The 144,179-nt window shown below is 42.1% G+C and overlaps 2 protein-coding genes across 3 annotated transcripts; one reads left to right on the forward strand and one right to left on the reverse strand.

The window, feature by feature from the left end:
• Nucleotides 1-7,219: 7,219 nt before the first annotated feature.
• MRPL44 (mitochondrial ribosomal protein L44) lies at nucleotides 7,220-15,952 on the forward strand. Its single transcript, XM_049888320.1, has 4 exons — nucleotides 7,220-7,454; nucleotides 9,354-9,822; nucleotides 13,868-14,046; nucleotides 15,424-15,952. The coding sequence occupies exons 1-4, from the start codon at nucleotides 7,276-7,278 to the stop codon at nucleotides 15,593-15,595; spliced, it is 999 nt and encodes a 332-aa protein (XP_049744277.1). The 5' UTR covers nucleotides 7,220-7,275; the 3' UTR covers nucleotides 15,596-15,952.
• Nucleotides 15,953-25,393: 9,441 nt separating this feature from the next.
• Nucleotides 25,394-107,783, reverse strand: SERPINE2 (serpin family E member 2). Of its 2 annotated transcripts, none has more exons than XM_049888317.1 (9): nucleotides 107,762-107,783; nucleotides 59,215-59,495; nucleotides 52,638-52,865; nucleotides 43,429-43,626; nucleotides 37,806-38,004; nucleotides 35,653-35,753; nucleotides 33,241-33,327; nucleotides 30,701-30,784; nucleotides 25,394-28,466 (listed from the first exon to the last, which is right to left on the reverse strand). In XM_049888317.1, the coding sequence occupies exons 2-9, from the start codon at nucleotides 59,471-59,473 to the stop codon at nucleotides 28,429-28,431; spliced, it is 1,194 nt and encodes a 397-aa protein (XP_049744274.1). In that variant the 5' UTR covers nucleotides 59,474-59,495; nucleotides 107,762-107,783; the 3' UTR covers nucleotides 25,394-28,428. The 2 variants fall into 2 exon arrangements, with proteins under 2 accessions (XP_049744274.1, XP_049744275.1); XM_049888318.1 differs by lacking the exon at nucleotides 107,762-107,783 and adding an exon at nucleotides 107,151-107,376.
• Nucleotides 107,784-144,179: the final 36,396 nt, after the last annotated feature.

The raw sequence follows: 144,179 nt of genomic DNA on the forward strand, positions 1-144,179 counted from the left end.
TTACTGTGTACATTTTAAGAAACCGCTGCTTAGAAGACACATTCCGATTTAAAATATGCTAAAATGTAAAAAAAAAATATGGTGCATCTTAGAATCTTTGAAATACCCCAAACCAAAAACCAAAGCCCGTGCCGTCGAGTGGATGCCTACTCATAGCGACCCTATAGGACAGAGTAGAACTGCCCCATACAGTTTCCAAGGAGCGCCTGGCGGATTCGAACTAACGACCCTTTGCTTAGCAGCCATAGTACTTAACCACTACGCCACCAGGGTTCCCCTTTGAAATACAGTAGATGACATTCACTGAGTGGTGGCTATATTGTTGTTAGGTGCCGTGGAGCTGGTTCCGACTCACAGAGGCCCAATGTACAACAGAATAATAACTGCCCGGTCCTGCATCATCCTTACAATCCTTGTTACGCTTGAGCCCATTGTTGCAACAACTGTGTCAATCTATCCCGTTGAGGGTTCTTCCTCTTTTTCGCTGACCCTTTACTTTACCAAGCCTGATGTCCTTTCCCAGGGATTGGTCCCTCCTGAAAACATGTCCAAAGCACTTGAGACAAAGTCTGGTTATTCTTGCTTCTAAGGAGCATTATGGCTGTAATCCTTCCAAGACAGATTTTATGTTCTTCTGGCAGTCCATATTTTTCTCCAACACCATAATTCAAATGCATCAATTCTCCTTTGGTCTTCCTCATTCATTATCCAGCTGGACATCCACAGGTAGCAAGTTAGTCACGTCTGACACCCAGGGAGTCACTGACCCCAGAAAGCTCATCTCTCCAGCCCCCGGCCCTCTCCCCCATGTTATTCTGATGTCTGAAATTCAGAATTGCAGAACTGCACTGTCCGTGTTCTATTGACCACTTGAAATATGCTCTCTGAATCGAGATGTGCTGTTTAAGTGTAAAATACATGCTGGATTTTGAAGTCTTAGTACAAAATAAAAAGAATGTAAAATATGTCCTTACTTTTTTTTTTTTTTATATATAGATGGCATGTTGAAATTAAACTATCTTGGATATATTGAGTTAAATAAAATGTTATTAAAATTAATCTTCAAACCAAACCGAACCAAGCCTTTGCTGTCAAGTGGATTTCACCCCTAAGAAACTTACCTGTTTCTTAATGTGACCAATATACGATAAGAAAATAGATATATTAAATTACATATGTGGCTCACATGATATTTTTATTGGTCAGTGCTCCACTAGTACTTTCTTATAATGAAATTAAAAACATCCATTCATGGGTTTATTCATCCATTCAACAAACACGAATTGCATACCTAAATAGTGTCCCTATGCTGACAAGATGAATAAGACAGGATTCCTGTAAGACTTGTACAGTATATGAACTAGACAAGCTACCGAACAACTTAGTTCTGTCAACAAATATTTATTGAGCTCCTGCTATGTGCCAGGCACCACTCTAAATGTGTCAGTTCTCAAAAGAGACAAAAATCCCCTCACCATTGGCATTTACATGCCAGTGAAGGCGTCAGACAATAAACAAAATAAAACATATGACTAAATTATATAGTATATTGTTGTTGTCAGATGCCATCAAGTTGGTTCCAACTCATAGCGACTCTAAAGGACAAGTAGAACTTCCCCATATGGTTTCCAGTGAGCAGCTGGTGGATTTGAACTGCTGACCTTTGGTTAGCAGCTGAGATCTTAACCACTCTGCCACTAGGGCTCCATACATACAGTAGTATATTAAAAAAAAAAAAAAAGTATATTAGAAGATGATAAATACTGTGGAGGGGCCAATGGTGGTTCAGTGGTAGAATTCTCACCTTCCATGTGGGAGATTTGGGTTAAATTTCTGGAAAATTCACCTCAATAGCAACCACTACCCTTCTGTCAGTGGTAGCTTGGTGCTGAACAGATTGTAACAGAGCTTCCAGACTAAGATGGACTAGGAAGAAAGGCCTAGGAATCTACTTCTGAAAATCAGCCAGTGAAAGCCCTATGTATCACAATGGTCTGAACCATAACCACTCATGGGGCTGATGCAGGACCAGGCAGTGTTTCGTTCTGTTGTGTGTGCATATATATCTTAAAAAACTGAGGTGCTAGCATAATTGAAGTTGGTGACTTCAGACCTAAATCAAAAACTCCATTCTGAATGAAAGTGAAATCTTGACTTCTACTAAAGAAACAAGACAGGCTTTTGGTCAAAGTTTAACTGTTGTAAAACAAAGACAGCAGGAGTCAGGATTTCTAACCGAGATAAGGATTCACTTGCTGAAAAGTGTCTGTTAAGAATATTCACACAATGGAATGTTGTTGTTGTTAAGTGCTCTTGAGTCAGCTCTGACACATAGTAACCCTATGTATAGAATGAAACAGTGTGCCATCCTCACAATTGCTGTTATGCTTCAGCCCATTGTTGCAGCCACTGTGTCAATCCATCTCATTGAGGGTCTTCCTCTTGTTTGTTGACCCTCTACTTTACCAAGCATGATGTCCTTCAGGGACTGATCCCTCCCAGTAACATATCCAAAGTATGCAATATGTAGTGTCGCCATCCTTGCTTCTAAAGAGCATTCTGGTCATACTTCTTTGAAGACAGATTTGTTCATTCTTTTGGCAGTCCATGGTATGCTCAATATTCTTCTCTGACATCATAATTCAAAGGGGTCAATTCTTCTTCAGTCTTCCTTATTCATTGTTAAGCTTTAACATTCATATGAGGCGACTGAAAACACCATGGCTTGGGTCAGGTGCACCTTAGTCTTCAAGGTGACATTGTCCCTTTTCAACACTTTAAGTAGGTCTTTTGTAGCAGATTAATCAATGCACTGTACCTTTTGATTTCTGCTTCCATGGGTATTGATAGTGGATCCAAGTAAAATGAAATCCTTGACAACTTCAGTATTTTCTCCATTTATCATGATGTTGCTTATTGGTCCAGTTGTCAAGATTTTTGTTTTCTTTATGTGGAAGTGTAATCCATACTGAAGGCTGTGGTCTTTGATCTTCATCAGTAAGTGCTTCAAGTCCTCTTTGCTTTCAGCAAGCAATGGAATACTACACAACAATAAAGAACAATGATGAATCTGTGAAGCATCTCACAATGTGGATGAATCTGGAGGGCATTATGCTGAATGAAATAAGTCAATGACAAAAGGACGAATATTGTATGAGACCACTACTATAAAAACTCATTAAAAGGTTTACACACAAAAAGAAACAATCTTTGATGGTTCCAAGATGAAGAGGGGTGGGGATGGAAACACTAAATAGATAATAGATAAGTGGTAACTTTGGTGAAGGCTAAGACAGTGCACAATACTGGGGAAGCCAGCACAACTTGTCTAAGGCAGAGTCATAGAAGCTCCATAAAAACACCTGCATATATCCAAATTCCCTGAGGGACTGAATTGCCAGGCTGAGGGCTGTGAGTACCGTGGTCTCAGGGAACATCTAGCTCAACTGGCATCACAGAGTTTATACAGAAAATGTTCTACATCCTACTTTGGTGAATAGCGTCTCAGTTCTTAAAAGCTTGTGAGTGGCCATCTAAGATAACTCTACTGGTCTCACACTGTCTAGAACAAGGTAGAATGAAGAAAACCAAAGACACAAGGGGAAAGATTAGTCCAAAGGATCACAACTACTACAGCCTCCACCAGACTGAGTCCAACACAACTAGATGGTGCCTGGCTACCACCACTGACTTCTCTGATAGGTATCAGAACAGAGAGGGTCCTGGAGAAAGCTGGAGAAAAATGTAGAACAAAATAAAATTCTGACACACACACACACACACAAAGACCAGACTTACTGGAGAAACCCTGAGAGTATGTCCCCTAGTCACCCTTAGAGCTCAGTACTGAAGTCTCTGCCAAGGGCAAAGACGAGAAGGAAGGAGGGAACAGAAAAGCTGGAAATAGTGAAACCAAGGTCACAAAGGGGAGAGTGTTGACATGTCATGGCACTAGCAATCAGTGTCACAAAACAATATGTATATAAATTGTTTAATGAGTAGCTGGTTTGCTCTGTAAACCTTCATCTAAAGTACAATAAAACCCAAACCAAACCCAGTGCTGTCGAGTCGATTCCGACTCATAGCGACCCTATAGGACAGACTAGAACTGCCCCAGAGAGTTTCCAAGGAGCGCCTTTGGTTAGGAGTCGTAGCACTTAACCACTATACCACCAGGGTTTCCAAAGTACAATAAAATAGATAAATAAATAAATAAAAATGAGGAAATGAACACTTGTTAAAAAAAAAAAGTATTTACTCAGCTCAGTCTAGGGTGTCTATGAGTTGGAATTGACTTGATGGCAACTAGTTTGGTTTGGTTTTTGGTTTTGGTCTTAAGTATGTCTCCTGGAGATTAGGAAATAGGATTAGAATTGATGATATTGAGGTGAAGCCCATAACTGACTCATAACTCTGCAACTAAGGTAAAACATGAAGCTTTAAATTCCAATAGCCTGACTCAAATTAAACTTCATTTTCACTGATTGAGATCTTTTGCTTCATTTCTGGTAATTCTTTTGTAAGCTTGTGGCTAAGTTAAAACATAAACCTGTTACCTTAAAGAAGGAAAGAGCAATCATGCAGCTATACTAAATTTATTCCTGACCCAATGCCTCATTAAACCAATCTCGGGATGTCTTGTTAACCCTGAAATTTTAAGAAGTAAATTTGCTGTTGTTAAATGTTTAAACTTGTAATTTCACAAAACCCCTTGTAACCTTTGTAACCATGATTCTTCCCTCCTTCCCTGAGTATGTGCCTGCCAGCACAAATCCTTGTTGCCACACCTTTTAAGCCCTTACTATTCTCCCTGCAATTTAGAACATTCCAGCATTCCAGCATAGTTTGGATGTTTGTGTATGTTTCCCATATTGCAAAATGTCTTTTTATCCTTCAATAAAACTTTTTATTTTTAATTCTAGTGCAGAGTAAGTCTGTTGATTAGCTACGTACAACATGTGTATGGGGCTGCCATGAATCTGGGTCGACTTGAAGGCAGCTAACAAGAGCCTTGGAGAAAATAAACCAGGGGAAGGTGCTAGGCACCGTAGGGGGTGTTGCAATTTTAAATGTGGTGGATACAGAGATGCACTGACAGGAACCCCTTTATGGAAGGAAAGTGGTTAGCTGACTGCCTCTAGCCTTCAGCTCCCTCAGGGTCTGCCTCAGCTGCAGAGAGCCTCCCTGGTCTAAGTGATGCCCTTTCTGGGATGGCTCACATTTAGTAATTGATAGAGAAGGACTATAAAGGGAGGACCATTTCACTTCGATATCGTGTACCTGACCCAAGCCATGGTATTTTCATGGTATTGCCTCATATGCATGTGAAAGCTAGACAGTGAAAAAGGAAGACCATAGAAAGACTGACACATTTGAATTGTGTTGAGGCATTCGACTGTATGGATAATGAATTATGGATAGCATTGAGAAGAATGGGAATTCCAGAATAGTTAATTGTACTTATGTGGAACCTGTACACAGACCAAGAGGCAGTCATTCAGACAGAAAAAGGGGATACTGTGTGGTTTAAAGTCAGGAAGGGTGTGCACCAGGGTTGTGTCTTTTCACCATACTTATTCAATATGTATGCTGAGCAAATAATCCGAAAAGCTGGACTATACGAAGAAAAATGCAGCATTAGGATTGGAGGAAGACTCATTACCAACCTGCCATATGCAGATGACACAACCTTGCTTGCTGAAAGTGAAGAGGACTTGAAGCACTTACTGATGAAGATCAAAGACCACAGCTTTCAGTATGGATTACACCTCCACATAAAGGAAACAAAAATCCTGACAACTGGACCAATAAGCAACATCATGATAAACGGAGAAAAGATTGAAGTTGTCAAGGATTTCATTTTACTTGGATCCACAATCAACGCCCATGGAAGCAGCAGTCAAGAAAACAAGCAATATATTGCTTGAGCAAATCTGCTATCAAAGAACTTTTTAAAGTGTTAAAAAGCAAAGATGTCACTTTAAGAACTCAGGTGTGCCTGACCCAAGCCATGATATTTTCAGTCTCCTCATATGCATGCAAAAGCTGGACAATGAATAAGGAAGACCAAAGAAGAATTGGTGCATTTGAATGACGGTGTTGGTGGAGAATGTTGAACATACCATGGACTGCCAGGAGAATGAACAGATCTGAACTTTGAACTTTGGACATGTTAACATGAGAGATCAGTCCCCGGAAAGGGATATCATGCTTGGCAGAGGGCCAGCAAAGAAGAGGAAGCCCCTCAGCGAGATGGGCTGATGCAGTGGCTGCAACAATGGGCCCCAACATAGCAATGATCGTGACGATGGTAAAGTACCTGGTAGTGTTTTGTTCTGTTATACACAGGGTTGCTATGGGTGGGAACTGATTTGATGGGACCTAACAATGACAACAAAATGAAAATAATAACACTACCTTTTATTAGTAATGCAGGAAATAGAGATTATGTATGATCAAAACCTGTTGACTTCGAGTCAATTCTGACTCATAGTGACCCTATAGGACAGAGTAGAATTGCCCAGTAGGTTTTCCGAGGAGTGGCTGGTGAATTTGAACTGCCAACCTTTTGGTAAGCAGCCAAACCTTTCACCACTGCGCCTCCAGGGCTCCTATGTATGGTACTTATATTATTAAGTCAGCTTCTTTATCTTGATCTCATCTCTAAAAGGTCTGTCTTGCTGTCACCTTCTATTTGTACTGTTGGATTGCTTTTAATTAAAAATTTTACTTTTAGTTCAGCAAGTATTTCTTAATCTATGGCTCCTGAGAGAAGGTTTTTGGAGATGAGTGCCAGGTAGAAAGTAGAGACTTGATAAATATTTGTTCAATAAATACTGGCTAGATTCACGGTCTAGAACTCTAAGGCTAAATACATATTGACAAGAAATGTTTTATTTTTCTGAGAATTTAAGTTTTCTTTAAACAGCTTTTTTGTTTTATTTTGTTTGGGAGAAACGGAAAAACTGGACAACAAGTAAGATGAAGTGTCTTAACGAAATCCCTGGAACCAAAGGACGCCCTTCAGCCCCGCTATCCTAAAAAGTGCCTCTAGGCGGACAAGAACCAGGGTTTGCGCATGCGCGGAGAAAGCAGCCCGCCACCCCGCCCACCACATGTTGGCCCCGCCCCCCGCACGTTGGCCTCGCCCTGTCCTGTCTCTAATTATTTCCGCCCCAACCTACCCTACCCTACCCCCAATCCGGAGGGGAGCTGTGTCACTGAGACACTGGGCCGACTTTCTTCTTTCCTCCCGCCATTGCTCTCCTGTCTGCAATGGCGTCTGGGTTGGTGAGGCTGCTCCTGCGGGGGCCTCGCTGCCTACTGGCTCCGGCCGCCCCCATATTAGCTCCGCCGGTTCGTGGCGTGAAGAAGGGATTCCGTGCCGCTTTACGCTTCCAGAAGGAGTTGGAGCGGTGGCGCCTGCTCCGGTGCCCGCCACCGCCGGTGCGCCGGTAGGAGTCGCCCTGGGAAGGGACCCGGGTGGCGATGGAGAGGACCTTGGGCCGCTTGTCTTGCGTCCTCGGCCCAGCGTGTCACTCGTTGCCGGTGTTCTCCTGGCTTGAGTCTAGGAGGTTTGCGAAGGAGACACCGTGGGAGGCGGACGCTTGACCTGACAAAGGAGGTGGATTTTTGCCGCAGGCAGTGGAGCCGGGGCTTCTCTCCCCACTTTAAAACTGCCATTTAGAGCCCTGTGGGCAGAGTCTTAAGAAATGAGGCCGACTCAAGGGCATTCTTTACGTGGGCTTAGAGTTTGTTGTAGCTCCGTTTTGTCATGCGTGAATTATTCGGGTGCGGGTAGGGGTGAAGAAAGCACTTCGCAGCATCGCTGCCCAGAATAAAAGAGAAAGTTTAGTTTTAGGTTTTTATCATAATTTTGTTCCAGTAGTATAAAGTCTGGGAGAAAGAAGCCCAGGTTTTATAGCCCCAAATGAGATAATACTATACACGTGGTTCTGTGACTTTTTTCTCTTTAATAATGGGTCTTTTATATATTGTCATAGCAGAACTAACACCTCATTCTTTTACATGGCTGCATGTCCATTGAATAGTTGTATTCCAGTTTATGTGCATTTGAGTTCTATATTATTGCAGTTATAACCAATGTAACAATGAATAGCCTGAAAACTTATTATACCTTTGGAAACTTATATGTAAATAGGAAATTTTGATACTTTCATTTTGCCCTTCTCAGAAAGGGTTGATCAGTTGCTAAACTCCCACCAGTAGGAGTATGAGTGTTCACATTCATATACTCTTCCAACACAGAATGTTACCTTTTTTTTCCTAATTGCCAAAAAAAAAAAAGGATCTCCTCCTAATTTACATTTCTTTGATTTTTTTGAGGTTAGACATTTTAGGAAAACTCTGGTGGCATAGTGGTTAAGAGCTATGGCTGCTAACCAAAAGGTCGGCAGTTCGAATCCACCAGGTGTTCCTTGGAAACTCTATGGGGCAGGTCTACTCTATCCTGTAGGGTCACTATGAGTTGCAATCGACTTGATGGTAGTGGGTTTGTATATATTTTAGACTTGTTAAGCTGGATGAGATTTTATGGATTGTATTGATTTTGTGACTTTGAGCCCAGGTCTTTATACTTTGTTGCTTTTTTACTTAAAAAAGGTTTTACTTTGGACTTGTCTGTTCACAAAAACATCTCTGGGTCCATTCTTGGAAGTAATGAGCTTTTAACTTGTAATATTGATGCCAGAGTTTGTAAGTGCTTATTTAAATGGATATCTCCAAAACGTAAATCAATACATGCAAATTAAGTGTAATAATGTAGTTATTGCTCATGGACTGAATTTGTGAAGTTATATTACTTAGGTAGAAGGAGTCCCTGGGTGGAGCCAAATGGCTGAGCACTCCATTAGCCAAAAGGTTGCTAGTTGAAACCCACCCAGAGGCCCCTTGGAATACAGGCTTGACAGTTGGCTTCTGAAAGGATACAGCCTTGAAAACTATGGAGCAGTTCTACTCTGCACATGTGGGGAATGGACTCTAAACAGCAGCTAACAGCAACAACATAGCTGTAAAGCATTGTTTCATAGTTAGAGCCAGAAGTAAGGAACTTAAAAGTTAGGATAATGGCTTAGTCTCTGATGTTGAGCCACTTTAATGTGGCTGTTGGTTCAAAGGGAAAATAATCCAACCATTTGTACAGAATGTAGCAAAAAACCACAAGTAATCATCTGCCTTGAGTTTTAAAATTTGAAATATCAGAGCCTGACATTGAAAAGAAATGTGGCCTTTTTTTCCCTTCTTTTTATATAATTACAACAGTAAAAAAATTTTGAATCATAGTAACGTGTTTTCTTTACCAGCTCTTACTGTCTTCCGTTTTATACTTTCAGTTCGGAGAAGCCCAACTGGGATTATCATGCTGAAATACAAGCATTTGGACATCGGTTGCAGGAAACCTTTTCCTTAGATCTTCTTAAAACTGCATTTGTTAATAGCTGCTATATTAAAAGTGAGGAGGACAAACGTCAAAAACTTGGGATAGAGAAAGAGGCTGTTCTTCTGAATCTTAAAGATAATCAAGAACTATCTGAACAAGGGACATCTTTTTCACAAACTTGCCTCACACAATTTCTTGAAGATGCATACCCAGACTTGCCCACTGAAGGCATCAAAAGTCTCGTTGACTTTCTCACTGGTGAGGAAGTCGTGGTCCATGTGGCTAGAAACTTGGCTGTGGAACAGTTAACACTGAGTGCAGAGTTTCCAGTCCCCCCAGCTGTATTACAGCAGACTTTCTTTGCAGTCATTGGAGCCCTCCTACAGAGCAGTGGACCTCAGAGGACTGCACTTTTCATCAGGGTAGGTAATTAGTAATTGTCCATGCTGGGACATGGTTGAGGTGGACAGATGTAAAAAAATTATGTTTGTTATTCACTTCTTTGTTATATCAGCTTTGAAGATTAGATATGCATTTTTCCATCTCCAAAAACTGAGGAGGTCCTAAAGCCTTTTTATGATAGGGTCTTAATTACAATATGATTTAATTAAATAATTGCTACATGTATATTATTATATGACAGGGTCTTAGTTATTCCAATTGTCTAATTGAGAACAACATCAGAGGTGAATGTTCAATATAAGTTCTTAAGGACAGCAAGGCAAGTATAGTGCCTACACTGTAGATGCTCAGTAGATGTTTAGTGAATGAATGAAGCCAAAGTCACTATACCAGAGTCTAGTGTGATGAGGGACCTTCACTATTTCTGACTCCCTGTGATGTACAACTCTTTGTTAGCCAGTAGCTTAGCTAATGGAAATGCATACATAAGTAGTATGACTTGATTTCCTTTGTTTTTAGAGTTTATTAACTGAAGGACATTTGATTCTCTGCCACTGGATGAAAACATGAGTTTTTAGTCACTTTTAGGTAATAGAAAGTCTGTGCATTCATTGTAGTTCAGAAAAACAGTCTTGATTTAGATATTTGAACGTGAGACCCTTTAAGCTAGCATTCCTTACTCTTGAAATTTATTCATATTTAGTTTTGATACCAAGTTGGGTAGTTTTGATAGAGAAGGATAATTGTATAAACCAACACTTCAGACTTTGTTCATAAATTTAGACCTTCTTGTCTTCCCTTCCCTAGCAAGGCCCTGTAACAGAGTGGTTACCTGCCTGTCTTTGGAAAGTGGGTATGTTATATGACACCTCTGGAGTTGGAGCTCAAGGAGAGAGGACAGCAGAAACTTTTTACTTGATTTGATGGCTGTCAAGTGGCTTAGTGCTGTTTGAGCCTGGTTGGTGGTTAAAATTGACTCTAGTGGGGATTGTCTCCCCTGTTGGAACCTTCCATTCATATATCTTGACATGGATCAGCTTTTGATTTCCTGGTAGAATCTTCAGGCTGAGCAGGATCCCTTGAAAAATGATACCCCTTCAAAAATGACATCCCTTCTTTGGGTTCCACATCTAGTCCCTAGGGTTTTTACGCCTTTAACAGCAATTGCAGACTTCTGCCCCTCTACTACAGGTGGCTTCTGCCAGCCTCTTGCCTTCTGATTCCTTAGGTTATGTTGGCTGGCAGTCAGCTGTACACTGCTTGCCTGAAAATCCAGTGGTGTGTGGACCTTAGAAGCCTTCTAGGCTTGCGGTCAAAAGGAAAGGCTCTGCCTCTCCCCTCAACCCACCTAGAGTTAATTACAGCACAGCTTTTTCTAAAGAAATTCTCACAAAGTCTGTCTTTAGCTTTGTAGCCTCTGGAGATTTTAGAACTGTAACCAGTATGGGGAGGCACCTCTTGGAATCCTGGAAATTTCCACAAGGTTATTATCAGACTGTTTGGGGAATTTTTGTTTATCATAGCTTGGTGCCTCTGTTGACGGTTCCAAGGGCTGTTAACATACCAAAAAACCAAATCCATTGCCATTGAGTTTATTCTGGCTCGTAGTAATCCTATAGCGCAGAGTAGAACTGCCTCATCAGGTTTTCTAGGCTGTAATCTTTACAAGAGCAAATTCCCTGGTCTTTTCTCTTATGGAGCCACTGGGTGAGTTCAAACTATCAACCTTTCATTTAGCAGCAACCTTGCAGTTTAGAGTGCTTAATGGGTTTTTTTTTGGAACCGCTGTGTCATCAGGGCTCCTTTCTGTTACACATAGATAATTCAAATATCTGTTTCCTAAATGAAGAGTTTTGATGTTTCTATGGTGCAGTTCTACTCTGTTCTATAGGGTCGCTTTTATTGTATGTCTGCCGTAACAGAATTGACTAATTTGGATTGTCTTTATCTCACTTATTCATCCAACTAAAATTTAATGAGTGCTTGCTATGTGTCAGCCACAATGCTGAGCACTGGAGCCAGAGGCTAAATAGGATGTGCTTCCTGACTTAAGCTCTTTAGGCAAATAGTGGAATGTGGGAAGTGCTATCATCCAAACCAAACCCATTGCCTTCGAGTCGATTCCGACTCATAGTGACCCTATAGGACAGAGTAGAACTGCCCCATAGAGTTTCCAAGGAGCACCTGGTGGATTCAAACTGCTGATCTTTTGGTTAACAGCCATAGCACTAAACTACTCTGCCACCAGGGTTTCCAAGTGCTATCATAGAGATGATATAAAGGTGACACTTGCCACTAAAAAGGACATTCCAGGAAGAAGTGTCAAGAAAGAGCTTGTGCTAGGGAACTACAAGTAGTTTTGTGTGATTGATCATATTGTGTTGGTGGTGGGGTGGAGGGGTCTGTGATTGGAGAGGGGAATCTGCACCTTTAGGAGCTAGTGTACAGAAGGTCTTCAAAGCCAGTGTTACTTAAGAGTGTGGTCTGGTCAACAGTAACATCAGTGTATCACTGGAGAGAACTTGTTAGAACTACAAGTTCTCAGGTACCACCTCCAATTACAGAATCAGAATCCCTGGGCACAGGGCCCAGGAATCTGTGTATTAACTAGCTTTCCAGGTGATTCTTTCGCACCTGAAAACTTAGCACAGCACTGTCAACCTTGCTGGAGCCCTGATGGCAGTGGTTAAGAGCTTCGGTGAGCTATAGCTGCTAACCAAAAGGCTGGCAGTTCGAATCCACCAGCTGCTCCTTGGAAGCCCCATGGGGCATTTCTGCTCTGTCTTATAGGGTCACTGTGAATTGGAATCGACTCAATGGCAAGGGGTTTTGGTTTGTTAACCTTGCTATACTCTTCATTTATTTAATGATCTTGTAAAGGCTAAAGTAGATAGATAGAGCTGGAGAAGAGTTTTAAGTGGGAGAGCTTAGTGATCAAATGTCCAGTTAAGAAACATCAATTCTTCTGTCATACTGTCTCCCTGCTGTAGGGGGATGAGGTTGGATGTATTCAACTAGTAATAAATTGTTAAGAACAGGAGCCACTAGGAAAAAAAATAGAAGGAGAAGTAGGTAATCACTCCAGAATAATTGAGATTTCTTTCTGTATTCCTGCAGATGTCTCAAGCATTAGAAAAGAACTGTTCTTTTTTCCCTACATTTGGTTATCTTAAATGGCAGATAACAGTTCAGGGATACATAAGTACATACATTCACACACGTACGTCTCAAAAGGCATCTTAATTGCTGTGCATTGAAAGATTCAAAATCCCCAACTGAGAATGGACTTATTAAACATTTTAAACTAATGAAGCTGAAATAGCTTTGTTGTGGTTCTTAAGACACACATGGAACTTAGCAATCCTTTTTTTAATTCCTCCTCTCCTGCCCCCATTTACCCATTGTGTTAGCATATTACTAAGTTTTTTAACATGGGTTAATTATAATACACACGTTGCTGTGAAAATTAGTGTTTGTTGCCATGCTTTGTATACAGCATAGATTGACTTTTAAATTGGCAAATGAATTCCCTTCAGCTTTGAATGTTAATAACTTTTCAGTTTTTTTAGTCTTTTCAAGTCATAGTCTTGAAAGGCAGTTTATGAGGAAATAATTATTCTTTAAATGATTTTTTGAAGTTATTAACTTAGGTAATAAAGTACTATTGTCTAGAGGTCCTGAGTGAGTGCCCTTTTACATGGGTTTTTGCCACACGTTATTACTGTTTGTTTATTAGTCCAATTTTTTTTAAAAAATATTTTTTCTTACTGATAGAAAATGTAAGCCTAGATTATAAAATGGGATTCTACCTCCTTTGGAATTTTGGTGTGGAGCATGCTGCTTGAAAGAGGCAGTTTTCTCAGTCTCTTTTAAATATACTTTTATTCAACTGTTCTTGTAATTCAGTTTTTCTTACATGAAGAAATTATATGAAAAAGAATATTAAACTGTTTTATTTTTCCATTTCCCATTAAGTTTTTTATTTCTGTTAAAAGTATACTTGGAATTATGGTCCTGATTTTCTTTATACTAGTTTAAATGTATAAATTATATCTTTATATGCAGGACTTCTTAATTACACAGATGACTGGAAAAGAGCTCTTTGAGATTTGGAAGATAATAAATCCTATGGGACTACTGGTAGAAGAGTTAAAGAAAAGGAATATTTCTGCTCCTGAACCCAGACTTACTAGGCAGTCTGGAAGCACCACCGCTGTGCCGTTATATTTTGTTGGCTTATACTGGTTAGTAAAATTTTAATCTTAACTTCATAGTGTTGATTGGAAGCTTTAAAAACAGACTTTTCTCAATTTGTTAACTTCTGATTGCAAAGATTTTTTAAAACTCATGCCCGTGGTTATTTATTTTCTACTTTCCTAGTGAATGTCATTCTTTGGAGAAGGTGAGTAATCTATGTTTTGCTAAAGTAGCTTTTGTTAGCCAGCTGTTCACTGCAGTATTTTATGGCATATGTGTTAACCTAAATTTTTTGTATAAAGACATGAGTTTTCATTCATAAGTGTTTTAGATTTAACTCTAATCCAATCTTGTCAGCAGCTTCAACTGAGCCCAGAGCTAAAAAAGGAGGGGCTTAGTTATCCATTAAAATGTATAAATCAACCCATGTTAGCTTTTTTTGTTGGTAAAAAGTAGGCCTGCTCCCTGATGGAATTCAGTTGGATTAAAGTGTTAAATGTAAACATTGACTCTCTAAGATAAATTTTGGGTCACGAAGTTGCCAGGAAGTACTTAAATATAATTGAGAAGTAGCACATCCATTCCATAGTTGTAAACTAACAGGATTAGTATTGTTTACTATATATATCATTTGCTCTCTTAGAGAAACATTTTACATTTTCAAGGAAGAGTTTGGTAGCTACAATAGAAACACCAATAAAGCAGAGAAATTCTCTTTTTTTTTTTTTTTAACCTAGTTATAATAGAACACTGATAGTCAACATTTAGTAAGCCCTTACTGTGCTACTTCAGTATCTTTTGGAAATAAATTAGAGTGTGAATTATAAATATGCAAAATAAGTTTGCCCCTCCACACCTTAAATGTTGGTAAGATTTTGAAGATCTTTATATAACTCTTAATTTAAAATGTAGAGCTGATTTCTTATTTTTTTTAAAGCTTAGATGACATACCTGAAGGGTACATTTTTTTTCCAACCAAATCTTTACTCAGGTTATATCGCAGATTGAAAATGAGTTTAAAAAAAAAAAACCCCAAATAATCTAACCATAGTTCCCAGGAATATTTTTAATAATTCCAGGTTTTTACAGCAAGATATTTTAATGTATATTCTTCTAATTATCCCATCAGCAACTAAAAAAAACCAAACATACCTGTATAGGTGTGCCTTGCTTTTTTGACAAAAAAATATTGGGCCTAGTGAATTTTTTTATATTTACTGTGAAAATGTAAATGTTTCTTTGTCTAACTGCTGTATATAATGAATTTGCTACAGAATCAGTTAAAATCCAAAAGATACCCCCAAGAGTACTGTTATTTTTGGTGGCTATTATTACCAAATTAGATTTAGAAGGCATAACTTATTTGTGTACCATGTTTTATGATGCACGGTGTAATTTAAGACTACTGCTGATTCTCTTGCTAGTGATAAAAAGTTGATTGCAGAAGGACCTGGGGAAACAGTATTGGTTGCAGAAGAAGAAGCGGCTCGAGTGGCACTTAGGAAACTGTATGGATTCGCTGAGAATAGACGACCCTGGGACTATTCCAGGCCCAAAGAGAAGTTGAGAGTGGAGAAAACCATCACTGCCAGCTAACAGACCAAGATGTGAAACGTAAAATTTGTGAGGAAAACGAGACAAATGTCAAAGATGTTCAAAGCTAGATATTTTTAAATTGTAAAGAAATAGGTCTAATTCTCCATCTCGTGTTCTTAAAATTAAATAAGTGCTAATCAGGTTACCATGAGTTGGAATTGACTCCACAATAGCAGGCTTTTTTTTTTTTCAAACTGATTTTATTTTGGCAAAAATCTTTTTTTGACTCTCTTCAAGAATTGTTTCCTAAAGCCTTTGATTTTACTATTGTATATAATTTGTACAGTTAGGTATATTTTATTTTCTTTCAGCTGTGAGGTCCTATTATTTGGATATATGTTTTATGTGAACTTTGCTGTAATACCAATAAAAAAGTTGCTCTTTCTGTAAATGTTACATCGTAGTTTAATTTGATGTACCTAGGAATGTTAGAAGGCTGATGAACTTTGCCTAATATAATACAGTCGTGTGCCACATAATGTCCATTCAGGCAGCATCTGACTGCATATACATCCGTGGTCCTGAAGGTTATGATAACCCACCCACCCAGTGCCATAGAGTTCAGAAATCCCCATCGTAGAACAGCATGTATCAGAATTAGACACGTCTCACTTAACAAGCACAACAATCCTGAAAAATGAAGAAAAAATTCTCCAAGCTGTTACAGGATAAGCTCCACTGAAAGCTACAAGGCTAATGAAGATGAAAATGCTGGAGAGCCCTATATTAGATGTGGAGAAATTGCTAAGGCCATGGACTAAGGATCAAACACAAAAGCAAATCTCTTGTAGCATGTTGACGATCACTGTTAAGGCACGGCGCTTGTTTGTCGTGCTTAAGGAGCAGACTATGATATTGAGTTAAGTGCTAGCTCCAAGTGGTACAAGTACTTCAAACCTTTTTTTGCTGCATAATATGAAAATGAGTGGTGAATCTGCGACTTGATGTGATGGCAGCAGAGTAATTTGTTGAAACCTTAGATAAACTAATTGTAGAGGGAGGTTATTTGCCCCAGCAGATTTTTAATATGGATGAAACCTCCGTATTCTGGAAGCAAATGCCTGAAGTGACTTCCATCCATAATACAGTGTTCCCACAACGTTATGTGATTGATGCTGGAGGAGAAGAAAGACTAGAGGAGAGTTTCTGAGAAGCAAAACACAGTAAGTACTGTCTAACCACTTACCCCAGCATATGTAGAATGTCAGAGTCTAGCTAGGGTAATTTTCTATTTTAATTTTTTAGGTGAACGTTATTTTAAAAGGTCTTGAGAATTGAATTGCAAACTCAGCCTTCCTTCTGCCCTCTCCCTGCCCCATAAATAGTGCTAATAATATGATTCCAGACTTCCGTCAGGCAGTTTGCAGGACCTTCACTTACAGGGTTGGAGAGGAACTGTCCTTACCTGTAGGTTTTCAAGTTTCTGAATCTCAAATTCTTTTGGATTTGCATGTGGAACAGATTTTTTCCAGTGAAAAGATCTGTATCCCTTATAAAGACTGGGATTTCACATTTCTAGGTCTTCTTTTAAGTTAAATTGTTAAATCATGCTTTTGAAAAGCACCCAATACAATATGATGGATTGAAATGTGGACAACGCAATTCATGGATTTTTGCAGTTCCGTATGAAATAGCTTGAAACTTGGAATCATCCTGTGGGTTAACTCTTTTAACTTGCCCTATGAGAATAAATACTACCCAAGTTTGATAAAATCCGCTTGACAGCAGCGGGTTTGGTTAAGTTTGATGTGTGGGCGAGAAGAACGTGGTACCAGGATGTTGACAAATGGGGCATGTAACTGAGAAGATTCAGTGGCCATTGGGAGGACTGGCTTTTTGACTAATGCCTAGTCCCTATTAATAAGAAAGCCATTATGACTATAAAGTTTTTGGGCTATAAAAGCACTGATGCTTGAACTTGGGTTGGCACCAGAGAAAGATAACAACATCATTTCCTTTGAAATTCTGACTCCCTTTTCCATTTTCCCTACTGTCCAGTCCCAAGCCCAAACAAAGTATAATTGCACGAAAAAAAATTCCTTAGCCCAAAAATGTAAGGTTAACACCTGTAGACTCAATTACAGGCCTGTTTGTTTATACTGTTTATTTTTTTGTTCCTGAGAATATACTATGTTTTTACTATATGCATATATAAAATAGGGAATAACCCATTGCAGTCACATTGATTCCGACTCATAGTGACCTTATAGGACAGAGTAGAATTGCCCCATAGGGTTTCCAAGGAGCGGCTGGTGGATTAGAACTGCTGACCTTTTGGTTAGCAGCCACATACTTAACCACTGTGCCACCGGGGCCTCAACAAAATAGGGAATAGTATTCTGGAAATGCTTTATTGGTCATGAGAATGCAAACTATTACTTGAAATTATAATAACTTCTGGTAAGAATGGAATAGGGGCTGTTTTTATTTTATCATTGTATTGATTCTGGCCACAAGATGGTGCTCTAATCATATTTCACAGTTAAGTATGCAAAATGCCATCATGGGGAATGCTGTCTTCTACAGACACAGGAAAGACAGTATATGTACATGGCAGAAGATTACAGTGAAACATCTTAAAGGCCTCTTATACTCTAATGTTCTATGAATATATCTGCAGAAGCTACCGCACCCTCTTCTCCCCTCACATCAGGATTTTGTCAGTAAGTTAAGATTTTGATGTATGAACAGTTTGCTTTTGAAGCCAAGGAGTGGAAGTCTGAGCTCTTTTATATCCACTGGAAAGAGGAGAAAGGGCAGGGTTGCCACAGATAAGATTTTTAAAAGACACAGTTCCCCCCCACTCTCCCACCCTCTCTGACTGTTCCTTTCTTCCTTCTTTCTGATGAGAGAAAACACACTGCAGAGAAGAGGGACTCCTAGTGTCCATCTTTACACTTCCTAAAACAGATGTGGACATTCTTATCAGGGGAGCCAGCTTACAACATTGCCCAGCATGGGGGGTAGGTGCCCACTGCAGCATGGCCAGTCCACTGGTTTATTACCCTCAGCTGACCTTGTGTTCTCCAAAGCCAAGTGTGTAAAGACCCTCTACCATTGTTCCCCTAGGACCTAGAGCTGTGATTCTTAAATTTGTTTGGGTACCAGAGCTCTTGAAAACTGCGGTTCTCAGTGATTGTTAATAATCTCATCCTTCAAACTAAGGACAGTTTTTTCAAGAAAAAACTCATGCAGTCAACAATCACAACTATAAGCATACATGCTCCTGAAAAGAGCTAGCTGCCCAGGCATTGGCAGTGTGTGTCTTCCACAAATACTTGCTTGTTCTCTTTCATTTATCTGGCTGCTTATGAGTGCTCACCAACTGAAGACTAATGGTTGGAGAGACATTTCTGGGAGAAAAACAATTGAAAACATCAACTTACTCCTGCATTGAGGAAGAACACCATTACTTGATTATTTGCAGGATACCTTTTTAACTAGAACTCTTAAGCATTGAAATTGCAAAATGTTATATTCTGATTCTCTTTTTGCAGGAGATGAGTAATAAGGTAATTAATAGTAAGGAGAAAGGGTCTTCCTGACTTTCTGATAACACCTCTTGGGCTGGATTCACATGTGTGTGTATACATATATACACACACACACACACGTATGTATATGTATACGTGTGTATGTATATGTATGTATATGTATATAAGTATGTATACGTGTGTGTGTATATGTATATATATATCTCCCAAGGAAATGGAAATAGCTCATGCAATTGTGGAGGCCAGCAAGTTCCAAATCCATGGGTCAAGTGGCAGGCTGGGCTTTCTCTTGACTCATGTGGTTGCAGGGGCTGACGAACCCCATATCTACAGGTCACGCAGCAGGCTGCTGGCTGACAGGGTTGTGGAAGCTGGTGAATCCAAAATCTGCAGGTCAGAGAGTAGGCTGAAGGCTTCTCACATCCCAAGAACCAGAAGGCAGAGGATGACGAGACGAATGCAGGATAGGAAAGAGAGTGAGTTTGGCCAGAACATCCGTATATATGTTGGATGCCGGCCATACCCCCAGGGAAACCCCTTCAGCTGGTTGGCTGCTCACATCAGATCACAAAATAGAAGATGATGTCTGCCAAACCACTGAGAATTGTGGCCTAGCCAGGTTGACACGTAACACTAACCATCACAACCTCCTCTACGTAAAATGACATCAGCATCTATACACCAAGATGACGTATCAGTAGCAGTCAGGAAACACTTATCAGTTATGCAGTTGATATGACAAATATAGCCAAAATCAGGCAACCATCATCAGATTAACTAGCTTGACAATGATGTCCATGGCGCTCCTGACTACCTGCCACTAGGACTCAGTTATTGGTCCTGATTGTCTTCTCTAGGAAGGACAAGCACAAAGGCCAGCTGACCTTGTCTTTACCTTAAGTAGTTGGGATTATAAACTTCAGATGAAGGCGGTATAGTACTTGGAAATTAAAAAATTCGCTACCATTTTTCTATCTAATATTTAATACTTTAACCTGTAAAGACTAGCAATGTACATGGGTATTTAGACAATGAGGTAGCAAACTTCTCATTTAACATTCCACTCCCCTCAAGTCAATTCCAGCTCATAGTGACCCTGTAAGACAGCAGAACTGCCCAATAGGGTTTCCAAAGCTGTAAAGCTTTACAGAAACAGACTGCCACATTTTTATCCTGCGGAGCAGCTGGTGGGTTTGAACTGTTGACCTTTCAGTTAGCAGCTGAGTGCTTAACCAGTGTACTAGTAGGGCTTCTTTTAAATAACATATACCTCCCTCTTTTGTCAAGATTTGGGAGGGGGTAGCCAAAGGAACCATTTGAGGGATCTTCAAAGAAATAGGACATTATAGCCAGTGGATCCTCTACTCTTTGTCCTCCTAAATTGAACTCTGAGTAGGCAAAGGACACAGTGTCTTCCAGTATTCTCCAGAGGTCATGGACATAGAAGTCATCCACCAACCTACCCAATCCTCACCCTTCTTCCAGTGGTCACCACTAATTGGTCCTAACAAGTGAGCATTTGCTAGTCCGCTGGCTCCAAGCAAACCTCCTTCAATTTCTTAGACCCCTTTTTGTAGAGCTCACATGTCTTTCAATTTTTTTTAGGAAAACATAGAGTTAACTGGTACAAAAGCCATTCCCTTGTGTCTTTTTTTTTTAAAGTTTTCTTATGATTTGGATTTTTTTCAGGTCATTTGTTGTATCTCCTTTTTTTAGTACAAAGACTGAAAGTCCAATAAGACATCTGGCTTTTAATGAATTTGAGTCAATGCCTATCTCTTGTGTTTTCCATTATGTCTCAGGCAGAACAGAAAGTACCAATCTCATTGAGTTTCAAAAGAGTGACTTTACTGGTTGTTGTCTGTTTTTTCTTAGATCTAACATTTTGTTACTTTAGGAAAATTGCATCCTGTCTTCTATTTGAACTGAGTGTGACGTCTAACTATACAATCCATTGTTTGCTCAAACAAGTCTACATAGTAAAAATGGGCTTCCACAAGTCTGTAATTTTTGTGCCAGTCTATGTATCTTAAATTTATTCTAGTTACCCTCAAAGTTTTTATAAATTTGGCCTTTTTGATGAAAGACAAAGTCCACTGACTCATTGACCCAAATGTATCAAAAAGTAAAAGTTGAATGATAGAAAAGATATTTTTTTGAGAGTAACTCTCTGAGACCAGAGATTATGACCTGGATCCAAAAGTCAGTCATGGTCAGAATTTGGGTGCTGACTGGTGAGGGAGGGGTAAAGATGAGCAAGTCGGAAGGGTCAAGTGAATTTATAATGTTTTGAGACCTTGGTATTACTTTCCCAGGAGATTGTTCCAAGTTCTGAGCATCATAAATTTGAAACTTTGCTATCTACCAAGAGGCATTCCCAAAATGGGACCAGATACTTCAAAATGTAATGTGGGAGGCAAAGCCAAGATGGCGAAATAGACATTTCCATCGAACCCTCTTTACAACAAAGACCCGAAAAAACAAGTGAAACAAGTATATTTGTGGCAAGCTGGGAGCCCTGAGCATCAAAGGCAACCTTAGACAACAAACTGAGGGACGGGGAGGAAGAGACCATTCAGAAGTGGAGAAGAGTTACTGGACGTGAATCGTGGGGAACCCTCAGGCACCATTCCCGGAGCGGCGGCCGTGGGCTGGTACTAGCGTTCGGCAGCAGTTTCCTCAGGGAGAAGCAGCCAGCCACACAGCCCAAGCACGCCTCCAGAACCTGAGTAGAACGGCGCTCCCAGCAAAAGCTAAGTACTTGCGTATATTTTACCACGCCCCTCCCCCCACCCCCAAGCCGGCTTCAGCAGCTGAATCCCTGGGCCTGAGATAGACCCTGGTGAGCACCTAGAGCCATCCTCCTGGCCTTGGAGAAGGAAAAAATTTGCAACTGGGGGGAAAAGATAATTTGCTAGCTCCATTAACCAGGGGAGCTCAGGACAGAAGCGGCTCCTGTCCAGGCATAAACCGTCCTTGGACCTTGAGCACCTTTTCTTTCTGCGTGGACCTATTTCGGGAGAATAGGCCCTTGTTGGCAAACTCCAACCACTTCAGCTGTGCGGTGGAGAGGTGGGTGTTTGATGTTTGACATTGCTTTGCCTATTAAATAAGGTCCTCACCTACCCACAACAGGGACCTAAGGACTGGTAGCTCCAGTCAGGTTACCAAGCCACCTGCAACAGGGGTCCAAAGATAACTGGTACCTCCCAGTCCTTACAACCAAAAACTTTGGGTGCCCATGGTCCCTTTGCAGAACCCACCCACCAGCACACTCTAGGGAACAGAGATGCGTTTTCCTCAGAGACATTTGGGGGTCCATTCTCAGCCCCCTGCCTTGTTCAGAGTGTGACCCCCTGCTGCAATCAGATACTGGTATATACACCAATCACCGCTGCCCCTCTAAGACTGTAGGACAGAGCCTGTACTACACACTTGATATCAGCTACCTGGAAACCTGAGCTGAATTCATACAAGAAAACTGAATGGACTCCTAGACTGATATACCTGATAACAGCTCTAGCCAGCTGGGGACAGGACACCAGAGCTCCAAAGGTGAAAATAATCAAGCTAGCTCACTCAAGCAACCCATAGGGGTATACCAAAACAAAACAAAGCAAGCAGCTACAACACAGTAAGCAAGCATAAACTAATACAATAACTTATAGATGGCTTGGAGACAACCGTCAATATCAAGTCACATAAAGAAACAGACCATGACCACCTCAACAGGCTCTCAAAACAAAGAATCCAGGGATCTTCTAGATGAAAGTGCATTCCTGGAATTACCAGATGCAGAATACAAAAGTTTAATATACAGAGCCTTTCAAGACATCAGGAACGCAGAATAAGCCAAGGAACACACAGATAAAGCAATTGAAGAAATCAGAAAGATTCAGGAACATAATGAAAAGTTTAATAAGCTGGAAAAATCCATAGACAGACAGCAATCAGAAATTCAGAAGATTAACAAATTACAGAACTAGGTAACTCAATACAAAGTCATAGGAGCAGAATTGAGTAAGTAGAAGCTAGAATTTCTGAACTCGAAGATAAATCACTTGGCACTAATATATTTGAAGAAAAATCAGATAAAAGGATTAAAAAAAATGAAGAAACCTTAAGAATCATGTGGGACTCTACCAAGAGATATAACTTATGAGTGATTGGAGTACCTGAACAGGGAGGGATAACAGAAAGTAGAGAAAATTGTTGAAGATTTGTTGGCAGAAAACTTCCCTGATATTGTGAAAAATAAGAAGATATCTATCCAAGATGCTCATCGAACTCCACATAAGGTAGATCTTAAAAGAAAGTCAACAAGACATATTATAATCAAGCTTGCCAAAACCAAAGATAAAGAGAGAATTATAAGAGCAGCGAGGGATAAACAAAAAGTCACCTACAAAGGAGAGCCAATAAGAATAAGCTTGGACTACTCGGCACAAACCATGCAGGCAAGAAGGCAATGGGATGACATATTTAAAAAACTGAAGGAAAAAAATTGCCTGCCAGGAATTATATACCCATCAAAACTGTCTCTTAAACATGAAGGTAAAATTAAGACATTTCCAGATAAACACAAGTTGAGGGAATTTGCAAAAACCAAACCAAAACTACAAGAAATACTAAAGGGAGTTCTTTGGTTAGAAGATCAATAATATCAGGTATCAACCCAAGACTAGAACACTGGGCAGAGCAACCAGAAGTCAACCCAGACAGGGAAATAAAAAAAAAAAAAAAAGCTCAACACAGGGTAACAGTGATGTTGTTATATAAAAGAAGACAACATTAAAATAATAAAGAGGGACTAAGAAATGTAATCATACACCTTCCATATGGAGAGGAAGATACGGCGATACAAAGAAATAAAAGTTTTAAATTTAGAAAAATGGGAATAAATAATAAGCTAACCATAAAGGAGACAAACTATCCTACTCATCAAAATAAAATACAAGGGAAAAATACAGACTCAGCAGAAACAAAATCAACAACAACAAATATGAGGAAAGGACAACATATAAAGAAAATCTACTCAGCACATAAAATCAAGTGGGAAAAAGAAACTGTCAATACACAAAAAAAGAGATCAAAATGATACCACTAAATTCATACCTATCCATAATTACCCTGAATGTAAATGGACTAAGTGCACCAATAAAGAGACAGAGAGTGGCAGAATGGATTAAAAAACAAGATCCGTGTATATGCTGCATACAAAAGACACACCTTAGACTCAGAGACACAAACTAAAACTCAAAGGATGGAAAAAAATATATCAAGCAAACAACAATCAAAACAGAGCAGGAATGGCAATATTAATTTCTGACAAAATAGACTTTAAAGTTAAATCCATCAGAAAGGATAAGGAAGGACACTATATAATGATTAAAGGGACAATACACCAAGAAGATATAACCATATTAAATATTTATGCACCCAATGACAGGGCAGCAAGATATATAAAAGAAACTCTAGCAGGATTGAAAAGTGAGATAGACAGCTAGCTCCACAATAATAGTAGGAGACTGCAACACACCACTTTCGGTGAAGGACAGGACATCCAGAAAGAAGCTCAATAAAGACACGGAAGATCTAAATGCCACAAGCAACCAACTTGACCTTGTAGACATATACAGAACACTCCACCCAACAGCAACCAACTATACTTTCTTTTCTAGTGCACATGGAACATTCTCTAGGATAGACCACATATTAGGTCATAAAGCAAGCCTTAGCAGAATCCAAAACACTGAAATATTACAAAGCATCTTCTCCGAGCATAACGCCATAAAAGTGGAAATTAATAATAGGAAAAGCAGGGAAAAGAAATCAAACACTTGGAAACTGAACAATACCCTGCTCAACAAAGACTGGATTATAGAAGACATTAAGGATGGAATAAAGAAATTCAGAGAATCCAATGAGAATGAAAACACTTCCTACCAGAACTTTTGGGACACAGCAAAAGTGGTGCTCAGAGGCCAATGTATATCAATAAATGCACACATCCAAAATGTGATGTGTCTGATAAAATGTGACCAACGCATACTCATGGGGAGCAGCCCATCTGTATCTGTAAAACCGGCGTGGTGTCAGAGGTCCTCTAACTTTGTGATGGAGGATTATCAAGATCAGCAGCAGCCCAAAGCTGATTCCTGTGAGGTGGAGGTCAGGCACACCTCCAGTCTCCAAGCTTTTTACCAATTCTGACACCACCTGTTGCTCTCGCAGTACTCTCTATTTCTCTGCTGGGTTTGGTAATTCATTGTAATGACCACACAGAACTCAGACCGTACTCACAGTTATGGGGTTTATTAGGGAAGTAACAGGTTACAATTCAGATCAGAATCAGGTTGGAAGTAACAGGAACGACTCAGGATGCAGTTCTTTGATCAGAACAGGTTCTTCTCAGCCATACCTCTCTCAGCCCTCAGCCCTCAACCCATGCTCTGGGCCTGGCCTCTGCTCTGCTCAGGCAAGTGTTACAAAGCTCCTTAGCTCTGCTGGTAAGTGCCCAGAGACACCCTACTTTACCAGGAATCCTCCTGCCTGAAGGCACTTGGCTCTCTTGCTCTGTAGGTCAGTGAGCATAGCCTCCTGGTCCCGTACTGCTGCCGTCTCATGCCGTCTTCAGTGTTACAGTTCTGTTTCCTGGGTCCAGGAAGTTCTCAGTGTAAGGACCCTGGGTCTAAGGGATGTATCCTGCTCTGGCTTTTTCTTGATAGTAGTGAGGTCCCCCTCCAACCTCTGGGATTGGCTCCCTTTAAGCCTAGGGGAATGGCAAAACTGACCAATCCCCGACAAGGATTCCATGCAGCTTATTTACATGATCCCACCCCTGCAAGCATTCCATGTACCTTGTTTGCAATAGCAAAACTATCCAACCCCCTTGGTGGTCCACAAGCACCTTATTTGCCTAGTCCCACCCAATCATTTTGTGAGGGTTACAAGTGCATGTCTAGAAGGGCCATACAGAAGTAATTCACTGCACCGCAGTATGATACAAAAAGGATATTCCATTAGGCAATATTAGAAAGGCAAACTCTTGGTCCTTTCTGGAGTGAGCCCTGGGATCTAGCCTTGGCTCTGCAGACATTTTTACATTTTCTCTCTTGGACTCATACTCCTGTCTTACTTCCATATATTATAAATACACTTGTAACAATGAGAAACTTTGCTGTGCTAGTATTGTCTCTCTCTTTCCCAAGACTAAATTCCTTAAGGAAATGACGTATTTATCTCTCCATCCCTACAAGCGCCCCAGAATTTGGTACCCAGTAGGTACCTCAATGAATGAAGTGAGTGTATAATTCTGGGATTCCTACAAACACTATTTCTATTTTAAACTCTTCAAAAATAATAACTGAATGGGATCAGAAAACTAGAGAACGCAGTAAAAGAGGCTGTTAGAGATATTAGCAATTATTAACATGTTTACTAGAAAGTGGCCTGAGGTAGCTCTTCAAAATAGGGAAAACAGTTCCCTTTTCTCCCTTCTCTTTTAATTAGCCAAAGCATACATACTTACTAGCAATAGAGCTCATTCCACTTAACAGATCAGAATTATAAAAGGCAAATTGGCGGATGCTTTTTTTCCTGCAATTTGTGGATATGAGAGTTTAATTCATAAAAGTATAGGTATAAAATTTTCTAACATGATTTTGCTTCAAAAGCTGGTCTTTTCTACAGCCACCAGTGTTTTCAGCTAAGTGATTTCAAAAACATAAAATGCATAAATTATGAGAACAGTATAGGCTCTGACTGGTCAAACGACATGGTTATCAAGACATAGAGGTATTATGCTTCCAATCTTCTGAATCATGTTTCTCATACTTGGAGACCTCATTTTCCTTCTTGATGAATGAATATGAGGTTTTAATGTATAGTTAAAGAGTGATCAGTAGAGCCCATGTGTTAAAAAAAAAAAAGAAAAAAAAATGTTTTCAGGTTTTTACAAGAAGTATTTTAAACTATTCTGATTTAAATAAGCAGAACTCCTGGTGGCGTAGCAGTTAAGTGCTAACCAAGAGGCTGGCAGTTCGAATCCACAAGGGCTCCTTGGAAACTTTACGGGGCAGTTCTACTCTGTCCTATAGGGTCACTATGAGTAGCAACCGACTCAACAGCAGTGGGCTTTTTTTTTTTTTTTGGATTCAAACCTTTATAAAATGAGTGAAAAGATCAGGCAAATCAAGTGTGGCTGTGCCAGATATGTGATAGTTGCTTCTGAGTTCAACTTGGAATATGATTCTTCTTCCACAAAACAAAAAAATTTCGTCATTTCAAAAAACAAATACTCCAGCTTATCACCTAAAAGAAAAACCATTCACTTACAAAATCCCTACCTTGTGCTGAGAATATTCAGGCATTGCTTGAGATGTGAAATGCAGCTGAGATTAGAACTGGGATTACCAGAATAGTTATTCTTTTGACATGATCTCTAAACTGAGAAGCGGTGAAGCAGAAAACAATGTTTGATTGTCAGGTTCAGAGGAAAAAGGAAAAGCCCAGAGGCTTGGCCTTTTTATTGTTTGCTTAAATGCAAAGATATATTAGAAGAGGTCAAAAGGTTTTAAAAAAGCTGTTTCTTTTGTTGTATTTTCCAATAATGGAGAAGCAGCATTTTTTTTAACTGCTCACAAACGCTTTATTTTTTACTTTGTACAAAATACAAAAATGCAAATCTGAAGAGTGCAGACCAATGGTGACAGGCACACTGCACAACAGCAACCTTGTCTAGTAAGACATTAGTTTTTTAAAACTTTTAGTGAATATACTCATACATAAGACAACGACGACAACAAAAACACACACGGAGGTGAGACTTAGCTATTTCTACCCTGAAAATAATGCTTACCATCATGACTCTGGATGGAGGAAAAAAATTAAAAAGGCAAATAATATATTTTTTCATAAAAAGTCAATGCTACCATAAAAATGTCTTTTTTTTTTTTCCCTGTCACACTGATTAAATATCTTCTGAAAAGCCACACATAAAAACAAAACAAAACAAAAATCCTGGACAGGACAGTAAATGCTCAAGAGGGTTGTTAACCTATGTAACCATTCAGTAGTTTAAAGAATCTTTCAGACAGTTTTGAAGCCTTTCTATTCATTTCTAAGTACAGTGTTCCAGCCATCCTGTCCTTCTTTCCCTCTAAAACACATCCCAGAACAGAAGTGTTTGTGTCACCCAGTCTCTGTTGCTAAGAACTAGTTTTGGAAAACGGAAGCAACGTACAAAAATATTTAACAGAACTATGAAAAAGATGTAGGAAAGGAGTCTTGTTCACAGCAAAGTAGTCTTTGCTTTGTATGGTTTCTTCTGTATACTCTTCAGGGTTTGTTTATCTGCCCCATGAATAAGATAGCACCTATGGAATTAAAAAGAAACAATGCATAAATATAAAAGCATAATCCTTAAAATAAGATGAAAGGTATTATAATTAAGGGGAGGTGCCCGAGCCATGTTTAGCCTAATGCTCTCTAGCAGTGCTGTCTTAACAGAACTTTCTGTGTTGTCCAATTGGGCAGCCACTAAGTCACATGTGAAAAGGAGCCCTGGTGGCGCAGCGGTTAAAGCACTTGGCTGCTAACTGAAAAGTCAGCGGTTTGAAGCCCCCAGCCACTCCAAGGGACAAAGATGTGGCAGTCTGCTTTCGTAAAGATTTCAACCTTGGAAACCCTACAGGGCAGTTCTACTCGTCCTATAGGGTCTCTATGAGTTGGAATTGACTTGATGGCAATGGGTTTGATTTTGGTTGTTTTTAGTCTCATGTCAAGGGGCCCTAGTGGCACAATAGTTAAGCACTTGGCTACAAAATGAAAGGTTGGTGGGTCAAGCCTACCCAAATGCAGCCCAGGAGAAAGACCTGGTGATCTGCTTCCGTAATGATTACAGCCTAGAAAACCCTACGGGCCAGTTCTACTCTGTCACATGGGGTCTCTATGAGTTGAAAAGAACTAGATGATACTCAACAAGAAAGTCAAGTGTGACTACTGAGTTCCTGAAATGTGGCTAGTATGACTGAGAAACTGAATTTTTAATTATATTTTGTTTTAATTAAAATTGAAAGTTAAACAACCACATGTAACTAGAGGCTTCTGTGTTGAACTTTTCAGCTCTGGAGCACACCATTTAATTATGAAATTAAAGGCACAATGAGATAAAAGTATAAGGAGCTATTTTATATTAAAAAAAACAGTGAATGCTAAAATGCATTTTGTATCAACATGAAGTTAACCTCTCTACTAGAATGGTCTTATTTATTGTTTATTATAACAGGAGGTAAGAAGTATTGAAATCCTCGTTTTAAAAATGATGCTGAGGGACAGCCAGGTTCGAACCCATGACTCATAGAGTCCAGATCTACTAAATGAACAATTTCCAGGTCAAAACGATAGAGTGGGGCTAACGAAAGCTGAAGACATGTAGCTTCTTGCAGAGTTTAACCGCTGCATTTATAAAAATATGGAAAAGACAGTGCCCCAAAGTGTTGCTGTCACTCTACGTATGTTAACAACAACAAAGCCCAAAAACTAAAATCCTAGTTTAAAAGATTACATGACAGTCTATAAACAAAGCCTTGATTTTCTTTTCTCTTCAAGATGAGTGGTTATCAAAAATATCCCCTGAATTCTTCTTAAAATCCAACAATAGTTTAGCTTAACTTGTAAAAAATGTCTGCCTTGAGCATTAAGCTTTCTTTTTTTTTTTTATTGTGCTTTCAGTGAAAGTTTACAGTTCAAGTTAGTTTCTCATACAAAAATTTATACATACATTGTTATGTGACCCTAGTTGTTCTCCCTATAATGTGACAGCACACTCCTCCTTTCCACCCTGTATTTCCTGTGTCCATTCAACCAGCTCCTGTCCCTCTCTGCCCTCTTGTCCTCACCTCCAGACAGGAGCTGCCCATTTAGTCTCATATATCTACTTAAGCTAAGAAACACACTCTTCACAAGTATTTTATGTCTTACAGTCCAGTCTAATCTTTGAAGAGTTGGCTTCAGAAAAAGTGGTTTTAGTTTTGGGCTAACAGGGAGTCTGGGGGCCATGTCTTCTGGGGGTCCCTCCAGTTACAGTAAGACCATTAAGTCTGGTGTTTTTACTGGAATTTGAGTTCTGCACACCACTTTTCTCCTGCTCTGTCAAGAACTCTGTTGTGTTCCCTGTCAGGGCAGTCATTTATGATAGCCGGGCACCATCTACTTCTTCTGGTCTCAGGCTGATGGAGGCATTAAGCTCTTTTAAGAATTATCTATATGGGATCAAAGTGACAACAGCAACTTGACAGATAGGAACCTTAGGGGCCAGTGAGTTTATGTTAATGAAAGAGGAATAGCTCAGAAAAGGAGGGTGAAAGTGCACAGCTCAAAGAATGTAATCAATGTCACTGAATTGTATATGGAGAAACTGTTAAATTGGCTTATGTTTTGCTGTGTATATTCTCAACAATGACAACAAAGAAGGGTGGTTATATTATTCAGTTGCAATTGTGGACATAGGGAAATGGATTAAGACCAACGCTATTGGTTCGAACTCTGATTGCCATAGACTTTTCTGGATGCTAACAATTAGTAAAGATGGAAGAGGAGAATCACTTACCTGTAGGATTATGTCGGATGATAAATAGAAAAGGCCTATCTACTATAAACCAAGGTGGCGACGATCTTGCGATCAGAATGGCAGCTATGGGAAGAAAGGAAAGTGCATTACACACGTGGTATGATCCAGCATGCAGCCCACTAGATGGATCCTCAGATGCAGAGGTTTGAGGACACGATGAGTCCCTGCCCCACAGGTAAGCCATGTTACAACAGGCTCAGTGGTCACCACCATAGGTCAGGCCCTTTTCGTTTATTGCCTCATTTATCCTACACAAGCAGTATCTTCACTAATAGAGGTATCTACCCTTCGTAAGATTTTTATGAGGATTAAATGTCATAAACCATGTCAAGACTTTTAGAACAGTGTTCGCCACATAATAAACACCCAATGCATATTCACCACCATTATTAGCTATTTTTTATTCACACCATTTGCCTGGCTGTTAAAGGCCCCTGGTCTTTTTAGCCTATCCAAAGTCTTCCTGTATATTAAGTCCCAGCTCAATTTGCAACTTATCTGTGCCTTCTACTATGGCTATCCCAGGAGCTCATCGAGAGCTTTTTTTGCAGCGGCAATGGATATTATTCATCTGGGACCTAGTTCCTTATACACTTGTTCAACTCATCAGGTGTAGATATCTGACCCCAAAAGAAAGCTTCTCCAGGTTCCTGGGTTTCAGATATGCCTACTCTGCCGTGCTTACTTGATGGTGACTTCCATTTAATAAGCCTGTGATAGTGACAGTCCTTGGGTGGTACAGTTAACGTGCTCAGCTGCTAACTAAAAGGTTTGTGGGTTGAGCCCACCCAGAGGTGCCTTGGAAGAAAGGCTGGTGATCTACTTCTGAAAAATCAGCCATTGGAAACCCTATGGAGCATAGTTCTACCTGACACACCAGGTGACTGTGAGTTATAGGTGACTCGCTGGCAAGTGGAAAAGAAGGGAAGGTCTTGCAGGAGGGTAGTTACACGGTTTGACCAACCTTGCATAACTACTGTATGCCTGCTGAAATAGCCCCCAGAAAGTATTGATGACTTGGTCTTGATGTTACAAAGGAAACACATGCAGCTAGCTATGCAAGGTAAGCCATTCAACCCAGGGTTATTAAGAACAAATCAATAGTGAGCAAGGCTGGCCTCATGGGCATGTGACCTGGACACTGGCACAGGGCCCCACACTCATAGGGGCCATCCACATGGTTTAGTGCTCTGCTATTGCTATCTTCAAATTCTTACTAAGTTAAACAAGGAATTCTGCATTTTTCTTTGCACTGGGCCCTGCATATTACATAGCCGGTCCGAAGAGTCACACTAGTTGGCAAAATTGGTTGCTAACTTTAGGCAAAATTTATGATGTTGCTTATATTCGCCTAGAAAAGTAAGAAGGCATCTTAAATATCCAAGCCCTGTTGTTCTGTGTCTTTGTTTTAGATGCTGTTTTAAAGGAATAGAAAATAAATGTGTATTCAAGAGAGGTAATGACGTGTCTACTGTGAGTATAAATGGAACCTTTTAAGGATCAGAAATATTCAGCCTAGCTGCAAGCGTAGCTAAGAGAGACATTTTATGAGCTCACAGGGTTTAGTCAAATCTATTCATTCCCATCTCATATGGATAACGGGGCGGGGGGGATGGAGGGGGCCAGAGAAAAACAACAGAAGATTGTTCTGTTATCTTTTTTCATTAAGGAAAAAGCAGCTGTGGCTGTCCTAATTATCTAGCAAGGCAGCTAGCAGTCCTGCTGCAATGCAACACACGCTTGCTGATGCTTCCCTTTGCCCCACAGAAACCTGACTGGCTATTAGCCTTCAAGTACTTGCTATTATTTTCTGCTTCAATCTGAAGGTTGGTCTTTCCTACCAATAAGAAGGCAAGGTGTGCTTTATCCTCCTAGAGCAGGCGTGAGCAAACCACTGTTCTTGCGCCAAACCCACAGGACCAAATGCTGTTTTTGTAAATAAAGTTTTATTGGAACGCAGCCACACTCATTCATCTCTATTGTCAACGGCTGCTTTCAGGCTACCACGGCAGAGTTGAGAAGTTGTGACAGAGACCCTATGGCCTGCAAAGCCGAAATGATGTACTTATTACCTGGCTCTTTAGAGAAAAAGTTTGCTGACTCCTGTCCTAAAGGAAGTGCTTTTCCTTAATGAAACAATCTGAGCTCCAGTGGGGCAGGTCCTGATCTGCCTATACTCACCACTGTGGCCCAAGGGGCAACTCACAGTGCCTGTCGGAAACAGAGCTCACTACCTATCTCCCTGGGTGCCACAGATGGTTCAGTGCCCGACTTTCAGCTGAAAGGCTGGCTGTTTGAACCCACCCAGGGGTGCTTCGGAAGACCGTCCTGGCAATCTGCTTCTGAAAAGTCACAGCCCTGAAGACCCTACGGAGCAGTTCTGCTCTGCCCACGTCGGGTCTCCATGCGTTGCGACTGACTTGACGGCAAGTGACAACATCCGCGTATTTGCCAGCCCGACAGAGGAGCGTCTGCTTGCCCACCCTGGGGCCCCTCCTGCCACAGGGCCCTGTACTTACTTGTTGCTGCTGAAGCTTTGGTTCCGTCTTCACTGACTTCAATTTTTGCCTTTTGTAAAATGTGAGAAACATGAAGGTTTTCTGACCCTGTTTCCAGAAAATAAATTAAAAATAGTACTTGAAATGTAAGCCGTCCCTTTGGTTGGGAGAGTAACCTCAAAGCCATCCAAATTCCAATTCTTAGAAGGCATCTGGAGTGACCTCTTTCTATCCTGGTGAGTGAAGGCTGTAGGGCGATCGTCACCTGTGGTTAATTTCCGTCTCTGCTAAGTGAACTGTGATACTTCAGTGGAGGGATTCGCAGTCCTGAACTATTTTCAGTGCCTCTATCAATTCAACTGATCACTAAGAATTTTATTAAAAAAGTGAAAAGAGTGGAACTTTATTTAAAGAGGAAGCTCAGTCATCCAGAAGAAGCGAGCCAGCAATACTGTTTTTTCAATTACTGAATGTCAGAGCCCCCAGAAAATATCGCAGATAGCATTTATAGATGGGGAAAACTGAGGCCCAGAGTGATAAGAAATTTGCTCAAAAATCACACAGCCAGATAGTGGCAGAGTCAGTACTGGCTTTTCACACCAGAAGCTGCTCCTCTCAGGGGCGTATTAGAGAGAGAATAGCATTGAGTATGAGAAATGTCTAGACTCTTGTGGAGGACCAGACTCAAGGGCAGCTGTGTTCTAGGAACCTTCTAGTGAACTTAAGTCCCTAATCAGCAAATCCTCACCAAACCAGCAATACCCACCGGGTGGAGCTTCCAAGGAGAATCCAAACTGAAGTTAATGTTAGCCTTGATGGGACGTAGGTTTGGATGCATAGGGGAAAAGGAGCTTTTCATGTCATCTGGTTTTAAATTGTCCCTAGTGATACCTAGCTCTAATATGACTGATTACAGGATCCAAGTCACTGGGTTTCTCAGTGCTTCACAGGAGAATGTGGGCACCTGGTATTCCCTGTGAATACCACCTATTTAGGCTACAAAGAATAGCCCTAAAGGGGTATTACATATCAAAACAGTGCTTCTCAAGCTTTTTTGGGCTGAGGAATCTTGTTAAAATGAAGATTCTAATTTAGTAGGTCTGGGCCAGACCCAAGCATGAGCATTTCAAACAATCTCCCAGATGATGACAATGCTGCTGGACAGATCATCAGAGTTTGAGTAGCAAGTGCTTTAAGGGTATCAATAATATCCATGGATCTCAGATTCTGCGGAAGAATCCTGATCAAAAGGGGGAAAAAATGGAACAGAATGATACATTCTCAATGGAATCCAGACTCTCTGGAGCCACCGAGGCTGGATGAATAGCTGACTACTGCCCCGAGATAATCTTTAAACCTCAAACCAAAACTTTTCTTGGAAGTTTGCTTTGATCCAAACAACAGTTTAGCCTAATTAGTAAAGTATGTTTGCCTTGAGTATTGAGCTGTCTGAAATATCTATCTATAGAGGATCAAACTGACAACAGCATCTTGAAAGGTTAGATGACAAGCTTAGGGGGCAAAGAATTTATGTTAATGGTGGTGGAATGTGGAAGAGGTTAGAGAACGGTTATACAAATTGAATGTAAACAATGTCACTGAATTGTATATGTAGAATTTGTTGAAACAGTATATCATTTTCTGTGTATATTTTCACAAAAAAATAAAACTACAGACAGAAAAAAAAAAGGAATATCCATGGAGCTGCAAATTCACCAGAAGAGTTGTACTTGTCCCAAAACACATAGATACAGGTGATCACTAGTAGGCAGGTTGGTAATGACTAATTTCTAATCATTCAAGGGAAAAAAATATAAAATGGAGTACAAATAATGTTTAGGTGTGTTCTTTTTTTGCGAGGAGGTTGCTAGGTTCTAAATTTAAAAGATAAGAATGGCTTTTCAAACATAACTCTAGAAAAAGATATGTATATTGGCAAATGAAGGGATACACTGTCAGCTATGTCCTACCTACTCTGGCAAAGAAGAGTTCTAATCAGACTCATCTGAATTTATATTATTTCAGATTAACTGGCATGGACGTGCCAAAATACGTATCTGGATAAGATACATGATTGATATTACCGTGTAGAAGCAAGCAAGCATCTGAGAGCTCAAAAGTCTTGATTTTTCAAACACAGGGAAGATGTTTTTGTTAGGAAAAAATAAAATAGCGACCATATTAAATATTTCTTTCACTGAGTATGTCACTTGGGTTTCACATGTAATGAACATGTGAAACGTAAAGATGGATGAGTTATGCTCATTTAAATGATGAAAGATCAATAGCACTGTTTGGCAATATATCAAATTAAACCTTGGATACCTTGAGGACAACACGTTGCTAATTCTAACTTTTTCTCTCTGAACAAATCAGAGGCTTAGTTTCTAACATTTTCTTCAAGTTTAAGGATAAGCTTTAAACTGAACGTACTTGTTATTCTCGAAAAATTTGCCTTTGATGGCTCGAACATCTCGGTAATGCCAAGAACTTTCAGCGACTCCTTCATATCTGTTTGGGCTACAGCTGTGAACCTAGCAAGAAAGCAGAAAATACATAGTATAAATGATGGACAGTGATATCATGAGTGCCGGTGGAAAAATGTTCCCCAAACTGTTTTTTTTTTAAAGTATGATCTGAACACCAGTCTAAAGTGCATCTTAAATTTTAATCTCAAGATTAAACTACCACATAAACAGAGAACACCCCATCTCTCAAACACTAGTGGGCAAAATGAACAGTTCCTACTGAGCAAGTGGGAGCACTCTCACAGGCATGTATAACAGGCTCCCTTCCAATGCTTAGGAAGATTTACAAAAGCGCCTTCTCTCACACTAATGTAGAGGTACAGGCAGGGTGTTAACAAGTACCTGGTATTCTGGAATATCTATCATTCTTCCCCATATCCAACCAAAGAGCCATTAACCTTGGCTGCAGTAAGAACCACCATCCTTACTGGAATTGGGTGGTCAAAAGAGGAGATACGTTCCTCCTAGTTCACATTGAGATTCTGAAAGCATTTTATGGTTAAAATGAGGGCAAGCGTCAGGAAGAGGTGAGGTGATTATTATATGTGGGTATAATATGGTCTTCTTGGGTATTTGTGGGCTGCCTGGCCTGGTGGTGGCCTAACTACAATTGGTCACGTAGTTTAAAACATTTACGTATGTCAGTTATTAAACCTATCAGAAGATGTTTTATCAGATTTTACCTCCTCCTATGGAGGAGCAACAGGGAGGTGAGTAGATTCTCATCACAGATGGGCTATAAGGGCAACTTGCCTGTTCTTCACCAACCAGGGCCTACAATGCACCATGTTGTTCGTTTATATTGAGCATTGCCTACTCGAAGACTTATTTTACAACAGGGAAATTATCTTGGGAGAATTACTAATACTTATCATAAATGTGGGAAACGCTGGTGGCGTAGTGGTTAAGTGCTATGGCTGCTAACCAAAAGGTCAGCAGTTCGAATCCGCCAGGTGCTCCCTGGAAACTCTATGGGGCGGTTCTACTCTGTCCTATAGGGACGCTATGAGTCAGTTGGTTGGTTGGTATTGTAATGCGGAGTCCCTGGGTGGTATAAACAGTTTATGCGCTTGGCTACTAACTGAAAAGTTGGAGGCTTACATCTGCCAAAGGTACCTTGGAAGAAAGGCTTGGCGATCTACTTCTGAAAAATCATAGCCCTAGGGAGCACAGTTCTACACTGTCATACGTGGGGCCACCGTGAGGTGGAACTGACTGGATGGCAACTCGTTTTTTATTATGAATATACTCTGAATACTTAACTCAGTGACTGGAAGATCAAAAGCTACTAGAACGGAAAGATACCTCCACCAGCACCAAGGCCTGGGCAGTTAAAACACTCTGGATGCTGGGAGAACAGTCATGCTGAAACATTCAGAGAGAGGGGGTAATGTTCATTGCTTCCTTCACTGGTCTGGGCAAACCATCTTCTGACCAGTTAGAAATGTAAGATTCAGACAGAATTTGGAATTACGCTTCCTTTGGCCTCGAATCATAACAGCTCAAAATCCATTTCTATCATACTTTTAGGGTGTAAAAGAAAAAACTGCCCTAGGTATTAATGTAAGAATTCGACCTGAGTGGCTTCAAAGTATTTCCTTATCACCTAACTTTTTGGCCTTAGTTTCCAGCAACTTCTAGCTGGAACATAAGAAATGCCTAAAATGAAGTTCCTTATCAAAAACCATGGAGTGCTAATAACTACTACACTTTCACCATTATCATATGATGTTATGCCTGTGTTGGTCAGAGTCCTCTGAACAGAATGGGTTATGTGAAAAGCCCTCGCAGTTAAGTCAGGAGGAACTTGCTGTCTTTTGAATTTCAGAGACCAAGGCTCTTCTTCTCCTTTCCCATTTTAATTATCCTGCCACACAAACGGCACAGGGATTGAAAAAAAGCTTTTACAAAAGCACAGAATCACTGCCATCATGCAACTTCTGCAGAATAAAATGGGCTTCGTGATGGGCTGCATTTTAGCCACATGTTGTTGGGTATTAACACAGTCCACATTAGTTGACTGTCTCATGTTTTCTCCTTTAGGAAAAGGGTACTTACTTGGGCAGGATCACCTGTATCCTCTTGGGCACCATCATGCTCATCCAGCTGTCTATGGTCTTGATGCTGATGTGGGGGATGATGGCCGACACGGGCGTGGCGCTCTCAGTCGGGAGCACAATCAGCATGCTGATGCTGTCTCCGTGGTAGGGCAGCTCGATGAACTTGTACCACAGATCATTGGAGGTGCTTGTGGACCCTAAGGAAATCAGAAGCAGGGTCAGTGTGTCCTTCGTGACTTCCAAAAGTGCATGAGTAGCTACTGGTCACCAGAGAGCTTCATGGGAAAGAGAGTAATTTAGTTCGAGAACTTGCCATAGAAGAACAAAGATAAAAACAATTTTCCTTCCGTGGTGAAGAATTCTATTTCTTCAGTATATATGTATCTTGGAGCCCTGGTGGTGCCGTGGTTAAGAGCTCGGCTGCTAACCAAAAAGGTCGGCAGTTCAAATTCACCAGCCGCTCCTTGGAAACCCTATAGGGCAGTTCTACTCCGTCTTATAGGGTCACTATGAGTCGGAATTGACTACACAGCAATGGGTTTTTTTAGATGTATCTTAACAGTATGCCTTTGGGCATCACTAAAATCAAATAAATTCTGTTGAGTAGAATTTAACTAGTTTATCAGGCTCATATCTTCTCTAAGAATTATTCCTTTGGACGAGGCTTTGTAGGTGTGTACGTGTGCATGCATGCGGGTGTGTGCGATGAAAAGGGAGGGGATAAGAGGCTTATACCATTATTTAGTGCCCACACTGTGCCAGGCCCAAACGAACTTCTTCAACACACTTAGAGTCCATAGCAACCCATAAGGTAGGTATAACCAGCCCCATTTTACAGACGGAGAGGCTACAACATATATGAATTAAGTAACTTGCCAGAGGACAAATGGCTAAGAAGTGGCAGAGCCAGGACTTGAACTCAGGTATGTCTAATGTCAAATATTGTCATCTTCTTACTTCACCATCCCAACTCTGTACTCTTTACCCATTCTAGTAACTATAATTAGGACTCTGGATACTCTGTGACACTTCTGTTTACTAATGAAAACCCAAGAATGATTTAAACCAGCATTTCTCCAAACGCTGCCTACAGAAATGCAACCTGCAAGATGCTCTATGGACAAGATGGATTTCATGTCTTAGGAGGTTTAGAAAACACTGGATACTCAATTCATCTTGAAGATCTCTAATATGTATCAGTACTGTAAAGGTGCTGAGACACTGTAAAGTAAAAAAATACAACGGTTTAACTTGTTGGTTGTGTCAATTCTGATCCATATTGACCCCATGTAGTTATGCCCATGTTTCTCAAACTAATTTGACTTTACAACCCTTTTATTTCATGTAGAAATCTCTTCAAGGCTGGTATTCAAAATGTTTAACCACCGAGTGGCCTGAGTACTGACCCATTAGGGCAGACGGAAGCTCAGGCTGGAAGGGCTTCATAGAGAAGGCTGGCTCAGGATCCAGGAGCCCGGAGATGCTACTAACACCCTGAGGAATGAGCTTTCCACAGAGCCTGTGTTAGGAGCCTGTGAACACTTGGCAAAGAGTTACAAAAATTATGAGTGGAAAATCAGCATGATTTATGGTGGATTTCGGAAATATTTTGTTAAATACTTCAAACTTTTTAAAAAGAACTTTCTGACCTTGGTGAAGTTACTTAACATCTTAATGCCTCCCTGTATGTAAAATGGAGATACCAAGGATAGTAAAAGCATGTACCTCACAGAGTTGCTGTATAATTAAATGAGAAAAAATATACACAGTACTTAGAAGAGTGCCTGGCCCATGGTGGATGCCCAATAAAGTTGATCCCCCACTTCCTCTAAATGACCCAGGTGGACAACATGTTTCAGAAAGACAAAGAAAGAGTTTCTTCCGTGAAAGAGTTTCTCTCACGACTGCCACTGGTCTTTTCTTCAGGGGTGACTTTTGCCAACCACTGCGTTTGTAAAAGAGAACCTCAATGAGCTAAGCTCTCCATAGAGTGGGGAGGGAGAGAAAAAGAGCAAGGGACAGAAAAAGACAGAACCTTTTTTGCCTTTGTTACATAACAAATACTTTTAGCTGTAAGATACAACAAAAATAGCGAAGCTGTTAGAATATATGACACTGCAGAATGGAATTACAGATTCTACTAAAGGAAGAAGTATTTGGCAATTCACAGGGTGCACAGCATGTTCTGTTCCCTGCCTCAATGCCTTTGCCTGCAGAGCTGGTCAGTAGCCCCATATGGCCTGCCTCAGCTGGAGATACCCGAGAACTCTCATTTTCCCTGGGTTCTGTCCCGGAGCTACCTAATCTTCAGATAGGATGCTCCATCTTTTCGTTAACCCTATATAATAAAATGGTCTCCGCAGAAACTGAAAAATCAATGGGAAAGTGAGAAAAGAATTGCTTCCTAATGAGCCCTCTGCTCTGTGGGAGGAAGACTGGCTATCTGCTCCTGTAAAGATAACAGCCTAGGAAACCCTACGGGGCAGTTCTACTCATTATGTGTCAGAATCGACTAGATGGCACCCAACAACAACAAGTCCTCAAAGAAAACATTATGTCCCTGGTCTTCCAGAGCTAATTCTTAGAAACTTGGAAATCTGGGAAGCACTTAATAAATGATTGCTCCAGGGCATGAAATAAGAACCTGGAGGCATTCAGCCATTTCTAGAAATATTTCCTGTTCTGTTCAGAAGGATCAGGGGTATGAATCATGATCCAGGTGAGTACGAGGAGTAGAGATAGTTTTTACTTGCACCAGTTGATCCGTCCTCATCTAGATACATCACTTGCTGACTAGTGCCATCCTTCTGAAAAAATTCCCCACCACTAACCATTTTGCTTCTAGGCACTCACATGTGCTTGGTGACTGATATTTCCCTGGTCCCATTTCTGTTTCTGATCACATGAGCTGATCGCCAAAGTTGCCGGGACCCATCCATACATACTCCTTACGCACCCATCTCCCCTTGATGGCTTAAGGAGGTGGGAGAGGAAATAACACCTTTCCTCTTCCTCCACCTGGTCACTAAAGAACTGCTTTCACAGCATCCTTTTAAAGAAGACATGCACTGAGGTTAAGGACATGAGATTTGGATTCAAATCCTGGCCCTGGGGCACACTAACTCTGGAGCTTGGCCAATTCCTTAACTCCAAATCTGTTTCTTTCTCTCTAAAATGGGATAACAACAGGACCTACCTTACAGAGTTGTTGTGAAAATTAAATGAGATACTACATGCAAAGGGCACAGCATGGAGTTTGGAACACAGCAAAAACTTTCATCAACCAATGCAAGAAGCTTTGTGGAAAGCTTCAATTCCTGAATGGTACATCACTGCTCAGAGAGTCCAAACCCAGAAGCGATCCACCCAGAGAAACTATGCCTGCTGCAGTGGAGCATGACGGCTCCCCAACAGGAAGAGTCAGGACAGGAAAGGGCGTTTGGGGGCCCCTCTTGCACTGTCCCAGGTCACTTCCCTTTAAAATGACCTGCCCCCAGCTGCCTATTCTTTAACATGTGGAAAACAGACTGAGTATTCTTTACTGAGGATAATTTCTCAAGTGTATAAAAATGTGAAGCAGGTCCATTCATTCTGAAAAGAAGGGAAGAGATAGAAGAGGAAAAGAAGTGTTTTCTGTTAAGTGAATGGTATTCAACAAAACTTTTCATGAGAAATAGTAGGTGAAGAATTAAGTATTAAAAACACAGAGAAGATTTAGAACTTTCTGTACGTGGTGCTTCTGGTATGGCCCAGTTTTTCTGGACTGCCCCCTGAAGCACCCTGATTCCCACTTTCCACCTTACAAAGGAGGAAGTCCGTAGCTCTCTGAAATGTTAAGGACTCTTCTTGGCTTTAGGAGCAGAGAGAACGTTTTAAATACTTAATATCAAGAAAGCTTTGCCCCCTGAAGCACCCTGATTCCCACTTTCCACCTTACAAAGGAGGAAGCCCGTAGCTCTCTGAAATGTTAAGGACTCTTCTTGGCTTTAGGAGCAGAGAGAACGTTTTAAATACTTAATATCAAGAAAGCTTTTTAGATGAAAGTCCCTCTAATTACCTTCTACTACAAGAAGCTTTACGGATTTCATGAGCTCTTAAGGAGCAGCTCAGACTATATATTTCAGTGGCAATTGAAATATATATATTAAAAAAAACAACAAATAGAAGCCATTGCAGGAAGTCATCTATATTCTAGGCTGGAAGGCAAAGGGTGGAGTTGATGGGGAAGGAGGTATGGCTTAAGCAACTGGGTGAGTACTGGGGTCATCTGCTAAGCTAAGGGACAGACACTGAGGGGAGAGCCAGGTGGGAGAGAGCATGTTAAGTCTATGGAACCAGAACAACTTCTGGTGGCACAGTAGTTAAGTGCTCAGCTGCTCACCAAAAGGTTGGCGGTTTGAACCTGTTAGCTACTTCACAGTAGAAAGATGTGGCAGTCTGCTTCCATAACAATTACAGCCTTGGAAACCCTATGGAGCAGTTCTACTGTCCTATAGGCTTGCTATGAGTCAGAATGAATTTGATGGCAATGGGTTTGGATGGAACTAGAACTTAATAGGCAACCAAGTAGAGAAGCAATATGGGTAGACACGTATGAGGTCGGAGGCTCAGAGGAAAGATGTGAGCTGAAAATATAAATCTGGGGATTCTTCATGATTATTTTCAAAATAAGTCTCTAATGTCTAATTTCATGACCACAAAAAAAATTCCTAACAACTTTGGGTCAGCAATTCCTTCTCAAGGAATTACATTTAGAACTATTGATACAAGTGTCTAAAGATTTATGTGCAAGAATGTGCATGCCAGTGTTGTCCAAGGAAAAAAGCAAATGGCAATCCATAGGATATTATGGTATATTTATACCATGGAATATGATTCAACTTGATAAAAGGATCACATAGACCCACATGAATTGACACAGAAAGGCGTGCATGATACACTGTCTAACGGATAAACAGACCATAGAATAGAAGTCACAGTGTAGTCCTATGTAGGTAAAGTTTCATAGACATGTATATATATACATCATGGAAAAGGTCCCAAACCTAGAACGTAATAAAACCAAACCAAACCTAACCCATTGCCGTTGAGTCAATTCTGACTCATAGCAACCCTACAGGATAGTGCAGAACTGCCCCATGGGGTTTTGAAGACTGTAAATCTTTATAGATGCAGAATGCCCATCTGGAGACGTGGAGAGATCCATCAGTAGGTCTCAAGGGTGTCCGCTTTCCCCAACACAAGAACCACGACAGGGTTTTGTCAATCTTTGTAATTTTTCTAATCTGATATGTAAAAAGGAAGTCTAATTTTTATTTTTAATTTGGTGATGTAATATTGCTAATGAGTTGAAAATAGCAATTTCATAGGTTTAATCTCCATTTATATTTCTTATTTTGTGAATTGCTCTTTTCACCTTTAAATTTTATAGCTTTTGTATGTAATACAAAAACCAGGAGTATTCTTAAAAATCCCACTTTCCCTTCTCCCAACCTTCTATTTTTAAATAAAAAGACAGCTTTCCTCCTAGATCTGAGCTAAAACATTTGAAGGTCTTTCTGCTGCCAACATGTTTGACAACCAGGCCCCCCCCCCGCCCCCACCGCCAAGCATGGACTTACCACACCGGAACACGGAGAGCTGGGCTAGCATCGGCACTGGATAGGAATTCCCATCAGCGGCCATAAACGGCCGTTTCTTTGTGTTCTCAGGTTGAAACCGTGATTTCCACAAACCCTTAAAATACACGGCATTGACGAGGACCAGCCTGATGAGTTCGCCACTAAGGTCATCGGGGGAGATGAGGCTGTTGATCATACCTGTGAGGTCAAGAATAAAGAAACTGATTGGAGAGCAAAAGGCACCTGCTGGTCCCGTAAAATGAAAAGTCAAAGGAAGGGCTACGAGAGATCCTAAAAAGAAGCCTTTTTAAAAAAACAAAACCAAAAAACACCTTTTCTGTTTTCTAATATTTTCCTTCCTGCTAAAAAATAAAGTTGAAAAGAGGTTAAAAACCAGCGAATTGGAAAAAGACTTTAGCAATCTTATAGTCAGGGATTCCTAAAATTCTCATCAAGAAATTCTTTCATAGCCAATTCCCTATTAGCCCCACATCTCAGAAAATTGTGTTCACTGAAAGCGATAATAATTATTCTTGCTGTTAGATGAAGTCAAGTTGGTTTCGACTTACATTGTTGTTGTTAGGTGCTGTCGAATCTATGTACAACCGAACAAACACTGCCTGGTCCTGCGCCATCCTCACAGTTGTTGTTATGCTTGAGCCCACTGTTGCAGCCACTGTGTCAATCCATCTCATTGAGGGTCTTCTTCTTTTTTTGCTGACCCTCTAATTTACCAAGCATGATGTCCTTCTCCAGTCACTTGTCTCTCCTGATAACATATCGAAAGTATGTGAGATGTAGTCTTGCCATCCTTGCTTCTGAGGAGCGTTCTGACTGTACTTCTTCCAAGACAGATTAGTTTGTTCTTCTGGCAGTTCATGGTATATTCAATATTCTTCACCAACACCATAATTCAAAGGCATTAGTTCCTCTCTGGTCTTCCTTATTCATTGTCCAGCCTTTGCATGCGTATGAGGTGATTGAAAATACCATGGCTTAGGTCAGGCACACCTTAGTCTTCAAAGTGACATCTTTGCTTTTTTAACATTTTAAAGAGGTCTTTTAAAGCAGATTTTGCCCAATGCAGTACACATCATTTCATTTTGTGACTCCTACTTCCATGAGTGTTGATTGTGGATTCAAGTAAAATGAAATCCTTGAAACTTCAATCTTTTATCTGTTTATCATGATGTTGCTTATTGGTCCAGTTGTGAGGATTTTTGTTTTCTTTATGTTGAGGTGTAATCTATACTGAAGGCTGTGGTCTCTGATCTAATTGACAATTAATTTCCCTATTTTTGATAATACTTAACATGTATGACTGCCAATGAGGGCTCCTGGTCAGCACAAGAGAAGATTTTGTTTTGTTTTGTTCATAACAACTGAGTTGCTTTAAACTTCAGCAACGTTATCAAGGGCAAATGTTCAATTAAAGATTTTAAAAATGCTAAGGATTAGTTTGGAGTCTGATTACCACAGGTCTCAGAGCTACTTAGAGAAGAGCTGAAACTAAAAATCGGTGTCTAAATTTCTGGGCCAGGCATTGAGCGAGGTGTTAATATTGCAGAGATTTAAAAAAAGAAAAGGGGCGGGGGGATCTCTCCTAATATGGTCCATCTGGTTACAGGACGCTCTTGTTAGGCTACAAAGATCCTTCTAAAAGTGCTATCTCTTGTTGACACTTTGGTTTTTATTTAGGCTGTTTCTGCTTGGTCCTTAGCAGCCCTGGTGGCATAGTAGTTAAGCTCTCAGCTGCTAAACTGAAAGGTCTGCAGTTTGAACCCATCAGCCGCTCTGCGGGTCAACTCAATGGCAACAGGTTGCCTGATCTTTGAAGATTCAGCTGTTTTTTTTGAATGGGGATCACTAATACCGAAAGCTAATTCAACGCGGCCTTTAGCCAAAGTAGATTAAAAAAAAAACAGGATATAAACATGAGTTATTATCCTTTAAATGGCGAGAGTAAAATGAACTGTTTCTGAAGAAGGATTCTAATTCAGCAGAGAATTAGCAAAGCTTTAAATTCTTTTGAGGGAAGCACAACAAGATTCTGATGTACAATATACAAATGTTCAAATAAGTCAGAGTAAACATCCTAAGGAAACCTGATGGCGTGGTGGTTAAGAGCTACAGCTGTTAACCAAGAGGCTGGCATTTTGAATCCACCGGGCGCTCCTTGGAAACTCTATGGGGCAGTTCTACGCTGTCCTACAGGGTCACCATGAGTCAGAATCAACTTGACGGCAGTGGGTTTTTAAATGCGCTGAATAAGACAGTTTCATCGCCAATGCCACCTTAAGTCAGGATATTGAAGGAAAATTCTCAAGCAATAAAAAAACAAAAATAAAAACACCTGCTCTCGAGTGGACTCTGACTGATGGTGACCCCATGTGTGTCAGAATAGAACTGGGCTCCAACAGCTGATTTTTCTGAAGTAGAGCAGCAAGCCTCTCTTCCAAGGTGCCTCTGGGTGGACTCAAACCTCCAAACTTTCGGTTAGCAAGTGAGCCTGTTAACTATGAGGACCACCCAGGACTCCAAGCTATAAAGAGCCATCATTAAGTAGAAGGCCCACCTGTGCAGGCAGATGCTGTCCTCTGGGACAGAAGTTAGAACCTCGTGCTCCAGAAGCAGCAAGCCCCTTAGAGTTGGTTCCCCAATAGTGAGTGTTGTTTCTTGTCTTTGCTTGGAACATTACCCAATCCAACCCCTACTTACTTTCAAGACACAGCTCAGCTGTTCCCTATTCCTATAACCCTCTTTCCTACTCCCAGGAGATACTGCCTCTTAGTTTCTCTCAAGCCCAATGGTTAGCGCCACCATTATTTCATCTGTACTACTTGATGCTAGTCAAATTTAACGTCTTTGTCTCCTCCAACTAAACCCTGAGCTACATATGAGCAAGGACTGTCACTCATTTCTTATCACTTCTAGCACCCACCTCAAGGGAGCCCTGGTAGCGCAATGGTGATCGGTTCCCAGAAAGGTTATAAGCTAGAAACCCCTATGGGGCAGTTCTACTCTGTCACATGGGGTTGCTATGAGTTGAAAATCAACTTGATGGCACCCAACAGCAATGACAGCAGCACAAAGCTCAGCATACAGTTGGTGCCCAGTGAGTGTTTGAAGAAACCTCTTCTGCTCTTTTTTGCAAAGATAAATAATGCCTCTGATTGCCACCAGTAGGACTAAGATATAGTAAGGTGGCGTGATGTAATGAAGAGAAAAAGAAAGAGGATAAAGACAGAAAGATAAGAAATGCATAACTTAGAGGCAAGGAGGCATGTGGGGGATCTGTCACCAACAACCACCATAAGCAGGCATCCATCCATCCAACCGTGCATCTGTCCGTCCATCCATCTACTCATTCTCAGATGCCTACCATGTCCCGTGCACTCTTTTTGGTAGGAAAACAAAAATGACCCCTGCCCTCGGAAAGCTAAGGAATAGTGGCAGAGGCTGACATAAATGACTTGGAAAAAATGTAAAGCTCCAGTTGTAACAAATACCTCCAAGTGGAAATGCCTCCAGGCTACAAGGACAAATAATAGGGGGATCTGACCTGGTCATTGAGGTCAGGGATGGACGAGATCCTTGAGAAAGTGCTACTTGAGGTAATAACTAAAAATAGCTCACATTTGATGAACATTTACTAAGTAGCAGGCACTGTGCTATATGCTTCGCATGTATTATTTATAGTCTCCTAACGACCTGTTTGTTAAATGTTCGGCTGCTAACCGAAAGGTCAGCGGTTCGAATCCACCAGCCACTTCTTGGAAGCCCTATGGGGCAGCTCTACTCTGTCGTATAGGATCACTAGAAGTTGGGATCCATTCAATGGCAACAGTTTGGTTTGGTAACAATCTTAACGTGGTTACAATTACTCTAACAGATATCTCCATTTTACAGATGAAGAAACTGAGGCACTGGGAGGTTAGGTAACTTGTCCAAGGTTACACAGTGAGTTAATGGCAGAACTGAGATTCAAACTCGGGCACTCTTCAGAGCCTATGCTTGCTACGATTATGCCACTGACATAATGGTGTAAAAATGAGCAGCAGGAATAAGGGACGGGGGAAAGGAAAGCCTTTCAAGCAGTGGGGACGCCTTGGTGGGGGCGCGCCGTGAGAGCAGTGAGGATGGCAAGTACGAGGACTAGAAGGAAGCTGGGTGGCTGAAAAACAGCACACGGAGAAGCTCATTTGAGCTGAGGCTATAGAAAGGTTGGTGAGGTGGGACCCCGTTGGGCCATCATGGCATCTGACACACCAGAAAGGGCCCTTGTGTTTGGTGCTCCCGTTCTCTAAGAAATGACCTACTGTTTCCAGGGAACAGGCTCAGCAATTTTCTGGACAGGCTTTCTGATTTCCAGGGTCCTTCTGAGCTCTATCATGTGAGCTCTATCATGTAGTCAAGCACCTCTTAAGGCAGTTCACCTGAGAAGGCAGTTTGGAAGGCTGTAGGAGGATTTGTGGTTGTGTGGGCAGAGGTCAGAGGTCTGAGGTGGCACAAGTCCTATAATGTTCAAAACAGTTCCACACAATGTAGAACTGTCCTACTTCCAGCCTGATGCTGGATATTTATATTGGTGAAAATCTGCCTATCATTAACTGAGCCCAGAATTCACTCCTTTTTGCATACAAACAGATATGCAAAAATTTTTTATTTTGCATGCTTTTAATGTACACTGAATTTGCCAGGAATGCATCTACCATGAAAACCGAACGAAGCCTGTATTTTGTCTTGCTCAGAAATTTAGCGAGAGTTATGCCCTGTTTCAGAACAATTGTCTCGGCAACAGCAGCACAGGCTGTGGTTTTGGTATGACCAGTAAAACACACCTGAATGGTTGGCTTTTTTGCAGCTGTCAGTTCACAGCTAGATTCTAAGGACAAAACAAAAACAAAAACAAAAACAAAAACCAAATCCATTGCTCCTGAATCGATTCTGACTCACAGGGACCCCACAGGATAGAGTAGAACTGCCCCATAGGGTTTCCAAGGCTGTAATATTTACAGCATCTTTCTCCTGCAGAGAGGCTGGTGGGTTTGAACCGCCGACCCTCTGGGTACCAGTGGAGTGTTTAACCACTGTGCCGCCACGGCTCTTTAGTCTAAGGATTCAAGGATTTACCTATTGAATGGCACATACACATTATTTTTCTTTGTATTATAGCCTGGACACTACATTAATTTTTTTTTTTAATAATTTTTATTGAGCTTTAAGTGAACGTTTACAAATCAAGTCAGTCTGTCACATATAAGCTTATATACACCTTATTCCATACTCCCACTTACTCTCCCCCTAATGAATCAGCCCTTCCAGGCTCTCCTTTCGTGACAATTTTGCCAGTTTCTAACCTTCTCTACCCTTCTATCTCCCCTCCAGACAGGAGATGCCAACACAGTCTCAAGTGTCCACCTGATACAAGTAGCTCACTCTTCATCAGCATCTGTTTCCTACCCATTGTCCAGTTCCTTCCATGTCTGATGAGTTGTCTTTGGGAATGGTTCCTGTCCTGGGCCAACAGAAGGTTTGGGGACCATGACCACTGGGATTTCTCTAGTCTCAGTCAGACCATTAAGTCTGGTCTTTTTATGAGAATTTGTGGTTTGCATCCCACTGATCTCCTGCTCCCTCAGGGGTTCTCTGTTGTGCTCCCTGTCAGGGCAGTCATCGGTTGTGGCCAGGCACCATCTAGTTCTTCTGGTCTCAGGATGATGTAAGTCTGTGGTTCATGTGGCCCTTTCTGTCTCTTAGGCTCATAGTTATCGTGTGACCTTAGTGTTCTTCATTCTCCTTTGATCCAGGTGGGTTGAGACCAATTGATGCATCTTAGATGGCCGCTTGTTAGCATTTAAGACCCTAGACGCCACATTTCAAAGTGAGATGCAGAATGTTTTCATAATAGAATTATTTTGCCAATTGACTTAGAAGTCCCCTTAAACCATAGTCCCCAGACCCCCGGCCTTGCTCCGCTGACCTTTGAAGCATTCAGTTTATCCCAGAAACTTCTTGGCTTTTGGTCCAGTCCAGTTGAGCTGAACTTCTGTGTATTGAGTATTGTCCTTCCCTTCACCTAAAGTAGTTCTTATCTGCTAACTAATCAGTAAATAATCCTCTCCCACCCTCTCTCCCTCCCCACCTCGTAACCACAAAAGTATGTGTTCTTCTCAGTTTATACTATTTCTCAAGATCTTATGGTAGTGGTCTTATACAATATTTGTCCTTTTGCCTCTGACTAATTTCGCTCAGCATAATGCCTTCCAGGTTCCTCCATGTTATGAAATGTTTCACAGATTCGTCACTGTTCTTTATCGATGCGTAGTATTCCATTGTGTGAATATACCACAATTTATTTAACCATTCATCCGTTGATGGGCACCTTGGGTGCTTCCAGCTTTTTGCTATTGTAAACAGAGCTGCAATAAACATGGGTGTGCATATATCTGTTCGTGTGAAGGCTCTTATTTCTCTAGGGTATATTCCGAGGAGTGGGATTTCTGGGTTGTATGGTAGTTCTATTTCTAACTTTTTAAGAAAACGCCAGATAGATTTCCAAATGGTTGGACCATTTTACATTCCCACCAGCAGTGGACACTACATTAATTTTTAAAAACACTTGTGTGTATGTGTACAGATTACATGATCAATGTATTTCATTTCAGGATAATAAAGAGAATATTAAAAGTATTTGTTCTAAAAAAGAGGGAGTTGGGTCTGATAGGGTTGAAAGGTACTGCTCGAGCTAATCACTCTCTTTTTCCCAGAGACGTATTAAGCGATCAATCGAGACGATGCCTGTCCAAGTGTAGAAAACCGTCAGGCAGCACGCCTCTACAGGAAAAGAGGAGCCCTTGAGTGGTGCAAATGGTTAAGTGTTAGTCTGCTAAGCAAAAGGTTGGAGGTTTGAGTTCACTCAGAGGAGTCTCAGAAAAAAGGCCTGGTGATCTACTTCTGAAAAATCGGCCACTGAAAACCCTTCGGAGTACAGTTCTACTCTGACACACACAGGGTTGCCATGAGTGGCGGCTGACTTGACAGCAGCTAACAACCACCACCATAGTGTCTTAGTTACCTAGTGCTGCTATAACAAAAATACCACACGTATAGACGGCTTTAACAAAACGAAATTTCTTCTCTCATGGTCTTGGAGGCTAGAAGTCTGTCGGCTCTGGGGGAAGGTCCTTGTCAATCTTCCTCTCGTTGAGGAGCTTCTCAGTGCAGGGACCCTAGGTCCAAACAATGTGCTCCTGGCTCTACTTTCTTGGTGGTGTGAGGCCCCCATGCCTCTCTGCTTGCTTTTCTCTTTTACATCTCAAAAGAGATTGACTTAAAACACAATCTAATCTTATAGATTGAGTCCTGCCTCATTAACTTAACTGCCGATAATCCCACCTCATTAACATTACAGAGGTAGGATTTACAACACACAGGAAAATCACATCAGATGACAAAATGATGGACCTTCACACAATACTGGGAATCATGGATTTGCCAAGTTGACACACATTTTTGGGGGATCAATTCTATCTGTAACACATAGGTAAGGAAGGTGGCTGAGTGGGTAGAGTGACATTCACAGTCACAGCCATTCAGCATAGAGTCAGGACGAGAACAGTTCCCAGTGCCACCCTCTTCCTACCTTTGTTCTTAGCCCTATGGCTTTAGCAGCCCAGGGGAACCACTGAAACCCCTCATAGCTGCTGGACTCCTGATCATTTTGAGGTTTCAGGAAGGAACCCGCATTGAATGGTCCAGGGTTCTGCTGAGAGGGAATGCCAGGGTCTATCAAAATAACTTTAAACTCTCAAATAAGAGAGATGGAATAAAAGTGTTGTCCGAATGTATTGGGTAGCATCAATAGGGAGAATCATAAATCTGTTTAAAATGTTTCCATTTCTTGAATAATGTTTTCACGACAGTTAAAAAATGTCTCTAATTTAGGCCATACTTGGAGGGAAATCATAAACACATCCAAAACACAATACGTTGGTAGTTTTGCAAACACCAGCCTCAAAATACATCTCTAAGTTTCTAGATGCACCATGTGCCAACAGCAGAAATGAGAGGAACAAAGTCTTTACAGGCTCAGTGAGTCCAACCATCACATCTACACAGATGACATGCAAATCTATGGCACAAATCCTCAAGTTCCCTCCTAAATTTCTGTGCCATACTTGGAACTGCTTGTTGCCTATTTTTCCGTGATTGTTCTAAACACGGACTATATAGAATACCCTACTCCATCGGTGGGCTATGCTCTCCTCTGACCCCCTGAGCATTCTCGGTCCATCCATCCATCACCAGTTTCTCTAGCTGTTCTCAAGTATTCACATATGTAAGCAAGGTGATGGGTGGTGAAGGTGCATTTGGGAGAACATGTTTTCATGTAGATTCCTAGGCCCCGCCCTCAAGGTACAGGGATCTGCATTACAAACATATGCCCAGGTAATCCTCATGCAGGCGGACCAGGAATCACGCTTGAGAAACACACCCCGAAAGGCCAGGCTTCCCCCCAGTTTTGTCTTTGGGTTTCTTCTCCCTAGTCTTTCTGGCTTCGACTTTTTGTGGCTTTGGTTCTCCCTTCTATGAAAAAAGATTCTGAAACGTACTTTCCTCTGTCAGTCTAGACCCACCTCTCCTCTTGAATGTTTCTACCTAGATTGCTCGTTTACAATCTTTCAGAGTTAAACCATGGACACCAGACATTTCCTGTCTAATGGGAGAAGAGGTGCATGTAGACAAGGAATTATTACGTGGTGCGGGAAGGGCTACAATGAAGTGGTTATGAAGGCATCATCATACCACCAAAGAGGTGCAGCTACTTCTTGGAGATGGCAGAAGAGGCAGGGAAGGGGAAGAGAGAGGTCAACCTTGAATCTTAAAGGAAAAGAAGGGCATTCCATGCAACGGGGGACAGTAGAAAGAAAAGCAGAAACGGACATAGAGTAAAACCTTCGAGACCAGAGAAAAAATCCCCAAAGGGTACATTGAGCGGTGGCAGCATTAAAGTGGCAAGGAAGGGAGACAGAGTCCTGGGGCCTGCTAAGAAAGAACAGTGTCTGCTGGGATTTAGCCCCTTCTCCATGGAGGGGCTGCTGGACTTCCAGACAGTGGCTTGACCCTCAGAGTATACGGCGTACTTCCGTTCACAAAGTGTAAAATCATACAAAATGTCTCCCTGGGGCCTATGGCCATTTACTCACCCCTGGTCTCATTTTTCACCCACATGTTGATTGAGTCACAGGCGGAGGCTGGATCCTCAAAGCTCACATTCCGGACTTCACATAGAAACACATCTTTGTTCCTTGTCACAAAAGGTGCTTCCATTTTAAAGCCATTCTTAACAAATACTGCATTAGCCACAGTCACAACATCTTTATTCTTCTTGGAGACGATGGCCTTGTTGATCTTCTTTAACATTTTGCCAACTCCTAAACGGGAAATGAGAAAATGTAGCAGTATGTTCCCAAGAATTTAGAAAAGCTTTTTTTTTTTTTTTTTTCCTAAAGTCTTTCATAGAAAACAACAACAAACCAAACCTATTGCCATTGAGTTGATTCTGACTCATGGTGATCCTAAGTGTTACAGAGTAACTGCTCCATAGGGTTTTCTTGGCTGTAATCTTTAAGGAAGCAGGTTGCCAGGCCTTTCTTCCATGGTACCACTGTGTGGGTTCAAACAGCCAACCTTTAGGTTAGCAGTCGAGAGCCACCCAGGGACCTTAAAGTCTTTTATATTATGGCAAATAGGAAGAGTATAAACAAGGTAAGTTTGAAAAGGAAGAGACTAAGTCCTCTGCTTTCTCAGTGGCCTTATCTTAAAAGAAAAATGGGGGGAGAGTGGTAAAATGAAGTGTCTGAAAATATAAACAGCTGTTAAAAATAATTTGCTAGGAAGGACAGAATCCTAAGATATTTATAACTAGCAACATATTCAAGGACCTTCTCCAATCCAGGCCTCCTTCTGGTCACCGGGTCAGTATGAAAGTTGATGTGTCTTCAATCGTATGTCACCCTAGAACCATCAATCGATGGAATCTCTCAGCTCCTCTGTCCCCAATTCCTTCCCTCCTTTCCTCCCTCCCTTTCTCGCTCGCTCTCCACCTTAAGCACCATTTCCTTTTCTGCCAAAGATTTAACAATGAAATTTCTTCTATCTTGGAAAAAAATAATAAAAGAATAAAATAAGCATTAGGAAGACTATAAAAAAAAAACTGCCACGTGTCACCATCCAGAACAATGTGATTTTTAGTTGATATCAAGATCAAAAAAGCAAGGAGATTAATTTTATGGCAACAAATCTGTCTTGGAGGAAGTGCAGCCACAATGCTCCTTAGAGGCCAGGATGGCGAGACTGCGTCTTACATACTTTGGACATGTTGTCAGGAGGGATCAGTCCCTGGAGAAGGACATCATGCTGGGCAGAGTACAGGGTCAGTGGAAAAGCGGAAGACCCTCAACGAGGTGGACTGACACAGTGGCTTCAACATTGAGCTCAAGCATAACAACGATTGTAAGGACGGCGCAGGCATGGGCAGAGTTTCGTTCTGTTGTGCACAGGGTCGCTATGAGTCAGAACTGACTCGACGGCACCTAACAACAACAAGAAGCAGCTTTCTTTTACACAAACCATTCATACATGCTCCATTTGGTTTTAGAGTGTGGGGGCAAAAAAAAAAAGGGAAAATAAGTTGTAAAAACGAAATGTGTTTCTACAGAGCTTGAAAATTGCAGCTCCTTCCTAAGCTCTCAGGAGTCTTTTCAAAATGACACTATCCCCAAACAGTCCTGCTAGAGTCACCCTGGTGGTCTCCTGAAGACCCTACCTTTCACTCTAAACAGTGTACCTTCTTCAGGATCCCTGAACAAGGACAGGGAATGGCTTCCCATGAGCCACAAGAGGGGGTGGTATAAAACCAAAACACCTGTTGTCGTTGAGTCGATTCCAACTCATGGAGACCTCATGTGTTACAGACTAGAACTCAGCTTGATAGAGTCGTCTTGACTACATGTTCTAAAATTTTATTTATTTTGTTGTTGTTGCTGAGAATATACACAACAAAATACACACCAACTCAATCACTTCTACATGTACAGTTCAGTGACATTTGATTACATTCTTTTGAGTTGTGCAACCATTCTTTCCAGCTTCCTTTTCTGAGTTGTTCCTTCTCTATTAACATAAACTCACTATCCCCTAAGGTTCTTATCCTTCCAGTTGTTGTTGTCAATTTGACTCCACATAAATAGATCTTGAAAGGGCACAATGTTCAAGGCAGACATTCTTTACTAGATAAGCTAAATTATTGTTTGGTTTTAAGATGACTTCAGAAGATAGTCTTGGTTTAAGGTTTAAAGATGATCTTAGGTCAAGAGTTTTAGGGGTTCATACAGCACAGCCTCCATGGCTCCAGAAAGTCTGGAATCCATGAGAATTTGAAATCCTGTTCTGAGTTTTCCCCTTTGGATCAAAACGTTCAGTAATGGTATTGGCTATAAGCTTTATAGAAGCAGATCAACGGGACTTTCTTGCACGGTGCCACTGGGTGTGTCTGAACCACCAACCTTCTGGTTACCGGGCACAAACTGTGTGTACCACCTGGAGATCTAGGGACAGTACAGGGCTTTGTAATTCACCCTTCACATCTGCTGTGGGGGGCAGCCACACTGGGCATCAGCAGTCTCCTTTTACATGGAGAGAAGGGAACTGAAGCTTACTGAGGCTAAAAGACATTTCTGAATCAGGGTCCTTTCAGCCACTGCCGCCTCCATAAGCCACAGAGTCCTGCAGGGAAAACATCAGGGCACATCTCCTTCCACTGACCTGAACTAGCCTCGCTCTTTCTGCAACAAGAGCATCCTATTGTGAATTCTCAGAGGCTGAGCCCTGACCATGTCCTGAAAAACCCTTTGGGCTCCTCTTGGGGGAGTCTGAATGCAAACCAAGGTTACGTTGTACAAAACTCTTGCTAGCTATTCTGGAGAAAGAAAGGGTGGTGGTGCTGGGGATGGAGTGCCAACAGGCCAATATTACCAAAATGAAAACTCCTGACTTAAAATTAATGTGGCTCCTTATTAGAATAAACAACAAAAATCAAGTGGCTTTTTTGAAATTGCACTGGCTGATGGGGCCTGGATCACACTAGGAAAGGCCATAAATGTTAGCAGTTACAAATCACCAAGTGTTTTCTAAACTTCCAAGCAAGAGGCCGAACAGTGTGTTCCAAATATTTAGTCCTTCCATGCTTGCAACAGGTGAATTAACTGCAAACTCGTGCAAAAGTTTAATGTTACCGAGACAGGGCAGGGCAGTTAGGCAGTCAGACTATACTAAAAACACAAAGGGGTGGCGCATTTAAGCAGGGATTCAAACTTATTCATTCAGGTTCAAACCTCTGCTGAGAATCTGCATTTCTAACAAGTTCCCAGGTCGATGCTAATACTGCTGGTTAGGGACCAATTCTGAGAACCACTAGTAGAGCACTGGTTCTCAAAATTTATTATACGTAAGAATTAAATTACTTGGGGTGATTTCATTAAAATGTAGATTCTGATTCAGTATATCTGCAGTGGAAATGCAAATTCTCAGCCATGGTTTGAACCAGAATGAACCAGTTCTAAGCCCTGCATTTAAGTACATACATGCCTACCTCTGTTCCTGCTAAACGGATCAGCGCAGCCATTGCATCCATCTCAAGAGTCTCATAACTTTGTCTAGCAGGTGGTGGAAGAATATGGGTAGGTAAACTCCCCCTTTTTCCAAAAATGTAACTAAGGCCAAGATGTGAAACGTGATTTGCCTAGTGTGATGGTCACCGTTAAGTGTCTACTTGGCTAGGCCATGATTCTTGGTGGTTTGGCAGACACCGGACCGGCTGCAGGAGCCCTGGTGGCACAGTAGTTAAGCGCATGGCTGCTAATCGAAAGGTTGGTGGTTTAAACTCACCACTGCTCCGCAGAAGAAAGATGTGGCAGTCTGCTTCTGTAAAGATTACAGCGTTGGAAACTCTATGGGGCAGTTCTACTCTGTCCTACGGGGTTGCTATGAGTCAGAATCAATTCAGTGGCAATGGGTTTTGTTTGGTTTTGGACTTGTTGCTCTTCTGTAATGTAATATAATCACCTTTTACTTTTTTTTTTTTATGATGTAATCTGATATGACCAGCCTATCAATTGAAAGGGGAGTTTCCTTGGGGGTGTAGCCTGCCTCCAGAATATAAATAGATATTCTGGCAAAGCTCATTCTCTCTTGACCCTTCACTTTTCTCATCACCTGACCTAGAGATTTTGGATTCACCAGCACCCACAATCCCGTGAGTCAGCAGAGGTCTCTAGCCTGCTGTCTGATCTATGGATTTGGGACCTGCCAGTCCCCACAATTGTGTGAGGCATTTCCTTGAAGTAAATCAATCTCTCTCTCTTCATATTTATATATATATACATACGCACACATACATATATACACACATACCTCACTGGTTTTGAAGGAGCCCTGGTGGAACTGCAGTTAAGCATTCAGCTGCTAATCAAAAGGTCAGTGGTTCAAACCCACCAGCTGCTCTGCAGGAAATAGATGTGGCAGTCTGCTTCCATAGAAATTTAGTCTTGGAAACCCTGTGGAACAGTTGTACTCTGTCCTATAGAATCACTATGAGTAGGAATCAACTTGATGGCAATGGGTTTCACTGGCTTTGCTCCTTCAGAGAACCCAGACTAAGACACCAAGGGTCAGTCAAAGTGTCTATCAGTGGCAAAGGAGGGCTCAGAGGCCAATTCAGGCTCCTAGTCCCATATACACTGCACTTGTGAGAAAGGCAGGTATAACATGACCCTGGGTATGGAAAACTGAGCTGAAGCAAAACAACAGTGCTATTCCCAGGGCTTTTAAGTTCTGAGCTTTTAAGTTTAAATAGCTAATTAAAAACAGGATTCTCTGTCAATAAAACTAAACCTTTTCCACTACACCTTAGATTTTTCTTTTTGAAATAATTATAGATTCACAGGAAGTTGTTGCAAAAAAACAACAAAAAATATCAACAAGGAGGTCCCAGGCACCCTTCACCCAGCCTCCCCCAAAGCCAAAATCTTAAATCTGTAAGGAGCCCTGGTGGTGCAGTAGTTAGGTGCTTGGCTACTAAACAAAAGATAGCTGGTTTGAACCCATCAGCTGCTCCACAGGAGAAAGATGTGGCAGTCTGCTTCTATAAAGATTTACAACCTCAGAAACCCTATGGGACAGTTCTACAATATCCTATAGGGTTGCTATGAGTTGGAATTGACTCGATGGCAACAGATTTACAATACAGTAACTGTAGTACCAGATCAAAAGCAGGAAAGTGACATGGGTACAGTCCTCAGAGCTTATTCAGATTAAACCAGTTCTACACGTGCTCTCAGAAACCCTGGTGGTGTAGTGGCTAAGAGTTCGGCTGCTAACCAAAAGGGTGGCAGTTCGAACCCACCAGGTGCTCCTTGGAAACCCTATGAGGCAGTTCTACTGTGTCCTATAGGGTTGCTATGAGTCAGAATCGACTCGATGGCATGCTATGAGTCAGAATCAACTCGATGGCAATGGGTTTGGTTTTTTTTTTTGGACACGTGCTCTCTGTGGGCATGTGTGTGTGCGCGCATGTATCCAAAACCAAAAAAGCCAAACCCATTCTTACTGAAGTCAATTCTGACTCACAGCAACCCTATAAGACAGGGTAGAACTCCCCATAGTGTTTCCAAGGCTGTAATCTTTACAGAAGCAGACTGCCACACCTTCTTCTCATGGAGCAGCTGGTGGGTTCAAACTGCCAACCTTTCAGTTAGCAGCTGAGTGCTTTACCACTGCACCACCAGGGCTCCTTGTATGCATACGTAGCTCTATGCAATTTCATCACCAGTATAGACTGCTGTGATCACCACCACAGTTAAGAATGGAGAACTGTTCCATCCCCACAAAGCTCCCTCAATTTGCCCTTGAAGGCCATTCCCACTTGTCTCCCTAGCTTACATATTTCAAAAGCACATTTGTGATGGCTAATTTCTTGTGTCGACTTGGCTAGACTATGTTTCCCAGTGGTTTTGCCAAACACTTGACGAGCTGCTGTTCTGGAATGTAAACTAATGCAATGTACTGTAATCATCTTCCATGCCACAATCTAATGTAATGTAATTAACTAATCAGTTGGAAGTGGTGTTTCCTTAGGGTGTGGCCCACCTTCAGACTAAACAGTTTGGCAGAATTCAATCTCTGTCTCTCTCTTTCCTCTGTACTCTTCCAGCTGCTTAATCTACGGATCTTGGGTTGCAAGCCTGTAGAAATCTCCAGCCTGCTGCCTGACCTATGGATTTTGGATTTGCCAGTCCCCACAAATGGGTGAACCAATCCCTAGAAGTAAATTTCTCTCTCTCTATATATGTCTCACTGGCTGTTTCTCTAGAGAGCCCTGTTTAACACAACATGCACAATCCTACTGCATTTTTAGCCAGTACCACAATGGAGGTAGGTCAGACAAAAAGTATTTTCTTTGTATAGATATAAAAACTGAAACTTTGAGAGATCAAGTGACTGACCCAAAGATGCACAGCTATACCACAGAGACCAGAATGCAGTTCTCACTTCTATCACCTCAACCAACGTCTGTCCTAATTTAGAAAAGGCTGACCCTAAGCTCTGGCTGGCATCAGTAACCCCATCCTGGCTTCTCAGGATGGAATCTAAGACCAAGTGGCGAGCACTGCTACACTGGCCTCCTGGTGAAGTCTTCCAGGCGGTGATGCAGGACATACGTACTATTCACACCATATCGCATCATCGTGGTAAGCTGCTTCTTTGTCTTGCCGTCAGCCCCCAGCTGAAGCATCCCGAGGACTGACGCAATCCCATGGGGGGAAACGACAACGTTCTCATGAGGCTGAGACTTGATGATCTGATTGAAAACCTGGATTCCTGTGTTGGAGCTGAGCTCCTCAAGAAGCAGGGGATTTAACCGGGAGCAGACGAAGGGCAAAGTCACTGTGGCCAAGAGCAAGAGTGGAAAATGGCGGCTCATGGTTCCTTCCAGCAAGGACAACCTGCAAAATTAGATGAAAAAAATTTTAGTTATACTTAACCGAACACTTTTTTGGTGACTACTTTGTCCTCAAGTAGGTGTAATTTAAGGGAGCCCTGGTGGCCCAGTGGTTAAGTGCTCACTAAACGGTCAGTGGTTTGAACCCACCAGCCGCTCCTTGGGAGGAAGATGTGGCAGTCTGCTTCTGTAAAGATTTACAGCCTTGGAAACCCTGTCCTATATAGGGTGGCTATGAATCAGAATCAACTTGATGGCCATGGGTTTGGTTTTGGAGGCATGATTTACTGTACTCAGGGAAATTTAATGCTGTATTAATACATTTAAGATGTTTCTGGTTGCTGTCGAGTTGATTCTGACTCATGGCAACCCTCTGTGTACAGAGCAGTACTGCTCCATAGGGTTTTCAAGGCTGTGACGTTTCAGAAACAAGTTGCCAGGTCTGCCTTCTGAAGTGCCTGTGGGTGAGTTTGAACTAGTAATCTTTAGGTAGTAGGTGAGCACTTAACCATTTGTCTCCTGCTCAAGGACTCCAGGAACATGATCATTTAGTGATATGACTGCATGACAGACGTTATAGATTGAATTGTGTCCCCCGAAAAATATACGTTGAGGTCCTAACCCCTGTACCAAAGAATATGACCTTGTTTGGGGAAAAACTGAGTTTTTCTTTTCAGGTGTTTTCACCAAAGTTAACGGAGTCATACCAGAGTAGGACGGGTCCTAATCCCTTCTGGGTGATGTCTTATAAAAGAGGACAGAAAACAGAAACGGGAGAAGATAGCATGTGACAATCCCTTTACACGCCAAGGAATACCAAGGATTGCCGGCAGAAACCAGAATTTAGGACAAAGGCACAGGACAGTTCTTCCTCTCAAAGCTCTCAGAAGGAATTGACACAGCCAAGACCCTGATTTGGACTTCTAACCTCTAGAACCATAAGAAAACAGGTTTCTGTTTTTGAAAGCCACGCACTTTATGTTATTTTGTTATGGCAGCCCTAAGAAGCTAAGACGCAGGGGCTGGGGGTGGGGGCAACAATAGGCTGGGTAGTCAGGGAAGCCACCTCTGACGGAGCAGCTGTGATTGGACCTGGAGGCTGAGGAAGGGCCAGCCATGCACGAAGGGCATGCCTACAGAGGCCCTGAGGTGGGCATAAACTGCAGAGGCCAAGGTGGCTGCAAAGCAAAGGGAGTGGAGGAGAGAGGTGGGAGAGGAAGGAGAAGAAGAGGATAGGTCACGAAGGGCCTGTAGAGTGTGGTAAGGCATTTGGATTTTAATGTAAGGCTCATGAGAAACCACTGGAGGGCTGTCAACAAAGGAGTGAACCTATCGGGTTGGTATAATTACCTTATACCTGTATGTGTATGGGAAGCCCTGGTGGCGCAGTGGTTAACAGCTTGGCTGCTCACCAAAAGGTCAGCAGTTCCAATCCACCAGCCACTCCTTGGAAACCCTATGGGGCAGTTCTACTCTGTCCTACAGGGACACTATGAGCCAGAATTGACTCGACAGCAAACATATATATATATATACATACACACACACACAACCTGTTGCCATCAAGTCAATTCCGACTCAGAGCAACCCTATAGCCCAGGGTAAAACTGTCCCATAGAGTTTCCAAAGAGCAGCTGGTGGATTTGAACTGCCGACCTTTTGGTTAGCAGCGGAACTCTTAACCACTGTATTTTTTAACTTAAAAAGTATCAATTAAACTAAATTTAAGCAAAAGCCTTAAATCTACAATAGGAAAAAACAACTGGTAAATTCACAAATTGTGAGGATGGTACCGTTTATGCTGACATTCTCAATTACAATTTGTTTTAAATCAGTCTCCTTCCTTGATTACCACTTACTGAGCTTTCTGTGGGTATGACAAGTAAAAGGTAGGAAATTTACACGTATTCGTGGGAAAGTAAAAACTTTCTTTAAGTAAGAACTTAAAAGCGGCAGCTGGTAAAACAAAAGCAGAATTCATGATGTCGTTAATTTGATTCCTACTTTATAGACCCGGAAACCCTGGTGGTGTAGTGGTTAAGTGCTATGGCTGCTAACCAAAGAGTCAGCAGTTTGAATCTGCCAGGCGCTCCTTGGAAACTCTATGGGGCAGCTCTACTCTGTCCTGTAGGGTCACTATGAGTCAGAACTGACTCGATGGCATTGGGTTTGGTTTTCTTTGGTTTTATAGACCCAAGTGAGCTCCTGCTAAGCGTACATTTCCCATGAAGCCAATCTGTCCTCTTGACATGTGTGTTTATGTGTTGGTACCTGCAGTGTTTGCAGAGAATAAGGAGAAGGAGAGCCTTTAAAGAGACAGCTGACCTGGGAGAGGGTTAGCGTCTGAGTGTGTTCCAAGGAAAAGAAAGGGCACAGGGACAACATTAGGCAAAACCAGGATTTGGTGATTCCTTGCCTTCCTTTCTGGAGGCCTGGTGGTACAGTGGTTAAGAGCTTGGCTGCTAACCAAAAGGTTGGCAGTTCAAATCCACCAGCCATCTCTGGAAACCCTATGGGGCAGTTCTACTCTGTCCATAGGGTCACTATGAGTCAGAATCAACTCGACAGCCAATGGGTTTGGTTTTTTTTTTTTTTTTTTGGTTTGCCTTCCTTTCTATGTATTTTTTTCTACTTCCTACCTTAGTTCATGATTGGTGGGCTGGTGGTTGTTGAGGTGATTTCGACTCATGGTAACCCCATATGTTATAGAATAGAACTGCCACATAAGGTTTTCTTGACTGTAATCCCTGGTAGCACAGTGGTTAAGAGCTATGGCTGCCAACCAAAAGGCTGACAGTTCGAATCTACCAGTCCCTCCTTGGAAACCCTATGGGGAAGGTCTACTTTGTCCTACGGGGTTGCTATGAGTCAGAATTGACTCGACTGCAACGGGTTTGGTTTGGCTTTTTGGTAATCTTTATGGACGCAGATTGCGAGGCCTTTTCTTCCACAGTACCGCTGGGTGGGTTTGGACTGCCAACCATTGCGTTAGCAGTTGAGTGCAAACCTCTTGAGTCACCTAGGGACCTATTAGGTCATAAAAAAGTAAAAGGAGATGTTAAATAAATGCTTGTGGAATTAAACCTAGTGGCTTAGGAGTAGGAGCCCTGGTGGTGCAGTGATTAAGTGCTTGGCTGCTACCTAAAAGGTCAGCAGTTCGCACCCACCAGCTGCTCCGCGGGAGAAGGATGTGGCAGCGCTTCTGTAAACACTTACAGCCTTGGAAGCCCCATGGGACAGTTCTACTCTGTCCTGTGGGGTCACTGTGAGTCAGAATCAAGTCGATGGCAATGGGTTCGGGTCAAGCTTAGGAGTACCTTCTATTTTTATTAATTATTTTTAACTGCATCAAAATAGTGTTGCGTATGTCTAAGAAAATGATTGTGTTTAGTCCTGAGGCTCACTGTTAGCTCAATATACTCTCCAAGGAAAGTTCAAGTGTTGGGTTGAGAGGCAGACTGTCAGCACAAGTCTATCACTGTGTGGCTCACACACACAAATCGGGCCACAAGGTGAACTGGCTAGGCCATCATTCACAATGATGGTGTCATTTTCTTTTATACCAAGGAACACATTTAAAAAAAAAAATTGGAACATTCAGGGTTTCTTCAGAATTTAATTGTAAAATCATTGTGTAAACTCAGCCTGTCTAAATTCAAGACATGTAAGTGACCTACATACGCTCCTTCTTGGGGCCTTACCAGCGTGGCCTATTTTGACTTTGGCACCAGGACTGGCTCTAATACTAAGACTATCCCCCTGAGTTTTGCTAAGTCTGTTGAATATTGGAAAGCTTCCAAATCCTGACTACGGAAACTATTAATTTCATCTAAAAACCATGAATTATGTCCTTCCTCCTTCCTGCCCTTTCTTTCAGAAAATTCCTCTTTAAAACTGAATATACCACAGTCTTCATAAGTATAAAACAATCTGTATAATCTTTGTTATAAATGGTCAAAATCTAGTAGCTACTGCCAACTTCATTAATCTGAATTCTTGACTCTTTCATTATAATCTCTTCTGGCATCTACTTTCAGCATGCCATAATCCCAGCCTCCCAAAGAAATCCTCCTGGATTAGCAAATATTTGAACAAACATTTGAATTTGTACACTCACAAGGCATAATGAACATCAAACTGGTTTTGCCTCTGATGTCTTCAAGGTGATTCACCTAAATACTACAAATATATGCAGAACATTGTAAAACAACATGTAGAAAGGATCAGGAGCGGCAAGGAATTTAACGGTTCCAACGTCTTGGAATCAGCAAGGACAGACTCGTAAATAAATAGCCACCTTGTTTAGCAGAATCTTGCTTAGTTAGGAATTTTTGCTAAAAGAACAGTTTCATTATGAGACAGGCGGAAGGCTGCCATGGGTGTTTTTCTTGGTTTCATGGACTTAGGAAGTTTTTGAAAAATAGGTCTATCTGCAGTTTATAACAGTGTACTGGGATATTGTCAGAGCCTGGAATCAGAGCTGTTTTTGATTGATGTTTTGGGCATAACTTCTTGGCCTCAATTTTCTAGGCCATATTGACCACTGGTCTAAACCCACTTGGGCTTACGTAAATATCCAAGGCTAAGCTTTCACTTCTCTCCAAAGTTCAGTAGCCGCAAGAGTAGGTGCTGACCCATAAATTATTTTAGGCTTATGGAATTCTTGATATTGACTTGTGTCCACAAAGATAATCTTTAATGGGAAATAACTGTTGGAGTTATCAGCCTTTGAAATGTTTTAATCTCTAAAACAAGCAGATTCTCATTATGGGAAGAACACTGAAATCCCTTCTCTGTTTTTAAGAGAAATAACACTTCAAACTCTCAAATAAGGGAGAAGGAATAAAGGTGTTGCCCAAATTTATTGGGTAGCATCAATAGGGAGGATCATAAATCTGTTTAAAATGTTTCCATTTCTTGAATAATGTTTTCACAACAGTTAAAAAATGCCTCTAGTTTAGGCCATACTTGGAGGGAGATCATAAACATGTCAAAAAAGCCATCGCCACAGGCATTTCCTTCTAAATATTGGCTTTCTCTTTTCCCATGTACTTCCAGTTTCTCTCATTTCAAATCCTTCCACTTTTTCAGCGTGGGGAATGTTCCCATAAGTAATTAGGTACTGCTTTGAGCTTTAAGTGAGACTGAGTTGTAGTAAAACGGTGGGTTGGTAGTTTTGCAAATGCCAAACTCAAAATGCGTCTCTGCATTTACAGACCCACCACGTGCCAATGGCAGAAATGAGAGGAACAGTCTCTACAGACCCAATGGCTCCAGCCATCACTTCTACACAGATGACGCTCAAATCCATGGCGCAAATTCTCAAATCTCTTCCTGAATTTCTGTGCCATACTTTCAACCGCTTGTTGCCTGTCTTCCTGATTGTTGGAACACTAGACTAGATAGAACACCCTACTCCATTGGTGGCTATACAGGGCCTCTAGTCTGCCATATCTACAATGGTCCTCTTAGGTCTTATTTTCAGTGGCTAGCCCTTGGTCTGTCCCATGCCCATGCCTTTGCTTCTTTGTGGCCCCTGCCTAGAATGCCCTCTCCCCTTTACTCTCCCGTCTATCTACAACTGAAGCTTACCTCAACTCATTCCAAGGCTTACACGAAGATTTCCTCAACTGTCCAAGATGGGGTTTTCTACCCCCTTCTCTCAATTCCTACAGCATTTCCTATCTGTACCTCTCACTATAATTGTTTAACAAATGTATTTTTTTCTTCCTCCCAACTGGACAAGAAGCTCCTAGAAAGCAGGGCCGTGAGACTTTAGAATTCTAGTGCTTACAGGAACTAGTTTAGGGTCTTACCTGCCAGAGGACATTAAATCAGAAATTGACCCACGGGATTAACCCAGCTGCTCAAGTGTTTAGTTTGGAATACACTTAGTCACAGAAAATGAAGACTATTTTCTACCAAATAAAATATATTCAAAAAGTGTTTACATACACACACATACACATATATATTACATATAACACATTACCAAAAGATAAATGATATGATAGCTTTCATCTCTGTTTGGCATAACAAGCTGTAGATACACAGTTTGGTGGGAAAAAATAACTGGACAGACTGTTCTGGCTTGAACTCTTAGCTGATTCATCCTGTTTTAAGAAGGACCTGGGAGTGTCTAAATAAATGAAAAGTGTTCCCTCTCCTCTTAAAAAAAAAAAGTTTGAACCAATGTATTTTACAAAATTCATATATTAAAAAAAAATTATACCACGAAAGATTTCAAATATATGCAAAAACATAATGAATCCCCAGAATCCAACACTCAGATAAAACAATTATCATCAACTCATGCCTTACTTTATTTCTTCTAAATGCAAAAGATTATTTTGCAGCAAATCCTAGACATTATGCAATATCATTCAAACTATTTTACCACACGCTCTAAACAGGTTTTTAAAAATATATAACCACAAGATCATTTTCCTGCTCCAAAACTAATAACTCTTGAATATGTCAAATATATAGTCAGTGTTCAAATTCTAATTGTCTTGTAATTTTTTAGTAGTTTATTTGAATTAAGACCTAAATAAACCCAGTGCCGTCAAGTCGATTCCAACTCATAGCGACCTTACAGGACAGAGTAGAACTGCCCATTAGAGTTTCCAAAGAGTGCCTGGTGGATTTGAACTGCTGACCCTTTGGTCAGCAGCTGTAGCACTTAACCACTATACCACCAGGGTTTCCAAGACCTAAATAAGCTTCATATATTACAATAACTTGATAGATCTCTTGACTTTTTAAAAAAATCTTCCCCTACTTGCTCTATTTGTAATTTTTCCCTTAGAACTTTTTTGTTGAAGAAACACAGTCACTTCTTCTGTAGAGTTTCCCACAGTCTGGATTTCTCTAATTGTATCCATGTAATGCTAACAAGTTCCTATCTTCTGTACTTTCTAGAAATTGGTAGTTAGATCTAGAACACAGGTCCCCAAACTACAGCCCATGGGACATATCTGGCTATGCCTGTTCATGTATGTTTTGTGTACGGCTACAATCATGCTCCTATGTGATTTAGTTGTGACAGAGTTGCCTAGTGGCAACACAAGGCATATAGCAACAGCCCACAAGGCTTGAAAAGCTGAAAATATTTCCTATCTGGACCATTACAGGGAAAGTTTCCAACCCCTGTCCTAGAGGCTTAATCAGATTCAAGTTCAATTTTCTTTTTTTTGCAAGGATATTTCATAGGGGTGTTGTACAGCGTGGTGGAATAAGGACACACAACGTTCAACTCTCTTTTTTGTGATGTGAGCAGCCATTGGTGATCATTAGCTTTTTTGTGATGTGAGCAGCCATTGGTGATCATTAGCTAAGTGAATTCGTTGCTTTATTAGGTTGCCAAATGGTGTCATTGGAATTCTAATTTTCCTTCTTCATTTATTAGTTGGAATACTTCTCCAAGAATGAAGCAGACAGCCCTGAAAAGGTTATTAAGGGTATCCCACAATCGCTGCTTTTCAGAAAAGTCTCTTCTTGCTACATTTGTGTTATAACCTTTTACAGCACTTCACCATGATTGGCTGATTCCCCGGGTTTCTTCTCTTCTCCTAGCAGGAGGCCCCAGGAGCACGCCTTCCTGGGGTGGCTGTAGGGAGCCCTAGCCATTTTTTTAGGGCTGTGCACAATATTTTTAGAGCCCCGTGAAGAAACTCCTTCACAAAAATTATGCGGACTGTGCACACATTGCAAGATTGAAGATCCTCCCCCTCTCTGCTCATGCAGATGTATGCGACTCCCTATAAAAGGAGCGAATCTACCCTGGTTGAGCTGAGCTGGCAGCCTTAGGTCACGAGACCCTGCCTGCCTCCCAGTTTGCAAACTGTGAATCAACCTTTCTATTCTTCCAACCCCGCGTCTGGCTGACTTCAATTCACTAGCCTGCTTGACAAGAACCTATTAGTTGACGGCTTCAAGAAGAAATCTCCCAGAACTAACGATCTGGTTACCCTGAGGTACAGTTGGCATAGCAAAGGCAGGATAAACACTTGATTCACTGCCTGTCTCTCACAGTTTTCCAAAGAGAGAGGTGGTTAATAAGCATTCTTAGAGTTGAACAGAGGGTTTTTGTTTTTTTTCTTTTAGCATCATTATGAACTCAAGCTTTTCAACATATCTTAAGGGTCTCAATCCATGCAAATACTACTCCTACTGATGCTCCGAAGCAGCCCCTTCAGGCCGGCTTCTCATCTCATAGTCTACATAGCTTCCTTGTTTTCTGGTCTGATAAGATATTCCAGGCTCGTTTTGTACATTTCCTGTCCCAGGTAGGAGCAGCCGCTTCTCTATACAACCCTGGCTCCCTTTAGTGGGAAACAGTATTTATAGACCACAGTCTGAGTGTCCTCACCTCATAAACTCTAATTCACTATGGAAATACTGGGCAACAGCCATGTGGAAAATCCAATATCCTTTCCATCATTATCTGGACTATAGCCAAATATTGAAATTCTGCAGGTTAGACTGTGTGCATTTTATTTATGTCACTATGTCAATTGGTTTGTCTACCATGACCATGTAGCAGAGGAGGGACTGGATGATACAACGATCGAGGAGTCAGATGGGCATTAAAAGCTGGGCTAGGGTAATCAAAGTGCCTCACCCTCATGTGAATACAGTGAGTTGCCTAAATGAAGCCCTTCCTAAGAGCGGGATCACAACACTGCAGGAGCCTAGAATGAACAACAGGTACACAGCAAAGACCGGGAGACACCTCAGTTTCTCTCAGAGTGGGAAGGTATGGCAGCCAGCCTTCTCTCTGCAATGTAAGCTAACATTTTCTCAAGCACCAAGAAAGAGTTGCTATTCCTGTGGTCACTGTGTTTCTAGGATCCTGGTTCTTGGATTCTAGGCCCCTTATTAATCTGCCTCTGGACTTAGCAATTTTCTAGAAGGGCTGCAGGAAGTACAGAAAAGCTGCACACCACCTTATACTAGAATTGTGATGTCTCTCAACAGTTTTCTTGACAGCACTTCCCAAAGAAATAAATGCAAAGGAAAGGTGTTGGCTGCCAAACTGGGGCTTCTAGGTTGCCTTGGGTAGGACTGTGATGCCCAGGTGGTTGTTGTTGTTAGGTGCCGTCGAGTCAGTTCTGACTCATAGCGACCCTATGCACAACAGAACAAAACACTGCCCAGTCCTGAGCCATCCTTACAATCGTTGTTATGCTTGAGCTCATTGTTGCAGCCACTGTGTCAATCCACCTTGTTGAGGGTCTTCCTCTTTTCCGCTGACCCTGTACTCTGCCAAGCATGATGTCTTTCTCCAGGGACTGGTCCCTCCTGACAACATGTCCAAAGTATGTAGGATGCAGTCTCGCCATCCTTGCCTCTAAGGAGCATTCTGGCCGCACTTCTTCCAAGACAGATCTGTTCCTTCTTTTGGCAGTCTGTGGTATATTCAATATTCTTTGCCAACGCCACAATTCAAAGGCGTCAACTCTTCTTTGGTCTTCCTTATTCATTGTCCAGCTTTCACATGCATAAGATGTGATTGAAAATACCATGGCTTGGGTCAGGCGCACCTTAGTCTTCAGGCTGACATCTTTGCTCTTCAACACTTTGAAGAGGCCCTTTGCAGCAGATTTACCCAATGCAATGCATCTTTTGATTTCTTGACTGCTGCTTCCATGGCTGTTGATTGTGGATCCAAGGAAAATGAAATCTTTGACAACTTCAATCTTTTCTCCGTTTATCATGATGTTGCTCATTGGTCCACTTGTGAGGATTTCTGTCTTCTTTATGTTGAGGTGTAATCCATACTGAAGGCTGTGGTCTTTGATCTTCATTAGTAAGTGCTTCAAGTCCTCTTCACTTTCAGCAAGCAAGGTTGTGTCATCTGCATAACGCAGGTTGTTAATGAGTCTTCCTCCAATCCTGATGCCCCGTTCTTCATATAGTCCAGCTTCTTGGATTATTTGTTCAGCATACAGATTAAACAGGTATGGTGAAAGAATACAACCCTGAGGCACACCTTTCCTGACTTTAAACCAATCAGTATCCTCTTGTTCTGTCCGAACTGCCTCTTGATCTATGTAAAGGTTCCTCATGAGCACAATTAAGTGTTCTGGAATTCCCATTCTTCGCAGTGTTATCCGTAGTTTGTTATGATCCACACAGTCGAATGCCTTTGCATAGTCAATAAAACACAGGTAAACACCCTTCTGGTATTCTCTGCTTTCAGCCAGGATCCATCTGACATTAGTAATGATACCCCTGGTTCCACATCCTCTTCTGAAACCAGCCTAAATTTCTGGCAGTTCCCTGTCGATAAACTGCTGCAGCTGTTTTTGAATGATCTTCAGCAAAATTTTGCTTGCGTGTGATATTAATGATATTGTTCTATAATTTCCATCTTCAGCTGGATCACCTTTCTTGGGAATAGGCATAAATATGGATCTCTTCTAGTCAGTTGGCCAGGAAGCTGTCTTCCATATTTCTTGGCATAGACGAGTGAGCACCTCCAGCGCTGCATCTGTTTGTTGAAACATCTCAGTTGATATTCCATCAATTCCTGGAGCCTTGTTTTTCAGACACGTGGGGGTGATGTCCAGGAGGTAGGCCAAATGTTTCTCACCAATACTCTGTCAACCGGCAAAGGCCTAACTCTTAGGGATGTTTACCAAGAGGCATTCTAGAGATGTTTCTGAAGTTGACCTAGGGAGATTTCGGCTGTATCTGCAAGTGACAGGAATTATTAATGTACACGTAATAGGGTTAAGTCTCAAATATGGCCCTACAATAGCAAGAGAAGCAAGATCCCTGGTCTCTCAAACTTCTACAAACAACACTGAAATATGTTCACTCTCCAAACCCTGTATTCAGTTCCCAAATAACGAGATTGACTCAGGTTACAACGTAATCCTGTAGATTGCAGTCCTCCCTCATTAACATTAAAAAAAAAAAAAAAGACCCAAACCCATTGCAGTTGAGTTGATTCTGACTCACAGCAACTTCATAGAGGTTAAGATTTAAAATATGCAGGATAAATACATCAGATCACAAAATGGAGGACAACCTCACAATACTGGGAACCATGGCCTAGCCAAGTTGACACACATTTTTTGGGGGATACAATTCAATCCATGACAGGAGGAAAGAAGGAACTGAGGCTTTGTTAGCGGTCTTTTATTTTGTTGTTGTTGAAAATATACATAGCAAAACATACACCAATTCAATTGTTTCTGCATGTGCAATTTAGTGACAATGATAACACCTTTCGAGTTGTGCAACCATTCTCATCCTCCTTTTCTGAGTTGTTCCTCCCTCATTAACATAAACATCCCACTGCCCCCTAAGGTTCCTATCTAATCTTTTGAGTTGCTGTTGTCACTTTAATCTCATACACACAGTTCTTAAAAAAGCATAATGCTCAAGGCAGACTTTTTATTGTTTTTACTAGTTAAGCTAAACTATTGTTTAGTTGTAAGAATACTTTAGGGGATATTTTTGGTTTAAGGTTTAAAGATTATCACAGGGCAATAGTTCAAGGGGTTTGTCCAGTCTCTGTGGCTCCAGAAAGTCTAGCTGTCTAACTTTTAAAACAGAAGATTATGGGCCATTTATTCTATTTTCCTCTAAGTTCTAGGTAAAATTCAGTTAAGTTTCAAATCTCAATTCTACTATCCACCAACCAAGAGATCCAAGGCAGCTCACAACTTTTATCAACCTCAGCTTCCATATTACAAATCATATCTCACTGGGTGGTTATGGAAATTAAACAAGCATAAACAGCAAGAAAGGGAGTTTAATTAGCTTAGTACTTGGCCCAGAAGAGGTCCTATCAAATGCTGGCTCCCTCCCTCAATGCTCAAGTCCTGAAATATTGTGACTTTTATTTCAACAGCTATTTTAAAAGTCTCAAGAGAACAAGCTAAGAAAATGGGTCAAACATAATATTTTCACCTTGATAAAGTCCTTCATGTCTTTATAGCTCCCTCACTTAATATACAGAAATAGAAGAAGACAATTTTGATGGTGTTACTATGTCTCTATTAGAGGGTGAATGGGATGAGCTATGGAAGGGGTGGAGGCAGCTGAGCATGTTCCAGGAAACCTTTAATAGTTCTGAGATATGTTTTTCAGTCTGTTCACTCAGGTCATTAAATCTGTCTTGCTTATGGCATCAAGTCCTATACACTTTCTTACGGGCAAATCTTTACAATGTAATGGTTCAAATGTGCGATTTCCTAATCCAACAGCCAAGAGACGATCCAAGAAGTTATAGTGATATTGATCCATGGTTTCCTATCTTTAAAAAACAAGGAAGCACTCTTCTCAGACATGAAAGTGGAAACAACCCAAGTGTCATCAACAAAGGAATGGATAAATTCTGGTATAGCCATATAATGGAATATCATTCAGCCAAAAAGAGAAATGTAGCTCTGATGCATGCTATGGCATGGATGAACCTTGAAAACATGCTGAACAAAATAAGTCCGACACAGAAGGATAAAACTGTATTACTCCTATACGAAATACTTAGAATAGACAAATGTGTAGAGACGAAAGTTTATTAGTGGTTACCAGGGGTTGGGGGGAGGAGCAACTCAGGAAACGTTACTTAACAGGTGCTGGATTTGTGTTAGGGGCGTGAAAACCATTCAAAAATGAATAGTGATGATGGCTGCACAACATGGTAAATGTAATTGATGTCACTGAATTGTACATTTTAAAATGGTAACTTTTTTTTTTTTTAATGTATGTTTCACCACAGGGGGAAAAAAACATATCACATTACTTAGAGACTAATATTTTTAGCACTTACTGAGAAAATATATGATAAAAAGCTACCAGGAATTCATTAGCATTTAATAAAATGCAAGTTCTTTTTATCTATAACAGCATCTAGATACATATCCAAAAAATCTAATTTTGAGATATTATTTATTCAGTCTGTACTCAAATCTAGACCATGAACATGGCTTCTGTGATCCCTTGGGTTTGGATTGAATTGTGTCCCCCCAAAATATGTGTTGGAATCCTAACTCCTATAAAGCTGTAGATATAATCCCTTTTGGGATAGAGTTTTCTTTTTACCTTAATGAGGCCACATCAGTGTAGAGTATGTCTTAAGCCAACCACTTCCGAGAAATAAAAAGAGCAGATTAAGTACAGAAAAAAGCAGTAGAGATAGATGCCAGATTACTTGAAGATCACTAAGGAATCAAGGAACAGAAGCTGCAGAGACAACGACCTTCCTATCCCCAGTAGTGACAGAGAGAGAAAGCCTTCCCCTAGAGCCAGTATGCTGAATTTAATTAAATTTCTAGCCTCCTATATGGAGCCTTGGTGGAACAACTGTGAAGCACTTGACTGCTAACCAAAAGGCTGGCAGTTAGAACTCACCAACTGGCTCTGTGGGAGAAAGGCCTGGCGATTTACGCCTATAAAGATTGACTGGCTGCCTCTGAGTGATTCCAACTCATAGCGACCCTATAGGACAGAGTAGAACTGTACCGTAGGGTTTCCAAGGCTGCAAATCTTTATGGAAGTAGACTGCCACATCTTTCTCCCACGGAGTGGCTGGTGGGTTTGAACCGCCGACCTTTTGGTTAGCAGCCAAGTGCTTTAACCACTGTGCCACCAGCCTAGAGAACCTTATGGGGCAGTTCTATTCTGTCACATGGGGTTGCTATAAGTCAGAATTGACTCAACAACACCCCAAAACAACAACAAAGCCTCCTAAACTGTGAGAAAATCAATTTCTGCTTGTTAAAGCCACCCACCTATATTTCTGTTACAGCAGCACCAGATAATCAAGACACCTTGCAACAAACTCTGATGTCGCCTACAAGTCCATATTCATAGGTGAGAAACCAGTGCTCTCTAGATTGTATCCCTTTCATCGATCAACCCTAAGGTAATAATCAAAAAGGCTTGGGTCCAAAATGTTCACTGTGGAGTTATTTCCAATAGTTAAATAATCACTGCAACCTAAATTTCCAGCATAGGGCCACTGTGGCTGCCCTTCCACCAGTTTTGTGTTCCCATCCTCCTCCAGCTTCTGTGTGCTTTGTTGATAAGAATATTCATCTGCTCCCTTCAGAAGACTGTCATTTGACACTGGAACCCCCTTTGCCATTGAGCCTTACGTGGCCGGGAGTTGACATACACCCTCGTTCTGGAGGCCAACAGCCCATGACGACTGGTGTAGGAGCACGAAGGCCCAGCTCCTTGCCTTAAGGGAGCGTCAACTCTGAGATGTAGTGGACTCTCCAGAGCTCCCCATGGGATAAGGCTGAGTCTGGGAGTCCCTGGGTGGTGTAAATGGTTAACACCATTTGGCTGATTACTGAAAGGTTGGCGGTTTGATTTCACCCAGAGGCACCTCGGAAGAAAGGCCTGGTGACCTACTTCCAAAAAAATCAGCCACTGAAAACCCCAAGGGCACAACTTGAAGAATGTAATCAATGTCACTGATTTGTGCATGTAGAAATTGTTGAGATGGTGTATGTTTTATTAAGAATATTTTCACCATAATTAGAAAAAAATTATCCCTCCTTCTCCCCACCCCCTACCCCGCCCCACCAAAAAGAAAACCCTACTCTGACACATTTGTTCGCCACGAATTGGAATCCACTCCACAGCAACTGGTGTGATTGGGACTTCACCTGATAACATCTTTGATTGGCCTCATCCCTCTCCAATTCCCACTTTCCCCAACCCTTCACTGTCTCCCTGGGGAGCAATTCCTTCATGAATCACTTGCACTATATCCTTGGCTTAGGGACTGCTTCTGGGGGAACATGAACTATGACACCTAACAATAAAAAAATAGGGAACAGTTAATGACTTCCCCCCAATGCAATATTACTCAGCCATTAAGAACATATCTTTGACAGAAACGTAAAGATAAGGTAATATATTCTGGATATATTTTTAATTGAAAAAAAAATTTTTATGGTATGATAAAACATGCAAAAATTATACACAGGCACAGGAGAAAAAAAAAGTCTAGAAAGACAGGTAAGGAGTTTATCTGTGTAACAAGTCATCTCTGATATAAGAAACATGAGTATAATTTATTATTCTTATACTGTTCTGTATTTTTCTAAAGGAGCCTTGGTAGTGCAGTGGTTAAGCACTCTTTGCAGCTAACCCAAAGGTCACAGGTTTGAACTCACCAGCCACTCAGTGGAAGAAAGATGTGGCAGTCTGCTTCCATAAAGATTACAGCCTCGGAAGCCCTATGGGGCATTTCTACTCTGTCCTACAGGGTCGCTATGAGTCAGAATTGACTCAATGGCAACAGGTTTGGTGTTTATTATGGTTGATGGAGCCCTGGTGGCGGAGTGGATAAGAGCTACAGCTATTAACCAAAGGTCTGCAGTTTGAATCTACCAGCTACTCCTTGGGGCTGTTCGACTCTGCCCTGTAGGGTTGCTGAGTCAGAACTGACTTGACGGCAATGGGTTTGGTTGGGTTTTGGGTTATGATTTATTAATGTTTTCTTATTTTCTGCATTTAGCACGGTAACTAGTATATAGTAAACCAAGCCAAACCCACCACCTTTGAGTCAATTCCAACTCAAAGAGACCCTATAGGACAGAGCAGAACTGCCCCATAGGGTTTCCAAGGCTATAAATCTTTACAGAAGCAGACTGCCGCATCTTTCTCCCACAGAGTGGGCTGGTGGGTTTGAACCGCTGACCCTTGGGTCAGCAGCCGAGCACTTAACCACTGTGCCACTAAGGCTCCTTGTATATAATAGGAACTCTATAACCAAAAAAACCAAACCCAGTGCCCTCGAGTCGATTCCGACTCATAGCGACCCTATAGGACAGAGTAGAACTGCCCCACAGAGTTTCCAAGGAGCGTCTGGCAGATTCGAACTGCCGACCTCTTGGTTAGCAGCTGTAGCACTTAACCACTACGCCACCAGGGTTTCCTAGGAACTTTATAGAGATTTGTAAAATAAACGGTAATCAATGGAAATTAACTGTTCCTATTACTATTTCAGGTAACAGCAGCAACAACTGTTAACTGCTAATTTTTTTTAAAGTTAATTTTCTTAACACTTGAATGCATTCTTAAATACTCAAGAATAATAGCAATCATTTATTAAGCACCTACTGTATACCAAACAGAGCACTGGTGGCACAGTGGTTAAGTGAAAAGGCTGCTAACCAAAAGGTTGGCAGTTCAAATCCACCCGCCGCTCCTTGGGAACCCCATGAGCAGCTCTAGTCTGTTCTCCAGTGTTGCTATGGGTCGGAATCAACCCAAAGGCAAGGGGTTTGGTTTTTTTTTTGGTGTACCAAACACTATCTAGAGCTTGATATTACATATCTAGCTGAGTCCTCAACTTAAAAAGCAGTCCTCAACTTAAAAAGCAGGCATTAGTATTTCCATTTTACAGATGAGGAAGACTGAGGCCTAGAAAATTTAAATAACCTGCCCAGGCCATACAGCTGGGACATGGAGAAGAGATCTAATGCCTCAAAGCCAACACTCTTAGCCAGTCATGCTGCCTTGTGTGATGGAGTTCAAAGGGTCAACCTAGGGAAAGATGAAGAAACACCGCTTTCTTTCTCCTTCCCTGTTCTGTGGTTAAAATCATCAAATATTTGGGTTAAACAACTGATGACAGCTTTACAAGGCACAAGAGTTGAACATAATGTCTGTCACTCTAGAGCAGTGGTGGTCAGCTGCATGGGTGTGTGGTGGAGGACATTGCCTCCCATGGGTCATTCCACAGTGTCTCTAGACATTTTTGGTTGTCACAGCTGGGGTAGGGGTGCTAGTGGCATCTAGTGAATAGAGGCCATCTCTAAACATCCTACAATGCACAGGACAGCCCCTCTCTTCCCAAAAAAGAATTACCCAGCCTAAAGACATCAGTAGTGTCAAGGCTGAGAAACCCTGCTCCATAGCACAAAAGCCTCACACGTCGTCACTCTTCCTCAAAGTATCACAGCGTGCCACCACTGATTTTTCTTGATTTAGATTGAAGGTCTCAGTCTGGAGTCACAGGCTGTTTCTTGTCAAACCAACAACTGCAATTGACACCAATTTACACAGTGGTTCTCCCTGGAATCGCCAACCTCTTCCCTGTATGGGAGAGGAAGGAACCAACCAATTGGTTTTCTGAGTCCTAGAAGGGAAAGTCTGTGTAACCAGTAATTGAAGGTTAGGACTGTCAGTTCAAGGTATCAAATTTATCAGCCCAAATTCCTCTAAAGCCTGTTGAAAAGAAACTTTGCCATTAAAAGTAAGAATAGCCAGTTGCTATCGAGTTGACTCTGACTCATGATGGCCCCATGGGTGTAAGAGTGAGACTGTGTTCCGTAGGGTTTTCAATGGCCGATTTTTTTGGAAGTATATCACCAGGCCTTTCTTCCAAGGGACCTCTGGGTGGACTCAAACCTTCAACCTTTTGGCTAGCAGTTGAGCCCATTAACTACTTGCACCACCCAGGAGCTCCAGAGGTAAGAATACAGGCATTACACTGAGTTTGCTGCCATGAACGCCACTACCACCAGGCTGAGTCACCTAAAGGAGGATGAGCCCAGCCTCCCTCCTCTGCCCGTCCCCAGGGAAGCGGGAGCAGGGAAACCTTGCCATCATTACCAGTCAACACCCTTCTGCTGGCCTGCCCTCCCCTCCTACTGTCTGGGCTCTCCCCGTTGGTCGTTTTTGCTGAACCGAAGCAAGCTCGATCATTCATGTTCAGGGACCAGAACTGCCAGATACACAGAGAAAATGTAAAATGTTCACACACCCCCTAATTATTCTTCCTGACCACTGTGCTTACTACCCGGGAACTTTCTGAACCCATTATATCCAGTTATGTGCTTAGCTAAGCAAAATTGCACCCAAACCCCCTGCTTTCCTCCCTTCCCTCCCAAAAAAGGAGCTAGAGGAAAGGAGACCCAGCAGGTGAATGCAGAATTAGGTCTCCAATCTTACCCCGTGCAAACTACCCCAGAAATGCACCTGAGGGGGTCCTGTTCTGTCTGCTGGGATGCACGTGTTTTCTTAGGAGGAGAGCGCAGAGTCAGTGGGATGCCTCCGAGCCCCGTGAACAACAAAGATGCTTTTTCTGAGGCCTTGGCGGTGTTAACAGAGGGTGTGGGCTTTAATCAGGCAGGAACCCGGAGGCTCATGCACCCTTATGTCAGCTGCCTGGAGAGAAGGGGCGAGAAAACCATATTCCACTGGGTAGAGAGCATTCTAGATTTCCAGGGCTCAACTCCACAGGTAAAACCCATTTTGCTCCTTTGAAATGAGGGTGGTGTTTCCTAGGCTGCCAGGTAAAGAAGTATCTGGTATTAAACACAGTTCCTCCACCCAGTCAGTCCACACATATATAACGGAGCACCTGTGTGCCAGGCACTGTGCTGGGGTGAGGACGAAGGCAAAACTAACTTGACACCAGTGGTTCTCAAATGAGGCTGATTTTTGTCCCTCAGAGGGCATTTGGCAACGTCTGGAGATATTTTTGGTTGTCACATTGTTGCACGTAGGAGCTACTGGCATCTTAATAGGTTGAGGCCAGGGATGCTGCTCAACGTCCTACAGGCAATAGATTTTCCAGCCCTAGAGGTTAACGGTACTGTGGTTCGGAAACCCTGGTCTACAGGGGAAACAGACTTCAGTCAAATAAGCACAGTACTGAATCGGTATTTCACTTTTACATGTTTACCTTACGGATGCTCCGGAAGCAAGTAGAAAGTTCAATAAAGGAAGCCAAGAAACACCTGAGTCGGGGCAGTAGGCAGTGGTCAGGAATGCCCCTTGAATAGGGACCCCAGGATGGGGACAGGATAGGCTAGATATACCTGGATAAAGGGGGAGAGGGCTGGGGACAGGATGGATGGGGCATGGAAGAGTTTTCCAGACAGAGGCTCTCAGGTGCAAAAAAAAAAAAAAAAAAAGCTTTGTGTTAGAAAGTAACATGGATTGATCTGGAAATACTTTTCTTCTCACACCAACATCATCCTACAATGGTTGTAGGACAAGGTGAGTCCACGTGGCTGTGACCATGGCACAGTCAGCTCCCAGGACACACACTAGAACCCAAGCTAGACAGAAGCCAGAGGAAAGGCTCATGCTCTGATGGCCATCCTGCTCCGCTGCCTTTATGCTCAACCATCAGCCACTGTGCATTAGAAGAGGCAGGAGTCAAATACCCATTTTTTTCCTTAAACTTGGCACTAAAAGCATGACCCATAAACGGAAAAAGTGATAAACCGGACCTCATCAAGATCCAAAACTGCGAAAGTCCTCGTGAAGATGATGAGAAGGTAAACTACAGACTGACAGAATATATTTGCAAACCACATATCAGATCCAACCCAAAACCCACTGCCATCAAGTTGATTCTGACTTACAGCGACCCTATAGGACAAAGTAGAACTGCCCCATAGAGTTTCCAAGGAGCACCCGGTGGATTCGAACTGCCGACCTTTTGGTTAGCAGCTGAACTCTGAACCACGCCACCAGGGTCTCCACATATGGGACAAGGGTTAGTATTTAGATTATATAAAGAACCCTTAAAACCCAATCATAAAAAAAAAAAATTAGAAAATGGGCAAAAAGATGAACAGACATTTCACTGAAGAGGATATACAGATGGCAACACCATTAGCCATTAAGGAAATGCAAATTAAAACCATGGTGAGCTATCATTACACCAACATCAGTTCCTCTTAGGGTCTCTACAGTCCATCTTAAACTTCCCTCAACAGCAAAACACTCAAGCAGTGTGAGATCTAAAAGTCAAAAGGAATTTGAAAAGCCACCTTTTCTATTTACTAGCTGTCATTTCTCAACCGTGGGCCATTTCCTTTGTTTCTTTGCTTTAGGAGGGATCCAGTGAGCTGGCGCAACAGTTACACACTCACCCGCTAACCAAAAGGTCAGCGATTTGAGTCCGCCCAGCAACTCCAAGGGAGAAAGACCTGGCAACCTGCTCCCATAAAGATTACAGCCTAGGAAACCCTATGGGCTGGTTCTACTCTGTCCTATAGGGTCGCAATGAGTTGGAATCAACCTGATGGCACACAACACCACAACAAAGTGGTCTAGTATGTGACTTTATCAGTGCTTCATATCTGGTCATGAGTCTGCAGGGAAGATGAACTGAGTGGCCTTGTCCCCTGGTGTGGTGGCCGGCCCCACAGAAGCCCGCAAAGGGCCCCGATGGGGTGCTGGGAGATGACAGACAGCCTCGGTCGACTTAGGGAATCGACATCAGGCTCCGGTGGTTTTCCCTGCGCTCCTTCCAAAGCTGCCAAGCTCATGAATAAAGAAAAGTGTTTTCCTACCAACCTAAACTGAATAGGGTGAGACTAGATCGAAGTAACGTTTTTAAGTTTCAGCATGTCAAAGCCAAATGAGCCCTTTTGTGGTGGCCGAGGGACTCAATGGTCAAACATGGACTTTAGGCCCACTCTCATCACTGTTGTCTTACTTGCTTAGAGGAAGTTCCCAATACTAAAAATGCGTAATGATGGCCCTAAGAGGCCACTTGGAAATGATTTTGAGCTACATTAGGAAGCTATTAGAATAATAACTGGAGAGAGGAGGGAAACTAGGAGAAAAAAAAAATTTACCAAACAGAGCAGACTCTGAAACACAGTGTTTCTTAAATAGAAGTAAAAAGATATATTTAAAAAACAAACCAACCACGAGCTGTCGAGTTGACTCTGACTCCTGGCAACCCCGTGTGCAATAAAGTAGAACTGTGCTCTGCAGGGTTTCAATGGCTGATTTTTCAGCAGATCATTAGGACTTTCTTCCACGGCACCTCTGGGTCCACTCAAACCACTAACCTTTCGCTTAGCAGCTGAGCACATTAACCGTCTGAAACCACCCAGGGAGAGAAAGAGATATAGAAGTTCCTTTATCAGTTTTCACAGCAATTCTAGGACGGGAGGGAAAAAGGCCTCCTCAGCTTGCTGTTCCCCAGGCTCCACATCACAGTAAGTGACAGCACCAGCCATTCATCCATCCCAGAATCCAACAGGAGAGTCTGGGAGTCCTCCTTCGTCCTTTTTCACTTACCTCATTCAAACCATCAACAAGTTCTATCATTCCACCTCCAAGAGATTTCTTGAGTAGTCTACCTCTCTCCAGCTCCTCTGCCCCCTGTCCATGCCACCACAATCTCTGGAAGAGGACCTTTGCGTCCGATGCCCAGCTTACTGCCTGCACTGTACCCAGTGGCCATGCTGACAGGGTAAGGGGATCCTGGCCGTACTACACCACCACCACCACCACCACCTGTGGCAAACCCTCCAACGGCTCCCTACCATCTTACAAGCCCTCTCCTGTGGCCTAGGAGCCTGCCCAGAGAAGGACTTGGCCTCCTTCTCAGATACACGGTCCTCTTCACAGTTCTCAGAACCTGCCAGGCTCATTCCAGCCTCAGGCCCCCATGCTCACGTTCCCTGTATCTGAGCACTCATCTCCTCTTCTCTTTGTGCCAGTGGGAAGGGCAGGGACCTTGTCTGTCCTGTTCACCACTGTACCCCTGCATCCAACATGGCACCCGGGACACTGAGGCGCTCCATATATGATAGGTGGGCTGATAAAAAAGCCAGGCTTTCAATGATTAAATTAATTCACATCGTGTATTAATGTTGATAGGAGCCATGGTGCAACAGTTAAGCGCTCGGCTGCTAACTGAAAGGTCAGTGGTTCAAACCTACCAGTGGCTCTGTGGGAGAAAGACCTGTTGATTTGTTCCCATAAAGATTACAGCCTTGGAAACCCTATGCAGCAGCTCAATCCTATAGGGTTGCTATGAGTCAGAATCAACTTAGTAGCACACAACAACTAATGTTACAGAAGTCGCCATCTTACAGGCAGGTTGTAGTCTAAAGTATCTTCAAAAGTCACTTGTTTTTTTTTTATTTTTCTGAAAGAACACAAGCTTATATTCTAGAGCAAAGCTTCACAACCTTGGCGCTACTGACATTTGGGTTGGATGATTCTTTGTTGTAGGGAGTAGAGAGCTGGCCTATGCGCTGTAGGAAGTTTAGCAATATCCTTGGCTTCTACCTCCTAGATCCCAGCAGCACTCTCTCCCAGCTGTAACAACCAAATGTCTCCAGACACTGACAATGCCCTGAGGGTGAGGAGAGGTGTCACCTCCAGCTGAGAAGCACTGTTCCTGAGACAAAAAAGTTAGAAAATGATGGCGAAGATCTTAATTCTGCCCACAAAACAACTGATTGACCCATGCTTACAATCACATTAATAATACTGCATTTTTATTATGGTATTCCCTAACCACCATTTACAGCCCCATTTCAGTGGGAACATGCATTCCAAATTCCTAGTAAGGTTTATGGACAACCACAGAGGAGCTGGGTGATCCATGCTGAGACTCAGCTCAGCTCACTACACCAGCACTCCAGGTGATGCTGATGTGAAATGGGTGATAAAAAAAGGACCCTGGCTCATGAAGATCCCATGCATAATGCAATAAAATGCCACACACTCCTGCGCCATCTCCATGATCGGTTGCAGACTGGACCACTGTCATCCACAGGGTTTTCACTGGCTGATTTTCAGAAGCAGATCACCAGGTTTTCCTTCCTGGTCTTAGTCTGGAAGCTCCACTGAAACTTGTTCAGCATGCTAGCAACACACAAACCTCCAATGACAGGTAAGTGGTGGCTGTGCATGAGGTTCACTGGCCCGGAACTGAACCCAGGTCTCCTGCATAGAACCATCAATGACCCCAGGGAACAAACAGGGAATCAGAAAAGAATCAGGGGAAGGACAGGGCTCCTCGTATTTGATTTGACCACTCATTTGTGTCTAGTACCTAAGATAAAATTGAGAAATAAGATAACAACTGAGTGTTCTGGGTCTGTCCTGAGAGCACCATTCCCAGAATCCGTAGGGAGTCAAACATTTTCTTCCTTTCCATGATGTGGCACAACCCAGGAAGGAAATGTGAAGGACTGACTCCCAATTCCGATCCACCAGCCTCTCCCCAGCGATGAATCTAATGCTATTGAGTCTGACACACTTCTTCAGGAATGTGTAATGACTTCCTGGTTTACCTGCCACAGTGCAACAAAAATTTCAATTCTTGGCTAAACTGCAAATGCCCCACAAGTCATTTAAATAAATTTCACATGTATGAAAAAGTCCATTGTGTTCTCAGAGCAATTCCCAGCTGTAAAAATACAGCCATACTGAACATGTTTTTTTTTCTGCAGCTAATTGAAAATACTGCACATATACTGCATGATTTAAAGCACCCAGGAGGAATTTCAATTTGGATTCCCTATTTTAAAATGCACAATCAAATGCTGTGTTAAAATGCCGGACTCATTTAATTCAATATTGCCTGCCTAAGCCATAACCACTCCTAAATTTTAATACTGCGAATGGATGACCTGAGGTTTTTAATGCTCTCAGTGACCGTTAAAACAATGGCTTTAATAGGGCTGCGTTCTCTGAGAAAACAAACAGTCCTGGACTTGTCTGGTTCAAACCTCTGTGATACTGAGAACATCTCCAAAACAGCAGCCAAGAAGACAGCCGGGAAGAAGGGCCAGGCACAATAACATCCTTTACTCAGGAGTCAAAACCATGATCTCGTAAATCCTCACAGCCACTGCCCCAGAGTTAGGAAGGACATGGTGCGCTCTTGAAAGAAACATGAAAACAGTGGTTGATGGCGGAGTGTGTTGTGATGATGAAGTAACAAGTGGCCAAGGTAGAGTGCCAACATGCTTGCGGTCTGGGAAAAAAGGAAGTTACAAAATTCAAGATCATCTTCAGTTTCTAAAAGAGCTTAGAGATTGCACAGGCAGCTCATGGACTTTTCTGGTTAACAAAACGGTTATGGAGGGCCTACGCCAAGAGTTCACTATCCCCTTGTCAGTTGGTTGTATTGTGGTGTCTTTTGTGTTGCTACGATGCTGGAAGCTCTGCCACCAGTATTTCAAATACCAGCATGGTCACCCACAGTGGATGGGTTTCAGCAGAGCTTCCAGCCTCAGAGAGACTAAGAAGAAAGGCCTGGTATGGCCATGATTCCCAGCATTGTGTGCGTGTCCTCCATTTTGTGATTTTCCTATGTGTTATAAATCATAATCTCTGCCTGTGGTTAAAGAGGATCAGGGTAGGGCATAACACCCTTGCTCAGGTCACATCCCTGATCCAATGTAAAGGGACTTTCCCTGGGGTGTGGCCTCTTACAAGAGATAAAAGGAAAGGGAGGCAAATAGAGATTTGGGGACCTCATACCATCAAGTAAGAAGCACCAGGAGCAGAGCGTGCCCTTTGGACCTGGGGTTCCTGCGTGGAGAAGCTCCTAGTCCAGGGGAAGATTGACAAGAAGGGACCTTTCTCCAGAGCTGACAGAGAAAGCCTTCCCCTGGAGCTGATGCCCTGAATTTGGAGTTCTAGCCTACTAGACCGTGAGAAAATAAATTTCTCTTTGTTAAAGCTATCACTTGTGGTATTTCTGTTATAGCAGCACTAGATAACTAAGACACCTGGTCTTCTACTTCCAAAATTTAGTCAATGAAAACATTATGGATAGAAACAAAACAGCGTCTGATTTGGTTGCTCTGGCTATATCATCAGGAGGGATCACTCCCCGGAGAAAGACATCATGTTTTATGAAGCACATGGCCAGTGAGGGTGAGGGAGACCCTTAGTGAGATGGACTGGCACAGTGGCTGCAACAATGGGCTTGAACATGCCAGTGATTGCGAGGATTATGCAGGACTGGACAATGTTTTGTTCTTTTGTAACTGAGGTTGCCACAAGTAACAGCTAACAAAAACATCACAACTAAAACACAACAGTCCAAGTTAAAAAGACGAAGGGAAAGGCGAGCCTGATCCTAAAAGCGTACAGACTAACAGAAGACAGAAGTACTTAAAGGACTAAGAAACACTAGAATCTTACAGGTAGTATTAACAGTTCAGGTAAATTATGAAGACACCTATTTGCCTTTACATGCAATAACATGAAGTTTGATCACGGTGTCCCACGATACCACAAATTAGTAAGAAATGAAAACCAGAAGACATAATTTCCCCAACAGCCAAGATGAGACAGCAAACAGCAATTGTGGCAACCAACAAATGACAACCAAACTAGAAAAGAATCCAAAGCAGAAGAGCTGAAAGCCAAGCAGCAAATGGACACTCGATATTTATTGAATAAACGAAACAAAAGTTACAGCTTAATGTGATTCCTCAAATATGCAAACCTTTGACCCTTAACTTTTGTTCCACACATGAAAAAAGAGAATTAGAAATAATGAAAGGACTCAGAAATAATCTATTTCAATAACCTGTCACCAGGGACTGATGTCTTATCTGTAATTACATAAGACACTACCAACATTTGGGGAGAAAAGTACATAGTAGGGGGAACTCTGTAGATGTGCTCAACGTCCTGTGTTCCTTCCCCACAGGCCATAGGCAATTAACCTGGGTTTAGTTCTAAGCCTTGGAGCACCAACTATCTCACTTGCTTTCACATCATACTTGTGAAGCACCCTTCCAATGACAAGTGGGCTTCCTATGAACATTCATTAAGATGGGAAATGTGCTAATTGGCCAAGTGACCTAATCATTCATTCCTCTTTTGAGAGTCAGTCCCTCTGAGCTGCAACAACCTTGGGTGTCCTGACAAAATCTCAGTTTCTCTTCTATGCTTAATGCTGGGGCTCCCCCTAGGTGGTGATGCCACCCCATAGCTAATAGTTTCTCTCATATCAGAGAAAGAAAATGCAGTGCCACTGGACAACCCATCCTATGTTTTTCTGTTCTCCCTTTGGCGCCACTACTTATTTAGAGGGAAATGAAGTAAAAGCAGAAAAGTGCTGAGTTTGTGTTACAAAAACTGCGAAGGAGAAAGGGAAGGGAAGAACTAGGTAAATCGGTTTCCTATGATCTGACTACGACTTTAAGTAGGTTCATTTATATTGTTGTTAGGTGTTGTCAAGTCAATTCTGACTCATAGTGACCCTATGTACGACAGAACAAAACACTGCCTGTTCCTGCACCATCCTCACAATTGTTGCTGTTTCAGCCCATTGTTGCAGCCACTGTGTCAATGCATTTCACCAAGGGTTTTCCTCTTTTTTGCTGACCCTCTCCTTTACCAAGCATGATGTCCACTCCAGGGACTGGTCCCTCATGATAACATGTCCGTAGTACATGAGACAAAGTCTCGCCATCCTCACTTCTAAGGAGCATTCTGGCTGTTCTTCTTCCAAGAAAGATTGGTTTGTTCTTCTGGCAGTCCATGGTATATTCAATATTCTTCGCCAACACCATAATTCAAAGGCATCAGTTCTTCTTTGGTCTTCCTTATTCATTGTCCAGCTTTTACACAGTTCAGAAATTAAAGAAAAGATTCAGAAAAAATAAAGAACAGCCTTTCCTACCCTCCCTACAAATGTATTAAAAATTTTGCACAAAAGAATTAGCTTCTAGCAGTAAACACGGAGCCATTATTTTCCATGTTTTATTAGTGACCTCGGACGTGCCTTGGGGTAAGTTTTGGCATCCACAGAAGTGATCCTATGATTCCTGGGTATACTTCTATCTCTTCTTTCTCAACTTCTCATTCCAGCTCTCATAACTAAGTCTCCTCCCTACCCCAGGCTTAGTGCAAGACACCCAAACAGGACTGGTCCACCCAAATCCTTCAGCATGAGTTTTTGGCATGTATTGCAACAACTGGAGTCCCTAAGTAGTGCAAATGGTTGATGTGCTCAGCTGCTAACCAAAAAGTTGGATGTTCGAGTCCACTCAGATGTACCTTGGAAGAAAGGCCTGATGAGCTACTGAAAAGTCAGCCACTGAAAACTCTATAAAGCACAATTCTACTCTGAAATACATGGGGTCTCCATGAGTTGGAGTTGACTCGATGACAACCAATTATTACAACAAGTAAAATAGTACCCAGAAGTTTGGACTGGGTCTAAGAGGTAAATTGTCCCTGGTTCCTTTATTTTAACTTATGGGGGAAAATTATATTTGAGAGGTATCTTCCAAAATAAATTAAACAAATAAATAAAAATATATGTATCTACAGGCACAAGAAATAACTGAAAACTCTTCTCGAGTAGGAAGAGGGAACAAGGGACAGGGAAGATATGAGAAGATGGTTAATAACTTTCCGTTTATAAAGGGGAAGTTATTTTATCTCAGATCCTTTGCTCTCTTCTTTCAGTACAAAGAGTTTGTAAACAAATAAAATCCCAAAGGAATATTAAAAAAGATGACCACTGTATATTTACATTTTTCTTTCTTTCCGGAAAGCAACCATCAAACCAGCAAAGTTCTGCCAAACTTAGAAACCACTGAAATGATGGAAAGCAGGATTCCAAACTTGGCTTTAATCACCCGAATACAGAGGCTCCTCCTTTAATCCGACTCAATTTCCCTTGCTGCAGTTTTCTCAAATACCTTCTGAAGGGATGGAGGAAGGGAAAACGTTCAGTTATTTTGCAGACGAAACCTGTGTCCATTCTAGACCAGACCAGACCCGTTGCCATTGAGTTGATTCTGACACATAGCGACCCCACAGGACAGAGTAGAACTGTTCCATAGGGTTTCCAAGGAGTGGCTGGTGGATCCACTCCAAGATGTGTCTACTCCTAGGCTGCCTTTATTGGACAAGTCACATAACTGCTCTGTGATTCAGTTTCCTCCTCTGTAAAACTAGCGATAAGCCCCATCCCACCAAGTACCTCAGAGAGTTGCTATGAGGACCACATAGACACTGTGTTGGGAAATGATCTGAGAACTATCAGGCACCTCAGAACTTTTCCTCATAGGACCAGTTTGCCATTTTTTTAAAAAAACCTAAAGCTTCCCCACCCCCATTCAAAGCTAAGGCAGAAGAGCAAAAATTTCTAGAATTAAATATCAATGAACTAATGAAAGTCCTCTATCTCACCTTTATCTAACCTCTGGAATAAGATACTGCACTGAGGAATCCATAGTGATGGCAGGAGGCCAAGTTCTTTTCGTCATGAAGTCACATTTTATAGGTAGAGACCGCCTCCCCAATATCTCATAGCCATTTACTCAGACGATGTTCACCAACAATGGGGCCCAGGAGATGGGGGAGGAAACATTTATAGAGTTCCTACTGTGTGCACAGCTCCTACTGTGTGCACATGTTCTCTTACTGAATCCTCACATAGCCCTTCAGGTATGGTTGAGGTAAGAGAGATGCAGACGTTCAGTAACCTGCCCCAGTCACACAACAAGGAAGAGGAAGAGGTGAGAGAGCACCCAGGTCTCCCATCACCTGACACCAGCAGTTGCCAGAAGCTTCTCCCAGAGAGAAGGTGGAGATGGTCCTGTCACCTGCCTCTGCCTCGGCGCAGTCTCTCTGAGCCTTTTTCACTCCCCAGTCAGAGTGCAAGACTGGTATCAATTCGAGCTTTCACCTCTGCTTTTGCTCCAAGCTGCAGAAATGTGTTTCCAGCATATCTGACAACCTTCTCCCACACTGTTAAAATCACATACACCTTCCAGGACAAAATTCTTAATTGCTTTGATGAACTTATCATATGTGTTTGAATATAAGGTATCCCTAAGACCAGACAGTCCTCTTCTTTCCTCATTGAGAAGCATACAAACCCCTCCACCACTCCCACAAGTTTGGGTCAATGTGACTATATAAACTGTCTGACTAATATTCGAAACCACATAATTAAGATTCAGAAGGAGTGTTTTTCTTTCCATTTTCACTTTCCATGAACCATTTTTTTTTTTTGTAGGTACATTTTTCTTTATAGTATGCTTTAATACAAAGTTAAAGCTAGAATGCCATGGTCATCGAACTAATCTTGTAAGATAACTGACTTAAAATCCTGTTTACAAGGAAATGGAAATTTCTTTAGATAATGCCCTACCTTCCATAAGTGGGAAGAAAGAAATCAAGGCATTTTGACACTTAAATTTTATGTCCCTCTTTATCCTGTATGTGGTTGTTACCGCTGTGTTCTATCAAGTCGATTCTGACTCAAAACCCCAAACTCATTGCCGTCGGGTCAATTCCGACTCCTAGTGACCCTATAGGACAGAGTAGAACTGCCCCATAGGATTTCCAAGGAGTGCCTGGTGGATTCAAACTGCCCCATAGGGTTTCCTAGGCTGTTATTACTTTTTTTTTCTGAATTTTATTTATTTTATTGCTGTTATTGAGAATACACACAGCAAAACATACATGAATTCAATAGCTTCTACATATACAATTCAGTGACATTGATTACATTCTTTAAGTTGTGTAACCGTTGCCATCCTCCTTTTCTGAGCTGTCCCCCTTCGTTAACATAAACTCACTGCCCCATAAGGTTCCTATCTAACTTTCCAGTTGCTGTCGTCAATTTGATCCCATATAGACAGCTCTTAAAAGAGCCTAATGCTCAAGGCAGACCTTTTTTACTAGTTAAGTTAAACTACTGTTTGGTTTCAAGATGGCTTCAGGAGATATTTTTGGTTTTAGATTTAAAGAATATCTCAGGGCAATAGTTTCAAGGGTTCCTCTACCCTCCATGGCTTCAGAAAGTCTAGAGTCCATGAGAATTGGAAATTCTGTTCTCCATTTTCGATCAGGATTCTTCTATAGAATCTTTGATCAAAATGTTCAGTAACGGTAGCCGGGCACCATCCAGTACTTCTGGTCTCAGGGCAGAGGAAGCAGTTGTTCCTAAAGGCAATTAGCCACATATTCCATATCCGCCTCCTATTCCTCTCTTTCTTTCTCTGTTGCTCCAGGTGAATAGAGACCAAATGTAGTGCCTTGGATGGCAGCTTGCAAGTTTTTATGGCTCTAAACACTATGCAATGAACTAGGTGTAGAACAGAAGCACTAAACACATTATTAGGCCAATTACCTGGGAAGACCCATGAAACCATGACCCTAAACCACCAAACCAAGGAACCAAATTCCATGAGGTGTTTGGTTGTACACAAGCAGCCTAAGCAGCTACTCTTCTTATTTTGTCATTGTTGTTAATGTGCCTATCACACAACTTCTGCCATTTCAACTTTTTACAGGTGTACAAGTTACTGATGGCAATTACACCACCATATTTTTATACAAATGATGTGTGCCTTTTACATTTGTTTGCCAACTGCACTCTCCCCCCCGAGGTATTTTCATAAGTGCCCTATGCTAACATTTTTCTACAGCAACATATAAAAAAAAATTGGGATAGGGCACTTATGAAAATTCCTCATGGGGGAGGGCATGGTTGGCAAACAAACATGGAAAGGAGTGTTATTTGTGTAAAAACACAGCAACCGCTGTGCAACCCAACCCTTAATCAATGTGATTTTTCCATCACTGATAACTACCCTTTTCCCCCTCCCTCCTACCCCTGGTAACCACTAATAAACTTTGGTCTCTATACATTTGCCTTTTCTTGTCTTTTTATGTAAGTGAGGCCATACAATATTTGTCCTTTTGTGATTGGCTTATTTCACTCAGCATAATGTCTTCAAGCTCCATCCAGAGTAGCATGTATCAAGACTTCATTTCTCCTACTGGCTGAATAGTATTCCATTGTACGTATGTATCATGTTTTGTTTATCCATTTATCTGCTGACGGGCATTTATTTCCACCTTTTGGCTATTGTGAATAATGCTGAAACAAACACTGGTGTACAAATCTCCATTTGAGTCTCTGCTTTCAAGTCTTTTGGGTATATATCTAGGAGTGGAATTGCTGGGTCACATGGTATTTCCATTTTTAGTTTTTTAGGAACCGCCACACTGTTTTCCACAATGGCTTTACCATTTTGCATTCCCACCAGCAATGGATAAGGGTTCCAATTTTGCCACATCCTCACCAACATTTGTTATTTTCTGTTTTTTTTTTCTTAATGTTAGCCATCCCGGTGGGAGTGAAATGGTGTCTCATTGTGGTTTTGATTTGCATCTCTCTGACGGCTCATGATGCTGATCTTCATGATGCTGATCTTCTTTTCATATGTTTGGTGGCCATTTGAATATCCTCTTTGATAAAATGTCTATTCAAGTCCTTTGCCCATTTTTATAATTGGGTTATTTATGTTAAGTTGTTGAAGTTTTATATATATTTTGGTTTTTAGATTCTTGTCAGATATATGGTTTCCAAAAATATTCTCCCAGTTGGTAGTTTGTCTTTTCACTTTTTTAAAAGTCTTTTGATGAATGAAAGTTTTAAATTTTTATGAGGTCTCATTTATTGATTTTGTCTTTTGCTGTTCGTACTTTTGTTATTAATCCATTGTTGAAAGCCAGGCCTGACAGCATTCCCCTACTTGTTTTTCTAAGAATTTTATGGTTTTAGCTTGCACATTTAGGTTCTTAATCCATATTGAATTTGTTTTCGTGTATGCTGTGAGGCACGGATCCTGTTTCATCTTTCTGCAAGTGGAAATCCAATTTCCCAGCACCGTTCATTGAAGAGACTCTCCATTTCCCATCCAATGGACTTACCACCCTTGTAAAAAATCAGCTGACCACACATGCGTGCGTTTATTTCTGGACTCTCAATTCTATTCCATTCCTATGTGTCTACTATTATACCAGTACCAGGCTGCTTTGATTACTATAGCAGTATAGTATCTTTTAAAATCAGGAAGTGTGAGTCCTCCTACTTTGTTCTTCTCTTTCAACATTGTTTTAGCTATTTGGGGCCCCTTGCCATTCCATATAAAGTTGAGGATTGGTTTTTCTATTTCTGTAAAGAAGGCTGTTGGAATTTTGATTAAGACTGTACTGAATCTATAGATTGCTTTGGGTAGTATTGACATCTTAAGTCTTCTGATCCATGAACAAGGAACATCTTTCCATTTGTTTAAGTCTTCTTTAATCTCTTTCAGCAGTATTTCACAGTTTTCATTGCCTAAGTCTTTCATGTCCCTGGCTAGATTTATTCCTAGGTGTTTTATTCTCTTAGATGCTATTGTAAATGGAATTGTTTCCCTAATTTCCCTTTCAGGTTTCACATTGCTGATGTATAGAAAGGCAGCTGGTTTTTGTTTGTACCCTGCAACTTTGCTAAATTCCTCTATTAGCTCTAGAAGCTCTCTTGTGGACTCTGGGCTTTTCTATATATAGGATCCTATTATCCACAAAGAGAGATAATTTTACTTCTTCTTTTTCAATCTAGATACCTTTTATTTCTTTTTCTTGTCTTACTGCTCTGGCTTGGGCTTCTAATACAGTACTGAATAGAAGTGGTAAGAGCAGGCACCCTTGTCTTGTTCTCAGTTTCAAGGGGAAAGCTCTCAGTCTTTCCTCATTAAGTATAATGTTGGCTGTTGGCTTTTCATACATACCCTGAATTATATTGAGGAATTCCCCTTCTATTCTAATCTTCTTTAGGGTTTTCATCAAGCAAGGGTGTTGGATTTTAGCAAATGCTTTTTCTGCAACCACAGAGATAATTGTGTGGCTCTCTTCTTCCTTTGTTCTAATGATGTGGTATATTACATTGATTGATTTTCTAATGCTGAAAACATTCCCGCATTTTTAGAATAAATCCCACTTGGTCATGGTGTATGACTCTTCTAATATGCTGTTGGATTCTGTTCACTAGTATTTTGTTGAGGGTTTTTGCATCTATATTCATAAGAGATACTGGCCTATAGTTTTCTTTTCTTGTGGAGTCTTTGTCTGTTTGGGTATTGGGGTTATGTTTGCTTCATAGAATGAATTAGGGAGTACTCCTTCCTTCTGTATCTTTTGGAAGAGTTTAAACAGTATTGGTGTCAATTCTTCTCTAAGTGTTTGGTAGAATTCCCCAGTGACGACATCTGGTCCAGGACATTTTTCTATTGGGAGGTTTTTGATCACTGATTAGATCTCTTTACTTGTTATGTGTCTGTTGAGACTTTCCATGAAGCAATTTAATTTCAACTCTTCTCAAGTGTCGTCCACATTCCTGTTGCCACTTCCAGGTTGTCTAACAGTTTCCCAGAGCACGTCATTCCCTTTCCTTCCAGGTTGCCTGTGATACAGCACTTTTCTGAATCTATGTGTGATGCTGTTACTGAAAAATGCATCCTGAGCCATAAGAAGCCCTTCATACAGCATCAGGACAGTTGCCCTCCCTCATCGGTAAGGATATATTCACGATCCGCAGTGTAGTGCTGACTGCATCACTTTTTAAAGTGACTTTCTATATTCTTAATAAAGTTTCACCTGGCAGAGAATAGCTAGCTCCTTAGCAGACTCATTTCCTCTTCTTCCCAAGCACAGAGCTCAACTACACTTCCTAGGCTCAGCTGCAGTTGGGAGTGGCCACAAGAGTTGCAGCCAACTAAGTTGCAGTCAATGAGCCATGGCTAGAAGTGATATGCCACACCCAGGCCTGACCTAGCAAAACCTCCCATATGCAATCCTCCATCATCTTTCTGCTTCCATCAACTGGATATTGGCAAGGACATGACCTTGATAATCACCTGCTAAATACAGTGAAGCCACGAGATGGAAGGAGGCTGGGTCACTGAATCACCAGGTTTGAAAGAGACACACAGGTTTTGGACTTTATAGAAGTGGAAAATAACCTTCTATTATGTTTAAGCCAGGAGCCCCAGTGGCGCAGTGATTAAAGCATTTGACCGCTAACTAAAAGTTTGGCGGCTTGAACCCACCACCGGCTCCATGGCATAAAGATGTGGCAATCTGCTTCTGTAAAGATTTATAGTCTTGGAAACCCTATGGGGCAGTTCTATTTTGTCCTACAGGGTCACGAGTTGGAACTGACTCAACAGCAATGCGTTTGGTTTGGTTTTTGGCATGTTTAAGCCATTGTAACTGTTTGGGTTTATTTGTTACAACAACTAGCTTTAATACAACATTCAACATTCGGCAGTTGTGAAGGATGACCTCAGGAATAGCTACTAAATATGTATTAAATTTTTGTCCTTTTTTTTTTAAAAAAAAAAAAAACAACCCTTTTCATCATATAACCTCTGTAAGCATCCAGAATGAGCCCTGACTAAGTGGATTTCAGCTAATGAGCCTTCTCCACCTGCACTCAACCAATCGCTCATGAGTTTGATCCACTCAGCCCGGTCTGTGAACTCTTTAGGAGTGAACTTATTGTGCCCTTTGTAACATGGGATTTTGTAAGGACTCTAGTATGTTCCGGTTGCTTTCTTCCTGGGGAATAATTTTGAGGAAATTTTTTACTTCATATTCAGGGACAGGTTTTAAACTTGGACAGCATCTTTTCCATAGGGATTATTCCGTATTTTTGATGCCTTTTAATGACTTACAAGGCATCACCCAGGTCCCACTTTTGGCTTGTGTGCCTGACCCAGAGGAGACCAAGTCCTCATGCAGTTTCGTACACTCTGGTGTCTTGTAATTGTAAGCATTTAATACAAGCATGTTGAATAAAGTTACACAGGGGTAACGTTTCACACTCTTCCAAAGCTGTCCACCGAAATTTTACCTTCTGTTTTTAAGGGAACTAATTTCCTCTATGTGAAGTACCTGTGGTGTTCAGCTATGGAGAACAATGAGAATAATGACCAACTCGTAGCTGATAAAAATCAATAAATAGCAATTCTACAAAGTTTAAAGCAAAAAGGGTTTGAGGACAGTGAAGTAAAAGAATAAAAATGAGAACTGCATTACCTGTGGTGGCTCTTGGCATTGACATTTATCAGCACCGGACTCTGGCAGAGTAGAAACTTGCCTCTTGCGCAGAAGCTGAGTCCTAACTGATGGTTATACAACGTCTACGTGTGAAGTAGCGTTAGCACTGCTGAGTCTCCAGGCCCCCTGGGAAGCCAGGCATTACTGTCCTCCCCGTGTTCACAGAGGAGGAAGCTGAGGCCTGGAGATGCTCTATCACCTGTCCATGTTCCTTCTCATGGAGCCTTTGGGTTGCTCACCTACAGCATGAACTCAGGCACCACCTTTTGGGGCTGTTGTGAGGATGCAGTGAGGCAATGCTCACAAAGCACTGTGCCAACTTGCACTCTGGTCAGGGGGTCATGGACTGCTCTCCTGAAATCCTCTCACAACCAAGAAGGAAGGGAGAGGACTTCCTGCAGCCTTCCCCAATGATCTCAGAACACAATGATCACTGCCAGCTGGACCTCCAAACATCTTATTTGTTGCGCTCATTTTGGCAGTGGGTACATATAGACCCCGTAGGATACTGAGAGGCTGGGTGGGGGCACTGGGATTAGTCTGCTGCAGTGGAGAAATACTTTATTACTATGGTGCATGTAAAGAAGCCCTGATGGCAAAGTAGTTAAGTGCATGGCTGCTAACCAGTAGGTTGGTGGTTCAAAGCCACTAGCTGCTTTGTGGCAGAAATATGTGGTGGCCTGCCTCCGTAAAGATTACAGCCTAGGAAACACTATAGGGCAGCTCCGCTCTGTCCTACAGGGTTGCTATGAGTCAGAATCGGCTTGACGGAAATGGGTTTGGTTTGGTGTAGTGTATGAAGATAATAAAAAGCAATCTAACGTTGAAGCAATGTCATTATGGCTTTCAAATCCTCTACAGACTATTACGCACTTACTGCCTCCCCTCCTCCGCTATGGTACTAGTATAGTCTACGTTCTATCTTTAACTAGTAAAGTATCACAGATGTGTCTCTTCTGTCAAATAGATAAGATCCTCAAAGCTTGAGTTGTTTCATGGATACTTCTGTGTCCTTCAGCACACCTACTATAGAGCATTGTTGCTTTTAGCTGCCGTGGAGTTGGACTCCGACTCATGGGGACCCCATGCACAATGTGATTGGACCATTGTGATCCATAGGGTTTTCACTGGCTGATTTTTCAGAAGCAGATTGCTAGGCCTTTCTTCCTAGTCTGTCTTAGTCTAGAAGCTCTGCTGAAACCTGTTCCACATCATAGCAACAGGCAAGCCACCACTGACAGATGGGTGATGGCTCTGCCTGAGGTAGGCTAAACCTGGTTCCACTGCATAGAAGGTGAGAATTCTACTGCTAAACTACCACTGTCCCCCCTATAGAGTAAGAACTCAAAAACAAGCTCTTAAACTACATGCAACCCAGATACAACAGGGCTGCCACCTTCTACTCCCTTGAAGTTCCATGTAGGACAGACTCATTAAGAGCAAGTCTTGTTGAATTCCTTTTACTCTCTGAGAGCAGGCTGGTGAATAGCTTAGAGAAGAGACAGAAATTAGCAAAGTGCCGCTAGGGAAATGACTATGAAAGCCCCCCGGTCAGTGGGGTACTGTGGGGGCTAATCAAGGATGGGTGACTGGTGAAGGGAGTTCTGCTGTCAAACAGAACCCAAACTTGGCAGCTGGAGAGGTGACGGTCAGAGACATGAGCTCTCAACTTGCCACAGCCGTGACCTGGCTAAGTGACTTCAATTCTGCATTTCTCAATCCCCTGGCTGTAAAATGAGAACAATACTAGCTCTGCAAGGAAGGCAACATCGTGGTCATCTCCATTCTTAGCACAGAGCGGTTAACTATTTTGCCTAAAGCCGAGAGCAACTAAGCATGACGGAAAAAACAAACAAACCAACAACAGTTCCTGTTGATGATTCCAGCTCATGGTGATCCCATGTGGGTCAGAGTAGAACTGTGCTCCATAGGGTTTTCAGTGGCTGTGATCTTTTGGAAGTAGATCACCAGGCCTTTCCTCCGAGGTGCCTCTGGGTGGATCTGAACCACCAACCTTTTGGTTAGTAGCTGAGTGCTTAACCATTTGCACCACCTCCTAAGTACAGAGTTGGAGTTTTAACCCAGGTTCTTTTGATTCCCAAATTCATCATCTGTCCAGCAATGTTCCGACCTTTGGCCTGTGGTGCCTTGTAGTGTTGCTCGCTCAGCCATTAATATTTATCCTCAGCTCACTCACTGAAACAATGTCTTGGAAGGAACAGAAAATCTCCACCGTGCAGGGCCCCATACCTGGGTCAACATCGCACCTTTGGGACAGTGAGCAGGTTGTGCTGCACACCTGAATCTGTTTTCTCACCTGTAAACTAGGCCTAATTCCTACTTTTCCAGGGCTGTTAGAATTCAACAAGATGATGCATAAAATATGCTTCCCGGTGCTGGACACCCTACGTTTTCACTTCCTGCCCTCCTTCCAGCATCTGCTGGGCTCCTCTGTGTTAGGTACTGTGAAAGGAGCACAGAAGGATAAGATAGACCATGAAGTGCTTGAGGGTTTCTACCAGGGCAGATAAGACACTCATGACCGGCATCTCCGGTAGAGAGTGAGACAAGGGCATCATTTTGCCATGGTGCATGTAAAAAAAAAAAGTACTTTTCCTACTCAAAGAAATTTGAGGCCAATAAGTGATATGTATGCACGGGAATAACCAAGTTTTCGGTACTTGTTGAATTAACTCACGTTTTTTAGTACGATTAGTACTTTGGTATTCATGATTTACCACCTTGCTGCACAAGCATGGGTTTATTCTGCGTACATCACCATCGTCCACCAATCTTCCAAATTGCTATTTTAGCTAATACGTTATTAACAAAGTAACACTGGGTGGACATAGGTTAATATGAGTCTTTTAGTAAATTAATTTCAGAAAAAGTCACACCTTTAGGACAAATGTTGCCTTATAACTAAGTCATCAAACACACAAATGGCCTGGCATCTCCCATCTCAAGGAGTCCTGGTGGCGCAGCGGTTTAAGTGTGTGGCTGATAAATGAAAGGTTGGCAGTTTGAACCCACCAGCAGCTCCACAAGAGAAAGACGTAGCAGTCTGCTTCCATAAAGATTACAGCCTTGGAAACCCTATGGGGCAGCTCTACTCTGTCCTATAGGGTTGCTATGAGTTGGAATTGACTCCACGGCACTGAGTTATCTACCATCTCAAAGTCACAGCTACACTCCAGGTGTAGGCACAGGCTCACAGGGCTGTATGGAACTCCGAGTGAGTATCTGCTAGTCAAATCCTAAAAATTCATACCAGTGGCAGCAGAACACAGATTTCCTACCTAGGAAAGTTTGCTGAAGTTAACCCAACATTCTTAGAACTCTTTTTTACAATGGAGGAATCAAATCATCATGAGATGGTCACATGTTTTAAATATGTTCAGCACGTGTTTAAAATGGTTACTTCTGGGTATGCAGACATCATCAGACACAGTGGAATAACGTTCACAGTCTGAAAAACAAGGATGAAAAGAGAAGGCTCTGAATGCTACACTTGCAAAGACCTAAATATTAAACCAAATACACTACCTTTCCTACTGCATAGACATTTATTCATTCTTCAAAACTAACATAAGAAAGGAAAATAAAAGCGCCAGCCTGGCTGGGCTGGCTTGCAACATACACTAGCCCATGGAACCTTCTATTTTAACACGGCTCCTCACAAACACAAGGGTGGAGTCACAGAGAGGTCATTTACTGACCCGGCATCCTTTGCTCCGTGGCCAGTTTGTGAAGAGCCTGAAACCTGCCTGAAGGACAGACGACCAGCTGCCCACCGAGAGCATTACAGGAGCAAAAGCAGCATGCGAACACAGAACAAGTAGATTATTCACCAGGTCAAAAAACACAATGAAAACACACATCTTAGAAGAGTGAGCTGTTCACCTGTACCACAAATACAGCACCACCACAGCCAAGGCCACCTCCTGCTCCATGAGCCAGCCTGTGCCAAGTCACTGTGTTTAGCAGCTAAGAGATACTCTCTACTTCATCCTCACAATAGCCTGGAGGTGGCACCATTACATGCAATTTAGAGATGAAGAAACTAAGGCTTGGAGAAAATTCAGTAACTTGCTTATGCCCTCAGTTAGTAACCGATAAAGTCTACATTCAAACCAAAGTCAATCGACTGCAAATCCTCCATACTCTTAACTGCTACACTATAGTCTAAAAAAAAAAAAGAGAGAGAGAATAACAAGCAACAATGTCTACTATTTAGAAGTGCCAAATTTTGAAATAAAGGTAACTGTGAAATTTAGAAAAAGGAAAGTTAAACCCCAAGCATCGTTCTAAGCAAAGTCTCCCCACATTTGTGGAGTTCAATTCAACATCTTTTAAAAATCACCATCATACTTATTCTTTGGTTACGTTGAGATTCATCCAGCTCAGCCTAAGTAACTCACTTGGACTCTGGGCAAATACACTCTACCTTTTCAATCCAAAGGTCAGTACTAATTTTAGATTCAAATCCCAGAAAAAAACAAGTGCCTAATGAAGAATTGGGGACAAATGGCAGAAAAACATTACTTCAATCATCACACAAATGTACTGGCCTCTTTCCATCTTGTGTGTTTTTGCTGTGTTTCTGAAGGGTATCATGCATCAAAGTGAGAACATGGTCTTTTGAAAGGAGGCATGTCGTTTGATAGGAATTTCTTTTTAAGAAGGTATAAATATTGATGAGATGTAAATCTTTGAAAATTCAGCTCACAGTTCATACATTTACAGACTTGGGCTCAGGCACTGGCATCAACACACACAGGTTGTGTGGCTGTCGACACATCGGCTCCTCCACACCCTCCTTTCCACACCCGGATGAGTGGGAATGATATTAGTACCTGTCCTCTAGGCAGGCATGAGGCACAAGGAGATAACACAGAGCCTCAGCCAACTGGAAATAAATACCAATGGCAGTTAGGGCAGCACACTCCTCTCAATACTTCTTCCCCTCCTGACCACAGGGTTGAACATGTGGCCCAGACTTGGCCAATCCAGGGCCCCATTCCCCTGGGCACAACCACTGGATCGGGGAAGGACACATGACCCAAACTCATCCAATGAGAATCCCTCCCTAGGATTTTTCCAACTGGAACTAGTAGGGAAGCTCCTCTTTCCACTTTGATCATGAAGCTGTAAAAGACACGCAGTCATGGGCTCTTCTTACGAGAGAACAAAGACAACCTGTAGAGAGAAGCAGAGACAAGAGACACAGAGGGAGAGAAAAGAGTCTCAAGGCCCTCCCTGAGTCTCTGGTTCCAGCCACCTGCAGGGCCAGAGCCCTCTCTGCCATGAAGCAATGTAAGTCAACACCTCCTCCTGTTATACCCTAGGTTTTTGCCTGCATTATTTTGAGTTGCATTTCTGTACTTTTCCCTCAAAGATAATGAAGTCGTTAATAGCTCACATAATCTGAACAGTGACTACATCCTCAATCAAAATAATTTCTTCCTATGTGGAGTCCTCATTTAAAAACAAGGGGTAAAATTGGAATTTTAGTAAAAGAAGCAAACACTGACATTGTTTATATAGTGTCTCCTCCAAAGAAAGGAAGAAAAACATATTTTCATTTGCAGTCTCTTTATTCTTTCTCGAATGGGCTCTGTATGTGGTGTTGAACTCTGTCTCACATACCCACACCCACACATGCCTCCAGGATTTGGCCCATAAAAACCTGGGATAAAAACAAGTGGCTAGTTTTTCCATATTTCTATTAGCTGGCACTATATGGAGGGGAAAGTGAGGGAAGCGGGGGGCTGATGCTATATTTGGTATGCTCTCAAGAGAAATTCCCCAGGTTACCACTGGGAAAGGAAACATGAAACAGAAACAAAATTCATTTACCAAGATTTGCAGCCATGACAAGAAATCTTTTCTGCCTTTTTAGAGGATTTTTTTTTTTTTACATTAAAATCTCTTCCACATTATCTTCCTCCCAAAAATTAACAGACAAAAATAGAAAGACACGGTAAATTCTAATTTCAAATTATATTCCGAAGCAAAGGGCAAAGTCTGAGGTCAAACTGAGGCAAGAGTACAGGGTGTTCCTCATCTGATCCTGAATTACAGCATCTACCCCAACCCCTGAAAGAACTCAAGGGTGCAAGTGGGAACATGTTTGCCAAAATACGAATAGTCAGGGCATTGCTTAGGCTCAGCAGCCATTCCCATCCATGAACAGAGCCACAGAGAGGAGCACAGCTTCTCTGGGCTGAGCTTACTGCCAGACCTAGCCATCTGACAGCAGAAAAATGGCAGAATCACTGAAGTGTAAATAGACATGGCCTGTTGGAGAAGGCAGCACTGCTCAGAAGCGAAATAAAATCACATGAAGGGGCTGCCAAGAGTTGTAACTGACTCAACAGCAACTAAAAACAACAACAAAATCTTTCAGTGTACTTAGACAAATTATGAACTTATAGATAAGAAATCACCTGAAGAAATAGTTTATTGCATTTGACTCTATTATTCCACACCTAAGGACATCTTTTAAAACCCAACCTTGATTTTCAGATATGGCATGAATCTACTCATGGTTTTGGAAAGAAAAGATGTGCACATTTATGGGTGGAGAACAGTGGTTTCACCAAGAAGGCCCAAGCATAACGGGACCAAATTTATTTAACATTTTTATAAATGGTTTCATATGGGAAAACAAGCTAAATCTTCATGTTTGCCTTCAACGCCATTTCTGTGTACTAAAGAGCCAAGCTAATGGGGATTAAAGAATGATTTCATAGGGTAGTAAGAATAGGTTTTAAAAAAAAATAGAGACACAAGAACTTCATGGTAGGCAAACAAAGAACAATACATTTAAGAAAAAAAACATTTGGACCTGACATTTCTGAGAAAGTTGGATCAGAAAGGAAAGTAAGCCAAGAAGTTATAGTTTTTGTTTTTAAAGGAAAAGATGCCTTTGAGATCATTTAAATCAACATACCCATTGTACAGACAAGGAAACTGAGGTCTAGATGGTCAACTGTACAGATAGTCAATGACACAGTCTAGGCCCTCTGTCAACTCAGGGCTCTTTCCATTGAACTTGACTGAAGACATTAGGCAAAAAAAAAAAAAAAAGGGAAAGGTCAGCAAGAGGCCACATATCATCATCACTGAGAAGGATAATGGAAATAAACCAGAAAACCGTCTCCTACCTTGTATAAACCATGAAATGCAAAGTGCAGCCCAGCCAATGTCCTCAAGGAAGACACAACCAAACCAAAAGAGGTTCAGATGAGGATAAGCGAAGTGAACGCAGGCACAGAAGCTCTTCTGTGTCAAACCTCTGCTTTTTTCTTAGCAATGCTCCATCTTGCAAGACATGGTTAATCAAAGACTTAAAAAGTGTGGAGATACACATTAAATTCAGGAGTACCAGAGGGAGGGGTGAGGATCTGGGCAAAGGGCTCTGGTTTAAGCCTGAAATACAAGTACCCTTCCATAAAATGTGGAATTAACTTATGAAAAATATGAATATGATTTAGTTCAGACACCCATTAGATGCCTTTGGGCCACATACCACTGCTGATGCAAATTAAAGGAAAACACAAGCACTGTCTCATGGTGCTTAGTGCCCAGTGGGTAAAACACGATGCTGTAACACAGTAGGAGGCAGTGGTGGCTCCATGGTAGAATTCTTGCCTTCCATGCAGGAGACTTGGATTCGACATCCAGCCAACGCACCTCATATGCAGCCACCACCCGTCAGTGGAGGCTTGTGTGTTGCTATGACGCTGAAGAGGTTTCAGCAGAGCTTCCAGAGGGACTGTGACGAAAGGCTTAGTCAGCTACTTCCAAAACGCAGCCAGTGGAAACCCTAAGGGTCCCAACAGTCCTATCCGAAATGGATCACTGTGATGGCACAGGACCTGGCAGGGTTTCATTTCGTTGTACATGGGGTCATAATGAATTGGGTGCTGACTCGATAGTGGCTAATAACAACAACAACAACAAATAGCATTGTAACAACCATGGTAAAGGTAGGCATGAGGTAGGGTGTATGTGTGTGCATGCTGCATGTATGCACAGGGTGTGGGGTAGTGATTGCCAGGAAAGACTTTTGGGAACAGGTAATATCAGACTTGAGTCTTGAAAACAGGGAAGGCAGCCAGACCATGAACAAAGTAGAAAGAAACAGGGAATTCTAGGTAGAGGTGGAGCAGGAGCAAAGGCAAGGAGCAGCCAGGGATGGGGAGACAACAGGAAGTTCAGATTTTTGAGAAAATAAAGTTAAGGAAGAGGACAAGGCAGGGGAGGTTGGAAGGGGTTGGAGAAGACTTAGGTTTTGTCAGTGTCGTTACAAATGGCCAGCAGCCTGGTGGAGCCCTGGAGAGGACAGAAGATCACTGTGGAAAGTTCCCTGGCTGACTGCTGAGAGAAACTAGAGCTCCGGACCAGGGTGGTCCAAAGACAGCTGAGTGACCTCGGGAATACACCATGTGCTAAAGGGGGCCTGCCATGTTTCAAGGGTCGAGGGTCCTCTGACACCCTGTGCCTCGATATTCTCAGCCTCCCCATTGCTGTTTGGGACAAGGTGGTGGTAAGGAACAGGGAGCATGACGAGGTCTATGGAAAAGGTTTGTAAACAGCAGAGACTGCAGTGTTGACAGAGAGGAGGTAATATCAGAATTATGCATTAATCAGCCTCCTTGCAGAATACACCGCAGACCACCAGAAGAAAAACAAATCCATCTTAGAAGAAACACAACCAGAATGATCTTTACAAGTGACGATGACAAGACTATGGCTTGCTTACTTTGGGCAGGCCATCAGGAGAGACCAATCTCTAGAAAAGGACACTATGGTAAAGGAGAGGGTCAATGAAAATGAGGAAAACCCTCAATAAGATGGACTGATACAATAGCCACAGCAATGAAAAACATAACAATGATAATGAAGATGGCACATGAGTGGGCAGTGTTTCGTTCTGTTTTATGTTAGGCCGCCATGAGTTGGAGCCAACTCCACAACTAACAACAACAGTTCAAACGCATTTTGGGAAACTCAGGTGAAAGACCACATGTAGACAACACCACATGCAAACAGGGAGCTCCTGTCAACCCGAGAGACAGAGCCTGAGATACACAGCCTCTCCTTCAGAGGCCAGGCTTATCCCAAAGGCAAGAGGAAGGCATTGCATTTTCACCAGGCAGGACACAGCAGGTCTGGATGGAGGAGGGGGAGAGGGCAGGCACCCCAGTAGTAACGTGGAAGATAGCTGGAAGGGGCCCAAAATCAGCACAGGAAAACCAGGCGGATCCTGTGCAATGCCCCATCAAGGACTCATCAGGCTGCCAATAGTCATCTCAGCCTGGGGTCGCTAGCTCAGAGGCCCACAGGAAGCAGGCAGGCACTGGAATGAGGGCGACAGGTCCAGTGAGCCACCAGAAGGCCAGCAACCTCCAGTATAAGACACTAGAATACCACTACCATCCCACTGTTGCCACATGGGAAGAAAGGCCTCACACTCTATCTTGTTTGATTTTTAAGAGAAGTGATAAATCCAGGTGACATCTCCAGATTTCTAAATATTAACTCAGTTTTTGTAAACTTTTCTTAGGCCAACAACAGGTATCTGCCAGCCGGAAGTGGCACACTGAGGGCTGTTTTGCCATTTCTGGACTAATGCAAGTTAAGGCCTGTGTGGCTGGAGAGGAGGTTTAAGGGATTTCATAGCATGGAGAAGCAACAGGACTTGGAGATCAGGTGGTTGTGGGCGCTGGAGGAGCCCCGCATCACCGTGAAGTTCTTGCTTTAATACCTTAGTGCATGGTGGAGCCACCACACATACCAAAAAAAAAAAAAAAAAAAAAGGGACTAAGTGTGGCTAAGGATGGAATGGGTATGGAGGGGATAGAGAAAACTAAAATTAGTTTTTTTTTTTTTGCCTATAAGATATGGACAAGTCCACTACATTGCAGGAAGCGAGTCTGGAACACCAGAGAACGCTCCTAACTTAGAGGGACACATTTGGGACTCACTCCATACTGGTGACTACTGAAGCTATGGGAATGCAATTCTCCCAAAGACTCTATGTAGAGTGAGAAGAGGGGAGAGGACAGAGTCCTGGGTGACCCCAGAAGGTAGTGGAGATGCCAGGAAGGTGGGAGGAAAACCAGAAGATGACAACTACGGAGGAAAGAAGCATCAAAAAGGAATGAAGAAAGATTCACATAAATGCCCCAGAGAGGTCTAGAGAGTACCGGCAAGACGACTAGTTCAGGAAATTGTGGGGGTCTTCTCCTACTTTGGGAAGAAGTGGGAGCAGAAGCCAGCTTGCAGGGAGCTGAAAATGAAGGGGAGGTTGGAGAAGTGTTGACTAGTTTAAGAATGGTGGTAACTAGATATGAGGTGGGAGATGCAGGCCTGAGGGGGACTAAGGCACTTTTTAAGAATTGCTATAAAAGAGGAGATAAAAATGAGAGAAAGGGGTAAGATTCCTGAGGAGGGAGATGCTGGGGTTCAGGACACAGCTGGAAACATTAGTCACTGCCAGAGAGGACTCCTCTCTAACTTTCTCTAAGTTCCTCATTCCAACTTGATTTCTGCTCATTTTTTATCATATATTATATAATATCATATCGTTGTTTGCTTTTTAATTATCTATTTTCTCCCAAAAGAATGATGGTTTCAAGAAAGCAGGGACTTGCTATATTTACCATATCACTAGGGCCTAGCAAAGTACCTAGCACAGAATCAAAAAACCAACCCTTTGGTTAGCAGCTGTAGCACTTACCCACTACGCCACCAGGGTTTCCTAGCACAGAATAGATACTTGAAAACACTCATTGAATGACTCAGAAAACAGGGAAAATCTTGTCTCAGGGAATGGACTAGGACATGGAGAGCCTTCAATCTGGGTGGCCTCTATTTTCTTGGTCCAAAAAAAAAAAACAAAAACAAACCCGTTGCCATCGAGTCGATTCCAACTCATAACAATCCCATAGGACAGAGTAGAACTGCCCCACAGAGTTTCCAAGGAGCGCCTGATGGATTCAAGCTGCCAACCTTTTGGTTAACAGCCATAGTACTTAACCACTACTCCACCAGGGTTTCCATTTTCTTGGTAGAAGGGTTTAAAGAAGGGAAAGAAAAGAGGAGTGAAGAGCTTGGAGATCTCCTGCCTTAAAGAAGAGTTACAATGGAAGTACAAATTTTTGACCTAAAAAGACAGGAGGTCGTGGCTTAGGGGAACTTAGATACTGGAGTTTCTGATTTCAGAACCTAAGCACGCCTGGGTGAGGTTGAGACTCAGATGTAGTTTGAGCAATGAGTAGCTGGAGTTGACTTTGAGATGGTCAATGAGGTAAGAATCTAGTTCGTCATCACCCACGTGGGCTTTGGGACCAGAGTAGGTGAGAAAGCCCATGAGCCAAAGTCTTCTATGATGTGCAGAATGACTGGCTGGCAGAGGTGCAGCCAGAGACCTGTCCAGGTCACATTCTCAGTTCCAACTCTACCACTTCAAACAATCCCTTACTAGTATTTAATCATTCATGCGTGGAACTGAAAATGATCTCTTGCAAAGATTCCCTTCTTCAAGAATAAAAGATGAATGACATCTTCATGACCTTCAGTAGTTACCCTGCAGTGTATAATATTTCCAAACATCATTTCAATAAAGCATCATAAAACTTGGGGGTTGAAAGGAACCTTAGATGATTTAGGCTAACACCTTCATTTGCATAGCTGAAGGAAATTTCTGATAAAATGTTGCAAACAGCACATAATTATTGATTTAGATATGCCAGTAAGGTTTAAAAGTACCCTCAATTTTTGCAGTGAGCCTTAAAAAAAAAAAGTATACAAATTAGTAATGCTTGCGTTTCCTCCATGTATCTTTGGATATAAAATCTCCAAAGTAAAAAATTATGATGTTAATTGTTCCTGAACAGTTCAGAGAAGTAAACTGCTTCCTGGCTTGAAAGAGGAAGTCAAATCTTCAAACACCTTTTTATGCTGATGCTAAGTGAAAGAACGTCCTCTTCAAAGCGATCAAAGCAAGACACAGCAGCATTTGAGGTTTCTCAAGAGAAGCATAGACGAAAACTATCTTCCTTTCATTAAGACACTAAAACCTTCAATAGCATCTTCCATAATAACTGAAGGTGGAGTGCTGTCTTATGTAACAGCATCCCTCCTGCCCCGCTCAGTTTGTGGACAAAAAAAAAACCTAAGCCCTTTGCCATCAAGTCGATTCTGACTCACAGTGACCCTACAGGACAGAGGAGAACTCCCCACACGGTTTCCAAGGACAGGCTGGTGGATTCGAACTGCCGACCTTTTGGTTAGCAGACAGCTCTTAACCACAGTGCCACCACGGTTCCAGACACATTAAATAATACCTAATTCCGCTCAGTAATTTCTGAGCACTTTCCCCTTACCTGAAGTCACTATCAGGACCACACAATTCCCATTTCTACAGATTTGAAAATAGCAAAGCTCTGTTCAGTAGGTTTAAGTCGGTTGCCGGAGGCCAGTGTAAGCGCTCTCCCTAAAATCACTGGTCACCATCCACCAGCTCAGGTAGAGGTAACAAGAGTCCGTTTGTCTCTCCCTCTCCTGCGTCGCACACGCAAAGTACCGGGTAGGTTGGGACCTCAGGATAGGGTCACGAGCGCCAGCTAGGATGGAAGGAGAGAAGCCACGCTGGAGTCGGGGACTCTCTCCGCCGGCCTGGGGCTCCCAGCTGCAAGCACATCTGGACTCCACAGCTGGCGCGGCTTCTCCTCGCCCAGCCCGGCTCCCACTCGGGGTTCCCAACGCGGCAGGCAGAGCGGTCCGGCACGCGCCCAGCCTTTGCCAAGGCAGTCTGGGGAGGTGAGAAAGTTCCCTCCGCCTAGACCTCGGCGCCCCCAGGCCCCCAGCCTCCGGCCGAGAGCAAGGTCGCGGCCCAGAGCCGGCGACGCTCGGAGCCCCAGGGACCGTCCCCTCCCGCCCCCGGTGCCCGGGCTCAGCCACGGGGCGCGCAGCTCCCCCGCCCCTAGCCCTGGGGCGCGCAGCCCGTACTCACCGGCTTCGCTCTGGATCCCCAGGTGGCAGCCCGAGAGCCGGCTGCCGGAGCCAGGTCTCGGCGGGGCGGGGCGGGGCGGAGGCGGCGGCAAAAAAGGTCAGGGAAGGCAAGCTGGGCGGCGCGTGCAACCCCGCGCCGCGAGCGCAGCTCTCCGCAGCCCCGCGCAGCCCGCGCAGCCCGCGAGCCCCCGGCAGCCCCACGCAAGCAGCGCAGCCCGGTGCAGTCCGCGCCGTGAGCTGGCGGCCGCGCGCCGGGGGCTTTATCGCCGCCGCCCCCGCCCCTTCCTGCCGCCCCGCCTCCCGCCGCCCCGCCCCGCCTTCCCGCCGCCGCCTTTGTGTGCCCATAACCCGCAGCGTCCCGGCGCCCGGCTCCCATCTGGCCACCCTCTCCAGGGTCCCAGTCGTGGGGAGGGGCTCAGAAAAGATCTGAAGACACGTCAACCCCGAGGTGCGGCGCCAGCCGGGCCGAGGTGCGCGTGTGTCCCTGGAATCACGGGTGGTGGGGGCGGGGGACACAAGGATTCGTGGGCACTCGAGGCACGCCTGGGATTCGGGGCACGCCGTCTTGGCTGCCCCTTGGGAGAGATAGAAGGGCCCCGGGAGGGTGCTTACCGGCCCTGCTGATGGGGATAGCGGTGCCCCAGAGCCGGCTTCTCCCTGCCTCGGCGGGGGCAGGGGAGCGGCAGTGTGTCGCCTCAGGCAGATGGCGGACAGGGGAATCCAGGAAACTCTATTCCTGGCTAGGGGTTACAGCATGAGGTCTTCGCAGAGTCCTCGGAACCCTGTGAGCAATAGAGAGGTACAGACTCCAGAGGCCGGAGACGGATGCCTGTCCCACTCCCAGCTTGCTAACCTGGATCTCCTGGGTTCCTTTGCGTCAGGTTCTGTTTGTAGGGACCCAACTTTGATGACATGATTTTGTGTTGCCCGTAGTAGCACGACCCACAACCAGCAGGCCCGCAGCCCCAACAGAAATTAACGTGGACAAGCTTTGAATTAATATTGACTCTACTGATTTCTACTGATTAGAGCAACTTGGACGATCAATTTGCATTTACCCGTTGGTGTGTAGTTGTCATGCTAGACAGAGTGTGTGTGTGTGTGTGTGTGTGTGTGTGTGTGTGTGTGTCTCTGTGTATGTGTGTGGTGTTGCTTCTAAAACCCTGGTGGTATAGTTAGCAGCTAGGGCTGCTCTCCTAACCAAAAGGTCAGCAGTTTGAATCCACCAGGCGCTCCTTGGAAACCCAATGGGGCAGTTCTGGTCTGTCCTATAGAGTTGCCATGAGTTGGAATTGACTGATGGCAGCGGGTTTCGGTTTGGTAAGGGATGCTAAGAGTTGGACTTGACCCAACGGCAGTGGGTTTGACTTTAAGGAAATTCAAAGGAGCCTGGTTGCACAGTGGTTAAGCACTCGATTGCTAATCGAAAGGTCAGCAGTTGGAACCCACCAGCGCCACTTCATGGGAGAAAAGACCTGGCTATCTGCTTCTGTAAAGATTTCAGCCTAGAAAACCCTGTGGAGCAGTTCTACTCTGTCAAAATTGACTCCACGGCACACAAGGCAGCTCACTGACTTTCTATAGGGAAAGAAGCTATGGAAGGTTTGGCCCTAAGATAAGAAGGAAATACCAGCCATAAAAGAAACCCTGCTTCATTTTTATGCAAAAACAAAAAAACAACTGCCTAATATTTATCTTCAATTCCAGGGGAACACAAAAATCCTTTCTCCTTGTTCCCTTTGCCTGAAATGCTTGGCCCCAGAATCTTCTCATGACCACATTCTTATCCTTTAGGTCACAACTCATGGCACCTCTTTAAGGACACCTTCCCTGACCACTTGCGCTACAGGCATTTCTTTCGTTCTCCAACCTATCGATTTTTTCATAGCCGTCATCAAGATTTGGAGTCTCTGGGTGGTGCGAACAGTTAACACGCTCAACTGCTAACTGAAAGGATGGAGGTTAAAGTTCACACAGAGGCACCTTGGAAGAAAGGCCTGGCAATCTACTTCCATAAAATCAACCATTGAAAACCCTATGGATCACAGTTCTACTCTGAGACACATGGGGTTGCCTGCCAGGAGTCAGAATTGACTCAAGAGCAACTGTTTTGAGTTTTTTTTTTTCCTTCATTATCATGTGAAAAAAAAAATTTTTTTTTTTTTTGCTTTTTTCTTACTAGCTTTCTTCCACCCTCCTTCATTAGACTATACCCTCCCAGATAGCAGCAAAGAGAAACCTGTTTAACATTGTTCCCAACTCACCCCATCCATAGTTTTGGAAGGCATACTAGCAAGTCGGTTGCTGTCCAGTCAATTCTGACTCATAGCGACCCTATAGGACAGAGTAGAACTGCCCCATCGGGTTTCCAAGGAGCACCTGGTGGATTTGAATAGCTGAGCTTTTGGTTTGCAGCTGTAGCTTTTAACCCCTGTGCCACCAGGGCTCCAGGAAACCATATGACACACGTATATTAATTGCTCAATGAATATCTGTTGATCGATAGGTAAACAAATGCCAAGGGAGCGTTAGACATGTTCGGTACTGTTCCATGACAGTGCTGTGGCTTGGTCCAGTCAGGGAGGGTACCTGAGTGGAGTTGGGAAGAATTCAGGTGAATTGGAGTTGGGGAAGCTGGGGAAGAAAAGCCTGGAGGTGGGAATGCGCTCCGTGTGTCTGGGAAGATGAGAGTAGCCTCCCCGTGGGTAGCCTTCCTTTGGTCATTCAGAGAACAAGTAGGGAAAAAAGTGGAACTGCGAAGAGTAAGTGACCCTAGATTGTGAAAGCCTGCCTGACTCCATATTCAATTCCATCTCAGTCACTTTTTTTTTTAATTGAGATTTTTAATTGAGGTAATTGTAGGTGCACATGCAGTTATAAGAAAGAATACAGACATTGTCCAGTTTCCCCCGATAATAATACTCCGAAGTTAAGCCAGTTTTTGACAGCAATACACAAATCTTATTTTAAAGGTTTACAGTCTCTTGTTTTAATTGACCTGATGTTTTTCAGGAAAAAAAAAAAAAAAAAAAACCCAAAAAAACAAAACTACATTTTCACAGTTAGAGCATAATTGGAGCCTGGAGTCTTCCTTTATAAAATACACACAGAAGTCTTTGGGTCTTACCTCTTTTATTTACTGACTGCTGTTCACTTCCTTGTTCTGTTGAAGGGACATTCTGAGCAATGCTGTACATGACTTATCGATTCTAGAGTCAGACAGGATGCAGTGTTAACTAATATGCTAAACTAAGCCCAACGACTGAAGTGCCTTTTTCTCCCCTTAGACATTGGATGGAACTGCAGATGAGTGTTTCCCAAAGGGAAGTGATTCAAGACAAAGACCCGTTCTGCCAGCAGGGTTGGCTAGGAATACCAACTCTGCTCCTTACCGAGCGTGCAGGGCTGGTGTTGGCTGGCCTCCCTGATGCTGGCCATGGAAGCAATAACCCAAACTACACTTTTTGTGACATAATGGTGTCACGTGTCCAGGCACTTTGACCCCAGTCATTATGGTGCTGTCCCAGAGAAGCTGTGTTCCTACCTGAGTTGGTGCCCATGAACAGCAGGTGCCCTCTCCAGTATCTGATCCTCTTTGAAAAGTCTTTTTCATAGAATGTGCTTCCAATCAACCTTTCTCTCCCATCCTCACCTCAGTCGTGTTTGAGAAGTCCGCAGCATTAAACACTCCTACTGGCTGTTCACATCTTTACCTTCACAGCAGAGTTTCTTTTGTCCTTCCATGGTGTAGCCTGTCTTAATCCTCAGATAGAACTTCAAATTGTTTATTTCTTAAAAAAAAAAAAAAAAAGTGACCTGGAGTTTATCCAGCTCCAGCCAGGCTCTTTGAGTTTGGCTTTGTGTCCATAAGCCACCGTTGGGAGAAATGCAAGAAATACCCAAAAAGAATAAAACAAATGATCTATTTAGTCTTGTTTCCTTTCTTGGAAGAAGTGCAGTGTTGAAAGCCTTGGAAGAAGATGAAAATCTCCCCACCAAACCCCCCTGCTCCCCGGGCACCCAAACAGTATGACCTCGTAGTGAAGGAAAAACTCTCCTTAGCACCTAATGGCAAGGGTGTTTTGTCTGCAAGAAAGTCTGATGTGATAGTAAGATACTTATAGCTGTTCTCACCTATCTAACTCCTCTTTAAAATATATTTCAACAGAAGACTACTTGCTACACCTTATAGACGTAAATGTTGTTATGTAAGATTGCTTCAATCAGGGGAAAGGTGACTGGTTATAACAGTCACCTATACAACGTGTTTCTGGGACAGTTACATTGGAAACTTTTTTTTTTTAGGTTAAAAAAGACATTTGTCTTTTTATTTCCCTTTAGAGTTGGCTTTCAGATAAATCCAATTTCCTCTTTCTGTAACTTCTGAAACAGATTAAACCAGAGCATCAATTTGCACTTAGCCACTATTTTTCACCAGAAGCTTCAGAGAACAGACATTACTAAGTAAAAAAAAAAAAAAAAAAAAGTACTAAGCTGGGTATTATTTTCTACTTACGTTTGGCCAAATAGGACAGAAAGCCCTAGGTTCTGAGAATTGTGATACTGACCCCTTTGAACAACAACCTGGCTCCTCTCCTTCCTTTTACTACCAAACAGTCAAGGTTATCTCTCCAATTCCATAACTCATTGCCATAGAGTTGATTCCAACTCGTGGCCTGTTGCTGTCCAGTTGATTCTCATAGCGACCCTATAGGCAGAGTAGAACTGCCCTATAGGGCTTCCAAGGCCAGACTGCCACATCTTTCTCCCATGGAGCGACTGGTGGGTTTGAACTGCCAAACTTTTGGTTAGCAGCTGAGTGTTTAAGCACTGCGTCGCCAGGGTTCCTTAATCTTTCTTAAATACAAAAACAAAAAATAAACCCCTTGCTGTCAAGTCGTTTCCAACTCATAGTGATTCTATAGGACAGAGTAGAACTGTCCCATAGGGTTTCCAAGGAATGGCTAGTGGATTCCAACTGCCGACCTTTTGGTTGGCAGCCATAACTCCTAACCACTGTGCCACCAGGGCTCCTAATCTTTCTAAAGTACTGCTTTAATCAGACCCTTCCCCTGCTTAAAATAATTCCTCATTTACCAGTAAGGTCCAAATTCCTTTGCTTAGGTGATGTGCTGTAGAAGTTATGGGCACATGCCCTGGAGTGGGACTGCCTCTATTCAAAGCCCAATCCCATCACTATGTAATTTTTTCAAGTAATTTAACCTCTGAGCCCCAGTATTCTTTTGTTGTCTCTCTCTTTTTTTTTAAATTGTGCTTTAAGTGAAAGTTCACAAATCAAGTCAGTCTCTCATACAAAAACTTATACACACCTTGCTGTGTACTCCTAGTTGCTCTCCGCCTAATGAGACAGCACACTCCTTCTCTCCACCCTGTACTCCCTGCGTCCATTCAGCCAGCTTCTGTCCCCCTCTGCCTTCTCATCTCAGCTCCAGAGAGGAGCTGAGCCCCAGTATTCTTATCTGTAAAATGGAGGATAATAATGATATATCCTACTATATTGGTAGTTAATCCATGAAAAGGGTTTAGCTGAGAATCTGGTACATAGTAAGTACACAATAAAAAAATTATTGCAATGAAAGTTTTCCACAATTTAACCCCAACCTAACTTTCTAGCCTTATCTCCTCATTTTCTGATATGTTCCTAACGGCTTTGCGAATCAGAATTACTGAAATAAATTCATTTTGAATTTTCCCAACAGTGTGTCATTGTTCAAACCTTTCTCTCTGCCTGGAATACCTTCCCCCTCACTCTACCATTGTTAGTTATCCATTGTTATCCCAAAACTTAACTGGTTAAAATAGCAACTCTTTTACTTGTTCATGATTCTAAGCCTTGGCTAGGCAGGGCTCAGCTGGCACAGTTAATCTCTGATCCCCCTAGTATTTTCTTATCTCTCTCATCCAGCTACAGGCTTCAAGATTGGCCTGACTCATATGTGTAGACCCTTAGCAGGGATGACTGGAACTCTCAGTCTTCTCTTTGCTCCAGTTAAAAAAAAAAAAATCTGGGCCTTTTCCCTCTCTTTTTGAAACTCAACTTTTCTCCGTGTGGATTTTTCAGCAGGGTACTCAGACTTCTTTACATGGGGCCTCAAGACTCCAAGACAGTGAAAACAGAAGGTGAAAGACGTCTTAAAACTTAGCCTTAGAATTTGCACAATGTCGTTTCTGCCACATTTTATTAGCAAAGCAAGTCACGAGGCTTTCCTAGATTGAAGTAGAAGAGAAATAAATGCTACCTCTTAATGGAAAAAGTGACAAAAGCACATTGCAACAGGACATGCAGGATGGGGGGGATTACTGTGACCATTTTTGGAGGTAATATACTACCAACCATCTCCGCCACTAAAATAATTTTCATTCTTTATGTTTCCCTCCCAACCTAACCAGCTTTGATCCCTCCTCCCTCAGCATTCCCACAGCTCTTAGTATAGGCTGCTTATTTCACAATAATCATACCACACCTTGGATGTAAGTCTTTGGTTTAGGCTCTGTCTTCAAGGCAATGTACCATGTTTTGTGGCTCTTTAAGATGCTTGCACAGAGAAAAAAACAGAGAAGGCTGTAATAAATGTCTGTTAAGTGCATGAAGGTGCCATTAACTTTACTGTTCCAAAAGGTGACAGAAATTCAAAGATAAGCTTGAGTTGGCACCTGGGCAGCTTTGGGTACTTTTGCTCCTTCTTTTTTATGCTCAGTCCTCCACCTTCTGTTTTGTGGAGCATTGCATGATGGGGAGAATTCAGAAGACTGGAAACAGGGAGCCAGAAGACCTAGGTTCCTGTTCCATTTCTTAACTGTGGTTTTGGGAAAGCCGTTTGACTTCTCCGGGCCTCCGTTTCATCATGTCTAAAAGAAGAGTGATATAATACCTTTTAGAGGGTTGTCATGAGAAATAAATATGAAATGATTTAGGTGAAAACAATTGTAAGGTCCAAAGCACTTCACAAATATTATTACTATTTTTATTCCTGAATCACAGTGCTGATCTTCAGAGGTCCAGCTTGGTTCCTTGCTAGTACTTCCCCACACTAACCTTCTGGCTTTGGAGTTCCATTCAAGTGCCTTCTATAGTTCCTGGCATGTTGTTAAATCAATAAATGATAGTATATGTTATTGGTCTTCCCAGTCCTTATTGACAGTTTCATAGGGCGCTGACAGGACAAGTGTCCTGAAAGATTTGTTCTCTTAGGTTTCTAACTTCATTCCAGGTTAGGAAAGCCTCCCAAGAATATTTTGGTCTGTCTCCAATACTGTATTGTCAAAGCTTGCTCAGACTGTGCAGTGAGGACAGCTTGACTTTAAACACTCAAGACAGCTTCTAGGTTAAACAAACAAACAAAAAAACCAGAGGCTGCTTCAACATCTCCATGCTGGTACAGGCAGTAGTTGACTTGTGCTGCTTCTCACATCATTTTAGAGCAGCAAGTCTCACTCTTCCAGGCCACTAGACTTTCTGTTGTGGTGAAAGACCCTGTGTCCCACCTATTCTTCAACCGTTTTGCTTCCACTTATCAACTCTCCTTGCACAGAATTCTGGATTTAGCAAGGATAATTTCTGAATCATTAATATCACATGCAAGTAAAATTTTGCTGAAGATCATTCGAAAGTGGCTGCAGTAGTACATCAACAGGGAACTTCCAGAAATTCGAGCTGGATTCAGAAGAGGATGTGGTACCAGGGATATCATTGCTGTTGTCAGATGGACATGGCTGAAAGCAGAGAATGCCAGAAAGACGTTTATCTGTGTTTTATTGACTATGCAATGACATTCAACTGTGTGAATCATGACAAATTATGGATAACATTTCAAAGAATGGGTATTCCAGAACACTTCATTGTGTTCATGAGGAACCTGTACATAGATCATTAGGCAGTCATTCGAAGATAAGGGGATATTGCATGGTTTAAAGTCAGGAAAGGTGGGTGTCAATGTTTATCATTTTGCCATACTTATTCAATCTGTATGCTGAACAAATAATCCAGGAAGTTGTACTATATGAAGAAAAACGCAGGACCAGGATTGGAGGAAGACTCATTACCAACCTGTGATATGCAGTTGACACAACCTTGCTTACTGAAAGTGAAGAGGACTCGAAGCACTAACTGATGAAGATCAAAGACTACGGCCTTCAGCATGGATTATGCCTCAACATAAAACAAAAATACTCACAACTGGACCCATAAGCAACATCATAATAAACGGAGAAAAGATTGAAGTTGTCAAGGATTTCATTTTACTTGGATCACCAATCAACACCCATGGAAACAGCAGTCCAGAAAAGAAAAGAGCATTGCCCTGGGCAAATCTGCTTCAAAAGACCTCTTTAAAGTGTTAAAAAGCAAAGATGTCACCTTGAAGACTAAGATGCACCTGACCCAAGCCATGGTATTTTCAATTGCCGCATATGTATGGGAAAGGTAGACAATGAACAAGGGAGACTGAAGAAGAATGGATGCATTTAAATTATGGTGTTGGCGAAGAATACTTAATATATCATAGACTGTCAAAAGAATGAACAAATCTATCTTGGAAGAAGTATAGCCGGAATGCTCCTTAGAAGCAAGGATGATGAAACTACTCCTCACATACTTTGGACATGTTATCAGGAAGAATCAGTGGCCAGAGAAGGACATCATGCTTGATAAAGTGGAAGGGCAGCAGAAAAGGGGAAGACATTCAATGGGATGGACTGACACAGTGGCTGCAACAATGGGTTCAAGCATAACAATGTTTGTAAGGATGGCGCAGGGCAGGGCAGTGTTTTGTTCTGTTGTATATAGGGTTGCTATGAGTCGGAACTGACTTGATGGCACCTAGTAACAACAACAACAACAAAAAAGAAGGATAATGATGCCCCCATCTTTGTTAGATCCTGAGGAAAGACTGTCAGGTTCTTATTAAAGAATAGAAGCCAAATATTAAAGTATACCAGACACAGAGACCCACTGTCACTTTATGAGGAATGACTCTATACTGGGCTGCCTGGAGGACTTTCTCAAGTCTCTCTGGTCTATACTTTGTAGACTTGTACCCTATAAAGAGTCTAGGAACAAGCAACCAAACAGTGAGGAGGTCTGTCCATTGGAGCTGCTGAGTAACTGTATCTATTAACACAGGGGACAACATGTGGTACAAAAAACAGTTAATGCATTTGGCTGCTAACTGAGAAAGGTTGGCAGTTTGAGTTCACTTAGAGGTGCCTCAGAAGAAAAGCCTGGTGAGCTACTTCTGACAAACCCACCACTGAAAACCCTATGGAGCACAATTCTACCCTGACACACATGGGGCCACCATGAATCAGGATCAACTTGATGGCAAATGGTATTAGCACTGTTGATGCCTGCATCATCTTATCATTGAACAGCCCTTCAAAAATTTCTAGAGTGAGGGAGGGACCTTACAGGCCACCCAGTCCAGCAATTCTTAAAATGTAGACCAAGGATGGCCTGTAAGATCATCTTTGAGTTGGTTGTTAAAAATGCTCCTGGGAGTCTATCCCCAGACTTACTTATTCAGGATCTGAATTGGATTTTTTTTTTTTCAACAAGCCGGCCAGGTGTCATTTATGCACACTAATCTAAACATTGATTCAGTCCAGTCCCTTGCTTCTGAAAATGATTTACTGACATCACCCAGGAGCTTGTTAGAAATTCAGAATCTCAAGTCCTGCCCCAGACCTACTGAATCCAAATTTACATTTTATCAGACCCCCACTTGATCCGTATGAACATTGAAAACCAAAAACCACACCAGTTGCCAATGAGCTGATTCCAACTCATCGTGACCCCATATGTTTCAGAATAGAACTGCACCCCAATGGCTGTGATATTTCTGAGGAGCCCTGGTGGCACAGTAGTTGAGAGCTTGGCTGCCAACCAAAAAGGTCAGCAGTTTGAATTCACCAGCCGCTCCTTAGAAACCCTATGGGGCAGTTCTACTCTGTCCTATAGGGTCGCTGTGAGTTGGCATCGACTCAACGTAATGGGTGTTTTTGATTGGTGATATTTCTGAAGTAGACCTCTAGGCCTTTCTTCTGAGATACCTCTGGGTAGATTTGAACCACCACCTTTTACTTAGTAGCTGAGTGCTTAAATGTTTGCACAACCTAGGGACTCATATGAACACTAGAGTTTAAGAAAACTGGTCTAACCTGCTTATCTAATATGCAAGAAAGCTTGGGTTGAAGAACCCAAACAACTCGTCCAGGGTCACATGGGTCAGCTGGGAGGCTTGGGATCAGGGCATGTGCCTAGAGTCAGATGGGCTAGTGTTCAAATCCAGGCCCTCTGCTTTGCTAGCCTGAGGTGTTAGATAAGTCCCTGAGCATCTCTCAGCCTCAAATCCTTTGCTTTTTTAAGTGGTAATAATATTACTACATAGGGTTGTAGTGAAGATAAATGAAAAATCACCTAAATAAGTGCTCAATAAACAGCTGTTATGCTCAGGATTCTAACCTAGATTTCCTGACTCTCTGCTGCCTTAAACCTATCTCATGTTGCGTGTGAGAGATAGGAAATAGCGCTTCAGGTAAATTTGGTCTTTTTGAGACTATTACATCTAATTGAGATTCTGTGCTTGAAAGAATGAGGACAAGGTGGGTGGGGGGCACTCTAGAGGAAAGTAAATAGAATGCAGAATAGCCATGGAATTCTCAGACTCCTTTTTCTTTCCTGACTCCTCCCTGGCTTGGCCTGTCCCTAACGATCTGCCGAACTGAACAGCCCCTAGAGGGATGTTCTGGTGTGTGAGGATTTTGCTCACACCTTCTCTCAGCTTTCTGCCACCTCCCCTCTTGCCTCACTGCCATGAGCTTCTCCTTCCTTGCCCCTTCCCACCCCCCCCCATGTTTTTATGCAGGCTCCTCACAGACTTCCCCTGCCGGGCCCCTCCTCTGGGAAACCGGGCAGAATCTGAGTCTTCTTTCCAGACATCAAAAGTCACTTGCTTTGTGCCTCATTCCAGAGGACTGGCCAGCTAAGGTAATAGCTCGGTTTTAACAATGGTTTCATTTTCTTCCAAATATTATTTGCATTTTCATAAGATTTTTTTCTTGTCTTACACCCTAAATAGTGAGCGATGACTGTACCAGTCAGTGGTGCGATTATTTTTGGTTAGAGTGCTAATGGGATCCTTTTAAAAAAAAAAAAAAAAAATGGGATCCTTTTAGCCCTCCTCAAATCCTGCAACTTTGAACAGTAGCCAGCACCACCTTCAAATTAAAACAGTCTCCAGAGACCCACTCTCCCTCTATCCTTCCCTCCTAACCCTTTCCTTTCTCCCGTTTTCCCTCCCAATTTACAAACCCCTTGGCATTATAAGGTGACGAGCACAGACTGTGGAGCTAAACTCTTCCTGGGTTTAAACCTAACCTCTGCCATTTACTTCTCTGCTTAACTTCTCTGTGCCTCAGTTTCCTTATCTGTAAAATGTAGTTGATAACTATATTGAAGGAGCCCTGGTGGCACAGTGGTTAAATATTCATCTGCTAACCAAGAAAAAAAAAAAATTTTTTTTTTTTTAACCAAGAAATCAGTGGTCTGAATCCACCAGCTGCTCTGTGGGAGAAGGATGTGGCAGTTTGCTTCTGTAAAGATTTACAGCCTTGGGAACCCAATGGGGTAGTTTTACTCTGTCCTACAGGATCGCTTGGAGTCGGGATCGACTCAACAGCAATGGGGTTTAACAGTGTCTACTTCATCAGGCTGTTATGAAAGTTTACATAAGTTAATATTTGTAAAGTGCTTTGAAGAGTGCCTGCACAGAGAAAGTGCTGTGTGTGTTGTTGCTACTAGGAGCCAGGCACTGAGTTCGGTACTAGGGTTCTGGAGATGAATGACCCAGCTCCTAGACATGGAGATTTGAACAACAGGAAGGCCCTAAGCCCTGTATCTGTAAATATGACCCTGTTTGAAAACAGGGGTTTTCTTTTATTGTGTTAATGAGACCAGGCTCATTCTGTAATTTCCCTGCCCCAGCCCTAGAATAAATCATTTCTCCAAGGAGCCCTGGTTTCTTTTATTGGAAAAAAGTATTTAGAAGCCAAGATCTGAGTGCAGGGTGTGCTCATTGTACTGGGACGTGGAACAGTTTTTAATGTTAAAATTTTGGTGTATAAATTGTGTCCATAGGTGTGAAATGATCTACTTAGCTCTTTTTAGCCTTGTGTCTCTTCTGTCCCGCATGTTGACTGTGATTTACTCATGAGACTAGGCTTTGAAATGTTCCAGGACACACACATTGGTAATATTTTATACCTCCTGCCTCTCAATTCATGGGAGAGTATACTCTGCACTACACCACAGCAATACAGCTGGCTCAATATAGCGTTCTATCTGACACCCATTCACATATCAAGATGAGTACTCATGTGATAAATTATATATGGGATCAAAATCCGAAATACACTTATGAAGGGCTTATGATATTCTGCAGTGTGCCAACCAGTCCGTAGCAGATGTGGTTGATTATCTGTAAAACACCATCCCCCTTTCTTTCTAGCAGAATCTGGATTTTGTTCAGGCATTTATCCATTTTTCCCTCTGTTTCTTGTCTTAGGAGCAAATCCTGGTTGATCTGGGCCAATCATAATAATTCCATTCTCTTTGCCAGTAGTTGGTTTAGAGGAGGAAATGCGACTTAATCCTGGCCCAGTGGATTTGCAAGGAAGTCTACTGAGGTTTAGGACTTCTGAGAAAGGTTGTATTGTAGATAAGGAGAGATTCATACAAAGAGAAGAGATTTCTTTTTCAACTTGATGGCCAGAATTGCAAAAGTCATCTTGTGACCATGAGAAAAGCTTAAGGCAACATGCTGAGGAAGGAAGAGACAAAAGAACCTGGATCTTTGATGATGTCATTGAGCTACTGAATTAACCAGTCCAGAAGGCATCCAAACTAAGCCTCTTATTATATAAGTTAATAAATATTCCTTATTGTCTTCGCTATGAGGCAGAATTGACTTGATGGCAACAGGTTTGGTTGTTTTATTGTCTTTGCAATTTTGATTTGTAATTTCTTTTACCTGCAGCCAAGAGCATCATAATTAGCACATCTGACTTTCAAATACTGTTTAAAAATAGGCATTAACTTTTTTGGGGGGTATCATAGGCTATTTTTAAAATTCATTAATTAATCGATCATTTTTAGTAAGTACTTAGTGAGTACATACTGGAGATATGGCAGCAAAAGAGATGGACATGGTTCCTGGCTTCATAGAGCTGGGACACATTAATCAAATAATCTAATCACCTATACGTATAATGACATACAGTGAAAAGTGAGAAGGAGCATGAGCTGAGAATAACAGAAGAATCTGGTTCACCCTAGAATGGGGAGAATTAAGGTAAGACTTCAGTTAGCAGGTGATATGTGAACTGAGGTCTGAAAGAGTATGGGGAAAGGAAATGATTCTAGGAATGGAGAAGGACATGTGCAAAGCCTCTGGGTGAGAAGCAGCATGGTGCCCTAGGGGAACCTGAAGAAGATCTGTTTGATAGAAGGAGAGACATCGAGGGAGAGAATCGCACATCTAAGACTGAGGAGATCAGTAGGATCTAGGGGATGTAGGATGTTGGAGACCGTAGGAAGAATTTTGGTCTCTGTCCATAGTGTTACATTCTAGAAAATACTATCAACCAAATACAGTCTGAAGAAAGCTCCAATCTTCGTTTGTGTCTTTCAAAGTCCTTTAAAAGGGAATCTTTGGCAAAGAGTATTAGAACTCATCCAGTATCTCCGTGCTCCTCTACATTTTCCAGTCTTCCTTGCAGCTCGTTTGGAACTATGGGACTGGGTTTTGACAGTAATGATATTACCCATTTCGACGGTAATGATATAAATCATTTTCCTTCAGACTTCACTTCACCTGCCACAGTGATCTTGGACACCATCTGTTGTAGATGGTGTAACTACAAGATGTAATAGAGCTGATTATCTGCATCAGAAACCTTTGCTTTTAAGGTCTAATTTCAAAGTTTATTTGTTACTGCAGTATAGCATGACTGATATTGTATATAACTCATAACACACAGCACCACTTCTTAAAACCACCATTTCTCTCCTCCTCAGGCTGAAAGCAACTCTGTTCTCATTTCTTCATTTCCTTTTTCCTCCTTACTCTTTGGAACTTTCAGCCTGTGGGGCCATTGTTTTATCATGATCTAATCTTTTTCTCCAATCTCTCTGAGTACGGTCTCTCCACACATTCATCTTGATTCAGCATCACAGTAATCATGGGAACTGGACTGGCAAAATCAGAATACCCTTAGAAATCAGAGCAAAGGGGGAGAAATTAAGCAGAAAAAGCACAATGCTTTTAGAGGGGAGGTGGAAAGCTGGAACACTCTCTAGTTAATGGACTATCCTAATCAAATTTGAATTTTAAAACATAGTTCTAGCTGCAATGTGAGTCTGATTGTAGAGACGAGCAAGAGAGGAGGTCAAGGGGCCACTTCGATGTTATCGTAGCAGTTCTGAGCTTTGACCAGGGTATTGGTAGAGAACAGCAGGTGGAGATATATTCCAGGGGGACAATACTAACAGGACTTAGGAAGGGTGGGTGAGGGAGAGAATCTGATCCAAGCTATGGACCCTCTTCTTGGGAGAATGCATATTCAAACATGTTTATTCCAGTTGCTAGTGACTCTTGTTTTTGTAGATTTCTGAAACCCATCTGCTGGTCTGAAGTTGAATCCTGGTTCTAGAATAATAGGTGCAGTCCTCTGGAAAACTGCTTCTCTCATCCCAGCTTCTGAGATCTCCTGGGCAGCAGCTGGGCTGAGGTTATCCTTTGTGAGGATTACCTGAAATGGTTCGGTATTGCCTGAAAGGAGTGAAGCCATCAGCTCTGACAGCCCTGGGCTGAATGGGGCAGCACTCTGACTGTGAGGAGGTAAGCCAAGGGGACAACCACAGAAAAGGCTTTCATGACTCTTGTTTTCCAAAAAAGAGGTGAGCAGAGGAGAGATGCAATTTCAGAATGGGAAAAGCCAGTGGATATTCAGGGGAAGACTGCCGAAGCAAGGTGAGGAAGGCAGCTGATAACAGAACATCCCATACAGATGACAAGAAATGGGAGTGTTTAAGGGGAAAGGGAGGCAGGGTCAGTTGTGAACTCCAGCCCTACTTTTGTGAAGTGAGGGAGGCCTGTACTGCAGCTCACTATTTTGGCGCCTCTTGCTGTTGAGTGCTACAAACCTGCATGAATGCTCATCATAGACTGCTACACATCAGGTAGGGCTAGCCAGTCAAAATGGGCTTTTCCTTGGCTCCCTGTGCTATGACCAGTTCAAGGTTGTCCCTCAAGCATGTGAAATCCCACCCACACTCAGACTGATAGGAAGAGAGACTAAGCTGCTTCAGTTTGGACTGGGATCATGCAAGTGATACCAGTTGGGAATATCCTTGATGGAGACATCATGTTTGGTAAAGTCGATGGTCAGTAAAAATAGGGGAAACCCTCAATGAGATGGATTGACACATTAGCCACAACAATGGAATCAAGCATACCAATGATGATGACGATAGTGCAGGACTGGGTCATGTTTCATTCTGTTGTATATAAGGTCTTCACGAGTCAGAACTGATTTGACGGCAACTAACGACAACAACTCAAGAAAGAAGGTAAATTGGCACATTAATTACCAGGAAGTGAGACTGGGTTTCATCTGGACTGGCGTCAGGAGCCATGTAGTCCAGTTTAGGGGCTGAGGTACAGTAGTAAGATCTCTGTGTAGTCATGGGGATAGTAGCATTTTGAATCCAGGGAGGATGGATTTGAACTGAGAGAGTATTACTGACAAATGGCTGCTGGGTTGAGGGAGGCGGTTCAGGTCACTAGAGAGAGAACGGGGAAGGAAGGGGTTGGAAATTTTTTAGGGTCCCAGTCCAGCAGGGAGTAGAGTACCCATCAGGTCTCAGGCAGACACTTGCCTACAGTGATTGGGCATACAGAGTACTGGTTGTGAGAGTGGCTGGAGCTCTGACAGGGGCACTTGAGGGCACCAGGGATTCTTTGATGATTGGTTCATCTAGGCTCAGGGCCAGACACTGGCCGTAGGGATTTGGGGGCTCCTAATGTGTTGCCAGGCTGGTCCCCCCATTGGCTTGGGAGCTTTGCTTGGATGACCCAGGAGGTCACAGGTCTCCAATCTTTATACTGGGCAGGCCTGTTGGGATATGGGTTTCTTCCTAAGACTTGAACCAGGCTCAACCGCCAGCAGGCTTGATGGAATTCCCCATTTCCTGCCCACCCATTGCCAAATCCCTCTGCTGGGATGCTGGCCTTCCATCTGCCTCCAGAATTACTAGGCAGCTACATATCAGACTGGACACTTCCTCTCCACTTCCAGTGTTGAGTATTGCCCTTGAGAGTACAGTGATTATGAGACTGGACCCTGTAGCCAGGCTACCTGGGTCTAAATTCTGGCTCTGGACCTTCCTTAGAAGTGTAATATTGAATATATATCTTCATCCTCTGAGCCTCAGTTTCTTTATCTGTAGGCAAGTTAAATAAGTCTATATCAAGGGTAGATAAGAAAGTTAAGTGAGACCATGCATGCAAAGCACTTGACATAATGTCCAGCACATATAAATATTACCAGATATTATCATTATATTTTATTATTGGTTGATTTGTTAGGGGGCTGGTCTTACATCCAGGGCTGTTCCCTGACTTTGCCCTGGCTCCCTTTTATTCTGGCTCTGCCCCTTTCCCACCAATCTGGGATACTCATACTGTAACATAACTCCAGGTTGAGATGCCTTAACGTACTCTTAGGAAACTCTGCCACTCTCTTTGTGTGAAAAGACATTTAGGTGCACAAATTTTTAAAGGAAGAAATGGGAACAATCCTCAAATCAGTTCAGTGTGATTTTTCCTTGTATCATTTCCTCTCTGAACGGAGGACAAATAGATTCCTGCCTTTTCTGGGAACACAGTGATGGTGACATCTCTTCTTTCGGAAATGATTGTTAAAGGTTCAGTACACAGGACTTATGAGAAAAGGGGATTTGATCATTCAGCTTGATTCATAGCAGGATTGGGAATAGGTTTAAGAACTGTAAGCATATGAGAAGGTATTTATAGGAAGGGTAAAGACAAGTTATCTCCACCATCACTAATAATATTACAAGACTAAATTAATTGTAAGGGGAAAGAGTTTAGATACAAGAAGAGAGTACAGAGATAGTCCTAAAAGAACCAGTTGAGAAGACTAAAAAAAATGGGATTGTTCTAGGTATCCTTGAAGGTATGTTTTAGACTTAGAATGAGGGATGTTAACGTAGGCAAGCACCGATCTAGGGTCTGTCTATCTGCATGGTTTGATAGGAAAGTAATAATCATCATGGCATTTTTTCCTGGTAGTGATTTCGTCTCCTTCTCACTTGGTTTGGATTGTTTGTGTCCGTTTTCACTTCTCTATACTCACTACTCCCTTTTTCACCTTGCCTCAATGACTAGAACAAGCTCTTCTTCATGCTCAATTAACCTGAAAGCTAAAACCCTCTCTCCTTTCAAATTGTCCTTAAAATAGTTTATTTCCCACCATCACCTCATGGTCTGTCTGTGGTCTAGTATGATTTCCAAGGCTCATGTTGAGCTGAAGGTGATAGAGGAATGGGAAAGGGGTCTTTACTTTGGGTTTTATTCAGGTTTTCGAAGTCTATTGAGCATGAACTTTTGTGGTAGACATCTCTGGTTTGATTTCCCAGCAGCCAATTTTCATTCTTCAGGTAACAGACCCTGATGTTGCTTTGGGAAACTACCTCCCGTCCCTCCTCACATATTCTACTTCATTGGAAGCAGTCTTGGTAGAATTGTCAATCAAGGTGGTCCAGCCCTCCCTTGGCCAAGATTGAGAGGTGACATAAGTTATAGGAAGTAGATACTTTCTTCTTGGAATATGAATCTTAAGCAAATTGGCACAAAAGTTTTGAAAACATCTGGGGATCTTTCATTATGATAATGGCAATTTAAAGAGATGATATGCTGAATAGTTCCTGACACCTTCCTTCATGCCTGGAACTACTCTGTTCACTGTCCTTTCTGGAGTCTTGTTTTATTTTTTGTTTTTAGCTTTTCCTTTGATTGAAATAAACTCCTTTTTGCTTACAGCTGATTTGTCTGTTCTAAGCAAAGAACCTCCAAAGACATTCTGATACACTGTTCCTTATGAGATTATCTAAGACTACAGAACAGTTTCCATACATCCTTTTAAGAATGACTTTTTCTTGCTTTCAGGCATTAATAAAATGTTGATTATTAGCATGGAGATAGTCATAACATTTTGAGAGAGCCACCAAATGGTGGCATTACAGATAATTTCCTAGTGTAATTTTTCTCAAAGTGTGTGTGTTAACTCTTGAGAAAATGCTTTATCATCATTATGTTACACCCCTACTTTGGAAAAACTCAGCTACAGAATATCTTGTGGTAATAGAATTTTGATGTGATAAAAGCAGTTCATTGGCAATGCCTTGGAGGTATATACCCTAACTTCAAAATAATTTATGTTCAAAATGTCAGAAAGCAAACAAATACCCTCAGAAGGGGAATATTTCCTAAGTGGATGCAGCCAATATGTAGATTTTATTTCAGCTCTGCCAGCAACCAATGACTTACACATCACCGTTGCTCACAAATAAAACTTTCACAGACTATGATAAATGCCTCTTTGGTATAGTAGGCATTGCTCTCGGAAAAACCCTTATGCAATGGACTCTGACCAGAATCCATGCAAACCGCATGTAGCAGAAAAAAGACCGTTGCTTTGGATTATAAGGAAGAGTGCAGAGGAAATTGAGAGGGTCAAGCATGGGCCAGAAAAGACTTCTACATTGTCAATAGGCGGTCCATGAATCGTTTTTAAATTTGGACCAAAGTTATTTTGGTAGACCAGATCAAAAGAAGGAGGGAATAATAACATTGAACCCCAGTATTGCCTACTGTTGGACATGTTCACTGATAAATGTCAGCTGCTACCAAAAAAAGACAAAATTTATTCACAAATGAGTGTTCTCTGGTTTTCCTTCTTTTACTTAGTGTATCAGTTAGCTAGTGCTGGGTAATAAGCCATTCCAAAAGGGAGTGGCTTAAAACATTAAACATTTACTTAGCTTATGAATCTGTGGGTTGGCTGAATCGTTCTTCTGGTCTTGGCTAGACTTGCTCACACATTTGTGAAGAGCTGGTGTCAGCTGCAGACTGTTTTTTGCTGATCTTCTCTGTGTTCTCACATGTTTACTGACTGGCTGGCAGGAATCTGATCTAGGATGTACTCAGCTGGGACAAATGGCTCTCCTTCCCTTATCTTTCAGCATGCTGGCATGGGCTTGCCCACATGGCCATGTCAGAGTTCTGAGAGACAAAGAGAGAGTGGAAGCAGATAAGGTCTTCTGAGGTCTAAACTGAGAACTGGCACACAATCACGCCTGTCTCTGGACGGGAGGAAATATGAAGTCACATTGCAAAAAGTGTAAATGTAGAGAGACATAAAAATTGGGGCTGTTGTTAGTCTCCTACATTTAGAGGTGTCCTGATTTTCTGCTGAACTGGTTTGCCTCAAAATTAGTTTTTGTGTTGTTGAATGAGAAGAATGGGTGGGGAACAAGCAATACTGAACCAGAGAGGAAAGATGTGGAAGAGAGAGTGAGAGAGTTCATGTGGGTTGAAGGTCAGAAAGAATTTTCATGATTTAGCAAACGAGAGACTTCAATGCAGCTTCAGTAGAGAAGACAAATGGAGATGAGAGGAAAGGGAGCTTAGAGCTGTGTTCCCATGGTTTACGAATTTGATCTCTTTTGACATTCTAGGAGAGATGCAAGTAAAGAATGGGATTTGCATTAAGCTACTTTTGGCTGTTGAACTACGAATCTACCAACACAACTGTGTGAGGCTAAACCATGTGGGGTCCAAGGACTTACTTGAATTTAGTGTTTAGATTTCTAAAGGAAACCAACTTCAAATAATTGCTCTACCAAACTAGAGGAAATGTAAAATATTGATTTTTTTTTTTCTGTGAGGAGGAAAATCAATCATGTTTTGATATTCAATATTTTCTGAGTACTATCTGGTTCAATATGTCAAAATTTTGAGCAAATGTGAGGTTCTCTGAAGACTTTGTGATTTAGTTTTTTTCAAATATCTGTGTAAATATACAGGAATAATGCATTGGCCAATATCTAGATGTACAATGCTGCCAGTTTATTTGAGTGTTTATGAAATAGTTCCTTTGAATTTGCAATCTTTTATTCACCCACTTCTATCCTGGTGGTGCCAATCCTTGAAATTTATAATTCCTATGGAATCAGTGGGAAGTGCTGTAGAGGCCAAAACTCAAGGACTTTAAAGTTAGTTCAGCCTGTATTCAAATCCTAACTTCACCCCTTACCAACTATGTGAGTTTGGGTAAGTTTTCTTGGCTGGGTAAACTTCTTTTTCATCTTGAAACCGAAATAATCCTGTTGCATAAAGTTGCCCCAAGGACTAAAGGTAACATATGATCAGTGTTGAGCACATAAATGTTTGTTTCTGACTCCTTAAACAGAGGCTATAGAACATGCTTTATTGGAGCCATGGTCAAAATATTGTAAATTTCCCAAATTTTAAGCTTGCCTAAAGTTCAGTGCCCACCACCTGTCTGTCAGTTTGTCATACTCTGGTGGCTTGTGAGTTGCTATGATGTGGAAGCCATGACAGTGCTATTTCAAATACTGGCAGTGTCATCCATGGTGGACAGGTTTCAGTGGAGCTTCCAGGCTGAGAGAGACTAGGAAAATGGCCTGAGGATAAATTTCCAAAAATTAGCCAATGAAAACCTTATGTGTCACAACAGAACATTGTCTGACTCACTTGCTTTGGACACATCATCAAGAGGGATCAATTGCTGGAGGAGGACATAATGTTTGGTGAAGTAGGTGGCCAGTGAGGGCAAGGGAAACTGTGATATGGGTTGGCACAATAGCCACAACAATGAACTCAAATATGCTGGTGATTGTGAGGATGGCACAGGATCAGGTAACATTTCGTTCTGTTGTACATAAGTCACCATGAGTTGGAGACCAAAAGTCAGTCTATCTCTCTGTCTCTCTTTCTCTCTCTACCTGCTTACCTACCTACCTACCTACCTATCTAATTTGCTTTAAATTGTTGATTCCCTTAGAGAATATTTGCAGGTGATTTTCCAAATTTAAAAGTTTATTATTCTCCTTCAAGAGCAAACCACCCCTTCCTCTCTCCCTCACCCATCAAGACAGGCCCCTTCCTTAAGAAAACATCTCAAATGAGAAAGGAATTTTCCTTGACTCTTGAGCTTCTTCAGTTTAGTCTGTCCCCTCCTTTGTTCCATGCTGGATGCCAGCTTGGAGACAGAGACATCACTTATTTAGAAGTTACAGAAAAACATTTCAGTTCTCATCCTTTAGTTGGCAGAAAAGCACAGGATCAGAAGTCCCACTGATACTTGAGTCAGAGAACTTGTTTGACCTTGAGTTTTCCCTGAGATGTTGTGTGGGCCAGTTTATCTGTAACTGACAATCTGGAGAAGGCAAAAATGAGCATTCATAATGGAGGAGGTGACCCAAGTATTCTATCCCATGTTCCACTTTTCTATTTGGTCCTTGCCCAGGGAGACAGGGAGAAATATCTTCTGTTTTATTAAAGAGTTCAGGTATAGAGGGAACTATAGCTATTGTGCAAACTTCCAGGTGAAACATCTATTCCTATTTCTATTTCTTACTTACTTGAAGGACATGGCATGGTTTGTAAGCATCTATTACTCAAGACCCTGGTTTCTGAGAAATTGACATTAAGGAAAGGCATTCTCAGCTCATCCAGCAGGATATTCTTTGCCTTCTGAATCTTTGCCTAAGCCAAGGGATTGAGCCAAGTTAGTGCTTGGGCAGTCTCGACCAAATTGGGCTCAGAAGAACCCATGGCTCTCCTGGGGTCTGATAGTGAAGACTTTTTGTGACTTCCTACCACCTCCTACCACCACTGCTACTTTAGGTCAGGTTCCATCATCTATGGCTATCAAAATTGGGTGAGAGAGTACCAAGAGATGTCCATGTGGGCCATCTGGGTGTCAAACATATTCTTCCCTGTCCCCACTGTGTAACATCAGCCTATCTCCACCTGATGATCAGAATCAATTCCTCCTGCCATGATGGAGACTACTTGCTTTGCTTTTTTGTCTCCTGGAACAAGGAGCTTGAAGTTTAATGGGACGCTTTCTTTGTCCATTGGTGCAAGTGTTTCCACTCTGAGAACCAGGATCTTTAAATCCACAGAAGCTTGAGTTATGGGGACCAAAAGCACAAATGGATCACTGGGCATGATGGTGGGCAGGGTCAGGCCAATCCTACTTAGACCCTGTCAAAGGCAAAAAACTTGTGAGACCTGGAAAAACAGGCAGTTCTGTTGAGTTCCAGCTCTCACAGGTTTCTACTAATAGAGAGTGATAGAAAACTGGTAAAAATGCACCCTGTCTAAGGTGGAAAACTTGCGAGACCTGGAAAAACAAGGCAGTCCTGTCGAGTTCTGTCTTTCACAGTTTTCACTGTATAATGGTAATTGACATAGGGGAAAAAAAAAAAAATTTTTTTTTTTTTTTATATACTGTATTCTGGAGGATGGGGCCCCTATCCTTGCAGGGTATCATTTCTAAGTTGGCACCTTAATTCATTTTCAAAAGTCCATTCCACTGCTGTATCAGATCACCAGCTTCTGGGTAGTAAGGTAAGTAAGTAATGGAACCAGTAGATCCTGTGGTCATGGGACCATTGCCCCACCTCTTTGCTATAAAGTCAGTTTTTCGGTCCAATGTGGTGTTATATAGGACCCATGTCAATGGATAAAATGCTTGGTAAGTCTTCAAATAGTGATGCCGGCTGAATCCCTGTGAGAAAGAAAGGCAAACCCATACCTCAAAACATGTGTCTATGCCTGTCAGAATCAATCACTGGCCCATCAATGGTGGAAAGAGTCCAGTGTAGTCACCTTGCTATTATGTGGCCATTTCTTCTCGAGGGATGATACAAGATCAGGGAAAATGCAACAAAGACTTCAGTTGATCACACACAGGTTGCTCAGGAACAGGAATGGTTCTGCAGTGTTGTCTTGATTTAAGGCAAAACAGTTGGCCTTTATACCCACTTTCCCATCAACTAGTCATTGGATGGAAACCCTAGTTGTGTGGTGTTTAAGAGCTGGGGCCGCTCTGATCTAGGGCATTAAAAAGGGCATTAAGGCAGTTCAAATCCACCAGGTGCTCCTTGGAAACTCTATGGGGCAGTTCTACTCTGTCCTGTAGGGTCGCCATGAGTTGGAATCCACTCAGTGCCAGTGGTTTTTTTGTTTTTTAGTCATTGGGTACTGGCTGTCCTCAAGAAGGGACAAATGTTTGGGCAAAATAGCTTCCTTCAGCTGAAAACAGTTCCCAAAGAACAACTCAGCTGAGATTTTTCAGCCACCAATCCTCCTAGCAGCCAGGGAAGGATTTTGGTGGCACAGCACCCACTAAGACTCATAAGTGGGACTACAATTACCATTGATTTTCATTCCTAGAGAAATGAATTGGTTGTGAATGCCCTCACTTAGGGAAGCTAGGAGATTGCTGATGGTTTTAGTAAGAACTCTTTCAGTGGCATGTGGGGAGATGGGAAAAACACAGAAAGTTAAAAAGTGGCTCTGAGGTAAGGTGGCCAAGCTGGTGAATCTAAACCTCTTTTGCAAGAAACCTTGTTGCAGAGAAGGGGGATTCTGTAAAATTTAGGGGAAGAGTGATATAGAATATCCTTCTTTCCCCAGTGAGTACACTTCTGGAATAGTTGGCTAGGGTTATAAGGGGGAATTTGGAAGATTTTTTTTCTCTGTGTGAAACTAATTAGTTCCCAAGGGAACTGAATCTGTAGCTCTAGCTTCATTAAAACCATTCCATCTGAACCAACTGGCGAGAGAGAACCGGACTTCTGGCAAGCTGTAGCCATCAAATCCAAGATTATCAAAGATGTCAAGTTATTTATTAAGTCAGATGGAGAGGACGGGCCCACGTTCATGTTATCTACAAACAATTTTATTTTCGTGTGTGAGGTCTGACACTAGGAAGCCTGAGTGGGACTTGACTGAAACTTTAATAAAGCATCCCTATTTGTGTTTGATGGTTACCATCAAAATATCATTTTAAATGAAGATGAGTATCAGGGGCTCTAGGGTATTTTAATGGGTCAGATTTGAAGAAGACTGGTGGATTCAGATGCATTCAGGACCTTCCGTGTTATCAAGTCAGCAAGCCCAATGCAACTGGACTTCCTGAGCATCATTTTCCAGTTGTACATGTGTTTATAGTGTAAAACACTGAGAACTGAGCACATCGTACTGTAAATATAACTGATGAGATCAGGTGGAATTCTCATCAGCTCATGAACTATTTGAATGATTTCCTAAGTCCTATCCTTTTTTTTTCTACTAGGAAGATTGTCCTCTTTTAAATCAAGAAGGTGTCAAGATTCCACGGGCAGGGCTGGTAGTAGAAACCTATACAACCTCAGCCTCTTTTGTTATTTTGTTTGCAGAAGGTGAAGGAGGGTGAAGGAGAGGATGGAAGAGAATGTGGGTCTCACTCTAAATAACAAGAGGAGCCTCCTTCTTATAGATTAAAAAGCATTGTCCTGCTCTGAATGGGGAATTGAACCAGCTATGTATGGAAGTTAGACAGGAGGCTTATCTGAGATATCATACCAGTTGCCATGAATTCAGCTCCAACTCAAGGCTATCCCATGTGTATCAGAGTAGAATTGTGCTCCATAGGGGTTTCAACAGCTGTAATGTTTTGGAAGTAGATTGCTGGGCTTTTCTTCCAATGTGCTTCTGGTGGACTCGAACCTCCAACCTTTAGGTTAGCAGCCAAGCATGTTAACTGTTTCTACTGCCCAGGGACTCCTCAGACAACATAAACATGGCCTTTATCAGAGGAGACTCTAGACTGGCCTTATGCTCAACAATATTGAAGGAAACTGCAGGTGCTGAGGATTTTCTCTCCCTCCACTCCAAACTGTTCTCACTGTTACCTCTTTTTCATTCTTTAGATATTTGAGTTTAAATGCTTATCCTGTTGAAAGGTATGAGCTATCATTCTGTAGCTAAGTGCTGTATCTCACGTGGATACTCCCTGTTATTCTCCCACAGCACTGAGGTTGTTTCCTTCGTAGAACATAGCCCAATAAGTAATTATTTTATTTCTTTGCTTGTATGTCTCACTGCTTGAATCTAACCTCCATGCCGGCAACTACCTTGTCTATATTATTTCCCAGTCAAATCCCAGTGTCTGGGACATAGCAATTGTTCAGTAAATTTTTGTTAATTGAATAAATGATGATGAACAGATTTGACTTGAAAAGGATCATAAGGCAAAGGCAAAGTTTCATTTTAAAATCAAGGTACAGTGCTTGGCCTTAGTTCTACCGTTAAGCACCACTGTGACTTTGGGCTCTAGCCGTAAAAAGGGAAATTAGAAGAGGCCTGTTTTAACTCCAACATTATGTGCCTAGAACTGAAACTGTCTGTGCTTTGGAGTTTTGTGAGTGCATTCATTCACACTGTAACCTTACATCAGCAGTTTCTATTTCTGTTTTTTTTTTTTTCAGATTATCAAAAAATTAGAGCAGCTTGTTTTGACCTGAGGCATATCCATGCCCAAACCTAACAAATGCTTATTGGAAAAATATATCCACGTAATTAAATTCCAGTATTCACAATTTCCAAGACCACTCTACAGAGAGAATATGGTTAGTTTGTGTAGAAATCTCCAAAATAAATTAAATTTAGCATTAAGGTCCATTCAACAAACGATGCAGGAAATTCAAAGCTTTTGTGGTCTTGTCAGACTATTTCAAAAATGCTTGAAGAAATGACAGTATTTACTGAGGTATACACTTGTTCTTTCATGCTAAGTACTCAGATATTGAAAAGTTGAGAAATCCCCCTAAAAGCCACACTGATGAGGACAAAGGAATAAAATTATGATTATATTTGCTCTTTAAATTGAGCCCCAGCAGAAGACCACAGAAAAGTGGTCATCAGGGCTGGGAAGGAACACACATGACCCAGACATGAGCTGTCTGTGGAGCACTGGCCTCAGGTCCCTTTGTTAGCATTGACACCATTTTCCTAAGTACCAAAAGGAGACCGAAGTCATGTCTGACTCTGTTGGCATCTGTGTTATCAGCAAGTCTTTTCTGGCTTTCAGACTTTTTTTTTGCAGGTACCCAGCTATTCATGTCATTACTCTCAACTCTCCACCTGTGACTTCCAAAGGAAAAGGTACTTTATTTAAGATCCAGCATTGGAAATTATTACTGTTGTTGTTAGGTCCCGTCGAGTTGGTTCCAACTCATAGCCACCCTATGTACTACAGGAGGAAACACTGCCCGGTCCTGTGTCACCCTCACAGTCATTGTTATGCTTAAGCCCATTGCTGCAGCCACTGTGTCAATCCACCTCATTGAGGGTCTTCCTCTTTTTTGATACCATGTACTTTACCAAGCACGATGTCCTTCTCCAGGAACTGGTCCCTCCCGACACGTCCAAAGTATGTAAGACACGGTGTCACCATCCTTGCTTCTAAGGAGTATTCTGGTTGTACTTCTTCCAAGACAGATTTGTTTGTTCTTTTGACAGTCCATGGTATATTCAATATCCTTTGCCAACACCATAATTCAAAGGCGTCAATTCTTCTTCAGTCTTTTTTATTCATTGCCCAGCTTTTTCATGCATACGAGGGGATTGAAAACACCATGGCTTGGGTCAGGCGCACTTTAGTCTTCAAGGTGACATATTTGTTTTTCAACACTTTAAAAGGTCTTTTGCAGGAGATTTGCCCAATACAATTCCTTTCTTGATTTCTTGACTGCTGCTTCCAGGGTGTTGATTGTTGATCCAACTAAAATGAAATCCTTGACAACTTTAATCTTTTCTCCATTTATCATGATGTTGCTTACTGGTCTTGTTGTTAGGGTTTTTGTTTTCTTTATGCTGAGGTGTAATCCATATTGAAGGCTGTGGTCTTTGATCTTCATCACTAAGTGCTTCAAGTCCTCCTTACTTTCAGCAAGCAAGGTTGTGTTATCTGCATATCGCAGGTTGTTAACGAGTCTTCCTCCAATCCTGATGTCCTGTTCTTCTTCATACAGTCCAGCCTCTTGGATTATATGCTCAGGATACAGATTGAACAGGTATGGTGAAAGGATACAACTCTGATGCACACCTTTCCTGACTTTAAACCACACAGTATCCACTTGTTCTGTTCAAATGACTGCCTCTTGATCTATGTACAGGTTCCACATGAGCACAATTAAGTGTTTTGGAATTCCCATTCTTTGCAATGTTGTCCATAATTTGTAATGATCCACACAATCAAATGCCTTTGCATAGTCAGTAGCACAGGTAAACATCTTTCTGGTATTCTGTGCTTTCAGCCAGGATCCACCAGACATCAGCAATGATATCCCCGGCTCCGTATCTTCTTCTGAATCTGGCCTGAATATCTGGCAGCTCCCTGTGGATATACTGCTGCAGTCGCTTTTGAATGATCTTCAGGAAAATTTTACTTGCATGTGATATTAATGATATTGTTCGATAATTTCCACATTCGGTTGATCACCTTTCTTAGGAACAGGCTTAAATATGAATCTTTTCCAGTCAGTTGGCCAGGTAGCTGTCTTCCAAATCCGTCATAGATGAGTGAGCGCTTCCAGTGCCACATCTGTTTGTTGAAAGATCTCAACTGATGTTCTGTGAATTCCTAGAGCCTTGTTTTTCACTGATGCCTTCAGTGTAGCTTGGACTTCTACTTTCAGTACCATTGATTCCTGATCATATGCTAGCTCTTGAATGGTTGAACGCTGACCAATTCTTTTTGGTGTAGTGACACTGTGTGTTCTTTCCATCTTCTTTTGATGCTTCCTGCATCGTTTATTATTTCCCCCATGGAATCTTTCACTATTGCAACTCGAGGCTTGAATTTTTTTCTTCAGTTCTTTCAGCTTGAGAAATGCTGAGTGTATTCTTCCCTTTTGATTTTCTATCTCCAGCTCTTTGCACATGTCAACTGAATATTTTACTTTGTCTTCTGGAACTGCCCTTTGAAATCTTCAGTTCTTTTACTTCATCATTTCTTCCTTTTGCTTTAGCTACTTGATATTCAAGAGCAAGATTCAGAGTCTCTTCTGACATCCATTTTGGTCTTTTCTTTCTCCTTGTCTTTTTAATGACCTCTTGCTTTCTTCATGGATGATGTCCTTGATATCATTCCACAACTCCTCTGGTTTTCAGTAATGAGTGTTCAATGCATCAAATCTATTCTTGAGATGATCTCTAAATTCAGGCGGGATATATTCAAGGTCATACTTTGGCTCTCATGGACTTGTTTCAATTTTCTTCAGTTTCAACTTGAATTGGCATATGAGCAATTGATGGTCTGTTCCATAGTTGGCCCCGGCCTTGGTCTGACTGATGATATTGAGCTTTTCCATTGTCTCTTTCTATAGATGTGGTTGCCTTGATTCCTGTGTATTCTACCTGGTGAGGTCCACGTGAATAGTCACCATTTATGTCAGTGAAAAAAATGTGTCTGCAATGAAGAAGTCATTGGTCTTACAAAATTCAATCATGCAATCTCTGCCATTGTTTCTATCATGAAGGCCATGTTTTCCAACTACTGATCCTTCTTTGGTTCCAACTTTCGCATCCTAATCACCAGTAATTATCAATGCATCTTGATTGCATGTTCAATAAGTTTCAAACCACAGAAGCTGGTAAAAATCTTCAATTTATTCATCTGTGGCCTTAGTGGTTGGTGCATAAATTTGTTAGTATTAACTGGTCTTCCTTGTAGACATATGGATATTATCCTATCACTGACAATGTTGTACTTCAGCATAGATCTTGTAATGTTCTTTTTGATGATGAGTGCAATGCCATTCCTCTCCAAGTTGTCATTCCTGGCATAGTAGACCATATGATTGTCTGATTCAGAATGGCTAATGCCAGTCCATTTCAGCTCACGAATGCCTAGGATATTCGTGTTTATGAGTTCCATTTCATTTTTGATGACTTCCAATTTTCCTAGAGTCATACTTCGTACATTCCACATTCCAATTATTAATGGATGTTTGTGGCTTTTTTTCTCATTTTGAGTCATGCCACATCAGCAAATGAAGGTTGCAAAAGCTTGACTCCATCCACATCATTAATGTTGACACTACTTTGAGGAGGCAGGTCTTTCCCAATCTACTTTTGAGTACCTTTCAACGTGAGGGGCTCATCTTCCGGCACTATATCAGACAACGTTCTGCTGCTATCCATAAGGTTTTCACTGGCTAATTCTTTTTGGGAGTATACTGCCAGGTCCTTCTTCCTAGTCTGTCTTAGTCTGGAAGCTCAGCTGAAACCTGTTCACCATGGGTGACCCTGTTGGTATCTGAATACCAGTGGCATGTCTTCCAGTATCACAGCAACATGCAAACCCCACAGTATGACGAACTGACGTACATGTGGGAGCAAATTATTACTAGCATTATCTATGTTACTAAGTAACTTGGAATCAAGTACAGTGAAACCTGTGAAAGCCCGTGCTCAAGGGGACTGCCCTGTTTTCGCAGCTCTTGCAAGTTTCCCACCTTTTCCAGGGAGCAGTCTTACCACTTTCCTATTGCTCAGTTTAGCGGGAAACATTTGAGTTTTCCTTTTCTGGGTGTTTTCCACTTTACACAGGTTCCAGTTTTCTCAAGTTTTACTCTATTTAGTTGACTTAGTAGCATAAATGATACTCACTGCACCTGGAGTGAGCTGCTGAGGTGCAGAGATAAGCAGCATGTTGGACGTGAACTCAGATATGATGATTCAGGACACCTGGTCAGCTAGGGATGGCCAGTCAGGAAATAAAAGCCCCTACACTACTGTGTAAAGGCTTTATCCACACGATGGTAGATGACCTAGTGTCTTTATTAATAGTGCCCAATGACAGGGTTAGGAGAACCCTAGTGGTGCAGTGGTTAAAAGCTCGGTTGCTAACCAAAAGGTCAGCAGTTGAAACCCACCAGGTGCTCCTGGCCATCTGTTCCTGTAGAGATTATAGCCTAGGAAACCCTGTGGGGCAGTTCTATTCTGTCCTATAGGTTGGCTGTGAGTTGGAATCGACTCAACGGAACAGAACAACAATAACATGATGAGGTTTGGGGAAATAGTAGTTCAGTGGTAGAATTCTTGCCTTCCATGCAGGAGACTGGGTTTGATTCCTGGTCAACATACCTCATCTGTAGCCACCACCCATCTGTCATTGGAGGCCTGTGTGTTGCTATAATGCTGAACAAGTTTCAGCAGTGCTTCCAGACTAAGATGGACTAGGAAGAAAGGCCTGGCAATCTACTTCCAAAAATCAGCCAATGAAAACCCTATGGATCACAATAGTCCAATCCTGTTGTGCATGGGATCACCAAGAATCTGGGATGACTGGAGGGCAGGCAGCTAACAGCTACAACCTGACAGTGTTTTATCTACCAGCTTGAAACCACACCTGAAAAGAGATGACATGCCCTTCTGTGTTTTAAAAGAGATTAGAAGCCTGTAAACCAACAAGGTGTGTCCCAGAAGAAGCAGATTTCTTTAGAAACTTGCATTCCATCAATATTGGTTGGACAGCTCTTTGAGCCAAGGTACAATGGTTAAAACATGGATTTATTCAGAATTTAGCTTCAGGTCCCAATAAGAACAAAGGATAAAGAATGTTCCTGCATATATAAGTAAACACTTTAAATCCTAGTTAATCCACCCCTGGCAATAATGGTTCTTCCCAACCTCACTCTTGGAACTTGAGAAGATTAAGGCTTCTTTTGTCTTCTTCCCCTCTTTCTTGTCACTTCCCACCTGCCTTTTATGAAAATTTCTCCAGGGTGGTAGGCTGTTTGCCTTGCCCCTCCTTTCCTTCTAGTTTAGAAGAATCCATTTCCTTGCAACCCCAGAACATTCTAAAAGTTCATTTTAAAGATTCCCTTCCCCTAAATATATAATAGGAAATATAGGATGTTCATTAAGTCTAGAAACTTGGGAAATATTAATTTCTTTAAAACTGAGAATGTCCTTGATGATATTATGCATATTTGCCTATGTTGCCAGACTCTAAGGACTCCTCATATATCCCCTATCCTCCCCAGCCCTCATGACTGAAATCTAGTAAGAATTTGAGGCTTTGGTTTCCTTTAAAATTCAAAAAACCCTGGCAAAGGTTACTATGTTAAGCTGTTATAAGTCATATACAACACAGCGAAGGAATATATTCACTCTTTCTTGAGAACAAGTTTGCCAGGGCAAGTGGGTACCAGAAGATGGGAGGAATCAGAGATAGCATGTCAGGCAGAGGCTATTACTCTCACATCTCATCACCTTCCCAGTTTCTGCCTGAAAGAAGAAAGACAGCTTTGCCTAGCAGGTTGTGCTTCTTCCTGCTCTTCTTAGACTCATCAAAGACCCAGCAGCCCCAAATTACCTTTCTTCTGGAATACTTCATCATTCTTTTATTGCTCTCTACAATGTGGCAAGAAAAGTGCTAGTTGCTGGATGGACTTTGGCAAATAAAGTTGACTAATGCCTTCATCCCTGGGTGGTGCAAATGGCTAAAGCACTCGGCTGCTAACCAAAAAGTTGGACAGTCAAGTCCATTCAGACCCACCTCAGAAAAAAGGACTGATGATCTACTTCTGAAAAATCAGCCACTGCAAACCCTATGGAGCACAGTTCAACTCTGACACACATGGTGTTGCCATGATTTGGAGCCTACTCAATGGCGATTGGTGTCTGCCTTCATAGTTCTTGTAATCTAGGAACAGTAAATAGGTAAACAAACATGTAATCAACTGTGATTAGCTGCCTGAGTAAAGCAAATGGAGCTCTGTGACAGAAAGGAGGTGAAGGGTGGCCTATTTATTGCAGGCATGGCAGGAGAGTACCTTTGTGGAGGTGATGATGGAGGAGAGAAAAGGCCAGCCAAGTGATGACAGCAAGAAAGGTGTTGTAGGTACAACAGCAGGTGTGAAAACCATGCCTCAGAAAGCAAGTCAGAATTTTTAAGAGAAATATTAAAATATGGATCATTGACTACACCTGAAACTTCAACAAACTTTTTCGGGCATTGAGTACTCACTCATGTTTTATAGCTCTCATCCTAGCTGCCTAGGTCACGGGCTGGGGTCATTTGAGCTGGATAGTATTTGTAAATTTTCTTTCTAACCTTATTTTAAGCTATTTCAAACTGAAAGTAAAAAAAAAAAAAAAAAGGAACTTCCTAGTCCAGGTAAAACGTAAAATCCCAATAAGTAAATAAAAAATGTTTTTCTTTGAATCTAGGTATTTTGTCACTAATCCTCTTTTCATGTTTATTAAATATTTGAGTGCCTAGGCTTCAAGTTTTATATCAGCAGGCATCTCAGAGAAGGCAATATTTGGGAGAAAGATGTTTTAAAAATGTGTCCTGGGCGGCCACACTGTTCGAGTACTCAGCAGTACCTTGTACAGGCATACCTCAGGGATATTGAGGGTTTCATTCCAGACCGCCACAATAAACCAAGCCACATGAATTTTTTGGTTTCCCAGTGGATATGAAAGTCATGTTTACACTATTACTGTAGTCTATTAAGTGTGCAATAGCATTATGTCTAAAAAAACAATATACATACCTAATTTAAAAAATACTTTATTGCTAAAAAAATGCTAACCATCATCTGAACCTTCAAAGAGTCATAATCATTTTGCTGGTGGAGGGTTTTGCATTGATGTTGATGGCTGCTGACTGATCAGGGTGGTGGTGGCTGAAGGTTAGGTTGGCTGTGGCAATTTCTTATAAGACAACAATGAAGTTTGCTGCATTGACTGACTCTTCCTTTCAAGAAAGATTTCTCTGCAGCACGCGATGCTGTTTGATAGCATCTTACCCACAGTAGAATTTCTTTCAAAACTGGAGTCAATCCTCTCTAACCCTGCTGCTGCTTTAGCAACTAAGTTTATGTAACATTCTAAATCCTTTGTCGTCATTTCAAGAATGTTCATAGGAGTAGATTCCACCCAAAGAAACCCCTTTCTGTCTCATCCATAAGAAGCAACTCCTCACCTGTTAAAAGTTTTATCATGAGATTGCAGCAATTCAGTTGCATCTTCAGGCTCCACTTCTCATTTAGTTCTCTTGCTATTTCCAGCACATCTGCAGGTACTTCCTCCACCGAGCCTTGAATCCCTCAAAGTCATCTTTGAGAGTTGTAGTCAATTTCTTCTAAACTTCTGTTAATGTTGATATCTTGACCTCCTCTCATGAATCAATAATGCTCTTAATGGCATCTGGAATGGTGAATCATTTCCAGGAGGTTTTCAATTTACTTTGCAGAGGTCCATCAGAAAAATCACTGTCTATGGCAGCTATAGCCTTACGAAATATATTTCTTAAATAATAAGACTTGAAATTCGAAACGACTCATTGAGCCATGGGCTGCAGAATGGATGTTGTGTTAGCAGGCTTGAAAGCAACATTAATCTCCTTGTACGTCTCCAGCAGAGAGCTCTTGGGTGAGCAGGTACACTGTCAATGAGTAGTAATATTTTGAAGGAAATCTTTTTTTCTGAGCAGTAGCTCTCAACAATGGGCTTAAAATATTCAGTAAACCATATTGTAAACAGATGTGCTCTGATCCAGGCTTTGTTGTTCCATTTATAGAGCACATAGCATAATTCTTAAAGGTCCTAGGGTTTTCAGAGTGGTAAACGGGCATTGGCTTCTTTAGTCCCTAACAAGGGAGCCTGTCCTTTGAAGCTTGAAGCCAGGCGTTGACTTCTCTTCTCTAGCTGTGAACGTGCTAGATGACATCTTCTTTCAGTAGAAGGCCGTTTCGTCTACACTGAGATTCTGTTGATTAGCGTAGCCACCTTCGCTAGTTATCTCAGCTGGATCTTCTGGATGACTTGCTGCAGCTTCTACATCAGTGCTTCCTGCTCCACCTTACACTTTCATGTTATGGAGACAGCTTCTTTCCTGAAGCCTCATGAGCCAGCCTCTACTGGCTTCAAACTGCAACTTCTTCACTTCTCTCAGCCTTCATAAAATTGAAGAGAGGCCTTGCTCTGGATTAAGCTTTGGCTTAAGGGACTGTTGTGTCTGGTTTGACAGACCTCTAAAACTTTCTCCGTATCAGCAATAAGGGTGTTTTGCTTTCTTATCATTTGTCTGTCCACTGGAGTAGCACTTTTAATTTCCTTCAAGAACTTTTCCTTTGCGTTCACAACTTGGCAGTTTGGTGCAAGAAGCCTAGCTTTTGGCCTGTCTCGGCTTTCTACATGCCTTCCTCACTAAGCTTAATCATTTCTAGCCTTTAATTTAAAGTGAAAGATGTTTGGCTCTCCCTTTCTCTTAACACTTAGAGGCCATTGTAGGGTTATTAATTGGCCTAATTTCAATATTACCATGTCTCAGGGAATAGGGAGGCCCAAGGACAGGGAGACAGAAGGGGAATGGCTGGTCAGTGGAGCCATCAGAGCACAAACAACATTTATCTATTAAGTTTACTATCTTATATGGGTGTAGTTCGTGGCTCCCCAAAGGAATTACAATAATAACATCAATGGTCACTGATCACAGATCACCATAACAGATATAATAATAAGGAAAAAGTTTGAAATATTGTGAGAATTACCAAAATGTGACACAGAGACACAAAGTAAGCACGCACTATTGGAAAAGTGGCGCTGATAGACTTGATTCATGCAGGGCTGCCACAAACCTTTACTTTGTAAAACACGCAATATCTGTGAAGTGCAATAAAGCAAAACACAATAAAACGAGGTATGCCTGTACAGGAAAGAGGAGGATAGCCGAGCTCTGAGGTTACCTTCACCTCTTGAGTGCATAATTTTTAGGAAGTTAGTGTTTTTGTGTGTGTGTGTGTGTGTGTGTGTGTGCTAGCCAAATCTTATTTGAGCCTGCCAGCATCTCTTCCTTTGGAAAACTGTCTCTCTCCAATGGTGGCCAGAAGCGGACCCTGTCTGCCCTGTCCACCATGACTCTAGGGCTAGGCACATGACCCCAGACTGGCCAATCAGAATAGCCCCTTACTCTTGACATGGTAATTGGTTTAACTGTGGTGACATGACTCAAGCAAGGCCTGCCAGAGCCCCTCCATGAGATTTGATTTGTGAAAGCTGCAAGACAGAGAAGCTACAAGGACAAAGCTGGCTTGGGGCTATGAGTAGACATCTTGCTGCCAGCTGGAGCGAGAAGCCTGAGATTAAAACCCAGCAAAGGTGAATGAAGAGATGGAGATAGAGAGAGTGAGAGTCCAAACATCACAAAGTGGGCCCCAGGTCTCACCACACCTCAAGCAACAGGCTTCCCAGCCAACACATTACCTTTTTTGCTTATGTGCTAGTTTGAGTTAGGTTTCCATCTCATGCAACCAATATCTATGGATTAGTATAATTTTCACCAAACCTTGCTAGAAAAATGGTATATAAGTCTGTGTATACTTTCTATTCATCACTGAGCATTTGTAATTTCTCATGTAGAACATGTAGGTAGTTTTCCTGGGCCCAATCAAATATGTAGCAGAAAACTTTCAATTCTTCAAGTGCAGATTATCATCCAGAAGAAAAGTCAAAGCATATCTTTGCAGTTGTGATCTTAGCACAAACAGTCCTAAGAATGAGTTGCTTAATGGGAATTAATTCTCATTCTGAATGTACTTTATTAGAACTTCATTACCCAATTGGAGGTATTATTCTCAGACAATGCTCTGTTCTGATTCATAATAGGAAAACTATTTTTCTTAGGTTGTGACACAAGCAGAAATATATATTTTTTCTCTTCCTTGGATTAAAAAAGAAGAGTCATAAATAGGAGAGTTTGGTGGCCTGTATTTGTGACTTGTATAAACAGCTCCCACTTCTTCCTGCACCATCAAAAGACAAATCATTATTGAAAATAGCAGGGTTGTTGCCAGGCCACTTAAGCCAATCCTGAATATGAGTCATTAAATTTAATCCCCAGGAAGTGAAGACCCATAAGGAGAGGAGATGGGTCTGTGACTTCCTTTTCTGTCCTCGGTCGCTGTAGTAAAGAAAAAACCCAATCACACAGCTAAACTGAAAACCCTAGAGGTCCTAACTTCAGACCTATCTCTGTCCAGGTTAAGAAACCAAATAATAATGTCCTTCAGCCTCTCTCAGTTTCTTTACTCAAGTAAGAATGTCTAACGGCTCTGTTGACAACTCCATGAAAAATCTTGGATTGATGAAGCAACCAACAGCAGACATCTTTTAGTGATCTTAACACTTAAAGACTTGAAACCCCACTTAAGGAAAATGCAGGTAGGCTCCAGGAAAATAATCGTCATTGGATCATGGAATCCTGGCTGAATTTCTGCAAAGTCAGGTGGGGCTGGGAAGTCCTGGAACTTCTGTTTTTCAGAGCAGTACTTTTTTTTCCCCCCTTTTGTCATTTAGTGAAAATGACCAGGTATACTTTTATAAACTTCTGGGATAAATAAAAAACATTTAGGGTTGAGAAAGAGTGTAACCCATTCAAATTATAGAAGAAGAAAGAGTAACTTACAGCAGCCCTGAGATTTGCTCCAGGTCTCACAAAACTCTGCCAGTTGTTAGGGGCGGCTCAGTTACCAGGATCACACTGAATTATTTGTCACAAATTCTACCCCACCAGCCTAACCTTTCTCAAGTGTACTGCTTGGAATAGTAGTGAATAAATGATCTGTGCAAAGAAAGTTTGGTAGAAAATAAATCTAGGCGTTGCTATGAGTCAGAATCGACTTAACGGCAACACGTTTGTTTTTCGTCTTGGTAGTTCTTCTGGGAGCAAACTAAAGACTCTCAGATATTACACTATAACAAAGGTATTTATCTGTATTTACCAGAGAGTTTGCCCAATATATTTGACCGAAGAACCCTTGTTCTATGGACTA

The sequence above is a fragment of the Elephas maximus genome, chromosome 6, assembly GCF_024166365.1.
Source record: "Elephas maximus indicus isolate mEleMax1 chromosome 6, mEleMax1 primary haplotype, whole genome shotgun sequence".
In the NCBI taxonomy this organism is placed as follows: domain Eukaryota; kingdom Metazoa; phylum Chordata; class Mammalia; order Proboscidea; family Elephantidae; genus Elephas; species Elephas maximus.

Excerpts from the sequence above, each read along its gene's own strand:
- MRPL44 (XM_049888320.1), top strand. The coding sequence starts at position 7,276 with ATGGCGTCTGGGTTGGTGAGGCTGCTCCTGCGGGGGCCTCGCTGCCTA. Across the intron at positions 7,455-9,353 it reads CCGCCACCGCCGGTGCGCCG|TTCGGAGAAGCCCAACTGGG; the intron begins GTAGGAGTCGCC and ends TTATACTTTCAG. Across the intron at positions 9,823-13,867 it reads GGACTGCACTTTTCATCAGG|GACTTCTTAATTACACAGAT; the intron begins GTAGGTAATTAG and ends CTTTATATGCAG.
- SERPINE2 (XM_049888317.1), bottom strand. The coding sequence starts at position 59,473 with ATGAGCCGCCATTTTCCACTCTTGCTCTTGGCCACAGTGACTTTGCCC. Across the intron at positions 52,866-59,214 it reads GATGCGATATGGTGTGAATA|GAGTTGGCAAAATGTTAAAG; the intron begins GTACGTATGTCC and ends TTTCCCGTTTAG. Across the intron at positions 38,005-43,428 it reads GCTCTCCGTGTTCCGGTGTG|GGTCCACAAGCACCTCCAAT; the intron begins GTAAGTCCATGC and ends TGATTTCCTTAG.